The sequence below is a fragment of the Spea bombifrons genome, chromosome 10 (assembly GCF_027358695.1).
Source record: "Spea bombifrons isolate aSpeBom1 chromosome 10, aSpeBom1.2.pri, whole genome shotgun sequence".
Lineage (NCBI taxonomy): Eukaryota > Metazoa > Chordata > Amphibia > Anura > Pelobatidae > Spea > Spea bombifrons.
This window is the reverse complement of record NC_071096.1, coordinates 27,640,779-27,784,957: the sequence shown is the minus strand read 5'-3', so window position 1 is coordinate 27,784,957 and position 144,179 is coordinate 27,640,779. Positions and strand designations below refer to the sequence as shown.

The window sequence follows — 144,179 nt, the reverse complement described above, 5'->3', positions numbered from 1 at the left end:
ATTGAGCGCAGTGTGTGAGGTGGCGCAAAATGTGAGGGGGCACAGAGTGTGGGCAAGAGTAGACAGAGTTTGAAGATGCACACTGCGGGCAATAGGGGATGTAGAGTGTGAGCGAGAAGGAATGTTGAGTGTGAGCTTGAGGGGCCGAAGAGTGCTGGTGAGAGGGGATGCAGAGTGTGAGGACGCAGAACGAGGGCGAGAGAGGATGCAGAGTGTGAGTATGGAGACTCAGAGTGTTTGCGCTGAGGGGACGCGGAGAGTGCGAGGAGGGTCGCCGAGTGTGAGAGCTCCTGAGGAGGGTCGCCGAGTGTGAGAGCTCCTGAGGAGGGACGCCGAGTGTGAGAGCTCCTGAGGAGGGTCGCCGAGTGTGAGAGCTCCTGAGGAGGGACGCCGAGTGTGAGAGCTCCTGAGGAGGGACGCAGAGTGTGAGAGCTCCTGAGGAGGGACGCAGAGTGTGAGAGCTCCTGAGGCGGGACTCCGAGTGTGATGAGCTCCTGAGGAGGGACGCAGAGTGTGAGAGCTCCTGCAGAGGGACGCAGTGTGAGAGCTCCTGCGGAGGGATGCATGGTGTGAGAGCTCCTGAGGAGGGACGCAGAGTGTGAGAGCTCCTGTGGAGGGACGCCGAGTGGGAGAGCTCCTGAGGAGGGACGCAGAGTTACGTAGTATGTCCACACGACGACGCCAAAGTATAACAAATTCCAATTTAATATTGTTAATGGAACTGTCATGCGTACCAGTGACCAGCAGGGGTCAGCATTTTCATGACAGTTATATATTATATATTTGGGCCTTGCTGCCCTCTGGTGAGGATGGATGATTATTGCACCGAGAGAAGATTCTGGTAAAAGAAATAGTGAGTGTGTTCTTCATGCAGCATACAGATTATGGAAACAATAACATCACAGGGTAAATCAGACTCCATTAAATATATATGTATTCACAGGTTGTCATGCAGTATATGGTGTAATACAGTACATGATGATGCCAAAGGATAACAAATCCTAACTTCACACCATTTAACCTGACATGTAATTACATAGTACGTCCACACGACGGCGCCAAAGTATAACAAATTCCAACTTAATATTGTTAATGGCACTGTCATGCGTACCAGTGACCAGCAGGGGTCAGCATTTTCATGACAGTTATATATATAATATATTTGGGCCTTGCTGCCCTCTGGTGGAGATGGATGATTATTGCACCGAGAGAAGATTCTGGTAAAAGAAATAGTGAGTGTGTTCTTCATGCAGCATACAGATTATGGAAACAATAACATCACAGGGTAAATCAGACTCCATTAAATATATATGTATTCACAGGTTGTCATGCAGTATATGGTGTAATACAGTACATGATGATGCCAAAGGATAACAAATCCTAACTTCACACCATTTAACCTGACATGTAATTACATAGTATGTCCACACGACGGCGCCAAAGTATAACAAATTCCAATTTAATATTGTTAATGGAACCGTCATGCAAACCAGTGACCAGCAGGGGTCAGCATTTTCATGACAAGCAATTATATATGATATATTTGGGCCTTGCTGCCCTCTGGTGAGGATGGATGATTATTGCACCGAGAGAAGCTTCTGATAAAAGAAATAGTGAGTGTGTTCTTCATGCAGCATACATATTATGGAAACAATAACATCACAGGGTAAATCAGACTCCATTAAATATATATGTATTCATAGGTTGTCATTCAGTATATGGTGTAATACAGTACATGATGATGCCAAAGGATAACAAATCCTAACTTCACACCATTTAACCTGACATGTAATTACATAGTACGTCCACACGACGGCGCCAAAGTATAACAAATTCCAACTTTATATTGTTAAAGGAACTGTCATGCGTTCCAGTGACCAACAGGGGTCAGCATTTTCATGACAGTTATATATGATATGTTTGGGCCTTGCTGCCCTCTGGTGGAGATGGATGATTATTGAACCGAGAGAAGATTCTGGTAAAAGAAATAGTGAGTGTGTTCTTCATGCAGCCAGAGCCGGCCTTAGGTGTTCCGGCGCCCTGTGCGAACTACTCCTCTGGCGCCCCCCCTCACTACCCCCCCTCTGCCCCATCAAACTACCCCCCCCTGTGCCTCCTCCGCTGCCGCCGCCGCGGGGTCCTCCTCCTCCGCCGCCCCCGCTGCACCTAAATGAAAACGTTGTTTTTTTTGTTGTTGGTTTTTTTAACTTTATTTAACATCCTCCATGTTAAATAAAGTTAAAAAAAACTTTATTTAACATGGAGGTTATTAAATAAAGTTAAAAAAACCAACAACAACAAAAACAACGTTTTCATTTAGGTGCAGAGGGGGCGGCAGCGGAGGAGGACCCCGCGGCAGCGGCAGCGGAGGAGGACCCCGCGGCGGCGGCGGAGGACCCCGTGGCGGCGGCGGAGGACCCCGCGCCGGCGGCGGCGGGGGAGGACCCGGCGGCGGCGGCGGCGCCCCCTGGAGTGTGGCGCCCTGTGCGGTCGCACAGGTCGCACACCCCAAAGGCCGGCCCTGCATGCAGCATACAGATTATGGAAACAATAACATCACAGGGTAAATCAGACTTCATTAAATATATATGTATTCACAGGTTGTCATGCAGTATATGGTGTAATACAGTACATGATGATGCCAAAGGATAACAAATCCTAACTTCACACCATTTAACCTGACATGTAATTACATAGTATGTCCACACGACGGCGCCAAAGCATAACAAATTCCAATTTACGGTAATATTGTTAATGGAACCGTGATGCAAACCAGTGACCAGCAGGGGTCAGCATTTTCATGACATGCAATTATATATGATATATTTGGGCCTTGCTGCCCTCTGGTGAGGATGGATGATTATTGCACCGAGGGAAGCTTCTGGTAAAAGAAATAGTGAGTGTGTTCTTTATGCAGCATACATATTATGGAAACAATAACATCACAGGGTAAATCAGACTCCATTAAATATATATGTATTCATAGGTTGTCATGCAGTATATGGTGTAATACAGTACATGATGATGCCAAAGGATAACAAATCCTAACTTCACACCATTTAACCTGACATGTAATTACATAGTATGTCCACACGACGGCGCCAAAGTACAACAAATTCCTACTTAATATTGTTAATGGAACCGTCATGCACACCAGTGACCAGCAGGGGTCAGCATTTTCATGACACAATTAAATATATATTTGGGCAGTGCTGCCCTCTGGTGGGGACGGATGATCATTGCATCGAGAGAAGCAGCTGGTAAATGAAATAGTGAGTGTGTTCTTCATGCAGCATACTGAATATGGAAACAATAACATCATGGGGTAAATCAGACTCCATATATGTATATAGGTTCATATGTATATATGTATATGTATACATATCATAGGTTCATTGCTGCCCTGTGGTGGGGATGGATAATCATTGCACAGAGAGAAGCTGCTGGTTAATGAAATGCATCTGCAACAAATGCAATAAACTCCACTGCAGGTGACATGAAGGGTCCTGATGTCGGTTTATATGATTATCATCATCTTGTATTTATATAGCGCAAACACTGTATGCAGCGTTTCTTACAATGCATATATTCAAGGGGTCTGACAAGACTAGAAATGACAGACTGAGACAAACCCATACATTTGGTGGAGAGCCCTGCCCATATTACCTGCCATGGAGAAAGGTCACTTCTCTAGCGGGGTTTCCTGCAGCTGGATGCAGAGGTAGCAGAGTTAAGCTCAGGATTGCCCCTGCCGTTACTCAGATTCTCAGAGTACCTCTTTATTAAGGAAACCCACGTGAACATGCACTCAGTAACACAGAAGACACCATGACGTTGCATGATTTTTATTTTACATGAATGATTTTCTACAACATACAATACTTAGAATGTTAGCATCGAGCCCGAACAGCGACGGCAGTACAGATTTTAACAGAGGGAGCCGGGTTCGAGCAGGGATGGGGCTGATTTTTGCAATGTCCCAATAGGAGGGATGGATTCGGCTCAATGTATCCGTCACATTTCTAGAGACGCGTGTAATCTGGCGTAAACCAGTGGAAGTAGTCACACTCCATGTATTAGAAGAAACTTGTCTACCAAAGCAGCATTTGACTACCATGCGTGAAACAAGAGATCCACGGAATCAACCCCTTCACTGCTGGATGGAACCCCTGCTGTATATTACTGGAGGTGGTGAGTGGGGTTGATTTGGAGATGAGCATCTGACATTCAGTTCTTCATAGACAGTTTAAGTTTAGCAGTCTTCAGCCAGCCTCAGCACCTCAGACAGCCTACATTCTTTCCTGTGGCCTGCGCAGACGTGTCCTTCCCTCCACCTTTTCCATCCATCAATTCACATACCTGCTGCACCCATGCGCTGGCCTTTAGACCCTTATCTGCCGCTTCCTGCAAATCGACACAGCGCACGTTAAAGAAGCCCCAGAAAGCTCGCTGCTTGGCAAGCCCATAAGTCTAATAAATGCCTTATAGTAGAACTCAGAAAAGAGATGAGAATTCAAAGAGATGAGCCTATTACCTGAGGCACCTGACACAAACACCTAATCTTCCTGGCATCGTTATCTACAGTAAAGATAATGGCTGCAGTGTTTGGCGACTGAGACTTCAGGAGTTTCAGGGATTCGTTCACAGCCTGTTTAAAAAAAACAAAGAGCGATAGATCAGAAGACATCTTGGAGATGAAACCCGACATGCAAAGTGCTGCGAGGCAGCTCTGGAGACTGGTGCTGCGGCCACGCTCAGGGTGACCCTTCCAATCAAGCAGCCCCGCGGTGGCTCGTGTCTGCGCAGTACCTTGGCAGAAGCTCCACTCTCCATCTCTAGGACAAGCAGAGGCTGGTTGGGGTTGTTTTCAGTCAGCTGTTTGGTCTTTTCCAAAACCTGACAAAAAAACAAACAAAAAACATTATTAGGTCTGTGAATTTACCGCGTATGTGTAATAAATACAAAATAAAATAAATACAAAAGCCACAGCGTAAACCCTATATATATATATATATATATATATACACACCAGAAAATTCCATGACATCACAACCCCCCCCACTTAACCGTTTCTGAATATCGGCTTTGCTGGCACGGTCCAGATCGTCCATGGCTTTCTTCAAAGTTTTTAGCTGCTCTCTGAGCTCATCCTTTTGAAGAGCAGCAGTGAAGAAGCCCCCCCGTTAACCAGAGCACACACCGGCCCATTACAGGTACATCCCCCCGTGCCCGTACCTCGCCGAGATCTGCTATTTCTTTCTGCATGTCCTTGTTGGGGGAAGTCTGCTGCTTCACTTTGCCCTCCAATGTGGAGAGCACAGCCTTCAGAGCCTCCTGTTTGCACACAGCCTGCAATACAGGATCGGGGTTAGCGGGTAGCCATTCCCAGAGCGATCGCAGCAGGGCTCCTGTAGCGTGCGTCTTACCGACATGCTCCCGAAATACTCACCTTTACCGCCTCGGCCCCTGTGACAGCCACAATCCTACGGATCCCTTTGGCAGTGGCCTCTTCTGTGACGATGACAAACGTACCGGCGTGGCCGGAATTCTGCGCCACGAAAGGTTTAAGGGCAGCGGTAGCCGAGAGGTACAGGCTCGCTATGCTCGGTATAGGAGTAATATAAATATATATCGGGGTCTCAGGGCCGTTACTCACGTTCCTCTGCAGAACTCCACCGATGTCACAGAACCGGCAGGACCAGAAGGGTCGGCAATCAGAGTCTCCACAGGGATTCCCACCGACACGACGCGTACAGGGTCAGGATACATCTCGTCAAACATGGCACGCAGGCCCTGGATGGCTTTGTCCTAGGCAAGCGGGCAGTCCAAGGAGTACACAACCTGCACGCAAACACACCGATCAGTGACCGCAAAGGGTAGATGGGCTCGCAGGCCAGGGCAGGAGAGGGCAGTGTGCTCACCATGTTCTCCTGAATTAACTGGTTTGCTATCTCCTCCGTTGTCACGGACCGGGTCCATACGGCTAACTGAAAGGACCCAGTGCGCCCAAAGATTGTGTGCAGGAGTCACAGTGCAGTAGTGGAGTTGGACAGGGCCTAGTTGCAGGGGGCGACCACCCTCACCCAGGTGTTGAGCACCTAAGGATGTGCAGCCAAACACCAGCGCCCTGATATAGCAGCGGATGTAGTCCAGAACAAAGTCAAATCCTGCAGGCAGCCTGGAACAGGCATGAGACATCACACGAGACGCATGTGCAGGATGCTGCAGGCTGGGAGTATGGAAGCTAAGCAGAGAAATATAGCAGACACATAACAAGCAAGGGACAGGGAGACCAAGCACGAAACAGAACCAGACAAGATATACAAGTTACTGAGCACAACAGTGAACAAGACAAGGAATAAACATAACCAGGCAAGATATACATAACACAGGGCACAACAGGGAACAAGACAGGACACCCCGCTGCCGGGGATACAGGACAGGACACCCCGCTGCCGGGGGATTCAGGACAGACCGACACACAGGGGAGGGCTGACAGCCTAAGGATGGGGGGGCAAGTCAAGTGAAGTGGCTCCGCCCCCTCACACTCACCTTTCACCCCTCACGCTGCTCCCATCACTATGCAGCCATCAGACTGCTGGAAAACTTATCTAAACGGCCGCTGGGTGCTGATGCCACCGGCCGGAGCTACTTTAATCTTTTTATTTATTTAATATGCCGGATCGGCTTGCCATATTAAAAATAAATAAATAAAGTATTAAAGTAGCGCCGGCCGGCAGCATCAGCACCCAGCGGCCGTTTAGATCCGATTTCCAACAATCTGATGGCCGCGTAGTGATGGGAGCAGCGTGAGGGGTGAAAGGCGAGTGCGAGGGGGCGGAGCTTTCACCCCTCACGCTGCTCCCATCACTTGGCGGCCATCGGGTGCTGATGCAGCTTTAATACTGTTTTTTTTTTTTCATTTAATAGCCAATCCGGCTTGCCATATTAAATTTTAAAAAAAGTATTAAAGTAGCGTCGGCCGGTGGCATCAGCACCCAGCAACCGTTTAGATTAGATTTCGGGCAGCCTGGGGGGCAATTGCCCCCCTGCCCAGCCCGCCCCTGGACACAGAAATACAGAAACTAGCCTAGGACTGTATGATAACTATTGGAGATTCCGTCACATCTTATGGCCATAGTATGCTTAGCCCACCACTACGCCAAAGTACTCCAATGACAGTGGGTCCTAACGCTAATCCCTGCTGACCAAGATACAAAACAAACCAAACCTGTAAACCAAACCTGTAAACCAAACCTGTAAACCAAACCTGTAAACCAAACCTGTAAACCAAACCTGTAAACCAAACCTGTAAACCAAACCTGTAAACCAAACCTGTAAACCAAACCTGTAAACCAAACCTGTAAACCAAACCTGTAAACCAAACCTGTAAACCAAACCTGTAAACCAAACCTGTAAACCAAACCTGTAAACCAAACCTGTAGCACTGAGACATACCTTTAGGCTGCAGACTGAGACTAACAGAACACACTGGAGGGGCGCACCTTATAAAGGATACAAAGCAAAAGCAAAGAGCTGAAGCAGAATCAAGGAATGGGAGACCAGAACAGAGCAAAAGGAAATCCAGGAATGGATTAAAGCAAAACAGGGAAATTGAAACAAGAGCGAGATATGCAGCTCCGCAGCCTGGGAAGGACGTGACATTCGTTATGCGGATCTCCTGGGTGCTCATCGCACCCTTAGCTGTGAAGTCAAATCTTAGTCTGTCGGGGGCAACTAAGGAGCCCCTCTGATCGGCCTCCACGTCACAGGGTCGGACTGGGACTGAAAAGCAGCCCTGGAAAAATTTGGAGAGCAGCCCCATATAGTTTCTCACGGTGAAGCTCTTATACCCACACGCACCCCTTATACACACCCGAGTCACACTATGTGCCATTCTTTTTATCTCATTATTTGTATTAAAATGCCAGAAAGCAAAAGTGTTAAAAGGCCCTAATAAATGAAATACATTACACATAATGGGATCAAAACATTTACTACTGCGAACATTTTTAGATGAAAGTTCCATTTTATTCAGTGGAACAAAACACTGATCACATTATTCTTCACGATATTCTGGTAAGAAACTTTTATTTCTTTATTAATTCATGTAAACTATTTTTTTCCATATTTAATAAAAGCTATAATTGAGACATGTTTGGTTTTAATTTCCTTTCATTTGACAACCTACCCCCGAGTTATGCACCTCTGCCCCCCTAATATACCTTCTAACCCTCTATATGCCACTCTGCCTCCAGAAATGCCTTATACCCCCTATAAGCCACTCTGTCCCATGATATGCCTTCTAACCCCCTATATGCCACTCTGCCATATAGGGGGTTAAAAGGCATATCATGGGACAGAGTGGCATATAGTGGGTATAAGGCATTCATGGAGGCAGAGTGGCATGAAGGGGGTTAAAAAGCATATCATGGGGCACTCTGCCTCCAGAAAAGACTTATGCCCCCCTATATGCCACTCTGCCTCCCTGATATGCTTTATACCCTCCTATATGCCACTCTGCCCCATATGCCTTTTAATCCCCTATATGCCACTCTGCCTCCAGAAATGCCTTTTACTCCCTATGTCACTCTGCCTCCAGAAATGCCTTATACCCCCCATATGCCACTCTGCCTCCCTGATATGCCTCAACCCTCCTATATGCCACTCTGCCATATAGGGGGTTAAAAGGCATATCATGGGACAGAGTGGCATATAGGGGGGTATAAAGCATTTCTGGAGGCAGAGTGGCATAAAGGGGGTTAAAAGGCATTTCATGGGGCACTCTGCCTACAGAAAAGCCTTATGCCCCCTATATGCCACTCTGCCTCCCCAATATGCTTTATACCCTCCTATATGCCGCTCTGCCCCATGACATCCCTTTTAACTCCCTTTATGCCACTCTGCCTCCAGATATGCCGTTTACCCCCTATATGTCACTCTGCATCCAGAAATGCCTTATACCCCTATATGCCACTCTGGCATATAGGGGGTTAAAAGGCATATCATTGGACAGTGGCATATAGGGGGTAAACGGCATATCATGGGACAGAGTGGCATATAGGGGGGTATAAGGCATTTCTGGAGGCAGAGTGGCATAAAGGGGGTGAAAAGGCATATCATGGGGCCCTCTGCCTCCAGTAAAGCCTTATACCCCCCTATATGCCACTCTGCCTCCCTGATATGCCTCAACCCTCCTATATGCTACTCTGTCCCATGATATGCCTTCTAACCCCCTATATGCCACTCTGCCATATAGGAGGTTAAAAGGCATATCATGGGACATTTTTGTTTACTTTATATGGCAAGCCGATCCAGCTTGCCATATTAAATAAAAAATAATATATGCCACTCTGTCCCATGATATGCCTTCTAACCCCCTATATGCCACTCTGCCATATAGGGGGTTAAAAGGCATATCATGGGACAGAGTGGCATATAGGGGGTATAAGGCATTTCTGGAGGCAGAGTGGCATGAAGGGGGTTAAAAGGCATATCATGGGGCACTCTGCCTCCAGAAAAGCCTTATGCCCCCTATATGCCACTCTGCCTCCCCGATATGCTTTATACCCTCCTATATGCTCCTCTGCCCCATGATATACCTTTTAACCCCCTTTTGCCACTCTGCCTCCAGATATGCCTTTTGACCCCCTATATGTCACTCTGCATCCAGAAATGCCTTATACCCCTATATGCAACTCTGGCATATAGGGGGTTAAAAGGCAAATCATGGGACAGAGTGGCATATAGGGGGGTATAAGGCATTTCTGGAGGCAGAGTGGCATATAGGGGGACACACTTACATACACATGCCGATTTTTCTTGTTTTTAACAAATACAAAAACATTATACGGTACAAAAAATACATTATTTTACTCACCTTCTACTTCTCTTGACTTCCTGGTAGCTTGCACACTGTTCTCCTCTATGCTGACAGGATGCCACTGACCTGACATCCGGTGCTGCAGCAGTGTGAGTGCGAGGGGGCGGAGCTTCCACCTCACGCTGCTCCCATCACTATGCAGCCATCAGACTGCTGGGAATGTAATCTGAACGGCCGGTGCGTGCTGATGCCGCGGCCGGAGCTACTTTAACACTTTTTTTTTTTTATTTATATGGTAAGCTGGATCGGCTTGCCATATAAAGTAAAAAATAAGTATTAAAGCAGAGGCTGCCGGCGGCATCAGCACGCACCGGCCGTTCAGATTACATTCCCAGCAATCTGATGGCCGCATAGTGATGGGAGCAGCGTGAGGGGTGAAAGGTCAGTGCGAGGGGCGGAGCTTTCACCCCTCACACTGCTCCCATCACTAGACGGCCATCGCACACGGCTGCTGGGTGCTGATGCCGGCCGCTCTGATTAGATTTCGGGTAGCCTGGGGGGCAGCTCAGCCCACGGACCTTCCGGCCCACCGGGAAATTTCCCGGTATCCCGGTGGGCCAGTCCGGACCTTGAGGACACCAGAAAAAACATCTTCCATTACAACGAAGACCACGTGAGTAAAGAGTTTGTGGGATACAATGTTACATTTTTTATATGTAGTTTGTAGCAAGTTTAAGACTTTGGTCCACTCACCAGCTGCTGCTGATCCTGGAATTCTGATACAATGCGTACTCCATACGCCTTAAGCCGCTTCATACACAGCTGAAAAGTTAAAGGGATAAAGGCCTTGTGTAACGAGATGGAATGTTTTAATTACCCAAATCACACTCAAAATACATTTATGGGGGGGTAAGCAAGCACAGATTTGGTGCAGGACGGGTTAAATTGGATGAATGCTCGTTTGGCAACTTGCTGAGACGAACGAAACAATCAGTTTTAATTCGAGTGAATGTTCTCTGTAGGACGCATTCAACGCGACAGAGCTCCAGCTGTGTGATCGGAGCAGCGCCGCGCACGCTTTCTGCAGGAAGACCGGAGGGCTTCATGGAAACGGTCCCTTAAGCTGCGATTACGAGACGTTTGTCAGCCTGAGGGAGCCGTCAAAGTACCTCGCGTCGGAGCGGAGCGGTTCTTTTACCAGCGGAGATTTCGGCCGATACTTCGACGACGTGTTCCAAGAAGTGGGCAGCCTCAGCATGCTGGCATCGTCCGGAGCCGAGGGGGACGTGGAGTACGAGGAGGAGATGAGACTGTGGGGGCCAAAGTTTGTGACTCTCTCTAAACTCTACTCTTACACGGCCGCCAAGGATCTGCAGTGAAAGCGCGATGATCGGGAAAGACATCCTATGCTTGTGGCAGAGACTTGCGGTGATAACATTGAGGATTGTGCAGCCAAAGCAACAATGGTTTGATCCAGGAGAAGCTGCAGAAATAAAGGAGAGAAAGCGGACCAAAGAGCTTACAGTCTAACCCGTGGTATCCCCTCGCTCACCTTGGGACCGAGTCCGTCGAGTCTGAAGATGTCCAGAACAGCAGCAAACAGATCTGCAAACCTAGAGCCGGGACAAGAAGCTTGCATTAGTTCTCTAGTTACCCTTTATACCCCCGCGTGACTCCAATTAACGTCTGATCACCGCACCCCTATCAAAGCTTTAACGACTCCATTTAACGAGCTCCACCCCGGACTGGGATTCCATTTCCTTACGAGGGCCCAATAAGGATACAGGATTTATTTCATTTTAACATTACAGGGCTCACTCAGCCCACCCACGTGACCCCCCCCCCGTTCATGCTTTACCGCTGCCATGCATTCACCTGCGCCAAAGCCCCAGCTCCCTCTTCTGTTTTCACCCTTTAAAGTTTGAAATAAACTCAGTAAAACGATTATTCGGCTCTTTGTCCTCAGTTTGTAGTAAAGCATTGTCAGGGGCCGGCGATTAAAACAAAATATGGAGACAATTGGAGACCAGCCCAAAACTTCATGAGGCCATTTTTGCTGCACGTGGTAAGTTCCAGCCCCAGTATTTGTTTTATATAGCGCCATCATATTTAGTAGCGCTGTACAATGGCTAGACAGGGTATAAGCCGTATGTAACATAATTTGACTTAAAACACAGGTGAGGAGGGCCCGCTTGTGTTCATAGGGGCAAACCCTGCATTTTCAAATTATATTTGACAAACATTTCAAATAAAAAATATATATAGAAAACCGCTTCTAACAGGATTATGGCCCACGAGAGCTCCTGTATACTGCGAAAGAGCATCTAAAAGTATGAAGTTAACCATTTAAGCGTAACCAAACTACTGAAAAACTTATGTAAAACAAACAAATTACTTTCACGGTATTAACAAACACACAAATAAACTTCTACAAAAAAACTATGCATACCCCGACCATGCGAGACACTCTGCGACTGAAAGAAACGATCTCTGCTTCTGGGGGGTAGATCTAGAGGGCTGCATTCATTTCAAAATCACAGAATTCACAAACCTTTGCCGGTCCTTCGCCAAGCTCAAGACCAGAGAATCAGCTCCACAGGACCAACACGCAGCACCAAGAAACACAAAGTTCTGGCTAGAAGGCTGGAGAAACGCCCGGGTTAAATAGACTTTTGATTGATTGAGGAAATGAGGTACAGGTGTGAGTCAGGAGCAGGCAGCCATCTTATGTCCATGGAGAGGTAAATAGTACAAAATATAGCAAAATACATGTAGATATAGCTTGTTTCATGGCAAAACAGCAAAAAGTCTAGTTGTCTTGTGGCGTAATGGTGATTCTATTCCTGGTAAATATATATTATTATAGCGGCTGCGCGTATATCTAAGTCTTCAGAGTAGGTGAATTTGAGTTTATCTATTATGGACGAATGCACTTGGGATGTAGAAATAGTGAGGCAAACTATAGCATTGGGAATGCCGTTCTGCCAGTGACAGCAGACGAGAGGGATTTAGAGTAATTACTGATGACTTAAAGGTAAGCAGACAATGCCGTAAAGCGCTGGAAAAAGCAAGCAGGGTGCTGGGTTGTATAACAAGAGGCGTTGGTAGCAGGAAGAGTTTCTGCCTTGTATTGTAAATTATAAATCATCCAAAATGTTATACAAGGAAACATGCTTCTCTACGTATATATTTTGTGCTGTTTCAATAGCATGAGCATCCTGCCATCGTGTACTATTCACCATACATCAATGGGCCCATCAGGAAATACTACTTTACAGAAAGGGTAGTGGATGCATGGAATCACCATACAGCAGAAGTGGTACATGTTAATACAGTGAAGACATTTAAGCAAGCATGGGATAGGCATGAGGCTAAGCTAGATATAGGTTAAGGCCGGATACTAAGGAAAGGATTCAGAGGTTGGGCAGACTGGATGGACCGAATGCTTCTTATCTGCCGTCACTTTCTATGTTTAACACAGGCAGGCAGAAGGGACCCTTGCGCTCTCTCGGAAACTTTACTAAAGGAGCCAGTCGACGTTGGGTGCTCATTGACTCTTACTATTAGGTCCCTCAACATTGACATCCCTCACATCACAGTGTAAAAAATACACATCCTGACTGTAAGCAACGTCTACCATCCATTATATTTCCAGAATATGAACTTTACTTCCTAATCACAAATTCACCTGGCTTTTTGCAATCCATTTATTAAATGCAAGGTTTTTTGTAATATAAATAAAAAAAAGACGTATCTCTTACTAATAAAGCTTTTCGACGCACTTGGATTAGAACCAGCAAACCTTTGGATGGAAAGTTGATAGCTTACCATTATGCCACACAGCAGTCACACAAGCTTTTCTGTTTCACATTTATATACCGCGTCCGTGATCCAGGCACAGGCAGATATTATATATCCACGGGGAGAGCAATTTCCTGTAAGAACTTTGTGGCGTGATGGTTAAGTGGGCTGCCTATGATGTTCAAAGTTGTTGGTTTGATTCCTCCTGGTTGTGTTTGAAAAAAAAGAAAAAGCTGCTGTGTAAATATATAATTAGCTGTATGGACCAGTTACTTTTTTTTCAGCACAAAATATCTTTAGATAACAGCATAAAAACAGGTGCCTTATCTTGTGATTTATTTCCCATGAGTCCTGACATACACAAACACACCGTCACAAACAAACACATGCACAACCACACCGACTCATACACTCAATCTAAGGGCGACACCACTACTGTTAGGGCTCATGGGAATTGAACCAGCAACCTTTTGTATGGTGCATAAGACACCTGGCCATTGTGCCACCCACATGGCCAAGAATTGCAGCTTTCCGTAGTCCTCTTATACTCACATGCACTTGTTCTAAAACTTATATATACTTACATAAGTCAAGCTGGGGAACAAACCAGTAACCTTCTGTATCGGAGGATATACACCTAACGTTTGTGCCACCAGGTAGTTGGAAACTTCTACACCCCACAGATATATTACACTCGCCTGCCGCCCCTACGCACATCTCCTCAGGAACAGCCAGGCTTTATACGCCAAATGGGGATACAAAGCACTTAATAGCGTTGTGGCATTGTGGTTAGGAGGGATACCTACAAAGGACAAGATTTCTGGTTCCCCCCCTAAGGGTTCTTGTACCCTGTGGTTGTGTAAATATGAACACAGCCACTCTAACCTATACACAGCTCACAAAAGTATTTTGTTTTATATTTTTTAGAGCAAATATTTTTACATAGTGGCATAAAAGTCAGGTGTCCTATCGACTGTTTTATACTTTCCATGATTCCTGACTTACACAGCCACTCAAACACATACACACACACCAACACCACAATGTTTATTTGAGCTATCCCTGTACTGTAAGGAGGGAGTGAAAAGGAGAGAGGTGCAGCTTAGTGGATGAGGGGACAAAGGGACTCTGGGGATGATTATGGGGGAGAAGACCTCCCAACGTTACAGTATGGTCAGAACAATGGAAGACTGCATTAACTCTCACAGTCTTCACTCAGCCAGTGTGGCAAATATTTTATTTTGAGTTGTGGGAGCAGAGGGAGTGATTGCATGCTAGGGAGTGTGGAAGGCCCAAGTTTTGTTACAAACAGTGCACTGCTAATAATCTTAAACATAACCGTACATTAACCCTAAGCTATTTTTTAGTTCTTGTCCCACATTTTTCCATTCGCATACCTGCCAACACACCCAACATTTTTGTGGACAGTCCTGCTTTTTTCCAGTTCTGTCCCATCAAATTTAGCTAAACTAGGTATACTAGTGCACATAGGTAGGTATAGCTGGGTAGGGTAGCACTACAACATTAAATAAATATAATAAAGTAAACAATAAATATAACTTTAAAATAAAATTAAATAATTCATTTGTTGATGCCAGACCAGCCCCCTTCCGGCGACCAATAGAGTCGCACACACGTACCTTCACGGCGCAAACGCATCGGCTGCTGCTTTTCCGATGTGTTCTTAACCCCGTATTAACCCCTGCTACGCAGCCGGGAGAAAACGAAGATGAAACGAGCACGAAGAATGTCCGCGAATATTCGCCCGTTCCTGTCTTCTTTTCGGGCGAATATTCGTGGACATTCTTCGTGCTCGTTTCATCTTCGTTTTCTCCCGGCTGCGTAGCAGGGGTTACGAAGATTTTTCCCCCCCTGAAGACGAACACGAAGAGCTCCCTGGTGCCCAAGTCTAATCGTTATAGTGGATCTGTGTATTTGTATCATTTTATACTTGGTGCATATGATTATATGTGGAGCAGGCAGACATCGTATGCATTACTAACCATATAAAAGTATTTTGGTTCTAAACTCCATGAAAGCTGGATCTACGTGTGTAGCGCGTCTGCATGTTCTTCTTATGTTTTTAGAGGGGGTCCGTATGAGTAAATGTAGAGCAGGTGGGCGGCCAACGCCATGTCGTGGTGTGGCGTAACGGTTAGGTGTATCGCCTAAACTGTGACTGGTTTCTGGTTCAAACCCACTTTGCTCCCGTAGGTAACTGTATAGTGCTTCTAACCCCCTTCGCTTCGTGGCTAATTTATTTCTAATGTTTTTAGAGTCGGGAGATATTAGTATATGTGGAGCCGGTGGGCGCCCATCTCCCGTAATGGAATGGCGTGATGGTTAAGTGAATTGTGTAACGTGTGGCTGGCTGCTGGTTCTCCCCCGTCGGTCTGCTGTATGAGCTGATTTCTAATCTTTTAGAGCGGGTACATGAGAGTATTGTGCTGTGGAAACAGCAGCCAGCAAAGATAAATTTTCGCCGGTGGTGTAGATGTTAGGTGCGTTACCCACCACCCAAAACGCTACCGGTTCTAATCTCCGTGAAACCCGTGTTGATGTGTGCAGCATGTCCGCGTGTTTTCTTTTAATGTGTTTAGAGGGGTATATATGAGTTTATGTGGGGCAGGGAAGAGCAGGAGCCGTGCTGCAGCGTGGTGTAACGGTTAGGTGCGTCACCTACCGTTTCTCTTGTTGTTGGTTTTAACTCCTGTCGGTAACTTGATGTTTGCTTGAATGTTTTTTTTCTTAAGTGTTTAGAGTGGGGTACATAAGAGTATTTGGGGGACAATCAGTCAAGTCATAACCAGCCGCAGTGGTAGGTTAGGTGTTTGGTGCATTATCTACCATGCAGCGCTTTGTTGGCTCCAACCCCGTGATCTCAGTAAACAAACGTCTGGTGAATGTGTTTTTTTAAAATGTTTTTAGAGCGTGTGAATCTAAGTATATGTTTATCATGCCATGGTGTGGTGTAGTGGCTGCGTATATTACCTGTAATACAACAGGTGAACTCGCTGTGTATAGTGTGGCTGTGTTATAGTGAGTGTTATAGTGCGTGCGTGTGTGACTTATTTTATATTTGGTGCATGTATGTGTATCAGGCAGCCGGCGAGCTCCCGTTCATGCGGTGGCATAAAGGTTGGGTGCGTTATTCATGTTGTGAATGATAATTTTAGTCCCTGTGAATGTGTGGTGCGGTTGAGTTGATTGTTATAGTGGATCTGTGTATTTGTATCATTTTATACTTGGTGCATATGATTATATGTGGATCAGGCAGACATCGTATGCATTACTAACCATATAAAAGTATTTTGGTTCTAATCTCCATGAAAGCTGGATCTACGTGTGTAGCGCGTCTGCATGTTCTTCTTATGTTTTTAGAGGGGGTCCGTATGAGTAAATGTAGAGCAGGTGGGCGGCCGACGCCATGTCATGGTGTGGCGTAACGGTTAGGTGTATCCCCTAAACTGCGACTGGTTTCTGGTTCGAACCCGCTTCGCTCCCGTAGTTAACTATATAGTGCTTCTAACCCACTTTGCTTCATGGCTGATTTATTTCTAATGTTTTTAGAGTCGGGAGATATTAGTATATGTGGAGCCGGTGGGCACCCATCTCGTGTGGTGGAATGGTGTGATGGTTAAGTGGATTGCCTAACGTGTGGTTGGCTGCTGGTTCTCACCCGCTGGTCTGCTGTATGATCTTATTCTTAATCTTTTAGAGCGGGTACATCAGAGTATTTGTGGAACTGGCAAACGTCCTGATCCAGTTGAGATGGTGGTCTAGGTGTTTGGTGCGTTACCCCCCCCCCATCCATACAAGTGGATGCAGGTTCTATTCTCAATGTATCCTGTATATAAACTAATGTTATGTTTTCGGAGTCGGTGAATCTGAGTATTTGTATAACAGACAATGCCGTTTTGCCCCATGGTACTGGTGGCGCATGTCTTAGCTGTGTTCATCACCGTGCTCCTGGCCACTGGTTCTAATCTCTGTGATTCCTGTATAACGCATGTTTTTATGTTTTTTGGAGTAGGTAAATTTGAGTATATGTGGATGGGACGAGGTAGACCATCCAGCTATATGCGTGGCACGTGTGTTAGGTGTATCGCTCGCCGTGCGTGCGGCTCCTGGTTCTAATCCCTGTGCGGCCTGCGTGTAAGGGTGGTTATTTGTAACATTATGTTTTTCCAGTGGGTGAATTTGTGTATTTGTATTAGGGATGAGCAGCATTTCTCCGTCTCGAAGGTGGCGCGTGTGATGCGTGTGTCGCGCACTGTGCCGTGAGTTCCGGGTTTGAGTCCCAGGAAGTCCTGCGACTAGAGACATTAAGTTATGTTTTTAGACTCTGTGAATTTGACTATAAGTATTACGGACGAGCAAATTCAGTCTGCCACAAGGGTGGCGCAGGTGTCAAGTGTACTTACTTACCAAGCGGTTTGGTTTCTAGTTCTAATCCCCGTGAGGCCTGGCAAGTGGTTGCGGTGTGGTATGGTCGGTGCGGTGTGTAAGGCGTATGGGTATGTTCGGTGCGGTGTGTAAGACGTATGAGTATGTTCGGTGGTGTGTGAAAGTGCTGTGCGTATGTGCGGGTCAGGATGATTGGGGGTTAGAGCCAGTCGGTAGTACGCAACACCTTTTATGCTTTTTTCTATAAATGCTAAAAAAAAAGAATAATAATACGGCAGCACACGTTTTTTTTTCAGGGTAAGACCACTGTACGCACAGAGACATTGTCAGTAGCCATACCGAGCCACACAGAAGCGAGCTATCAGCACATCATCTCATAGGCAACACACCGAACCTTCAAGGGAAACCAGACTGGGACCGCAGCATCGAGCACACAACACACCAAACCTTCAAACCACCACATGGCTGGATGCTCCCCACAGAGCTACAGGGAATCGAACCAGGACCACAACATATGGCAGGCAGGGCACCTAACCATTACACCATCGGATGATTGAAGGATCTTCGTCGCCATGAACATATGATGCCTGCGTGTGATGCACCAATACTTATACCATCTAACATAATGCACACAATCTAAAAGGTGCACTACCTATTGCTTAGTGTGTCTAACTGCTTAGTGTGTAGAATTATGGTCTCGGGGGGGGGGCGAATTTGAGTATTTGTATTACGGACGAGCAGCTTTGTCTGTTGCAAGGGTGGCGCAGCGGCAGTGTTTGTTACATCCCATGCAGTTTGGTCCTGGTTCTAATCTCGTTGAGCCCTATACGTAAATTTATGTTTTCAGATTGGGCGAATTTGAGTATTTGTATTACAGACGAGCAGATCCATTCATTGGAAGCGTGGCGCGCAGGTAAGTTGCGTTACTCGCCGTGCGGAAAGTTACAGGTTCTAATCTCATTAGAGCATCTGTCTTCGATGTATGTTTTGTGAGTTTGAGTATAAGTATTTTTTAGGGACGAGCTCATTCGGCCCATCCAGTCTGCCCAACCTCTGAATCCTTTCTTTAGTATCTTGCCTCATCCTATATCTAGCTTAGCCTTATGCCTATCTCATGCTTGCTTAAATGTCTTCACTGTATTAACATCTACCACTTCTGCTGTAAGGTGATTCCATTTATTCACTACACTTTCTGTAAAGTAGTATTTTCTGAAGGGCCCATTGATGTATGGTGAATAGTACACGATGGCAGGATGCTCATGCTATTGAAACAGCACAAAATATATACGTAGAGAAGCATGTTTCCTTGTATAACATTTTGGATGATTTATAATTTACAATACAAGGCAGAAACTCTTCCTGCCACCAACGCCTCTTGTTATACAACCCAGCACCCTGCTTGCTTTTTCCAGCGCTTTACTGCATTGTCTGCTTACCTTTAAGTCATCAGTAATTATTACTCTAAATCCCTCTCGTCTGCTGTCACTGGCAGAACGGCATTCCCAATGCTATAGTTTGCCTCACTATTTCTACATCCCAAGTGCATTCGTCCATAATAGATAAACTCAAATTCACCTACTCTTAGATATACGCGCAGCTGCTATAATAATATATATTTACCAGGAATAGAATCACCATTACGCCACAAGACAACTAGACTTTTTGCTGTTTTGCCATGAAACAAGCTATATCTACATATAGTTTGCTATATTTTGTACTATTTACCTCTCCATGGACATAAGATGTCTGCCTGCTCCTGACTCACACCTGTACCTAATTTCCTCAATCAAAAGTCTATTTAACCCGGGCGTTTCTCCAGCCTTCTAGCCAGAACTTTGTGTTTCTTGGCGCTGCGTGTTGGTCCTGTGGAGCTGATTCTCTGGTCTTGAGCTTGGAGATTGACCGGCAAAGGTTTGTGAATTCTGTGATTTTGAAATGAATGCAGTCCTCTAGATCTACCCCCCAGAAGCAGAGATCGTTTCCTTCAGTCACAGAGTGTTTTTTTGTACAAGTTTATTTGCGTGTTTGTTAATACCGTGAAAGTAATTTTTTTGTTTTACATACGTTTTTCAGTAGTTTGGTTACACTTAAATGGTTAACTTCATACTTTTAGATGCTCTTTCGCAGTATACGGCAGCTCTCAAGGGCCATAATCCTGTTAGAAGCGGTTTTCTATATATGTATTTTTTGTTTGAAATAATGTGTTTGTCAAATATACTTTGAAAATGCAGGGTTTGCCCCTATGAACACAAGCGGGCCCTCCTCACCTGTGTTTTAAGTCAAATTATGTTACATACTACTTATACCCTGTCTAGCCGTTGTACAGCGCTACTAAATATGATGGCGCTATATAAAACAAATATTGGGGCTGGAACTTACCACGTGCAGCAAAAATGGCCTCATGAAGTTTTGGGCTGGTCTCCAATTGTTTCCATGGTTTGTTTTAATCGCCGGCCCCTGACAATGTTTTACTACAAATTGAGGACAAAGAGCCAAATCGTTTTACTGAGTTTATTTCAAACTTTAAAGGGTGAAAACAGAAGAGGGAGCTGGGGCTTTGGCACAGGTGAATGCATGCAGGCGGTAAGGCATGAACAGGGGGGATCACGTGGGTGGGCCAAGCGAGCCCCGTAATGTTAAAATGAAATAAATCCTGTATCCTTATTGGGCCCTCGTTAGGAAATCGAATCACAGTCCGGGGTGGAGCTTGTTAAATGGAGTCGTTAAAGCTTTGATAGGGGTGCGAACGAACGGATTGGTTCGTTCGTCTCAGCAAGTTGCCAAACGAGCATTCAGCCAATTTAACCCGTCCTGCACCAAATCTGTGCTTGCCTACATATCCCCCCCCATAAATGTATTTTGAGTGTGATTAGGTAATTAAAACATTCCATCTTGTTACACAAGGCCTTTATCCCTTTAACTTTTCAGCTGTGTATGAAGCGGCTTAAGGCGTATGGAGTACGGATTGTATCAGAATTCCAGGATCAGCAGCAGCTCCCACCTGTTATCGGCCTGCAATTGTCCATGGTTGGTTTTAGTTGGTGAGTGGACCAAAGTCTTAAACTTGCTACAAACTACATATAAAAAATGTAACATTGTATCCCACAAATGCTTTACTCACGTGGTCTTCGTTGTAATGGAAGATGTTTTTTCTGGTGTCCTCAAGGTCCTGGCTATGCCCAGATCCGTGATAAACTCCTTGGTTTATGGTCTTCCTCCTCTTGCAGCGAGACCACAACAGAATTCCGGTGATCAGCGCTGCGAATGGAGACACAAGAATTATCCTCTTGAAGCATGCAAGGTACTGAATATTTTTTATATTTTAATGCTTTCTTGATCCATCATGAATAACAAGGTTGCTACCAATCTTATCTTGTCCGGAGCCACCCTTGGTAGGAATTTCAGCGCTGTATAAACCAACGCCCATGGGTTAATGAATGACCGATCCGCTGAGCCCCCCCTCCCGGGTTACATGGGAGCTACTGAGGAAGACAATGTGTAAAAGTTTACCTATGATCGTCAGGAGGCAAATCAAGATGATATAAGGATTGCTGAACCAGAGTCCGGGGCTGAAGACGTGACATCCGCTCCTGACGTACCCCTCTGTGCAGAGGTAGGTGAATTGGGCTGGGGAGCGTGGCACGTGCCGTGTTTGCAGGGGTGGCTGGCACATACCGTGTAGACAGTGAGCTTCTGTGCTGTTCTCTGTAAGCAGGTATCCTGGGGGGCACCTGTGGAGTTACAGGGAGAGAAGGGGTTAAATCTACCATAACAGTGGAAGATCAGATACATTTTAAGCCAGTAAAACTAAATCATGTAAAGTGTTTCAAAATGTTTCTTCCTTTCATACAGGACAACGATTCTCATTATCCCTCGACACATGGGAGTGGTGGTTTAACAATCGAGTGGAGTGAATGCGGTGTATGGAGTGCAGCTTAACTGGGAATGCTTAGAAAGCACAAGGTAGGACCCCAAAGCTCTAATCTCTTCTGAAGTCTTGTGACCCCAGCACGTGTTGGGTGATACCTGCATTCGTGGCTCATCCATAGATCAACGCAGACAAAGCCGCGGCTGCAGGGGCTGCTGCTACAGACGTCTGAGACGCAGCCTTCGGTCACTCCTTCCCGGCTTATAACAGACACGGGCGAGGCCGTCGTGTTCTCCATGGGCAGGCGGCAGCCGTTCAGTCTCGCGTTCTTTATGCATCCTGATTACACAGAAGGAATAGGAGATCAGCGCATGATGGGAATTCAGCATCGTATGGTGTATTCCAGGGAATGACAGGCAGGGAGAGTCTTTATACCCCATGGATTTACAGATGGCTTCTAATCTTACATTCACTAGAAATGCTTTTACAGTTTTATTAAAGCCCATTGTTGTGAAAGCGTAAACTCTTACTATCTAACAATTTTGATTTTTACCTTGATAACCCGATTGGTTGATACTTCCCAGAGTCTCGCATCTCGCAACGACTTTAATTTCTTTGTAGGTCCCGTGAGCTGCTGTCGTCTCTGTGCTCCCCTCCTCCATTAAAGCGAAGCGTGAACTCATTCTGCATCCTTTCCAAGCCTACTTTGTTCCACTCTCTGAGATTGTAGGAGACCGTTAGAAGCCCATGCCTCACCTCGACAAAACAAACGGTGCCGTTAGATCCCTGGGTCATGCTGAACCATCGGGTGCTGAAGCTCCGCTATGATCTACAGGCTGCTCACCATTGCTGCGGACCCGGACCACCTAACAGTGGAGCACTCTGGGCTCTCGCAGCGAACGCTGAAATACAATGACCCTAAAGCTGTCCCATCTACAGGCTGCTCTGAATCGGGAGCTTCAGATGTGGACGCGACTCTACCCAACGTGCAGCATGACGCGTGTCAAGGTATGGACTTCATGCTGTGTTTGGTACCTGCAGGCGGATAGATTTGTTCTGGTCCTTAGAAGACAAACGCAGGATGACGCTGTCGGCGTTGCGTGTTCTTAACGTTGTGTGAAAATGTGTCCGCTGCGGATGGAGAGAATGAGTGAGCAGGTACCGGATGTGGCCTCCAGGATGGAAGAAGTGTTCGTGGACATCTGCAAAAGGATGAGTATATAATGCAGATTACCCTATTCACTATGATACAGAAATGATCGCCCAGCAGAGCACCAGGCGGTGGCAGAGCGTTCAGATGTGATGTATGAAGAGTCCTTTCTGGCAGAGCTTTGGCCACAGACATTCAAATTGATTCCTTGATGATTGCACCGCAACTCCCCATTTTCCAATAATCTACACTATACTCTGTGCATTCACAAAGATGTCCCGGTTCAGGTGAGTCTTTAATATAACATAAATATTGGCATGAAAAATAGTACTTAATCTAAATGGCTTAATATAAAACACATTTGTATAGTGGGAGACATTCTGATATCAGCAAGGTGGTGGAGCCATTAATTCAGGTTTGGGTCTCCTTTTAATGTTCTTGTAGAGTTATTACCCATGAGCGCATCGCTGTAAGCCAAGCCTGTACCTTTTCCGCAGTCCTGGTGAGCGGGTGGGCAATCACAGCTGGGGGTCCAGGGGTCACTGGCGCAAGGAGAATCGCAGGGTGCAGGTGATGAGCAAGCTGTACCCTTCCTCGCGCAGCCTGGGGAGCTATTAACAGCTTCCAGCGGGGCTGCTAGATCATACACCTGTTTATAAAGGAAACACACACCCCATAAAGAAAATTATTAGATATCATTCTGCAGGTCATCACAAAGTAGCTCAGATAACTCGGCAGAAAGCTTTGATACGGACCTACCTGTTACGTTCTTACGGTTCAGTTAACCTTTGTTACCCTTAGAATGGCTATTGACCCGGCTCCTCACACACTCTGGCTGCATATCTGCGAGTTGTGTTTTATTGCTTTTCATCGCATTTGTCGAGATGCTTGTTGAATTCAAGTTGTCAATTTCTACAGTGTCCAACCAGAAGGAGCCCCCCGTCTGCTGCTGAATGTTAATACACACTACTAATCAAAAAACTTTCTAATTTATTCGTGTCTTATAGGAATCATTACCAACCTCTGTCCTACGTGATACCAGCCGGGACTATCCTGCTAACCCACCTGGTCATACCGCATCCCTCTGCTCAGAGACCCCCAAAGTACCGAAGCTGATTTACCGGATGCATCCACAGATCCCATGTCCGCTACAGAGCAGCCGTCTGCAGTAAGAGGTAAGCGATACTCTGTGTGATAGAAAGTCATTACCTGCTTATTAAGAACGATGTTGCGAAGATACACTTTAAAGGGTTTGTGCGGAATTAGATTGTGGGAACGAGGGGATGACTGCTTAACGCCTCCAAGCTGCAGAATGGCATCCAGCTCCCAAAACCTGCAGAGAATGGCATGCGTATCAGACACGGGTCACAGTAACACGTGGTGTGGGGCTTTACTACTGCAGATAATATTAAACGTGCATAAAAATTATGTCATGACTCTTCAACACTTCCTTTCTCTTTATCCATGCAGATTACCAAACCCAGGGGAGCAGCCACTAGGCATTAATCCCGGTTTATAGTCTGTGACTGCAGTAAAGTCAGCCCTGATCTCCAGCCCAAGCCGTCTGTGTGCTCCGTACCTTCTGTCCTGCATGATGACTCCGTGGACTTCACAACTCGTTCGTTCCTCTGTAAGTAGCTTTCCTCCGATCCCCTCTGTCTCATTTATCAAAGCCGTGCGGCAGCGATCCAGAGTCAGACTGACTCCCTGCAGCGAAGTAAATGAAGTCAGTAATTCATCTTCCCTGACTGCCCGACTTTGACCTTTTCCTTTACGTAAATGTGACTGCGTGCAATGCGAATTGTTGTGTAGTTGGTGTGACTTGTCTTGGTTGTATGTTCCATGTAGAGTTAGCTGAGGGTCAGTTAGTTGAGTATAATGCAGCTCTGTCTGCTCTCAAAGATTCTCATTCATTCTACTTCTGTGAGTAAAGGAGAATATTTAAGCTTTCCTGTGACTGCATTAATTACATGTCTGGCTCACGATGTGGTAATTAACTTACTTTATCTTTTATGCACAGGTCTATCCGATGCCGTTCTGTCTGTAACGTTCACCTGCTCTGGAAAGCCAAGCCTCAGCGTGGTCAGGTCTTGTCTGAAGATGAGAAGGAGCTGGCCCCTCATAATCTTTTTGGGAATGGAAACAAAACCACATTAACAGCAGTGCGGCTGGACCCGGAGCAGACTAAGAATGTAATTCAACTGTGATTGTCAATATAGATTTATTACTTTCACTTCATGTTACTCGTGACTTCATAATTGCATTTGTAACTCTATGCCTTGTGATCTGTAACTCATTGCACTGTAATTGTGATTCTTTGCATTGTGATTTGTATCTCTATGCTTTGTGATTTGTTACTCATTGCATGGTACTTGTTACTTTTTGACGTGTGATTTATTTGTTACTCTTTGTATTGTATTTGTGATTCTTTGCTTTGTGATTTGTAACTCATTGCACTGGATTTGTTATTCTATGACTTGTGATTTACTTGTTACTCTTTGCATTGTACTTGTGATTTGACTCGACTCTGTATTGTACTGTGTAAACATTCAATAAAGTGGTTTAGTTCTCTATTTCTTCTCAGTTTGAATCAATTAAAGCACAGAAAGAACCATAAGATCATCTTACTTCTAAAGAAGCTCAAAAAGAAACAGGATGTATACAATAACTAATAACCCTACATCATTATATAAGGGAAAGAAGGTGCTCTGCCTCTGCTCTCTCGTTGATACTGTCCCTGCTCGCTACACCCTCTCGATACTCACCAACTGCGATGAAGTTCTTACTGTCTCTTGACGCTCCGCAGTGCAGTAATAATCTGTCTGTGCTGTCGCTCACGAACTCCAGCGATAGATGGCTGTCCAAACAGTGGCCGATAAGATGAATCCATGCATAGCCGTTACCGTGAAATGTTCTCTGCGTCTGCTAGCAGCGTGGCCCAAGGAACGAAGTGAAACAGCGACACCTAGAAAGACAAATGGAAATATTTTAGCTTCAATGGTAGACTGTCTGAAGTTGGTGATGTAAGGGATAAGTCACACAGGAACATGGTCCAGAGAATCTGCCTACCTGTAACCGGTGAGAGTCGACATGCAAGTCCCACCATTCAGACAAGGGTTTTGGGGCAGAGAATAACAGTTCTGGTAAAATCGTTTCTGTACCGGACATCTGCAGGACACGTTTCCAACTTGGGGAATTGAGACTATAGATGCGCTACCTCCATCCACGAGAGGCGGGGATCTGCTGACTGCGCTATGGATTGTGCACCCGCCATCCTGCAAACAGCCCATCCGTGAACAGAAATCAATAGATACTTCGGAATTCCTTTCCTTCAGAACCGATTGGAACTGTCATTGAGAAGAATACAAAAAAACTCAGTTAAGACGGCACCAAAAACTTATCTAGACACAATCCCAGTTCTGTTGCCATTAGGCACCCTAGGACCAGCTCCCTCCCACAACAAATGCAGATAAAGATGATTAAAACGCATCGCTCTTAGATCTTTACTTTTGTTATAAAGTAATAAGAGAATTATTTCCACAAAACTCTGAAAGACAAACAGGATACATCTAGATATCATGAGACTGATAAATATTCTGCGTTATGTAATATCATTAATTTTAAGAGACAGCCAACGTTATTCTTACTCAGTAATAACGCCATAAACACTCTGTCCATACCTTCTCTCTCTGGGCTGTCAATAAGCTCCGTAAGATCTCGGGTTTGTGGCAGGAGGCAGCTCCGCATACTGAAAATGTCACGTCGGTCGCGTTATCCTCTGCGTTCACCACACTGAAGATATGGATATGGCTGGGATGGGCAGCTGCCATGTCTGCCAGGACGGCCTGGAGCTGGTCACGTCTGCTGACTCCAAACTCATCCTTCTCTATGAATTCCTCTGCTGTAATGCCTAAAATGCGGGTTAAAAAGTTGTGACTGAGAAGCAGAGATAGTAACGTATTTACCCAGATAGGAGCGGGGAAGGGAATTGGGGTTACGCACTGAGTAGTACAAGGGTCACTTAATGCCAAGAGCGTTCCTGTCCCACCCTTTCCTTCTATCCCTATGCAGGGATACTACATCATTTTAATGTCTTTATGGTACAATGTACAGGAGTCCAGGGAAATGGTTACATATATATGTAGCTCTGGTGACCTGTACATCACTTCTTTATCTAGTGCAAACTCTATGATGGTCAAACCAGGCAGTCTTCCCATCAAATGTCCCAGCGGAGTCCTACAAGAATCTACCTGAGACCCCTCCGCACGACTTATTACTTACTTGTGAGTCTCAGAGACACCGAGCTGCGGAAGGCGTCACTTCCAATCTCTTGTACATAAATTTTGATAGTAGAGAAGGTATCTGGCCACACACCGTCAGAAACCGTAATATTGAGGTTGTACGTTCCCACGGAGGTCTCTCGGTCATTAGGATTGTCCCGTTGTTTTGGTTCAACCAAAAATACCTACAGAAAACAAACTGTCAATGCAATGTTATCTTCCTCAGACACACCTTCTAACTCCCACATACACCAGACACGTCTTCTCTCTCCCTCATACACCAGACACGTCTTCTCTCTCCCTCATACACCAGACACGTCTTCTCTCTCCCTCATACACCAGACACGTCTTCTCTCTCCCTCATACATCAGACACGTCTTCTCTCTCCCTCATACACCAGACATGTCTTCTCTCTCCCTCATACACCAGACATGTCTTCTCTATCCCTCATACACCACACATCTCATCACTCCCTCATACACCACACATCTCATCACTCCCTCATACACCAGACACGTCTTCTCTCTCCCTCATACACCAGACATCTCATCTCGCTCCCTCATACACCACACATCTCATCACTCCCTCATATACCAGAGACGTTGTCTTCCTCACTCATAAATCAGACATGTCTTCTCACTCCCTCTTAACCCAGACATGTCTCCTCACTCACTCATACACGTCTTCTCTCTCCCTCATCCACAAGACACGTCATCTCGCTCCCTCATACACCAGACATGTCTTCTTGCTCCCTCATACACAAGACACATCTTCTCTCTTCCTCATACATCAGACATCTCTTCTCGCTCCCTCATACACCACACATCTCATCACTCCCTCATACACCAGACACGTCTTCTTGCTCCCTCATACACCTGACACATATGGTTGTTCACGTACATAACAGACAAGTCATCAAGCTCCAACATACACCAGACGTCTTCTTGCTCCCTCATATATCAGACATGTATTCGCCCTCTCTTATACAACAGACACGTCTTCTCACTCCCTCATACACCTGACATGTATTCTCCCTCTCGCATACACCAGACACATCTCCTCACTCCCTCATACACCAGACACATCTCCTCACTCCCTCATACACCAGACACATCTCCTCACTCCCTCATACACCAGACACGTCGTCTCTCTCTCTCTCATACACCAGACACATCTCCTCACTCCCTCATACACCAGACATGTCGTCTCCCTCTCTTATACAACAAATATGTCATCCCGCTACCTCTTACTCCAGACATGTCTTCTCACTGCCTCATACACCAGACAAATCTTACTTCTTTCTCATACATCAGGCATGTCTTCTATCTTTTTTATAAACCAGACACTCCAACTCTCTCCCTCATACACCAGACACGTCTCCTCCCTCTCTTATACAACAGACATGTCTTCTCACTCCGTCATACATCAGACACATCTATCTCCCTCATACACCAGAAACGTCTGCTCAATCCCTCACAGACCACTCATGTCTTCTCTCTGCTTTATACACCAGATACTTCAGATCGCTCCCCTCATACATCACACATGCCTTCTTGCTCCCTCATACACCAGACGTGTCTGTGTATGAGGGGGAGAGAAGACGTGTCTGGTGTCTCTCTCCTTAATGGAACAGACACTTCAGTTATCTTCCTCGTACACGAGACACGTCAGCTGGCTCCGTCATTACACCAGACATTTCTTCTCATTCTTATACATCAGACATGCCTTCTCCCTTTCTTATACAACAAACACACCTATCTCCCTCATACACCAAACACACCTATCTCCCTCATAACCAAACACACCTATCTCCCTCATACACCAGACATGTCTTCTCTCTCCCTCATACACCAGACACGTCTTCTCTCTCCCTCATACACCAGACATGTCTTCTCTCTCCTTTATACACCAGACACATCAGCTCTCCCTCAGATACCAGACATGTCATCCCGCTCCCTCATACCCCAGACATGTCTTCTTGCTCCCTCGTACACCAGACACTTCAGCTCTCTCCTTGATACATCAGACATGTATTCTTGGTCCCTCATATACCAGACATGTCTTCTCACGCCCTCGTACACCAGACACGTCACCTCAATCCCTCATACACCAGACACATCTTCTCTCTCCCTCATCCACCAGACAAGTCTGCTCACTCACTCATACACCAGACATGTCTTCTCTCTCTTTCATACACCAGACAAGTCTTCTCTCTCCTTCATACACCAGACACATCTTCACTCTCCCTTATACAACAGACATGTCTCGTCACTCCGTCATACATCAGACACATCTATCTCCCTCATACACCAGACACGTCTTCTCAATCCCTCATACAACAGACACATCAGCTCTCCCTCAGATACCAGACATGTCATCCTGCTCCCTCATAAACCAGACATGTCTTCTCTCTCCCTCATCCACCAGACATGTCTTCTCCCTCTCTTATGCAACAAATACGTCATCCCGCTCCCTCTCACTCCAGACATGTCTTCTCACTGCCTCATACAGCAGACAAATCTTTTCTCTTTCTCATACATCAGGCATGTCTTCTCTCTCCCTCATACACCAGACACGTCTTCTCTCTCCCTCATACACCAGACACGTCTTCTCTCTCCCTCATACACCAGACACGTCTTCTCTCTCCCTCATATACCAGAGACGTCGTCTTCCTCCCTCATAAATCAGACGTCTTCTCTCTCCCTCACAACCCAGACATGTCTCCTCACTCACTCATACACGTCTTCTCTCTCCCTCATCCACAAGACACGTCATCTCGCTCCCTCATACACCAGACATGTCTTCTTGCTCCCTCATACACAAGACACATCTTCTCTCTTCCTCATACATCAGACATCTCTTCTCGCATCCTCATACACCACACATCTCATCACTCCCTCATACACCAGACACATCTTCTTGCCCCCTCATACATCTGACACATATGGTTGTTCACGTACATAACAGACAAGTCATCAAGCTCCAACATACACCAGACGTCTTCTTGCTCCCTCATATATCAGACATGTATTCGCCCTCTCTTATACACCAGACACATCTCCTCACTCCCTCATACACCAGACACGTCGTCTCTCTCTCTCTCATACACGTCTTCTCCTTCACTCATACACCAGACGTGTCTTCTATCTTCCTCCTTCAGCAAACACATCTTCTAACTTCCTCATACACCAGACACCTTGTCTCGCTCCCACATACACCAGAGACGTTGTGTTTCTCCCTCATATATCAGACATCTCTTCTTACTCCCTCACACACCAGAGATGCTGTCTTCCTCCCTAATGAATCAGACATGTCTTCTCACTCCCTCATACACCAGACACATCATCTCTCTCCCTCATACACCAGACGTGTCTTCTCACTCCCTCATACACCAGACATGTCTTCTCATTCACTCTTAATCCAGACATGTCCCCTCACTTACTCATACAGACATGTCATCTTGCTCCCTCATATACCAGACACTTCAGCTCGCTCCCTCATACATCAGACACTTCAGCCTGCTCCCTCATACATCAGACACTTCAGCCTGCTCCCTCATACATCAGACACTTCAGCCAGCTCCCTCATACATCAGACATGTCTTCTTGCTCCCTCATACATCATTCCTGTCTTCTCGCTCCCTCCTACACCAGACAAAGCTTCTCAGTTCCTCATACACCAGACACGTCTTCTGTCTCCCTCATTAACCAGCCATGTCTTCCATCTCCCTCATTAACCAGACACGTCTTCTCTCTCCTTCATTAACCAGACACTTCTGATCACTCCCTCATACACCAGACACGGCTTCTCAGTCCCTCATACACCAGACACGTCTTCTCTCTTCCTCAGAAACCAGACACGTCTGCTCGCTACCTCATACACCAGATATGTCTTTTCCCTTTCTTATACAACAGACACGTCTTCTCGTTCCCTCATACACCAGACACTTCAGTTCACTTCCTCAAACATCAGATATGTCTTTTTCCTCTCTTATACACCAGACATGTCTTCTCACTCCCTCATCCACCAGACATGTCTTCTCCCTCTCTCATACAACAGACGTGTCACCTCGATCCCTCATACACCAGACACGTCATCTCGCTCCCTCATACACCAGACATGTCTTCTTCCACTCTAATACAACAGACACGTCATCTCGCTGCCTCATACACGTCTTCTCTCTCCCTCATACATTAGACATGTCTTCTCTCTCCCTCATACACGAGACACGTCTTCCCTCTCCCTCATACACGAGACACTTCTTCCCTCTCCCTCATGCACGAGACACGTCTTCCCTCTCCCTCATACACCAGACAGGTCTTCTCTTTCCCTCATACACCAGACATGCCTTCTCTCCCCCCAAACACCAGACATGTCTTCTGTCTCCATCATACAGCAGACATGTCTTCTTCCTCTTTAACACAACAGACACGCCATCCCGCTCCCTCATACCCCACACACATCTTCTAGCTCCCTCATACACCAGACATGTCTTCTCACTCCCTCATACACCAGACATGTCTTCTCCCTCTCTTATACAACAAAAATATACCAGACATGTCTCCTCACTCCCTCGTACACCAGACACGTCACCTCGATCCCTCATACACCAGACACATCTTCTCTCTCCCTCATACACCAGACAAGTCTTCTCGCTCACTCATACACCAGACATGTCTTCTCTCTCCTTCATACACCAGACATGTCTTCTCTCTCCTTCATACACCAGACACATCTTCTCTCTCCCTCATCCATCAGACCTGTCTCCTCTCTCTCTTATACAACAGAGATGTCTCGTCACTCCGTCATACACCAGACACATCAGCTCTCCCTCAGATACCAGACATGTCATTCCGCTCCCTCATACACCAGACATGTTTCTTCTCGCTGACTCATCCACCAGACATGTCTTCTCCCTCTCTTATGCAACAAATACGTCATCCCGCTCCCTCTTACTCCAGACATGTCTTCTCACTGCCTCATACACCAGACAAATCTTTTGTCTCTCATACATCAGGCATGTCTTCTCTCTCCCTCATACACCAGACACGTCTTCTCTCTCCCTCATACACCAGACACATCTGCTCGCTCAATCATACACCAGACATGTCTTCTCTCTCCCTCATACACCAGACATGTCTACTCTTTCTCTTATACAACAGACACGTCTATTCTCTCCCTCATACACCAGACACGTCTTCTCTCTCCCTCACAAACGAGACACGTCTTCTCTCTACCTCATACACCAGACACTTCTGCTTGTTCCCTCATATACCAGACACGTCTTCACTCTCCCTCATACACCAGACATGTCTTCTCTCTCCCGCATACGCCAGACATGTATTCTCCCTCTCTCATACACCGAACATGTCTTCTCTCTCCTTCATACACCAGACACGTCTTCTCTCCCGTATACACCAGACACTTCAACTCTCTCACTCATACAACAGACATGTCTTCTCCCTCTCTTATACAATAGACACGCCATCCTGCTCCCTCATGGACCAGATACATCTTCTCGCTTCCCTCAGACACCAGACATCTCTTCTACCTCTCCTACACAACAAACACTTCATCCCGCTCCCTCATACACCAGATATGTCTTCTCCGTCTCTTATGCAACAAACACGTCATGTCACTCCCTCATTCACGTCTGATCGCTTCCTCATCTACCAGACATGTCTCTTTACTCTCTGATACACCAGACACGTCTTCTCTCTCCCTCATACGCCAGACATGGCATCTCAGTCCCTCCTACACCAGACACATCTTCTGTCTCCCTCATTAACCAGACACGTCTTCTCTCTCCCTTATTAACCAGACACATCTTCTCTCTCCCTCATTAACCAGACATGTCTTCTCCTTCTCTTATAATACAGACATATCATCCTGCTCCCTCATGCACCAGACATGTCTTCTATCTCCCTCATACACCAGTCACGTCTTCTCTGTCCCTTATACACCAGACATGTCTTCTCTCTCCCTTATACACCAGACACTTCAACCCTCTCCCTCATCCAGCAGACATGTGTTCTCCCTCTCTGATACAATAGGCATGTCATCCCGCTCCTCATACACACGTCTTCTCTCTCCCTCATACACCAGACACATCTGTCCCCCTTATACAACAGGCAAGTCTTCTCTCTCTCTCATACACGGCTTATCAGTTCCTCATACACCAGACACATCTTCTGTCTCCCTCATTAACCAGCCATGTCTTCCATCTCCCTCATTAACCAGACACATCTTCCATCTCCCTCATTAACCAGACACATCATCTCTCTCCCTCATTAACCAGACACGTCTTCTCTCTCCATTACAAACGAGACACGTCTGTTTGCTCACTCATGCACCAGACACGTCTTCTCTCTCCCTCATTAACCGGAAACATCATCTCTCTCCTTCATTAACCAGACATGTCTTCTCCTTCTCTTATAATACAGACATATCATCCTGCTCCCTCATACACCAGACATGTCTTCTCTCTCCCTCATACACCAGACACGGCTTCTCAGTCCCTCATACACCAGACACGTCTTCTGTCTCCCTCATTAACCAGCCACGTCTTCTCTCTCCATTACAAACGAGACACGTCTGCTCGCTCACTCATACACCAGACACATCTTCTCTCTCCCTCGTTAACCAGACATGTCTTCTCCTTCTCTTATAATACAGACATTTGATCCCGCTCCCTCCTACACCAAACACGTCTTCTCTCTCCCTCATACACCAGTCACGTCTTCTCTCTCCCTCATAGATCAGTCACGTCTTCTCTCTCCCTCATATATCAGTCACGTCTTCACTCTCCCTCATACACCAGACATTTCTTCTCTCTCCCTCATACACCAGACATGTCTTCTCACTACCTAATACACTAAACATATCTACTCCCTCTCTTATACAACAGACATGTCACCTTGATCCCTCATACACCAGACACGTCTTCTCTCACCCTCATACACTAGACACGTCTTCTCTCACCCTCATACACCAGACACGTCTTTTCTCTACCTCATACAGCAGACATGCCTTCTCCCTCTCTTATACAATAGGCACGTAATCTCGCACCCTCATACACCAGGCACATAATGTCGCACCCTCACACACCAGATGTGTCTTCTCTCTCCCTCATCCACCAGACACATCTGCTTGCTACCGCATACGTCATGTATGTCTTCTCCCTTTCTTATACAACAGACATGTCATCTTGCTCCCTCACATACCAGACATGTCTTTTCGCTCCCTCATAAACCAGACACGTCTTCTCGCTCCCTCATAAACCAGACAAGTCTTCTCTTTCGCTCATACACCAGATACTTCAGCTCACTCCCTCATACATCAGACATGTATTCCTGCTCCATCATACATCAGACATGTCTTTTCGCTCCCTCGTACACCAAAGACTTTATCTTGCTCCCTCATACATCAGACATGTCTTCTCATACCCTCATACATCAGACATGTCTTCTCTCTCCCTCATACACCAGACACGTCTTCTCTCTCCCTCATACACCAGACACACCTTCTCTCTCCGTCATACACATCTTCTCTCTCCCTCATACACCAGACATGTCTTATCTCTGCCTGATACACCAGACACACTTCTTCTTGCTTCCTCATACACCAGACATGTCTTCTCGCTCCCTCATACACCAGACACATCTTCCCTCTCCCTTATACACCAGACACGGCTTCTCAGCCCTTCATACACCAGACACGTCTCCTGTCCCCCTCATACGCCAGACACGTTTTCTCTCCCCCTCATACAGCAGACATGTCTTCTCCCTCCCTTATACAATAGACTCGTAATCTCGCACCCTCATACATCAGTCACGTAATCTCCCCCCTCCCTCATACACCAGACATCCCTTCTCCCTCTCTCATACAACACGTCATCCCACTCCCTCATACACCAGACGTGTCATCCCGTTCCCTCATACACCAGACTTGTCTTCTCTCTGCCTCATACACTAGACATGTCTTCTTGCTCCGTCATACACCAGACATGTCATCCCATTCCCTCATACACCAGAGATGTCTTCTCCCTTCCTCATACACCAGACACATCATCTCTCTCCCTCATACAGCAGACACGTCTTCTTGCTCCGTCATACACCAGACACGTCTTCTCTCTCCCTCATACACCAAACACATCTTTTCTCTCCCTCATACACCAGACACGTCTTCTCCCTCTCTTATACACCAGACACGTCTACTTCCTCTCTTATACAACATGTCCTCTCACTCCGTCATTTATCAGACACATCTATCTCCCTCATACACCAGACACATCTGCTCAATCCTTCATACACCAGACTTGTCATCCAGTTCCTTCATACACCTTAGAGACCGCCACTAAAGATCGTCCTACCTTAGCAGTGATCCACCTGAATGATCAAAGTCTGACATCTCAAACGCTTGTCGTGACATAGAGTATTCCAATTTACCTCTGGATTGATGAATAAATATCCGTGAACTTCTCTTAGACCTCTTTAAGCAACTGGTCAGCCACCGGCCGACATGGTCAACCTATAACCCATTGCGTGTCAATAGTGAAGTACATTAATGACCATGAAATGCGTGTGTTATTCGAGCAATGGAACTCACCTGGGTATTTGAGAGACGGCGGAATAGTGTTTTGTATCCCATTCATCTTCATCCAGCACAGCGACCTTCCCAATCTCTGCTGATGACCACCCGGCTGTTTTAAACAAGAAAAAATGGTAAGACATTCATAAGTGTGTCTGCATTCGTGCCCATCTGTATTTTTAATCATTTGTCCTACATTCTGCTGTCAGGAACTGTACACGATACGATCAGCATGCCCTGCCGGAGAATTAACGAGGACTAATTTCCAATACGTCCCTCCTGTTTAGCTCAGTTAACCGCGGAATGAAAATAACTGACAGCCATTAACGTTGGCTAAAGATCATTCGTTCACTGTTGCTGCTCACTTTCACTTGGCGGCGTTTGCCAGGATGGATTTTTGGATGTAAACTCATTGTGCAGATTTAAAGCGATCTAATAAATATCAACTCTTATATTTTACATGTCATTAGCCTACTTAAAAAATGTAAAAAAAATCTCTCATATGCTTAAATTATTCATTCATTTTATGTACAAATATAAAATTCATATTTATAAATCTTCTAGCAAAAAATGAAGTGTCTAGAACGACCTTTATCTTACAGCCACCATTCGCCGTGGGTCTCTATAATCAATTTAAAAACAAACATTATTCCTGCCTCTTTATCAAGAGAACGTACGTATAACCAAACTGATGTTCGGGGGGGGATAGGAAGGGTTATTAAAGACTTGGAGCCAAAACATGTAAAATAACGCATCTGGGACAGAGAACGTAAAGATATAATTAATAGCTACAATACTGGTCACAACAGCAGAGAAGAGACTATTGAGGCTACTCACTTACAATGTTTTCCCAAACAATAGGTTTGTACAGAGCAGCCAATGCTGGCCCGTTGTCGTTAACATCCAGAAGGTCTAGAATGACAGTTGCGCTTCCTGTTTGAACTTTGATACCCCTGTCTGAAGCTACAATGACCAGGAGGTATTGGGAAGTCACCTCCCGGTCTAGGGCTTTCACCACTTTGACAGCCCCACTTTGGTCAACATAAAACTGACCGAAGACATCAGACTCCGCGTGAATGCCATAAGCAAACTGTCCATTTAATTAGGAGTCGGCGTCAGAAGCTGTGACATGCGTAACAGTAGAGCCCACGGTTATATTTTCCAAGAAAGGGGGCACTTGCAAAACAGATGGAATGAAAACCGGAGCGTGGTCATTGCAGTCCTGTAACTTGATCAGGCAGTGAGAAACTGAAGAAAAATCACAGTCCCGGACCTCGATGGTAGGGTTAAATCTCCGTTCCTCAGGGATCTCATAATCCAGCTTCTTATTAAGTTTCTCCTTTTGGTTGCTTTCAATAGTGAATGCGTGGCCTGGGTCTCCTCCAACGATGCTAAATGACAATAAAGCGTTTTCTCCGTCATCTTCATCTACTGCCACCACCTGAAGGACGTTAGTGTTGATTTCACTTGTCTCCCAGACGGTAGCATGCCACGTATCCTGAGTGAACACCGGTGCGTGATCGTTTATATCTAGAACATGAATAGTTGCCGTACCGGTGGAACTCATTCCTCCGCCATCTTCAACTTCAATAAGAAGAAAGAAAGTATCTGTCTCTTCACGGTCTAGGTTCCCGAGGGCTGTAAAAATAACAGGCAGCCAATGGCACAGCAGCAACGGTCTGAGCTTGGATCCTCAGGATAAAAGTCCTGGTTGTTTCATGATCTAAAGGTTCAGCTACAAGAACGGAGGCAGAGCCTTCTTCTCGATTTACCGTCAGGTAGAAACGAACGGGCATGTTAGTCTCCGGGACCAATCCTTCCTCTAAATTGTACGTCACACGAGGGTCTCCCAGCAGTGAGGAAGCTTTAACGGTCTGTAGGAATGGCAGAACATTGTGTAATTAACAGTAAATTACAGTAAAAAGAAGCCCTCAACAGCAGGAAGTCTACTCGGAAATGACAGACATTAGAAGGGTGATTAAGGCTCCTTATAGGTGATGTCTCCATACCCCGTTCCCTCTCACTAGCTTCATATCAGGCCTAACGGGAAGCAGATGTCTAGATGGGTATGATCCCTGGTAGCCGGGCATGAGGGAAAAATCCATCTTCAAATGAGATCATACACCAATGGGCGGAATCCTTCTATGACTCCTACCAATGGCTGGAAGCATTGTAAGGTGCCCAACCAATGGCTGGAAGCATTGTACAGTTCCCACCGACGGGTGGAAAAATTCCACTGGTTTCCAGGTCAGAGGTCACGTCATACCACAACAGGCGTATCTCTCATGGTATTTTCGGAATCACCAGGTCATACCTTTCTTTTTCCCAGACCGGAGGCTGATTCTGAGCATCTGTGATTCGAACGGCTACTTCCACATGTGTGCTTCTATTTCCTCCGTCCGCGGCCGTGACCTCTAGTGTTATTAATGATTTCTGATGGGAAAAAAAAGGTTAAGACAAAAAAATTAATTACATTCACTTAAACCTTCTCCATTCAGCAACCTCCCCGACAAAAAAAACAAACCCAAAATTGCTCTCCCAATTGATTTAAAAGCTGTGAGTGACAGATGGTTGAGGAGTTTCATGCACCACTCACATACTCTGGTACTCAAAGTGTTAATTAGTTGTATGGTACTTGTCCTAGAGGGTTTTTCATTCTATCGCCCAACCGATTTCCAATTACAGAGCTAACCAGAGGCACGTAAAAATTAAAAGACAGTGGACGATTCCCAGCAAACAGCTGGCATTCTGCAATGGAGAGTCTCATTTAGCGGTAACCTCGGGGACTCACACGGGGGCCTTCCAATCAGTGTCCAGATGTCATCGTCTGGCCGTAGAGACTTTTGATTTCAGAAAAAGCAAACATGACAGCTTGGCAATGCCTTAAAACTATCCAAAAAGCCCCGTTACGTCCCCACTTAAAAAGCCACCAGCTGTGTTTGCAAAGCATAAAGTTGAAATATCCAAACACAAAGCTACTCGCTGTCATAAGAGATACATTGTAGTTTTGCAATATGTACATTAAACCGGTTACTTAATATTAGGAACAAAAGAGAGATACAAGTGCGCCATATCTTATTATTGCATTATATATATAGCGGCTTACAATCCTACTATAAGTCATATTGTATAAAGGGGTCTGGGGTCAGAAGGTGACCCCGCGATATTTTCATTTAAGAGTACTATCACTTGTTGAAATGTAAGTTGGTTCTCTAAACACGGCATGTAAACGCTTGCTACGTTACCCGAGATATTGGCTGGCGAACATAAAGTCACCCGTAGAGGTGTTAATGCTGAAGGCCACTGGTTCCTCTCCAGACACAGAGTACGTGATCGTTCCATTCACGCCATAATCGTCATCACGGGCCGCAACGCGGAGGAAGCTGGTTCCCACGGCAGCATCTTCTCTCAGGAAATCTGGGACAAGAATGAAAACATTTGAATTCTATGTTGTCCACTGGGGTCCCAAATACCCCATGGGCGTGCTGGCCAAGCTCTTGTGGACCAGCAGATCTAGGAAGACTCTAACGCTGAATTCCACTTAAAGCTATAATTAGAAGAGGACAGAGGAACATGATGGGGACTTGGTGCTTGTAGACATCTCATACTCTACCCACGGAGGCTCAATTACATTTGTAGTGGTTGTTCACAAAGCTGGGGTCGTTGTCATTTTGGTCCTGGATCTGTATGTTGATCTGGCACAGCCCTATGAGAGGCTCGGCCGCCTGGTCTGTGGCTTTGATGGTGACGGGGAACTCTTTCTGCTTCTCCCGATCAAAGCTCTGAGGGGTTGTCAGGACTCCTGCGTGGGAAACGTGTTAAAGAAAGCACGGAGGCGATGTGACTGGCAATTCCTGCTATAACACGTGAAGAACATTTTCTCATAAGCTTTTGAGAAAAAAAGCTTGGCTGATTAACATGACCTACAACCATGGTTAAAACCTGCATCGCCGAGCCTATCTGACCCACTGGTTTTAACAGAATCAAATGAAGCTCCATGATGTCACCTCTGTTGACCCTGGGGTAGAAGGGTAGAAGCGTATACACCAATCCAGCAAAAAGCATATTAAAAACCGTGAACACAAATACACCGGGAGGAAAGTGTGTCCTCGGTCTCCGTGCCGCAGCCCGTCTCTCCATACAATGTTAAAAGGGCTTTAAGGTATAGGAGGCGGTGGCACCTGTGTCCGGATGGATGCTGAATGCAGGAAGAGAGCCCTCACGATGAACGATCCTGCGCTTCACTTGACCGTTGACGCCAACGTCTGCGTCTTTCCCCTCCCCCTGCAGCACAAACGGGGGCTGGTTCTCCAGGACTATGGCGTGGTGACGGTACTGGGCACACTGGAAATAACGTTAAATCCACACATTTCTTTTAGGATCTGGCTACATCTTGGAGCCAAGGACAGTTCTAACGCGGCTTTAGTTCGTTGGCGTTGAGTAAGGGATTATTCTCCTAAGCGGTTTTCTGGAGTTAATGTATGAGGTACCTGATGGAAGACGGGCTTGTTCTGGTTGACGTCATCGACTCTCATGACGACCGTAGTCGTGCTGGTGAGGCTGTGAGGACCCCCCGAAGCGTTGTCATCTGTGGCAGTCACATACAGAACATACTCGGCTCCATGATGCTTTGGAAGCAGGTTAGAACCAAGACGGATTATTCCTGTTAAATGGTTTGAGGATAAATCAGTCCCGTTGTTACAAATCCTTAACCCAGGGTAAGTGATACCCCCTACTCAACTATTTAGGAACTTCAAGTTATAGTTACTGTGACGGAATTCTGGTGAGGAACTCGATTTTATCTCGATGACTAATTTTCTTCTTTATGTAGCAGAATATGCGAGAAAGTGTCAGGTCTCTGTAAAAAGCATCGGTGGCATTGGGGGGGGGGTTAGTTATAGATGTATACAAAATATAGCTCTACGTACCTTTCTCGGAATCAATAATAAAGCTCCTTTCTTTATTTCCTTCCGAAATGCTGTAAGTCACATGATCTCCATCTGGATCAAAGGCATGTACGGTGGCAACCAGGGTGTTGGGAGCCGCTTCCTCCGATACAAACGTTCTGTATCTGGAAAACAGAGAAACGCTGCCAAGAGACCCATTCAGTGCTACCTCCTACCCCGAGGCTCGGCCAACACCAAACCTATAGGTCTTCTCACCGGCCCTGGCAAAGAAGTTATAGAATGAAGTCTATGCAGTCGCCTTTCATTTATGGATTGGGACAAACTCTCGAGCCTTCGTTGGGAGAGACCTGATGAACTGCAATGTATTACAATGTATTATAGGAACCTTTGGAAACATCAGCAGATATTTCTACGCAGAAACCTACTGGACACAACATTTTTTCCATTAAAATTATCAAAGGAAAGATCTGGAGAACGGCTCTTAAAACTGTCAGTGTGAGAGATTCCGAGGAAGAGTGACATAGCCCATCTGCTTCTATAGGAGCTTAGCAAGATCTGTGAGGGTTCGGCTAAATAATGTGTGGCAAACGTAATGACTCGTAGAGCCGGAAGCCGCTTACGATGCCATTTGTACGATGCAGTCTTTGGTGTATGATAACCCGGGGAGTTATTCTCAAGTACTATTTATTGAGGGGCATTACAGTTTATTACCTCTCCGAATGGGCTACACATTGAGATTGGCTGCCAGGTTTTAGACCACAAATCAGGCTTTAGATAACCCTCATCTTTCCTCCGCGTGCAAATAGATCCGATGATATCTACGGCAATGAAATCTACAATCCCACTCGGAGAGGTCAACGTGGGGTATCCATAAAGACCTCAGAGCTCATGCAAACTCAAGCAGAACTGTCCGTCATCAACCATCCTCTTTGTAAAGCTCATAACTGCTGCAGATCCTGAGAAACCCGACTTGTAGTCCACTGCCGCCATCAACATCTTAGCTTCCAAAGAAGATCTGCAGCAGCTGTAGGGGTTGTCTGGTTTGTGTAAACCATCACAGTGGCCCTGCGGGCAGGGGGACCGCGGGTCCGCGGGCAGGCGCGCAGGGGCAGCGGGCGCGCAGGGGCAGCGGGTCCGAGGGCAGGCGCGCAGCGGGTCCGCGGGCAGGCGCGCAGCGGGCAGGCGCGCAGCGGGTCCGCGGGCAGGCGGGGCAGCGGGTAGGCGCACAGGGGCAGCGGGTCCGCTGGTAGGCGCGCAGGGGCAGCGGGTCCGCGGGTAGCGAGTTGGCGCGCAGGGGCAGCGGGTTGGCAGGCGCACAGGGGCAGCGGGTCGGCAGGCATGCGTGCAATGGCAGCGGGTACGCGGGCAGGGGCGCAATGGCAGCGGGTACGCGGGCAGGCGGACCCCTTGTACGCTCCCAGTTTTTCCTCCCCGGTCCCTTTCCCTCCAATTACTCAATTTATCAACATTCCAATGCGGATTTCTTGCATCCAGTATCGGCGCATTATTATACAGATCTGCAGATACAAAGCTATAATATAAAGACACAGATCTGCAGATACAAAGCTATAATATAAAGACACAGATCTGCAGATATAAAGTTATAATATAAAGACACAGATCTGCAGGTATAAAGTTACGATACAAAGAGCCAAATCCAGTGAAAGTAACGCGTAGCCGAGCCAACTACTCACAGCCATTAATATCACATTTGTTGCACGAAGTCAGAATTATCCGGGCAATTAAACACGGAACGTCCAGAACACGGCAGAGAACCGAGGGGCATCTAGGGGCGTGCGGGAGGCTTTAAATAACACATAGCAAACAAAAATGGCAGACGGCGTTATTACTATTATTATTATTACTTATATACACAATATACACAACGTCTCAGCACCAAGAACTTGGAACGATCAGCTTTACACACATGAGAGGGTAACCGGCACGCCGCGGCCCAGCGAGCGAATCAAACCCCAGAACATGGACATAAACTCTGCACAAAGAGTAAACCGCGCTACAATATTAACCCTCTGTGTGCCACAGCGGCGTGCGGCCCATCGCAAGGCAAACACAATCGTATCGTTAAAGACATATAAGCAAGCGGCAAACATCTCAGATGCTGCATCACAACAGCATAAAACACAGGGTTTAACCCTTTCGGCCCAGTTTGTATTTTAAAAAAACAAAACAATTTATTGATAAATAAAACCACATGCTTGTCTTATAAACAAGCCACTCACCGGCCCTCCGTGTCCTTACTGTAACAGTTCAGCCGGAGTCCAAACAATCCCTCCATGGGGTAGATTTTGATGTAATAATCCAGACCCCAGAGCTCCGCCGATCTGCAACCAATATTATATTCCAGGGCCTTGGCCTGCTGCTTGATTGAGCAGATAATTCCCCAATTCCCCCCAAACAGGCTTTTCTTGGGGGTGCAGAAAGTTGACAGCAGCCCCCCACACAAACTTGTGGGGTCTTTTGGGTTTCCATTTCCTAATAGAAAGAATGGATTAAGAGGCAACATCAAAGCAGCTCTTTGGAAATCACTGAACAGCCCAGCAGTCCTGACTCAGGTGGATCAATCAGGGCCGCCCTCTACCTGCAAGATCCACCTCCATTCCTACCAGGAGATCCTGACAGCCTGCGGGGGGCAGACCTCGCAGTAACAATACGTGAATAAACCGTGATATTCATCGGAGGACAGCTACAGGAGCTGTAACAGGGCACCTACAGCATGGAGAGGGGCAATAATAATCATTATTATGTGAACGATGTATAACGGGGCAATATCTGCACTTTATGCTATAAGATTGGACTATAGTATGTGTTATACAAAGTTTCAGACATGGCGTCTGTTAATCCTCACCCCAGCCTCAGGGGGCACCGGGAAATCAATGGGGTTCATTGTCAACCAACATATTCAATGATGCAACATTTTTTCAAAGAAATTATTGTATCGATAACAATAGTAATAATATTATTAATAACAATAATAGCAATACTAATAATAATAATCATAAAATATAACAATACTAATAGTAATAATATTATTAATAAAAATAATAATAGTAATAATAATAATAATAATAATAATAATAGATGCTGGAATGTGTTAGGGATGTAACACTTTGTGTAATAATGTATCAACGTCCTCATTACTCGTGCTGCATTTTATTATAGCTGAATCTTTACAATTGTCTTATTTTTATGACCTCTCAAGTTCTCCTTGACCAGACGGGCTACAGTTCCTTTCATTCAATTGGATGACACCAGCAATAGCCAATAAATCCAGCTACAGACCAAGATCGCAAGCCTCTGTCACCGTCCGCCACAATCTTATACATGACCTCTCTGCTCAGAGAATTATCGGTGAAGACTGGATGGACCGTGATTAACCAATAGAGGGCAAAATGCTTTATTTCACGGGAACCCAAACGGTTAATACAGGATAAGAATATCTTATGACATCCCAATGTTGTAGACCAATGGCATTGACGCGTTGGCACCTGTGACGGTATATTATCATAATGCTGTAGCAACCTATTCTGCAGCACTGCAGAAAATGCAGGCGATCTGCAATTTGCCTCCGCACACGCAGCGAGAAGACAAGAAAGCTACACTGTGCCTCATCTTCTGTTACTGTAACGTCCCGAGAAGATTGTCCCGCGTTCCTTTCCTACTCTACACACAGATGAGCGCGCCTACGTTCATCCTAGAGAAGACACTCGTGATTAGATGAAGGGACTGGATGTCTTTAAAGGGTTGCAGCAATAATCTTAATTGTCTTGCAGATGTTTCTTCCTTGTAACAATACTGAGGGATGTGGTGGCGTTCTCACCCTGTGACTGCAGAAGACAAACTTCCGGTGTTTTTTTTTTTTAACGTTTTTAGAGGGTGTAAATGTGTTTCTTTGTGCATGCCCTCTGTATCTGTTCTGGCTAGAGGTGTCATCTTCCCAGGGGACCCCTGTGGTGATTCATGGCCTAACAGACAAGGACCCCGAGTTATAGGAATTTCATTCTTCTCTTAAGTGGAGGGGTTTCCATCACCAGAGCCGGCCTTAGGCGTTGTGGCGCCCTGTGCGGACTACTCCTCTGGCGCCCCCCCTCACTACCCCCCCTCTCTGCCCCTTCAAACTACACGCCCCTCTCTGCCCCTTTAAACTACCCCCCCTCAAACTACCCCTCCCCTCTACCCCTTCAAACTACCCCTCCCCTCTGCCCCTTCAAACTACCCCCCCCCCCACTTACCTTGTTGCCGGAGTCCTGCGGTAAGAGCGGGAGGCATCCGTCTTCTCGCTCTGCCGGCATTTCATGTTGAGCTCCGGTATAGTCCGGCGCTCAACACGAGATGCTGGCACCGCGACGGAGTCATGGAGAGTAAGGGGCGCCGAGCGGTTGCCGAGAACTTCACGAGCAACCGCTCGGCGCCCCTGACCGGGACTTAGATTAAAGCATCGTTTTTTTTTTTTTTAAACTTTATTTAACATCAATGATGTTAAATAAAGTTTAAAAAAAAACAACAAAAAAAAAACGATGCTTTAATCTAAGTCCCGGTCAGGCGCCCCTGCAACCATGGCGCCCTGTGCGGTCGCACAGGTCGCACACCCCTAAGGCCGGCCCTGTCCATCACCTTTACCCCACCATAACTTATTGGCACATCAAAGATGGGACCCAATTCTTGGGGATGGTGTCATATAATCGGTCATGTGATCAGAGGGGTGTGTTCTTGAAACAGAGTCTGATTTAGGGGCAATGCAGGGACCTCCATGATATACTCTGATCGGAACAACATTATAAGAAACCGTCTGGACTTAAGGACTTAAGGCGAGAGGGGCTGCAGAGTGTGGAGATGCAGGGTGTGTGTGTGCGCGCGAGGGGGAGAGGACGCAGAGTGAGTGTCTGTGCGTGCGTGAGAGAGAGGGGACGCAGAGTAAGTGTCTGTGTGCACGCGAGAGGGGGGAAACAGATTGAGCGCAGTGTGTGAGGTGGCGCAAAATGTGAGGGGGCACAGAGTGTGGGCAAGAGTAGACAGAGTTTGAAGATGCACACTGCGGGCAATAGGGGATGTAGAGTGTGAGCGAGAAGGAATGTTGAGTGTGAGCTTGAGGGGCCGAAGAGTGCTGGCGAGAGGGGATGCAGAGTGTGAGGACGCAGAACGTGGGCGAGAGAGGATGCAGAGTGTGAGTATGGAGACTCAGAGTGTTTGCGCTGAGGGGACGCGGAGAGTGCGAGGAGGGTCGCCGAGTGTGAGAGCTCATGAGGAGGGTCGCGGAGTGTGAGAGCTCCTGAGGAGGGACGCCGAGTGTGAGAGCTCCTGAGGCGGGACGCCGAGTGGGAGAGCTCCTGAGGCGGGACGCAGAGTTACGTAGTACGACGGCACAAAAGTATAACAAATTCCAACTTAATATTGTTAATGGAACCGTCATGCGTACCAGTGACCAGCAGGGGTCAGCATTTTCATGACAGTTATATATGATATACCGTATTTGCTCGATTATAAGACGACCCTGATTCTAAGACGACCCCCCAAAATCTAAATATTAATTTAGGAAAAAAAACAAAAAGCCTGAATATAAGACTACCCTATAGGAAAAAAAGTTTAACTAGTAAATATTAATTCATGTAAACAATATTTTCATATTTAATAAAAGCTATGATTGAGAAAAATATATTTTTTTTATTTCCTTTTATTTGCCAACCTGCCCCCCCCAGTTATGCACATCTGCCACCAGGGATGCCACTCTGCCCCCAGAAATGCCTTATACCCCCTATTTGCCACTCTGCCCCATGATGTGCCTTTTAACCCTCTATATGCCACTCTGCCTCCAGAAATGTCTTATACCCTCCTATATGCCACTCTGCCCCATGATTTGCCTTTTAATCCCCTATATGCCAGAGTGGCATATAGGGGGTTAAAAGGCATATCATGGGGCAGAGTGGCATATAGGGGGTTAAAAGGCATTTCTGGAGGTATATAACTGCTAACAGCAATCACACTCCTATCAAGCCAAGGCAGCCAGTACATGCTGGAACCTGAGGATGATAGGAGTGTGAGTACGCCATGCTACCACCACCACCACCCTTACACATCCATACTAACACACACTCATTCACAAACATTTAAATACTCATTCATTCCATTAACCACATACTTCACACATTAATCACAAAAACCCTCCCCCACCCCCTTACCTGAACTGCAGATCTCTCACTCGAAGACTTCTGCAGGGGCCCGGCTGTGCGTGCAACTTCTCTGGCCCCGCCCCCAGAGGAAGGTTGGGGGAGGCAGAGTTATGTGACACGCTGCTAGCTTCTTGTTCTCCTGCTGCTCGCGACCAAAGCCCGGTAAGTAGCATGGCCCCAGCGGACATTTTGAGGTCTGATTAGAAGACGACCTCAATTATAAGACGAGGGGTATTTTTCAGAGCATTTGCTCTGAAAAAAACCTCGTCTTATAATCGAGCAAATACGGTATTTGGGCCTTGCTGCCCTCTGGTGGAGATGGATGATTATTGCACCGAGAGAAGATTCTGGTAAAAGAAATAGTGAGTGTGTTCTTCATGCAGCATACAGATTATGGAAACAATAACATCACAGGGTAAATCAGACTCCATTAAATATATATGTATTCATAGGTTGTCATGCAGTATATGGTGTAATACAGTACATGATGATGCCAAAGGATAACAAATCCTAACTTCATACCATTTAACCTGACATGTAATTACATAGTATGTCCACAGGACGGCGCCAAAGTATAACAAATTTCAATTTAATATTGTTAATGGAACCGTCATGCACACCAGTGACCAGCAGGGGTCAGCATTTTCATGACACAATTAAATGATATATTTGGGCAGTGCTGCCCTCTGGTGGGGATGGATGATCATTGCACCGAGAGAAGCAGCTGGTAAAAGAAATAGTGAGTGTGTTCTTCATGCAGCATACTGAATATGGAATCAATAACATCATGGGGTAAATCAGACTCCATATATGTATATATGTATATGTATACATATCATAGGTTCATTGCTGCCCTGTGGTGGGGATGGATAATCATTGCACAGAGAGAAGCTGCTGGTTAATGAAATGCATCTGCAACAAATGCAATAAACTCCACTGCAGGTGACATGAAGGGTCCTGATGTCGGTTTATATGATTATCATCATCTTGTATTTATATAGCGCAAACACTGTATGCAGCGTTTCTTACAATGCATATATTCAAGGGGTCTGACAAGACTAGAAATGACAGACTGAGACAAACCCATACATTTGGTGGAGAGCCCTGCCCAGATTACCTGCCATGGAGAAAGGTCACTTCTCTAGCGAGGTTTCCTGCAGCTGGATGCAGAGGTAGCAGAGTTAAGCTCAGGATCACCCCTGCTGTTACTCAGATTCTCAGAGTACCTCTTTATTAAGGAGTCCCACGTGAACATGCACTCAGTAACACAGAAGACACCGTGACGTTGCATGATTTTTATTTTACATGAATGATTTTCTACAACATACAATACATAGAATGTTAGCACTGAGCCCGAACAGCGACGGCGGTACAGATTTTAACAGAGGGAGCCGGGTCAGAGCGGGGATGGGGCTGATTTTTGCAATGTCCCAATAGGAGGGATGGATTCGGCTCAATGTATCCGTCACATTTGCAGAGACGCGTGTAATCTGGTGTAAACCAGTGGAAGTAGTCACACTCCATGTATTGGAAGAAACCGGTCTGCCAAAGCAGCATTTGACTACCATGCGTGAAACAAGAGATCCACGGAACCAACCCCTTCACTGCTGGACGGAACCCCTGCTGTATATTACTGGAGGTGGTGAGTGGGGTTGATGTGGAGATGAGCATCTGACATTCAGTTCTTCATAGACAGTTTAAGTTTAGCAAAGTCTTCAGCCAGCCTCAGCACCTCGGAGAGACAGCCTACATTCTCTCCCGTGGCCTGCGCAGACGTGTCCTTCCCTCCACCTTTTCCATCCATCAATTCACATACCTGCTGCACCCATTCGCTGGCCTTGAGACCCTTATCTGCCGCTTCCTGCAAATCGACACAACGCACGTTAAAGAAGCCCCAGAAAGCTCGCTGCTTGGCAAGCCCATAGTCTAATAAATGCCTTATAGTAGAACTCGGAAAAGAGATGAGAATTCAAAGAGATGAGCCTATTACCTGAGGCACCTGACACAAACACGTAATCTTCCCGGCATCGTTATCTACAGTAAAGATAATCGCTGCAGTGTTTGGCGACTGAGACTTCAGGGATTCGTTCACAAAAAAAAAAAGAAGAGCGATAGATCAGAATACGTCTTGGAGATGAAACTTGACATGCAAAGTGCTGCGAGGCAGCTCTGGAGACTGGTGCTGCGGCCACGCTCGGGGTGACCCTTCCAATCAAGCAGCCCCGCAGTGGCTCGTGTCTGCGCAGTACCTTGGCAGAAGCTCCACTCTCCATCTCTAGGACAAGCAGAGGCTGGTTGGGGTTGTTTTCAATCAGCTGTTTGGTCTTCTCCCAAAACCTGACAAAATCAAACACAAGCACAAAAAAATATTAGGTCTGTGAATTTACCACGTATGTGTAATAAAAACAAAAGCCGCAGCGTAAACCCTGTATACATATATAAAACCAGAAAATTCTGTGACATCACTGCCCCCCCCACTTAACCGTTTCTGAATATCGGCTTTGCTGGCACGGTCCAGATAGTCCATGGCTTTCTTCAAGGTTTTTAGCTGCTCTCCGAGCTCATCCTTTTGCCACTGAGAGATGACGGCTGTGGCCAGAGTCTGAAAGAAGAGCAGCAGTGAAGAAGCCCCCCGTTAACCAGAGCACACACCGGCCCATCACCGGTACATCCCCCCGCGCCCGTACCTCGCTGAGATCTGCTATTTCTATCTGGGGGAAGTCTGCTGTTTCACTTTGCCCACCAATGTGGAGAGCGCAGTCTTCAGAGCCTCCTGTTTGCGCACAGCCTGCGATACAGGATCGGGGTTAGCGGGTAGCCATTCCCAGAGCGATCGTAGCGGGGCTCCTGTAGCGTGCGTCTTACCGACACGCTCCCAAAATACTCACCTTTACCGCCTCGCCCCCTGTGACAGCCACAATCCTACGGATCCCTTTGGCAATGGCCTCTTCTGTGACGATGACAAACGTACTGGCGTGGCCGGAATTCTGCACCACGAAAGGTTTAAGGGCAGCGGCAGCGGAGAGGTACGGGCTCGCTACAGGAGTAATATAAATATATATCGGGGGCTCAGGGCCGTTACTCACGTTCCTCCGCAGAACTCCACCGATGTCACAGAACCGGCAGGACCAGAAGGGTCGGCAATCAGAGTCTCCACAGGGATTCCCACCGACACGACACGTACAGGGTCAGGATACGTCTCGTCAAACACGGCATGCAGGCCCTGGATAGCTTTGGCCTCGGCAAGCGGGCAGTCCAAGGAGTACACAACCTGCACGCAAACGCACAGAACAGTGACCGCAAAGGGTAGATGGGCTCGCAGGCCAGGGCAGGAGAGGGCCGTGTGCTCACCTTGTTCTCCCGAATTAACTGGTTTGCTATCTCCTCGGTCACGGACCGGGTCCATACGGCTAACTGAAAGGACCCAGCGCGCCCAAAGATTGTGTGCAGGAGTCACAGTGCAGTAGTGGAGTTGGACAGGGCCTAGTTGCAGGGCGACCACCCTCACCCAGGTGTTGAGCACCTAGGGATGTGCAGCCAAACACCAGCGCCCTGATATAGCAGCGGATGTAGTCCAGAACAAAGTCAAATCCTGCAGGCACCCTGGAACAGGCATGAGACATCACACAAGACTCATGTGCGGGATGCTGCAGGCTGGGAGTGTGGAAGCTAAGCAGAGAAATATAGCAGACACATAACAAGCAAGGGACAGGGAGACCAAGCACGAAACAGAACCAGACAAGATATACATAACACAGGGCACAACAGGGAACAAGACAAGGAATAAACATAACCAGACAAAATAAACATAACACAGGGCAAAACAGGGAACAAGACAGGACACCCCGCTGCCGGGGATACAGGACAGACACACAGGGGAGGGCTGACAGCCTATAACCTGGGGGGCAAGTCAAGTGAAGTGGCTCCACCCCCTCACACTCAGCTTTCACCCCTCACGCTGCTCCCATCACTATGCGGCCATCAGACCGCTGGAAAACTTATCCAAACGGCCGCTGATGCCACCGGCCGGAGCTACTTTAATCTTTTTATTTATTGGCTTGCCATATTAAAAATAAATAAAGTATTAAAGCAGCGCCGGCCGGCAGCATCAGCACCCAGCGGCCGTTTAGATTCGATTTCCAACAATCTGATGGCCACGTAGTGATGGGAGCAGCGTGAGGGGTGAAAGGTGAGTGCGAGGGGGCGGAGCTTTCACCCCTCACGCCGCTCCCATCACTTGGCGGCCATCGCATACAGCCGCTGGGTGCTGATGCTGCCGGCCGGCGCTGCTTTAATACCGTTTTTTTTTTTCATTTAACAGCCAATCCGGCTTGCCATATTAAATTTTAAAAAAAAAGTATTAAAGTAGCGTCGGCCGACGACATCAGCACCCAGCAACCGTTTAGATTAGATTTCGGGCAGCCTGGGTGGCAATTGCCCCCCCCCTGCCCAGCCCGCCCCTGGACACACATAAATACAGAAACTAGCCTAGGACTGTATGATAACTATTGGAGATTCCGTCACATCTTATGGCAATAGTATGCTTAGCCCACCACTACGCCAAAGTACTCCAATGACGGTGGGTCCTAACTCTAATCCCTGCTGACAAAGATACAAAACAAACATGTAACCCAAACAAACATGTAACCCAAACATGTAACCCAAACAAACATGTAACCCAAACATGTAACCCAAACATGTAACCCAAACATGTAGCACTGTGACATACCTTTAAGCTGCAGGCTGAAACTAACAGAACACACTGGAGGGGCGCACCTTATAAAGGACACAAAGCAAAAGCAAAGAGCTGAAGCAGAATCAAGGAATGGGAGATCAGAACAGAGCAAAAAGAAATCCAGGAATGGATTAAAGCAAAACAGGGAAATTGAAACAAGAGCGAGATATGCAGCTCCGCAGCCTGGGAAGGACGTGACATCCGTTTTGCGGATCTCCTGGGTGCTCATCGCACCCTTAGCTGTGAAGTCAAATCCTAGTCTGTCGGGGGCAACTAAGGAGCCCCTCTGATCGGCCTCCCCGAGGACGGAGCACGGAGCAAAGTTCAGAATGTGGGTGGCTGTCTGATTGCTCATCACAGGACGGCGCCTCGACTAGAAGAAGGACAGAGGGCTGTCAGCGTTAACCCGACACTTAAAACACAGAAACAAAAAGCATTCAGCAACGTGCGGACCTCTGCAAAACCCACTGCATTCAATGGAATTTCTCCGTTTCTGACAAATATAATTATTTTTCCCACATTCTCCAAACTGTAGAATAAAGCTATCTGGAATACGGGTAAAGACGGGTTCACAATCTCACTGCTTGCATGGTCGGGACGCTCTTTGAAATAAATATTTGCAATATCAATATTTTTCCACATCAACAAAGCAGCCCCCAAAAGAACCGTCTCCTTTCCACTTTGTATATTGCAGAAATGTGTAACATTGATACATATGTACATATGTTTTATTTATGACAAAGCCTTCACTTATCGGCCCCTATAATCCGGTAATATTTAGAAAGTTTAGTGCATTTTTAGAGGTTGTATGACTGGTGTTGGACTCCGAAGAGAGAGAGATCCCTTAAGAGATTTAAATCAGATCTATACCACTATAATTAACCCCATAAACAATGTACACGCATGCAAATATAAAAAAAAATCAGGTTAATAATTCCATTAAAATGTTTAAGGTTTCCCTGGTCAAGCAGCAACAAGATTAGGGCACAAAAATGTGCATTACCCAATGTCATCCTCTATATAGCACTATATTCCGCTGCAGCGGAAGTTATCTACGCAAATCACGTAGAGCTCTACACGCTGCCCGGACTAAGCACCGGGGACTCAGAAGCAACGGTAAGTTGGGGGGCATAACACAGGAGGATCCAGGTCCCCTGCATCGCTGCGGGGGTTCTGGATCTTAGTCTCATAGTCAGACCTATTTGAGGTCTGATTATAAGACGACCCCGATTTTAAGACGAGGGTTGTTTTTCATAGCATTTGCTCTGGAAAAAAACTCGTCTCATAATCGAGCAAATACGGATAGTTTTTTTTTTTTTTAAATACAAACTGGGCCGAAAGGGTTAAACCCTGTGTTTTATGCTGTTGTAGCATCTGAGATGTTTGCCGCTTGCTTATATGTCTTTAACAATAGCGCTGTTTACTCTTTGTGCAGAGTCTGTGTCCATGTTCTGGGGTTTAATTCGCTCGCTGGGCCGCGGCGATAATAATAATTTTCCCGGTGCCCCCTGAGGCTGGGGTGAGGATGAACAGACGCCATGTCTGAAACCTTATATAGCACATACTATAGTCCAATCTTATAGCATAAAGTGCAGATATTGCCCCGTTATACATCGTTCACATAATAATGATTATTATTGCCCCCCTCCATGCTGTAGGTGCCCTGTTACAGCTCCTGTAGCTGTCCTCCGATGAATATCACGGTTTATTCACGTATTGTTACTGCGAGGTCTGACCCCCGCAGGCTGTCAGGATCTCCTGGTAGGAATGGAGGTGGATCTTGCAGGTAGAGGGCGGCCCTGATTGATCCACCTGGGTCAGGACTGCTGGGCTGTTCAGTGATTTCCAAAGAGCTGCTTTGATGTTGCCGCTTAATCCACTCTTTCTATTAAGAAATGGAAACCCAAAAGACCCCACAAGTTTGTGTGGGGGGCTGCTGTCAACTTTCTTCCCCCCCCGAAAAGCCTGTTTGGGGTGAATTGGGGAATTATCTGCTCAATCAAGCAGCAGGCCAAGGCCCTGGAATATAATATTGGTTGCAGATCGGCGGAGCTCTGGGGTCTGGATTATTACCCCAAAATCTACCCCATGGAGGGATTGTTTGGACGCCGGCTGAACTGTTACAGTAAGGACACGGAGGGCCGGTGAGTGGTTTGTTTACAAGACAAGCATGTGGTTTTATTTATCAATAAATTGTTTTGTTTTTTAAAATACAAGCTGGGCCGAAAGGTTTAAACCCTGTGTTTTATGCTGTTGTGATGCAGCATCTGAGATGTTTGCTGCTTGCTTATATGTCTTTAACGATACGATTGTGTTTGCCTGGCGATGGGACGCGTGCCGCTGTGGCACACAGAGGGTTAATATTGTGGCGCTGTTGACTCTTTGTGCAGAGTTTATGTCCATGTTCTGGGGTTTGATTCGCTCGCTGGGCCGCGGCGTGCCGGTTACCCTCTCATGTGTGTAAAGCTGATCGTTCCAAGTTCTTGGTGCTGATACGTTGTATATATTGTGTATATAAGTAATAATAATAATAGTAATAACGCCGTCTGCCATTTTTGTTTGCTATGTGTTATTTAAAGCCTCCCGCACGCCCCTAGATGCCCCTCGGTTCTCTGCCGTGTTCTGGACGTTCCGTGTTTAATTGCCCGGAGAATTCTGACTTCGTGCAACAAATGTGATATTAATGGCTGTGGGTAGTTGGCTCGGCCACGCGTTACTTTCACTGGATTTGGCTCTTTATATCGTAGCCTGCAGATCTGCGTCTTTATATTATAACTTTATATCTGCAGATCTGCGTCTTTATATTATAACTTTATATCAGCAGATCTGTGTCTTTATATTATAAGTTTATATCTGCAGATCTGCGTCTTTATATTATAACTTTATATCTGCAGATCTGTGTCTTTATATTATAACTTTATATCTGCAGATCTGCGTCTTTATATTATAACTTTATATCTGCAGATCTGCGTCTTTATATTATAACTTTATATCTGCAGATCTGCGTCTTTATATTATAACTTTATATCTGCAGATCTGCGTCTTTATATTATAACTTTATATCTGCAGATCTGCGTCTTTATATTATAACTTTATATCTGCAGATCTGCGTCTTTATATTATAACTTTATATCTGCAGATCTGTGTCTTTATATTATAACTTTATATCTGCAGATCTGTGTCTTTATATTATAACTTTATATCTGCAGATCTGCGTCTTTATATTATAACTTTGTATCTGCAGATTTTTATAATTATGCGCCGATACTGGATGCAAGAAATCCGGGAATGTTTGGAATGTTGATAAATTGAGTAATTGGAGGGAAAGGGACCGGGGAGGAAAAACTGGGAGCGTACAAGGGGTCACAGGTAAAGTGATGGAAAGGGCCGGCCCATGAGGGTCCTGGTCCAAGACATTTTAGGGAGCGGGTGGGAGGTTTACCTGCTTGTATTTGTCTTGTAACCCAAGGCATTAAGTCCTTTTGATGGCTAGTATAAGCGGAGGATCACATGCCCATGCACAGTCTTATAGACACGCTGGCCTTGGTGCCCTCTCACCCCCGCCGTAAAGAGAAGGGTTGCGTACCTGGTGGCGTGTATTCCCCGTGGGAATCCTACTGCCGTGGAACATGCGTGCATCCGGTGACATGAAACGCACGTATATCCTGTGTATACTTGGTGGGCCCATGCGCGTACCCGGTGCCGTGTATCCTGTGCACACATGTGTTAGCATACCCGGTGCCGTGTATCCAGGGCACAAACATGCCTCGGAACAGGCTTATATCCTATGTGTGCCCGGTGCCATGGAACGTGCCGTGTTTCAGTGCACCTACGTGCGTATGCGCAGTGCCAGGGACATCTCGGTGCCGTGCCTGAGCGATGGAACGTGCGTATACCTTGTGTGGTACCGGTGCCATGGACCTGTGCTTGGACCCGGTGCCACTTAACATGCATATCCCCGGTGCCATGAAGTTTACACATGGAGCGTGCAGTGGACCTGTGCGCATACCTGGTGCCGTGCTTTTGGTTCACATACGAGCGCATACCCGGGGCCGTGTGTGCGGTGCACATAAATGCGCACCGATCCGCTGCCCCTGCGCGCCTACCTGTTGCCCATGGACCCGCTGCCCATGGACCCGCTGCCCCTGCGGGTCCAACCGGCGGACCCGCTGCCCCTGCACGCCTACCCGCGGACCCGCTGCCCCTGCACGCCTACCCGCGGACCCGCTGCCCCTGCACGCCTACCCGCGGACCCGCTGCCCCTGCACGCCTACCCGCTGCCCCTGCCCGCGGACCTGCTGCCGCTGCCCGCAGACCTGCTGCCATTGCGCGCCTGCCCGTGTACCCACTATCCCTGCGTGCCAACCCAATGTCTGTTGTATTTGAGTGGAAGAAGACATGTCTGGTGTATGAGGGATCGAGGTGACATGTCTGTTGTATGAGAGAGAGAGAGTAGACATGTCTGGTGTATGAGGGAGAGAGAAGACGCGTCTGGTGTATGAGGGAGAGAGAAGACGCGTCTGGTGTATGAGGGAGAGAGAAGACGCGTCTGGTGTATGAGGGAGTGAGAAGACATGTCTGGTGTATGAGGGAGAGAGAAGATGTGTCTGGTGTATGAGGGAGAGAGAAGACGTGTCTGTTGTATGAGAGAGAGAGAGTAGACGTGTCTGGTGTATGAGGGAGAGAGAAGACGTGTCTGGTGTATGCGAGAGGGAGAATACATGTCAGGTGTATGAGGGAGTGAGAAGACGTGTCTGTTGTATAAGAGAGGGCGAATACATGTCTGATATATGAGGGAGCAAGAAGACATGTCTGGTGTATGAGGGAGCGGACAGAAGTGTCTGGTATATGAGGGAGTGAGGAGACATGTCTGGTGTATGTTGGAGCTTGATGTCTTGTCTGTTATGTACGTGAACAACCATATGTGTCAGGTGTATGAGGGAGCAAGAAGACGTGTCTGGTGTATGAGGGAGATAGAAGACATGTCTGGTGTATAATGGGAACGAGTAGAAGTGTCTGGTGTATGAGGGAGTGATGAGATGTGTGGTGTATGAGGGAGCGAGAAGAGATGTCTGATGTATGAGGAAGAGAGAAGATGTGTCTTGTGTATGAGAGAGCAAGAAGACATGTCTGGTGTATGAGGGAGAGAAAAGACATGTCTGGTGTATGAGGGAGCGAGATGACGTGCCTTGTGGATGAAGGAGAGAGAAGACGTGTATGAGTGAGTGAGTAGACATGTCTGGGTTATGAGGGAGTGAGAAGACATGTCTGATTTATGAGGGAGGAAGACGAAGCCTCTGGTGTATGAGGGAGAGAGAAGACGAGTCTGGTGTATGAGGGAGAGAGAAGACGTGTCTGGTGTATGAGGGAGAGAGAAGACATGTCTGATGTATTAGGGAGGAAGACGTTGTCTCTGGTGTATGAGGGAGCGAGACAACGTGTCTGGTGTATGAGGGAGTAAGAAGATGGTGTCTAGATAAGTTTTTGGTGCCGTCTTAACTGAGTTTTTTTGTATTCTTCTCAATGACAGATCCGATCAGTGCTGAAGGAGAGGAATTCCCAAGTATCTATTGATTTCTGTTCACGGATGGGCTGTTTGCAGGATGGCGGGTGCACAATCCATAGCGCAGTCAGCAGATCCCCACCTCTTCTGGATGGAGGTAGCGCATCTTTAGTCTCAATTCCCGAAGTCGGAAACGTGTCCTGCAGATGTCCGGTACAGAAACGATTTTACCAGAACTGTTATTCTCTGCCACAAAACCCTTGCCTGAATGGTGGGACTTGCACGTCGACTCTCACCGGTTACAGGTAGGCAGATTCTCTGGACCATGTTCCCGTGTGACTTATCCCTTACATTGCCAACTTCACACAGTTTTCCTGTGAAACTAAAATATTTCCATTTGTCTTTCTAGGTGCCACTGTTTGACTTCGTTCCTTGGGCCGCGCTCCCAGCAGACTCAGAGAACATTTCACGGTAATGGCTATGCATGGATTCATCCTATCGGCCACTGCCCGGACAGCCATCTATCGCTGGAGTTCGTAAGCGACAGCACAGATGGATTATTACTACGCAGCGGAGCGTCAAGAGACAGTAAGAACTTCATAGCAGTTGATGAGTATCAGGAAAGGACGTAGCGAGGAGGAGCAACATCAACTAGAAAGCAGAGGCAGAGCACCTTTTCTCCCTTATATTCTATACTTATTATGTATGGTTATTAAATAGTTATTATATACCCCCTATGTTTCCTTTTGAGCTTCTTTAGAAGGAAGATAATCTTGTATGTTTCTTTCTGTGCTTTTATTGATTCAAACTGAGAAGAAATTGAGAACTAAACCACTTTTATTGAATGTCTACACAGTACAATACATGTCTGGTGTATGAGGGAGAGAGACGACATGTCTGGTGTATGAGAGAGAGAGACGACATGTCTGGTGTATGAGGGAGAGAGACGACATGTCTGGTGTATGAGGGAGAGAGACGACATGTCTGGTGTATGAGGGAGAGAGACGACATGTCTGGTGTATGAGGGAGAGAGACGACATGTCTGGTGTATGAGGGAGAGAGACGACATGTCTTGTGTATGAGGGAGAGAGACGACATGTCTGGTGCATGAGGGAGTGAGCAGACGTGTCTGTTGTATAAGAGAGGGAGAATACATGTCTGATATATGAGGGAGAGAGCTGAAGTGTATGGTGTATGTAGAGCCGGCCTTAAGTATTCTGGCACCCTGTGCGGACTACTCATCTGGCGCCACCCCCATCCCCTTCTCACTGCCCCCCCCTTCCCCTTCTCACTGCCCCCTCCTCTTCCCCTTCTCCCTATCCTTACTTACCTTGTTGCCGGAGTCCTGCGGTAGAAGCGAGAGGCGTCCATCTTCCCGATCTGCCGCGGTGCGCGCTTCACAGCTGAGCGCCGGAATAATAAGAGTGAGGGGCGCCGAGCAGTCGCTGAATACATCACGAGCAACCGCTCGACGCCCCTGTCCGGGACTTAAATTGAAACATCGTTTTTTTGGTTTGTTTTAACTTTATTTAACATGGAGGATGTTAAATAAAGTTAAAAAAAAAAAAAACAGAAAAACGATGCTTTAATTTAAGTCCCGGGCAGGCTCCCCTGTTGCTATGGCGCCCTGTGCAGCCGCACAGGTCGCACACCCCTAATGCCAGCCCTGGGTGTATGAGGGAGAGAGAAGACGTGTCTGGTGTATGAGGGAGAGAGAAGACGTGTCTGGTGTATGAGGGAGAGAGAAGACGTGTCTGGTGTATGAGGGAGTGAGCAGACATGTCTGGTGTATAAGAGAGGGAGAATACATGTCTGATATATGAGGGAGAGAGCTGAAGTGTCTGGTGTATGGTGAAGCGAGATGATGTGTGTGGTGTGTGAAGGAGTGATGAGACGTGTCTAGGGTATGTGGGAGCTGGATGACTTGTCTGTTGTATAAGTTTACAAGGAGACATCTCTGGTGTATGAGAGAGCAAGAAGACATGTCTGGTGTATGAGGGGGAGAGAGAAGACGTGTCTGGTGTATGAGGGAGAGAGTAGAAGTGTCTGGTGTATGTGGGAAGTGAGATGACGTGTCTTGTGGATGAGGGAGAAAGAAGACGTGTATGAGTGAGTGAGGAGACATGTCTGGTGTATGAGGAAGAGAGAACTGGTGTCTGGTTTATGAGTATAACATTGTATTAACAGTTTGTTTTCTGTAGGTATTTTTGGTTAAACCAAAAAAACGGGACAATCCTAATGACCGAGAGGCCTCCGCAGGGAACGTACAACCTCAATATTACGCTTTCTGACGGTGTGTGGCCAGATACCTTCTCTACTATCAAAATTTATGTACAAGAGATTGGAAGTGACGCCTTCCGCAGCTCGGTGTCTTTGAGACTCACAAGTAAGTAATAAGTGGTGCGGAGGGGTCTCAGGGAGATTCTTGTAGGACTCCGCTGGGACATTTGATGGGAAGACTGCCTGGTTTGACCATCATAGAGTTTGAACTAGATAAAGAAGAGATGTACAGGTCACCATAGCTACATATATATGTAACCATTTCCCTGGACTCCTGTACATTGTACCATAAAGACATTAAAATGATGTAGTATCCCTGCATAGGGATGGAAGGAAATGGTGGGACAGGAACGCTCTTGGCATTAAGTGACCCTTGTACTACTGAGTGCGTAACCCCAATTCCCTTCCCCGCTCCTATCTGGGTAAATACGTTACTATCTCTGCTTCTCAGTCACAACTTTTTAACCTGCATTTTATGCATTACAGGAATTCATAGAGAAGGATGAGTTTGGAGTCAGCAGACGTGACCAGCTCCAGGCCGTCCTGGCAGACATGGCAGCTGCCCATCCCAGCCATATCCACATCTTCAGTGTGGTGAACGCAGAGGATAACGCGACCGACGTGACATTTTCAGTATGCGGAGCTGCCTCCTGCCACAAACCCGGGATCTTACGGAGCTTATTGACAGCCCAGAGAGAGAAGGTATGGACAGAGTGTTTATGGCGTTATTACTGAGTAAGAATAACGTCGGCTGTCTCTTAAAATTAATGATATTACAAAATGCAGAATATTTATTAGTCTCATGATATCTAGATGTATCCTGTTTGTCTTTCAGAGTTTTGTGTAAATAATTCCCTTGATTTTGAATCTCTGAGGGTACAGCCGGGGGTTTATTACTTTATAACAAAAGTAAAGATCTAAGAGCGATGCGTTTTAATCATCTTTATCTGCATTTGTTGTGGGAGGGAGCTAGTCCTGGGGTGCCTAATGGCCACAGAACTGGGATGGTTTCTAGATAAGTTTTTGGTGCCGTCTTAACTGAGTTTTTTTGTGTTCTTCTCAATGACAGATCCGATCAGTGCTGAAGGAAAGGAAATCCCAAGTATCCATTGATTTCTGTTCACGGATAGGCTGTTTGCAGGATGGCGGGTGCACAATCCATAGCGCAGTCAGCAGATCCCCGCCTCTCGTGGATGGAGGTAGCGCATCTATAGTCTCAATTCCCCAAGTCGGAAACGTGTCCTGCAGATGTCCGGTACAGAAACACTTTTACCAGAACTGTTATTCTCTGCCCCAAAACCCTTGTCTGAATGGTGGGACTTGCACGTCGACTCTCACCGGTTACAGGTAGGCAGATTCTCTGGACCATGTTCCCTTGTGACTTATCCCTTACATCACCAACTTCACACAGCCTACCTTTGAAACTAAAATATTTCGATTTGTCTTTCTAGGTGCCACTGTTTGACTTCGTTCCTTGGGCCGCGCTGCCAGCAGACTCAGAACATTTCACGGTAACAGCTATGCGTGGATTCATCTTATCGGCCACTGCTCGGGCAGCCATCTATCGCTGGAGTTCGTGAGCGACAGTACAGACAGATTACTACACAGCAGAGCGTCAAGAGACAGTAAGAACTTCATCGCAGTTGGTGAGTATCAGGAAAGGACGTAGCGAGGAGGAGTATCAACGAGAGAGCAGAGGCAGAGCACCTTTTCTCCCTTATATTTTATATATATACATGTATGCTTATTAAGTAATTATATACCCCCTGTGTGTCCTTTTATGTTTCTTTAGGAGGAAGATAATGTTGTATGTTTCTTTTTGTGCTTTAATTGATTCAAACTGAGAAGAAATCGAGAACTAAACCACTTTTATTGAATGTCTACACCGTACAATACAGAGAGTCAAATCACAAGTACAATGCAAAGAGTAACAAGTAAATCGCAAGTAACAAGGCAAAAAGTAACAAGTACAGTGCAATGAGTTACAAATTACAAGGCATAGAGTAACAAATACAATTATGAAGTCACGAGTAACGAAGTGAGAGTAATCGTAAATCTACATTGACAATAATCAGTTGAATTACATTCTTAGTCTGCGCCGGGTCCAGCCGCACTGCTGTTAATGTGGTTTTGTTTCCATTCCCAAAGAGATTACGAGCGGCCAGCTCCTTCTCATCTTCAGACAAGACCTGACCACGCTGAGGCTCGGCTTTCCAGAGCAGGGGAACATTACAGACAGAACGGCGTCGGATAGACCTGCGCATAAAAGATAAAGTAAGTTAATTACCACATCGTGAGCCAGACATGTAATTAATGCAGCCACAGGAAAGCTTAAATATTCCTTTACTCACAGAAGTAAAATGAAGGCGAATCTTTAAGAGCAGACAGAGCTGCATTATACTCAACTAACTCTACATGGAACCAAATAACACACAACGACTCGAGTCGCACACAGTCACAGTTACTTAAAGGAAATGTCAACGTGGGGTAGTCAGGGAAGATGAATTACTGACTTCATTTACTTCGGTGCAGGGAGTCAGCCTGACTCTGGATCGCTGCCACACGGCTTTGATAAATGAGACCGAGGGGATCGGAGGAAAGCTACTTACAGAGGATCGAACAAGTTGTGGAGTCCACGGAGTCATCATGCAGGACAGAAGGTACTGAGCACACGGACAGCTTGGGCTGGAGATCAGGGCTGACTTTTCTGCAGCCACGGACGATAAGCCGGGATTAATGCCTAGCGGCTGCGGCACTCTGGTTGCAATCTGCGTGGATGAAAAGAAAGGAAGTGTTGAAGAGTCATGACAATTTCTATGCATGTTTATTATCTGCAGTAGTAAAGCCCCACACCACGTGTTACTGTGACCCGTGTCTGATATGCATGCCATTCTCTGCAGGTTTTGGGAGCCGGATGCCGTTCTGCAGCTCGGAGGCGTTAAGCAGTCATCTACTCGTTCCCACAATCTCCTTCCACACAAACCCTTTACAGGCTGTCTCCGCAACGTCGTTCTTAATAAGCAGGTAATGACTTTCTATCACGCCGGCTGCTCTGTAGTGGACGTGGGAGCTGCGCATGGATCCGGTAAACTGGATCAGCTTCGGTACTTTGGGGGTCTCTGAGCAGAGGGATGCGGTATGACCTGGTGGGTTAGCAGGATAGTCCCAGCCGGTATCATGTAAGACAGAGGTTGGTAATGATTCCTATAAGACACGAATACATTAGAAAGTTCTTTGATTAGTAACGTGTATTACCAATATTCACTAACATACAACTCGCAGATATGCAGCCAAACTGTGTGAGGAGCCGGGTCAATAGACATTCTAAGGGTAACAAAGGGTAACTGAACCGTAAGAACGTAACAGGTAGGTCCGTATCAAAGCTTTCCACTGAGTTATCTGAGCTACTTTGTGCTGACCTGGAGAATGATATCTAATAATTTTCTTGATGCAGTGTGTGTTTCCTTTAACACAGGTGTATGATCTAGCAGCCCCACTGGAGGCAGTTAATAGCTCCCCAGGCTGTGTGAGGAAGGGTACAGCTTGCTCATCACCTGTACGCTGCAACTTTCCTTGCGTCAGTGACCCCCGGACCCCCAGCTGTGATTGCCCACCCACTCACCAGGACTGCGGAAAGGGTACAGGCTTGGCTTACAGCGATGCGCTCAGGGGTAATAACTCTACAAGAACATTAAAGGAGACCCAAACCTGAATTAATGGTTCCACCGCCTCGCTGATATCACAATGTCTCCCACTATAAAGTGTGTTTTATATTAAACCAGTTAGAAGAAGTGCTATTTTTCATGCCAATATTTATGTTATATTAAAGACTCACCTGAACCAGGACATCTTTGTGAATGCGCAGAGTATAGTGTAGATTATTGGAAAATGGGGAGTCGCGGTGCGATCATCAAGGAATCCATTCGAATGTTTGTGGCCAAAGCTCCGCCAGACAGGACTCTTCATACATCACATCTGAACGCTCTGCCACCACCTGGTGCTCTGCTGGGCGATCATTTCTGTATCATAGTGAATAGCGTAATCCACATTATATACTCATCCTTTTGCAGATGGCCACAAACTTCTTCCATCCTGGAGGCCACATCCGTACCTGCTCCCTCATTCTCCATCCGCAGCGGACACATTTTCAGGCAACGTTAAGAACACGCAACGCCGACAGCATCATCCTGCGTCTGTCTTCTAAGGACCGGAGCGAATCCACCTGCAGGTACCAAACACAGCATGAAGTCCATACCTTGACACGCGTCATGCTGCACGTTGGGTAGAGTCGCGTCCACATCTGAAGCTCCCGATTCAGAGCAGCCGGTAGATGGGACAGCTTTAGGGTCACTGTATTTCAGCCTGTAGATTATAGCGATGGTTCAGCATGACCCGGGGATCTAACGGCACCGTTTGTTTTGTCGAGGTGAGGCATGGGCTTCTAACAGTCTGCTACAATCTCGGTGATGGTCCCAACAGTCACTTCCCGACCATAAAATAGACACTGGAGAGTGGAACGACGTTGGCTTGGAAAGGATGCAGAACGAGTTCACGCTTCGCTTTAATGGAGGAGGTGAGCACAGAGAGATAACAGCAGCTCACAGGACCTACAAAGAAATTAAAGTCGATCCGAGAGGCGCGATTCTGGGAAGCATCAACCAATCGGGTTATCAAGGTAAAAAAACAATAGTTACCGATAAGATAAGCGTTTACGCTTTCACAACAATGGGCTTCAATAAAACTGAAAGCAATTCTAGTGAATGTAAGAGTAGAAGCCGTCTGTAAATCCATGAGGTATAAAGACTCTCCCTGCCCGTCATTCCCTGGAATACACCATACGATGCTGAATTCTCACTGTCCCATCACGCGCTGATCTCCAATTCCTTCTGTGTAATCAGGATGCATAAAGAACACGAGACTGAACGGCTGCCGCCTGCCTATGGAGAACACGACAGCCTCGCCGGTGTCCGTTATAAGCCGGGAAGGAGCGACCGAAGGCTGCGTCTCAGACGTCTGTAGCAGCAGCCCCTGCAGCCGCCGCTTTGTCTGCGTTGATCTATGGATGAACCACGAATGCAGGTATCACCCAACGCATGCTGGGGTCACAAGACTTCAGAAGAGATTAGAGCTTTGGGAAATTACCTTGTGCTTTCTAAGCATTCCCAGTTAAGCTGCACTCCATACACCGCATTCACTCCACTCGATTGTTAAAGCACCACTCCCATGTGTCGAGGGATAATGAGAATCGTTGTCCTGGATGAAAGAGAAAAACATTTTGAAACACTTTACATGATTTCGTTTTACTGGCTTAAAATGCATCTGATCTTCCACTGTTATGGTAGATTTAACCCCTTCTCTCCCTGTTTAAAAACCACAGGTGCCCCCCAGGATACCTGCTTACAGAGAATGGCACAGAGGCTCACTGCGTCTACACGGTATGTGCCAGCCACCCCTGCAAACACGGCACGTGCCACGCTTGCCCACCCAATCCACCTGCCTCTGCGCAGAGGGGTACGTCGGGAGCGGATGTCACGTCTTCAGCCCCGGACTCTGGTTCAGCAATCCTTATATCATCTTGATTTGGTTCCTGACGATCATAGGTAAATTTAACACACCGTCTCCCTCATTACCTCCCATGTAACCCGGGAGGGGGGGCGCTCACCGGATCGTTCATTCATTAACCCAAGGGCATTGGTTTATACAGCGCTGGAAGTCCTACCAAGGGTGGATCAGGGCAAGTTAAGATTGGTAGCAACCCTGTTATTCATGATGGATCAAGAAAAAGCATTAAAATATACAAAATATTCAGTACCTTGCATGCTTCAAGAGGGTAATTCGTGTCTCCATTCGCAGCGCTGATCGCCGGAATTCTGTTGTGGTCTCGCTGCAAGAGGAGGAAGACCATAAACCAAGGAGTTAATCACGGATCTGGGCATAGCCAGGACCTTGAGGACACCAGAAAAAACATCTTCCATTACAACGAAGACCACGTGAGTAAAGCGTTTGTGGGATACAATGTTACATTTTTTATATGTAGTTTGTAGCAAGTTTAAGACTTAGGTCCACTCACCAGCTGCTGCTGATCCTGGAATTCTGATACAATCCGTACTCCATACGCCTTAAGCCGCTTCAGACACAGCTGAAAAGTGAAAGGGATAAAGGCCTTGTGTAACGAGATGGAATGTTTTAATTACCCAATCACAATCAAAATACATTTAGGGGGGGGGGGATTTTCCATTTTCTGCAGTAGTAGCTCTGACTCCGGACAGAGTAGGGATGCCTACATCCAGCAAGCGCTTTCATGCGACAGCTTAAAGGTCTATCACGTGGAAGGAGACGGCTCCCCGGCGGGCAGCCTCAGCACGCTGGCATCATCCGGAGCCGAGGGGGACGTGGAGTACGAGGAGGAGATGAGACGGTGGGGGCCAAAGTTTGTGACTCTCTCTAAACTCGACTCTTACACGTACGCCGAGGATCTGCAGTGAAAGAGCGATGATCGGGAGAGACATCCTATGCTTTTGGCAGAGACTTGCGGTGATAACATTGAGGATTGTGCAGCCGAAGCAACAATGGTTTGATCCAGGAGAAGCTGCAGAAATAAAGGAGAGAAAGCAGACCAAAGAGCTTACAGTCTAACCCGTGGTATCCCCGCGCTCACCTTGGGACGGAGTCCGCCGAGTCTGAAGATGTCCAGAACAGCAGCAAACAGGTCTGCAAACCTAGAGCCGGGACAAGAAGCTTGCGTTGGTTCTCTAGTTACCCTTTATACCCCCGCGTGACTCCAATTAACATCTAATCACCGCACCCCTATCAAAGCTTTAACGACTCCATTTAACGAGCTCCACCCCGGACTGGGATTCCATTTCCTTACGAGGGCCCAAAAAGGATACAGGATTTATTTCATTTTAACATTACGGGGCTCACTCGGCCCACCCACGTGACCCCCCCCCCCCCGTTCATGCCTTACCGCTGGCATGCATTCACCTGTGCCAAAGCCCCAGCTCCCTCTTCTGTTTTCGCCTTTAAAGTTTGAAATAAACTCAGTAAAACGATTATTCGGCTCTTTGTCCTCAGTTTGTAGTAAAACATTGTCAGGGGCCAGCGATTAAAACAAAATATGGAGGCAATTGGAGACCAGCCCAAAACTTCATGAGGCCATTTTTGCTGCACGTAGTGAGTTCCAGCCCCAATATTTGTTTTATATAGCGCCATCATATTTAGTAGCGCTGTACAATGGCTAGACAGGGTATAAGCCGTATGTAACATAATTTGACTTAAAACACAGATGAGGAGGGCCCGCTTGTGTTCATAGGGGGCAAACCCTGCATTTTCAAACACATTATTTCAAATAAAAGATATATATAGAAATCCGCTTCTAACAGGATTATGGCCCACGAGAGCTCCTGTATACTGCGAAAGAGCATCTAAAAGTATGAAGTTAACCATTTAAGCGTAACCAAACTACTGAAAAACTTATGTAAAACAAAGAAATTACTTTCACGGTATTAACAAACACGCAAATAAACTCCACAACAAACTATGCACACCCCGACCATGCGAGACACTCTGTGACTGAAAGAAACGATCTCTGCTTCTGGTGGGTAGATCCAGAGGGCTGCATTCATTTCAAAATCACAGAATTCACAAACCTTTGCCGGTCAATCTCCAAGCTCAAGACCAGAGAATCAGCTCCACAGGACCAACACGCAGCGCCAAGAAACACACAGTTCTGGCTAGAAGGCTGGAGAAACGCCCGTGTTAAATAGACTTTTGATTGATTGAGGAAATGAGGTGCAGGTGTGAGTCAGGAGCAGGCAGCCATCTTATGTCCATGGAGAGGTAAATAGTACAAAATATAGTAAAATACATGCATATAGCTGTCTCGTGGCAAAACAGCAAAAAGTCTAGTTGTCTTGTGGCGTAATGGTGATTCTATTCCTTGTAAATATATATTATTATAGCGGCTGCGCGTATATCTAAGTCTTCAGAGTAGGTGAATTTGAGTTTATCTATTATGGACGAATGCACTTGGGATGTAGAAATAGTGAGGCAAACTATAGCATTGGGAATGCCGTTCTGCCAGTGACAGCAGACGAGAGGGATTTAGAGTAATAATTACTGATGACTTAAAGGTAAGCAGACAATGCAGTAAAGCGCTGGAAAAAGCAAGCAGGGTGCTGGGTTGTTGGTAGCAGGAAGAGTTTCTGCCTTGTATTGTAAATTATAAATCATCCAAAATGTTATACAAGGAAACCTGCTTCTCTACTTATATATTTTGTGCTGTTCCAATAGCATGAGCATCCTGCCATCGTGTACTATTCATCATACATCAATGGGCCCATCAGGAAATACTACTATACAGAAAGGGTAGTGGATGCATGCAATCACCTTACAGCAGAAGTGGTACATGTTAATACAGTGAAGACATTTAAGCAAGCATGGGATAGGCATAGGGCTAAGCTAGATATAGGATAAGGCCAGATACTTAGGAAAGGATTCAGAGGTTGGGCAGACCGAATGGGCCGAATGCTTCTTATCTGCCGTCACTTTCTATGTTTAACACAGGCAGGCAGAAGGGACCCTTGCGCTCTCTCGGAAACTTTACTAAAGGAGCCAGTCGACGTTGGGTGCTCGTTGACTCTTACTATTAGGTCCCTCATCATTGACATTGACGGCTCACTGAGTGTCACCCCGTGGCTGCAGCATGTATGTGTTATAACGGCTCGCTGAGTGTAACCCTGTGGCTGCAGCATGTATGTGTTATAACGGCTCGCTGAGTGGCACCCCGTGGCTGCAGCATGTATGTGTTATAACCCGAATGAGCTCATCCCTAAAAAATACTTATACTCAAACAACAAAACATACACCGAGACAGATGCTCTAATGAGATTGGAACCTGTAACTTTCCGCACGGCGAGTAACGCAACTTACCTGCGCGCCACACTTCCGATGTATGGATCTGCTCGTCCGTAATACAAATACTCAAATTCGCCCAATCTGAAAACATAATTTTACGTACAGGGCTCAACCGGATTAGAACCAAGACCAACCTGCATGGGATGTAACAAACACTGCCGCTGCGCCACCCTTGCAACAGACAAAGCTGCTCGTCCGTACTACAAATACTCAAATTCGCCCCCCCTCTCATAATTCTACACACTAAGCAGTTAGACACACTAAGCAATAGGTAGTGCACCTTTTAGATTGTGTGCATTATGTTAGATGGTATAAGTATTGGTGCATCACACGCAGGCATCATATGTTCATGGCGACGAAGAACCTTCAATCATCTGATGGTGTAATGGTTAGGTGCCCTGCCTGCCATATGTTGCGGTCCCGGTTCGATTCCCTGTAGCTCTGTGGGGAGCATCCAGCCATGCGGTGGTTTGAAGGTTCGGTGTGTTGTGTACTCAATGCCGCAGTCCCAGTCTGGTTTCGCTTGAAGGTTTGGTGTGTTGTGTACTCGATACTGCGGTCCCAGTCTGGTTTCGCTTGAAGGTTCGGTGTGTTGCCTATGAGATGATTCGCTGATAGCTAGCTTCTGTGTGGCTCGGTACAGCTACTGACAATGTCTCTGTGCGTACAGCTGTCTTACCCTGAAAAAAAAAACATGCGCTGCTGTATTATTATTATTTTTTTTAGCATTTATAGAAAAAAAGCATAAAAGGTGTTGTGTACTACCGACTGGCTCTAACCCCCAATCATCCTGACCCGCACATACGCACTTTCACACACCACCGAACATACTCATACGTCTTACACACCGCACCGAACATACCCATACGCCTTACACACCGCACCGACCATACCGCACCGCAACCACTCGCCAGGCCTCACGGGGACTAGAACCAGAAACCAAACCGCTTGGTAAGTAAGTACACTTGACACCTGCGCCACCCTTGTGGCAGACCGAATTTGCTCGTCCGTAATACTTATACTCAAATTCACAGAGTCTAAAAACATAACTTAATGTCTCTAGTCGCAGGACTTCCTGGGACTCGAACCTGGAACTCACGGCACAGCGTGCAATACACACGTCACACGCGCCACCTTCGAGATGGAGAAGAGCTGCTCATCCCTAATACAAATACACAAATTCACCCACTGGAAAAACATAATGTTACAAATATCCACCCTTACACGCAGGCCACACAGGGATTAGAACCAGGAGCCTCACGGACGGCGAGCGATACACCTAACACACGTGCCACGCACGTGGCTGGATGGCCGGCCTCGTCCCATCCACATATACTCAAAATTACCTACTCCAAAAAAAACATAAAATCATGCGTTATACAGGAATCACAGAGATTAGAACCAGGGGCCAGGAGCACGGTGATGAACACAGCTAAGACATGCGCCACCAGTACCATGGGGTAAAAGGGCCTTGTCTGTTATACAAATACTCAGATTCACCGACTCTGAAAACATAACATTAGTTTATATACAGGATACATGGAGAATAGAACCTGCATCCACTTGTATGGGGGGGGGGGGGTAACGCACCAAACACCTAGACCACCATCTCAACAGGCTCAGGAGGTTTGCCAGTTCCACAATTACTCTGATGTACCCGCTCTAAAAGATTAAGAATAAGATCATACAGCAGACCAGCGGGTGAGAACCAGCAGCCAACCACACGTTAGGCAATCCACTTAACCATCACGCCATTCCATTACAGGAGATGGGCACCCACCGGCTCCACATATACTAATATCTCCCGACTCTAAAAACATTCGAAATAAATCGGCCATGAAGCAAAGTGGGTTAGAAGTACTATACAGTTACCTACGGGAGCAAAGTGGGCTCGAACCAGAAACCAGTCGCGCTGCAGGCGATACTCCTAACCGTTACGCCACACCACGACATGGCGTCGGCCGCCCACCTGCTCTACATTTACTCATACGGACCCCCTCTAAAAACATAAGAAGAACATGCAGACGCGCTACACACGTAGATCCAGCTTTCATGGAGATTAGAACCAAAATACTTTTATATGGTTAGTAATGCATACGATGTCTGCCTGCTCCACATATAATCATATGCACCAAATATAAAATGATACAAATAAACAGATCCACTATAACGATTAGACTTGGGCACCAGGGAGCTCTTCGTGTTCGTCTTCAGGGGGGAAAATCTTCGTAACCCCTGCTACGCAGCCGGGAGAAAACGAAGATGAAACGAGCACGAAGAATGTCCACGAATATTCGCCCGAAAAGAAGACAGGAACGGGCGAATATTCGCGGACATTCTTCGTGCTCGTTTCATCTTCGTTTTCTCCCGGCTGCGTAGCAGGGGTTAATACGGGGTTAAGAACACATCGGAGCCGCAGCAGCAGATGCGTTCGCGCCGTGAAGGTACGTGTGTGCGACTCTATTGGTCCCTGGAAGGGGGCTGGTCTGGCATCAACAAATGAATTATTTAATTTTATTTTAAAGTTATATTTATTGTTTACTTTATTATATTTATTTAATGTTGTAGTGCTACCCTACCCAGCTATACCTACCTATGTGCACTAGTATACCTAGTTTAGCTAAATTTGATGGGACAGAACTGGAAAAAAGCAGGACTGTCCACAAAAATGTTGGGTGTGTTGGCAGGTATGCGAATGGAAAAATGTGGGACAAGAACTAAAAAACAGCTTAGGGTTAATGTACGGTTATGTTTAAGATTATTAGCAGTGCACTGTTTTGGTTAAAGATGTATTATGTCTAAATAAGAAGCTTGCATTAGTTCTCTAGTTACCCTTTATACCCCCTTTATACCCTTGCATTAGTTCTCTAGTTACCCTTTATACCCCCGCGTGACTCCAATCAAAGTTTGGTTCTGCCCCCTGTTTGAAGGTTAAGCTTAGAATGTTCCGGGTCCCCGTGCAGACGATTACTCTGGCTCTGCTGCCCCGCACAAACGTAAGGAAAACATCTTGTAGCAAACAACTACCGATAGTTTAATTAGAGATTGTTTATGTGCAAGTGCAAACAAATACAGTAATATATTAAACACCGGTAACAGTGCAATGTTTGTAACAAAACTTGGGCCTTCCACACTCCCTAGCATGCAATCACTCCCTCTGCTCCAACAACTCAAAATAAAATATTTGCCACACTGGCTGAGTGAAGACTGAGAGTTAATGCAGTCTTCCATCGTTCTGACCATACTGTAACGTTGGGAGGTCCTCTCCCCCGTAATCATCCCCAGAGTCCCTTTCTCCCCTCATTCACTAAGCTGCACCTCTCTCCTTTTTCCTCCCTCCTTACGGTTCAGGGATAGCTCAAATAAACATTGCGGTGTTGGTGTGTGTGTATGTGTTTGAGTGGCTGTGTAAGTCAGGAATCATGGAAAGTATAAAACAGTCGATAAGACACCTGACTTTTATGCCGCTACAAAAAATATTTGCTCTAAAAATATAAGACAAAATACTTTTGCGAGCTGTGTATAGGTTAGAGTGACTGTGTTCATATTTACACACCCACACGGTTCAAGAGCCCTTAGGTATGGAATCAGAAACCTTGTCCTTTGTAGGTATCGCTCCTAACCACAACGCCACAACGCTGTTATGTGCTTTGTCTCCCCATTTGGCGTATAAAGCCTGGCTGTTCCTGAGGAGATGTGCGTAGGGGCGGCAGGCGAGTGTAATATATCTGTGGGGTGGAGGAATTTCCAACTACCTGGTGGTGCAAAGGTTAGGTTTATATCCTCCGATACAGAAGGTTACTGGTTCATTCCCCCAGCTTGACTTATGTAAATATATATAAGTTTTAGAACGAGTGCATGTGAGTATAAGAGGACTACGGAAAGCGGAAATTCTTGGCCACGCGGGTGGCACAATGGCCAGGTGTCTTATGCACCATACAAAAGGTTGCTGGTTCAATTTCCATGAGCCCTAACAGTAGTGGTGTCCATGGTGGTGGTGTTGGCCTTAGGTTGAGTGTATGAGTCGGTGTGGTTGTGTATGTGTTTGTTTGTGACGGTGTGTATGTGTATGTCAGGACTCATGGGAAATGAATCACGAGATAAGGCACCTGTTTTTATGCCGTTATCTAAAGATATTTTGTGCTGAAAAAAAAAAAATTGGTGCATACAGCTAATTATATATTTACACAGCAGTTTTTTCCCAAACACAACCAGGAGGAATCAAACCAACAACCTTGAGCATCATAGGCAGCCCACTTAACCATCACGCCACAAAGTTCTTACAGATAATCACTCTCCCCGTGGATATATAATGCCTGCCTGTGTCCGGATCACGGACGCGGTATATAAATGTGAAACAGAAAAGCTTGTGTGACTGCTGTGTGGCATAATGGTAAGCTATCAACCTTACATCCAAAGGGTTGCCGGTTCTAATCCAAGTGCGGTGAAAAGCTTTATTAGTAAGAGATACGTCCTTTTTTTTATTTATATTACAAAAAAACTTGCATTTAATAAATGGATTGCAAAGAGCCGGGTGAATTTGTGATTAGGAAGTAAAGTTCATATTCTTTATTCTTTCAGTCAGGATGGGTATTTTTTACACTGTGATGTGAGGGATGTCGATGTTGAGGGACCTAATAGTAAGAGTCAAGGAGCACCCAACGTCGACTGGCTCCTTTAGTAAAGTTTCCGAGAGAGCGCAAGGGTCCCTTCTGCCTGCCTGTGTTAAACATAGAAAGTGACGGCAGATAAGAAGCATTCAGCCCATCCAGTCTGCCCAACCTCTGAATCCTTTCCTTAGTATCTGGCCTTATCCTATATCTAGCTTAGCCCTATGCCTATCCCATGCTTGCTTAAATGTCTTCACTGTATTAGCAAGTAGCACGTCTGCTGTATGGTGATTCCATGCATCCACTACCCTTTCTGTATAGAAGTATTTCCTGATGGGCCCATTGATGTATGATGAATAGTATACGATGGCAGGATGCTCATGCTATTGGAACAGCACAAAATATATAAGTAGAGAAGCATGTTTCCTTGTATAACATTTTGGATGATTTATAATTTACAATACAAGGCAGAAACTCTTCCTGCTACCAACGCCTCTTGTTATACAACCCAGCACCCTGCTTGCTTTTTCCAGCGCTTTACTGCATTGTCTGCTTACCTTTAAGTCATCAGTAATTATTACTCTAAATCCCTCTCGTCTGCTGTCACTGGCAGAACGGCATTCCCAATGCTATAGTTTGCCTCACTATTTCTACTTCCCAAGTGCATTCGTCCATAATAGATAAACTCAAATTCACCTACTCTGAAGACTTAGATATACGCGCAGCCGCTATAATAATATATATTTACCAGGAATAGAATCACCATTACGCCACAAGACAACTAGACTTTTTGCTGTTTTGCCATGAAACAAGCTATATCTACATATATTTTACTATATTTTGTACTATTTACCTCTCCATGGACATAAGATGGCTGCCTGCTCCTGACTCACACCTGCACCTCATTTCCTCAATCAATCAAAAGTCTATTTAACCCGGGCGTTTCTCCAGCCTTCTAGCCAGAACTTTGTGTTTCTTGGTGCTGTGTGTTGGTCCTGTGGAGCTGATTCTCTGGTCTTGAGCTTGGAGAAGGACCGGCAAAGGTTTGTGAATTCTGTGATTTTGAAATGAATGCAGCCCTCTGGATCTACCCCCCAGAAGCAGAGATCGTTTCGTTCAGTCGCAGAGTGTCTCGCATGGTCGGGGTATGCATAGTTTGTTGTGGAGTTTATTTGCGTGTTTGTTAATACCGTGAAAGTAATTTCTTTGTTTTAGATAAGTTTTTCAGTAGTTTGGTTACGCTTAAATGGTTAACTTCATACTTTTAGATGCTTTTTCGCAGTATACAGGAGCTCTCGTGGGCCATAATCCTGTTAGAAGCGGTTTTCTATAGATATCTTTTATTTGAAATGTGTTTGAAAATGCAGGGTTTGCCCCCTATGAACACAAGCGGGCCCTCCTCACCTGTGTTTTAAGTCAAATTATGTTACATACGGCTTATACCCTGTCTAGCCATTGTACAGCGCTACTAAATACGATGGCGCTATATAAAACAAATATTGGGGTGGGACTCACCACGTCGGCCCCTGACGATGTTTTACTACAAACTGAGGACAAAGAGCCGAATAATCGTTTTACTGAGTTTATTTCAAACTTTAAAGGTGAAAACAGAAGAGGGAGCTGGGGCTTTGGCACAGGTGAATGCATGCCGGCGGTAAGGCATGAATAGGGGGGGTCACGTGGGTGGGCCGAGTGAGCCCCGTAATGTTAAAATGAAATAAATCCTGTATCCTTATTGGGCCCTCGTAAGGAAATGGAATCCCAGTCCGGGGTGGAGCTCGTTAAATGGAGTCGTTAAAGCTTTGATAGGGGTGCGGTGATCAGACGTTAATTGGAGTCACGCGGGGGTATAAAGGGTAACTAGAGAACTAATGCAAGCTTCTTGTCCCGGCTCTAGGTTTGCGGATCTGTTTGCTGCTGTTCTGGACATCTTCAGGCTCGGTGGACTCCGTCCCAAGGTGAGCGCGGGGATACCACGGGTTAGACTGTAAGCTCTTTGGTCCGCTTTCTCTCCTTTATATCTGCAGCTTCTCCCGATCAAACCATTGTTGCTTTGGCTGCACAATCCTCAATGTTATCACCGCAAGTCTCTGCCAAAAGCATAGGATGTCTTTCCCGATCATCGCTCTTTCACTGCAGATCCTCGGCGGCCGTGTAAGAGTAGAGTTTAGAGAGAGTCACAAACTTTGGCCCCCACCGTCTCATCTCCTCCTCGTACTTCACGTCCCCCTCGGCTCCGGACGACGCCAGTGTGCTGAGGCTGCCCGCCGGGGAGCCGTCTCCTTCCATGTGATAGACCTTTAAGCTGTCGCATGAAAGCGCTTGCTGGATGTAGGCAGCTTCTTGGAACACGTCATAGAAGTATCGACCAAAATCTCCGCTGGTAAAAGAAGCGCTCCGCTCCGACGCGGGGTACTTTGACTGCTCCTTCAGGCTGACAGACGTCTCGTAATCGCAGCTTAAGGGACCGTTTCCATGAAGCCCTCCGGTCTTCCTGCAGAAAGCGTGCGCGGCGCTGCTCCGATCACACAGCTGGAGCTCTGTCGTATTGAATGCGTCCTGCAGAGAACATTCACTCGATTTAAAACTGATTGGTTCGTTCATCTCAGCAAGTTGTAAAACGAACATTCATCCAATTTAACCTGTCCGGCACCAAATCTGTGCTTGCTTACTCCCCCCTCATAAATGTGTTTTGAGTGTGATTAGGTAATTAAAACATTCAATCTCGTTACACAAGGCCTTTATCCCTTTAACTTTTCAGCTGTGTATGAAGCGGCTTAAGGCGTATGGAGTACGGATTGTATCAGAATTCCAGGATCAGCAGCAGCTGGTGAGTGGACCAAAGTCTTAAACTTGCTACAAACTACATATAAAAAATGTAACATTGTATCCCACAAACGCTTTACTCACGTGGTCTTTGTTGTAATGGAAGATGTTTTTTCTGGTGTCCTCAAGGTCCTGGCTATGCCCAGATCCGTGATAAACTCCTTGGTTTATGGTCTTCCTCCTCTTGCAGCAAGACCACAACAGAATTCCGGCGATCAGCGCTGTGAATGGAGACACAAGAATTACCCTCTTGAAGCATGCAAGGTACTGAATATTTTTTATATTTTAATGCTTTTTCTTGATCCATCATGAATAACAGGGTTGTTACCAATCTTAACTTGCCCCGATCCACCCTTGGTAGGACTTCCAGCCCTGTATAAACCAATGCCCTTGGGTTAATGAACGACCGATCTGGTGAGCCCCCCCTCCCGGGTTACATGGGAGGTAATGAGGGAGACGGTGTGTTAAATTTACCTATGATCGTCAGGAGGCAAATCAAGATGATATAAGGATTGCTGAACCAGAGTCCGGGGCTGAAGACGTGACATCCGCTCCCGACGTACCCCTCTGCGCAGAGGCAGGTGAATTAGGCTGGCGAGCGTGGCACGTGCCGTTTGCAGGGGTGGCTGGCACATACCGTGTAGACACAGCCTCTGTGCCGTTCTCTGTAAGCAGGTATCCTGTGGTGTTAAACAGGGAGAGAAGGGGTTAAATCTACCGTAACAGCGGAAGATCAGATACATTTTAAGCCAGTAAAACGAAATCATGTAAAGTGTTTCAAAATGTTTCTTCCTCTTTCATCCAGGACAACTATTCTCATTATCCCTCGACTCATGGGAGTGGTGCTTTAACAATCGAGTGGAGTGAATGCGGTGTATGGAGTGCAGCTTAACTGGGAATGCTTAGAAAGCACAAGGTAGGACCCCAAAGCTCTAATCTCTTCTGAAGTCTTGTGACCCCAGCACGTGTTCGGTGATACCTGCATTCATGGTTCATCCATAGATCAACGCAGACGAAGCGGCGGCTGCAGGGGCTGCTGTTACAGACGTCTGAGACGCAGCCTTTCGGTCACTCCTTCCCGGCTTATAACTGACACCGGCGAGGCTGTCGTGTTCTCCATGGGCAGGAGGCAGCCGTTCAGTCTCGTGTTCTTTATGCATCCTGATTACACAGAAGGAATTGGAGATCAGCGCATGATGGGAATTCTGCATCGTATGGTGTATTCCAGGTAATGACGGGCAGGGAGAGTCTTTATACCCCATGGATTTACAGACTGCTTCTAATCTTACATTCACTAGAAATGCTTTTACAGTTTTATTAAAGCCCGTTGTTGTGAAAGCGTAAACGCTTACTATCTGTAACAATTTTTTTTTTTAACCTTGAAAACCCGATTGGCTTCCCAGAATCACGCTTCTCAGAGCGACTTTAATTTCTTTGTAGGTCCCGTGAGCTGCTGTCGTCTCTCTGTGCTCCCCTCCTCCATTAAAGCGAAGCGTGAACTCGTTCTGCATCCTTTCCAAGCCAACGTCATTCCACTCTCTGAGATTGTAGCAGACTGTTAGAAGCCCATGCCTCACCTCGACAAAACAAACGGTGCCGTTAGATCCCCGGGTCATGCTGAACCATCGGGTGCCCAAGCTCTGCTATGATCTACCGGCTGCTCTGAATCGGGAGCTTCAGAAGTGGACGCGAATCTACCCAACGTGCAGCATGGCGCGTGTCAAGGTATGGACTTCATGCTGTGTTTGGTAACGGCAGGTGGATGGATTCGCTCCGGTCCTTAGAAGAACACAGGATGATGCTGTCGGCGTTGCGTGTTCTTAACGTTGCCTGAAAATGTGTCCGCTGCGGATGGAGAGAATGAGGGAGCAGGTACCGGATGTGGCCTCCAGGATGGAAGAAGTTTGTGGACATCTGCAAAAGGATGAGTATATAATGCGGATTACGCTATTCACTATGATACAGAAATGATCGCCTAACAGAGCACCAGGTGGTGGCAGAGCGTTCAGATGTGATGTATGAAGAGTCCTTTCTGGCGCAGCTTTGGGCACAAAAACTCAAATGGATTCCTTGATGATTGCACCGTGACTCCCCATTTTCCAATCTACACTATACTCTGCGCATTCACAAAGATGTCCATGTTCAGGTGAGTCTCTTTAATATAACATAAATATTGGCATGAGAATGTTTAATATAAAACCCATCTGTATATTGGGAGACATTGTGATATCAGCGAGGCGGTGGAACCATTAATTCAGGTTTGGGTCTCCTTTTAGTGTTCTTGTAGAGTTATTACCTGTGAGCGCATCGCTGTAAACCAAGCCTGTACCTTTTCCGCACTCCTGGTGAGCGGGTGGGCAATCACAGCTGGGGTTCCGGGGGTCACTGATGCAAGGAGAGTCGCAGGGTGCGGGTGATGAGCAAGCTGTACCCTTCCTCGCGCAGCCTGGGGAGCTATTAACTGCCTCCAGCGGGGCTGCTAGGTCATACACCTGTGTTAAAGGAAACTCACACCCCATAAAGAAAATGATTTGATATCATTCTGCAGGATCAGTTCGGATAACTCGGCGGAAAGCTTGGATACGGACCCTGCTACCGGTTATGTTCTTACGGTTCAATTACCCTTAGAATGTCTATTGAGCCGGATCTTGGTGCAGTCTGGCTGCATATCTGCGAGTTGTATTATTGCTCTTCATCACATTTGTCGAGATGTTCGTTGAATTAAAGTTGCCAAATTCTACCGCGTTCCCCCAGCAGGAGCCCCCCGTCTGCTACTGAATATTGGTAATACACATTACTGATCAAAGAACTTTCTAGTGTATTTGTGTCTTATAGGAATCATTACCAACCTCTGTCCTACATGATAATGGCCGGGACTATCCTGCAAACCCACCGGGTCATACCGCATCCCTCTGCTCAGAGACCCCCAAAGTACCGAAGCTGATCCAGTTTACCGGATCCATGCGCAGCTCCCACGTCCACTACAGAGCAGCCGTCTGCAGTAAGAGGTAAGCGATACTCTGCGTGATAGAAAGTCATTACCTGCTTATTAAGAACGATGTTGCGGAGACAGCCTTTAAAGGGTTTGTGTTGAAGGAGATTGTGGGAACGAGGAGACGACTGCTTAACGCCTCCGAGCTGCAGAACGGTATCCGGCTCCCAAAACCTGCAGAGAATGGCATGCATATCAGACACGGGTCACAGTAACACGTGGTGTGGGGCTTTACTACTGCAGATAATAAAGATGCATAGAAATTGTCATGACTCTTCAACACTTCCTTTCTTTTCATCCATGCAGATTGCAACCAGAGTGCCGCAGCTGCTAGGCATTAATCCCGGCTTATCGTCCGTGGCTGCAGAAAAGTCAGCCCTGATCTCCAGCCCAAGCTGTCCGTGTGCTCCATACCTTCTGTCCTGAATGATGACTCCGTGGACTTCACAACTCGTTCGATCCTCTGTAAGTAGCTTTCCTCCGATCCCCTCTCTCATTTATCAAAGCTGTGTGGTAGCGATCCAGAGTCAGCCTGACTCCCTGCACTGAAGTAAATGAAGTCAGTAATTCATCTTCCCTGACTGGCCGACATTGACATTTCCTTTAAGTAAATGTGACTGCGTGTGACGCGAATCGTTGTGTATTATTTGGTTCCATGTAGAGTTAGCTGAGCGTCAGTAAGTTGAGTATAATGCAGCTCTGTCTGCTCTTAAAGATTCGTCTTCATTCTACTGCTGCGAGTAAAGGAGAATATTTAAGCTTTCCTGTGGCTGCATTAATTACAGGTCTGGTTCATGATGTGATTATTAACTCTTACTCTCTCATGCGCAGGTCTATCCGATGCCGTTCTCAGTCTGTAATGTTCTCCTGCTCTGGAAAGCCGAGCCTCAGCGGGGTCAGGTCTTGTCTGAAGATGAGAAGGAGCCGGCCGCTTGTAATCTCTTTGGGAATGGAAACAAAACCACTAACAGCAGTGCGGCTGGACCCGGAGCAGACTAAGAATGTAATTCAACTGTGATTATTGTCAATGTAGATTTATTATTACTTTCACTCCATGTTACTCCTGACTTCATAATTGTATTTATTACTCTATGCCTTGTGATTTGTTACTCATTGTATTGTACATGTGATTCTTTGCAGTGTGATTTGTTACTCTGACTTCTGATTTGTTACTTTTTGCCTTGTTACTTTTTGCCTTGTTACTTTTTGCCTTGTTACTTTTTGCCTTGTTACTTTTTGCCTTGTTACTTTTTGCCTTGTTACTTTTTGCCTTGTTACTTTTTGCCTTGTTACTTTTTGCCTTGTTACTTTTTGCCTTGTTACTTTTTGCCTTGTTACTTTTTGCCTTGTTACTTTTTGCCTTGTTTTTGATTTTTTACTCTCTGCATTGTGCTTGTGATTTACTTGTTACTCTCTGTATACGGTGTAGACATTCAATAAAAGTGGTTTAGTTCTCTATTTCTTCTCAGTTTGAATCAATTAAAGCACAAAGAAACATACAACATTATCTTCCTCCTAAAGAAACTCAAAAGGAGACTTAGGGGGTATATAATAACTGTTTAATACCATATATAATGGAGAGAAGGTGCTCTGCCGCTGCTCTCTAGGGGCTGTTACTCCTCCTCGCTACGTCCTTTCCTGATACTCACCAACTGCAATGAAGTTCTTACTGTCTCTTGACGCTCCGCTGTGTAGTAGTAATCCATCTGTACTGTCGCTCACGAACTCCAGCGATAGATGGCTGTCCGAGCAGTGGCCGATAGGATGAATCCATGCATAGCCGTTACCGTGAAATGTTCTGAGTCTGCTGGCAGCGTGGCCCAAGGAACGAAGTGAAACAGTGACACCTAGAAAGACAAATGGAAAATATTTTAGTTTGAAAGGTAGGCTGTCTGAAGTTGGTGAAGTAAGGGATAAGTCACACAGGAACATGATCCAGAGAATCTGCCTACCTGTAACCGGTGAGAGTCGACGTGCAAGTCCCACCATTCAGGCAAGGGTTTTGGGGCAGAGAATAACAGTTCTGGTGAAAGTGTTTCTGTACCGGACATCTGCAGGACACATTTCTGACTTGGGGAATTGAGACTAAAGACACACTACCTCCATCCACGAGAGGCGGGGATCTGCTGACTGCGCCATGGATTGTGCACCCGCCATCCTGCAAACAGCCCATCCGTGAACAGAAATCAATGGATACTTGGAAATTCCTTTCCTTCAGCACTGATCGGATCTTTTATTGAGAAGAATACAAAAAAACTCAGTTAAGACGGCACCGAAAACTTATCTAGACACCATCCCAGTTCTGTTGCCATTAGGCACCCCAGGACCAATGCAGATAAAGATGATTAAAGCGCATCGCTCTTAGATCTTTACTTTTGTTATAAAGTAATATTTCCACAAAACTCTGAAAGACAAACAAACAGGATACATCTAGATATCATGAGACTGATAAATATTCTGCGTTTTGTAATATCATTAATTTTAAGAGACAGCCAACGTTATTCTTACTCAGTAAAAACGCCATAAACACTCTGTCCATACCTTCTCTCTCTGGGCTGTCAATAAGCTCCGCAAGATCTCAGGTTTGTGGCAGGAGGCAGCTCCGCCTACTGAAAATGTCACGTCGGTCGCGTTATCCTCTGCGTTCACCACACTGAAGATATGGATATGGCTGGGATGGGCAGCTGCCATGTCTGCCAGGACGGCCTGGAGCTGGTCACGTCTGCTGACTCCAAACTCATCCTTCTCTATGAATTCCTCTGCTGTAATGCCTAAAATGCGGATTATAAAGTTGAGATAGTAACGTATTTACCCAGATAGGAGCGGGGAAGGGAATTGGGGTTACACACTGAGTAGGACAGGGGTCACTTAATGCCAAGAGCGTTCCTGTCCCAAGGGCCACCATTTCCTTCTATCAATATGCAGGGATACTACATCATTTTAATGTCTTTATGGTACAATGTACAGGAGTCCAGGGAAATGGTTACATATATATGTAGCTATGGTGACCTGTACATCACTTCTTTATCTAGTGCAAACTCTATGATGGTCTAGATGCCCACGACAAGGAAATAATTCTACCATTGTACATTGTCAGACCACACATGGAATACTGTGTACAGTACTGGGCACCAGTGTACAAGAAAGATATAGTGGAGCTGGAGAGGGTTCAAAGACGGGAAACCAGAGTAATAAGGGGAATGGAAGGACTACAGTACCCAGAAAGATTATCAGAATTAGGGTTTTTTAGTTTGGAAAAAAGACGGCTTAGGGGGGATTTAATAACTATGTATAAATATATAAGGGGGCAGTACAGAGATCACTCCCAGGACCTATTTATACCCAGGGCTGTATCTATAACAAGGGGACATCCTCTACGGCTGGAGGAAAGAAGGTTTCTACACCAGCACAGACGGGGGTTCTTTACAGTAAGAGCGGTGAGACTATGGAACTCTCTGCCAGAGGAAGTGGTAATGGTAAACTCAATAAAAGAGTTTAAAAGGAGCCTGGACGTGTTTCTTGAAAGCAATAATATTACAAGTTATGGATATTAGATTAATAGGGACAGAACGTTGATCCAGGGATTTATTCTGATTGCCATATTTGGAGTCGGGAAGGAATTTTCCCCCTGGTATGGGGCAATTGGCATCTGCTTCATAAGGGTTTTTTGCCTTCCTCTGGATCAACACAGTAGGGACACAATATGTATTTAGGTTGAACTTGATGGACTTTGGTCTTTTTTCAACCTTATGAACTATGTTACTATGTCAAACCAGGCAGTCTTCCCATCAAATGTCCGAGCGGAGTCCTAAAAGAATCTACCTGAGACCCCTCCGCACGACTTATTACTTACTTGTGAGCCTCAGAGACACCGAGCTGCGGAAGGCGTCACTTCCAATCTCTCGTACATAAATTTTGATAGTAGAGAAGGTATCTGGCCACACACCGTCAGAAACCGTAATATTGACGTTGTTCGTTCCCTGCGGAGGTCTCTCGGTCATTAGGATTGTCCCGTTGTTTTGGTTCAACCAAAAATACCTACAGAAAACAAACTGTCAATGCAATGTTATCTTCCTCAGACACGCCTTCTAACTCCCACATACACCAGACACGTCTTCTCTCTCCCTCATACACCAGACACGTCTTCTCTCTCCCTCATACACCAGACACGTCTTCTCTCTCCCTCATACACCAGACACGTCTTCTCTCTCCCTCATACACCAGACACGTCTTCTCTCTCCCTCATACACCAGACACGTCTTCTCTCTCCCTCATACACCAGACACGTCTTCTCTCTCCCTCATACACCAGACACGTCTTCTGTCTCCCTCATACACCAGACACGTCTTCTCTCTCCCTCATACACCAGACACGTCTTCTCTCTAACTCATACACCAAACACTTCAACTCTCTCCCTCATACACCAAACATGTCTTCTTTCTCCCTCATACACCAGACACTTCAACTCTCTCCCTCATACGCCAGACACGTCTTCTCTCTCCCTCATACGCCAGACACGTCTTCTCTCTCCCTCATACGCCAGACATGTAATCTTGCTCCCTCCTACGTCAGACACGTCTTCTCTCTCCCTCATACACCAGACATGTCTTCTTGCTCTCTCATACACCAGAGATGTCTCCTTGTAAACTTATACAACAGACAAGTCATCCAGCTCCCACATACCCGAGACATGTCTCATCACTCCTTCACACACCAGACACATCATCTCGCTTCATCATACACCAGACACTTCAGCTCTCTCCCTCATATATCAGACATGTATTCTCCCTCTCTTATACACCAGACACGTCTGCTCACTCCCTCATCAGACATGTCTTCTTGTTCCCTCATATATCAGACATCTATTCTCCCTCTCTTATACAACAGACACATCTGCTCACTCCCTCATACACCTGAAATGTCTTCTCTCTCCCTCATACACCAGACACGTCTGTTTGTTACCTCATACACCAGACACGTCTGCTCACTCCCTCATACACCAGACACATCTCTCTTCCTCATACACCAGACATGTCTTCTCGCTCCCTCATACACCACACGTCTTCTTGCTCCCTCTTACACGAGACACGTCTTCTCTCTCCCGCATACACCAGACATGTATGGTTGTTCACTTACACAACAGATAATTCATCCAGCTCCAACATACATCAGACATGTCTCTTCACTCCCTCATATACCAGACATGTATTCTCCCTCTCTTTTACACCAGACACGTCTTCTCGCTCCCTCATACACCAGACAAGTCTTCTAACTCTCTCATACACCTGACACATCTGCTCGCTCCCTCATACACTAGACACGTCTTCTCCTTCCCACATACACCAGACACGTTGTCTCGCTTTCTCATACATCAGACATCTCTTCTTACTCTCTCATACAACAGACACGTCTGCTTACTCCCTCATACACCAGACAAGTCTTCTCTCTCCCTCATACACCAGACACGTCTTCTCACTCCCTCATACACCACACACGTCTTCTCTCTCCCTCATACACCAGACACGTCTTCTCTCTCCCTTATACACCAGACACGTCTTCTCTCTCCCTCATGCACCAGACACGTCGTCTTCCTCCCTCATAAATCAGACATGTCTTCTCACTCCCTCATAACCCAGATATGTCTCCTCACTCACTCATACACATCTTCTCTCTCCCTCATCCACAAGACACGTCATCTCGCTCCCTCATACACCAGACATGTCTTCTTGCTCCCTCATACAAAAGACACATCTTCTCTCTTCCTCATACAACAGACACGTCATCTGGCTCCCTCATACCCCACACACATCTTCTCTCACCCTCATACACTAGACGTGTCATCTCTCTCTCCCTCATACACCAGACACATCTTATTCCTCTCTTATACAACAGACATGTCTTCTCACTCCGTCATACACCCAACACGTCTCCTCAATCCCTCATACACCAGATACTTCAGTTTGCTCCCCTCACACATCAGACATGTCTTCACTCTCCTTTATAGACCAGACACTTCAGTTATCTTCCTGATACACAAGACACATCAGCTCGCTCCCTCATACACCAGACATTTCCTCTCATTCCCTCATAAACCAGACATGCCTTCTCCCTCTCTTATACAACCAACACACCTATCTCCCTCATACACCAGACACGTCTTCTCTCTCGCACACTCATACACCAGAGTTGTCCCATCCCTTTCATATACAACAGACATACTCATCACGCTCCCTCATATACCAGACATCTCTTCTCTCCTTCATACACCAGACATGTCTTCTCCCTCATTTATACACCAGAAACCTCAGTTATCTCCTCATACACCAGACATGTCTTTTGGATCCCTCATACACCAGACACATCTGTTCTCTCCCTCATACACAAGACACATATGTTCTCTCCCTCATACACCAGACACTTCTCGTCTCCCTCATACACCAGACACATCTCTTCTCTCCCTCATACACCAGACATGTCTTCTCACTCTCTTATACACCACACGTCAACTACCTCTCTTATACAACTGACATGTCCTCTCACTCCGTCATTCATCAGACACATCTATCTCCCTCATATGCCAGACGTGTCATCCCGTTCCCTCATACACCAGACATGTCATCCTGTTCCCTCATACACCAGACATGTCTTCCCGCTCCGTCATACACCAGACATGTCATCCCGTTCCCTCATACACCAGAGATGTCTTCTTGCTTCCTCATACAACAGACACATTATCTCTCTCCCTCATACACCAGACATGTCTTCTCGCTCCGTCATACACCAGACATGTCATCCCGTTCCCTCATACACCAGAGATGTCTTCTTGCTTCCTCATACAACAGACACATTATCTCTCTCCCTCATACAGCAGGCACGTCTTCTGGCTCCGTCATACACCAGACACGTCTTCTCTCTCCCTCATACACCAGACACGTCTTCTCCCCCTCTTATACACCAGACATGTCTACTTCCTCTCTTATTCAACATGTCCTCTCACTCCGTCATTTATCAGACACATCTATCTCCCTCATACACCAGACACATCTTCTCAATCCTTCATACAACAGACGTTTCATCCGGTTCCTTCATACACCTTATAGGCCGGCACTAAAGATCGTCCTACCTTAGCAGTGATCCACCTGAATGATCAAAGTCTGACATCTCAAACACTTGTCGTGACATAGAGTATTCCAATTTACCTCTGGATTGATGAATAAATATCCATCAACTTCTCTGAGACCTCTTTAAGCAACTGGTCAGCCACCGGCCGACATGGTCAACCTATAACCCATTGCGTGTCAATAGTGAAGTGCATAAATGACCATGAAATGCGTGTGTTATTCGAGCCATGGAACTCACCTGGGTATTTGAGAGACGGCGGAATAGTGTTTTCTATCCCATTCATCTTCATCCACCACAACGACCTTCCCAATCTCTGCTGATGACCACCCGGCTGTTTTAAACAAGAAAACATGGTAAGACATTCATAAGTACGTCTGCATTAGCGCCCATCTCTATTTTTAATCATTTGTCCTACATTCTCCTGTCAGGAACTGTACAAGATACGATCAGCATGAGCTGCCGGAGAATTAACTCGGACATATTTCCAATACGTCCTTCCTGTTTAGCTCAGTTAAGCTCTGAATGAAAATAACTGACAGCCATTAATGTTGCCTAAAGATTATTCATTCACTGTTTCTGCTCACTTTCACTTGGCAGCGTTTGCCAGGATGGTTTTTCGGATGTAAACTCATTGTGCAGATTTAAAGCGATCTAATAAATATCAACTCTATGTATTTGCCCTCTCTTATATAACAGACATGTCTTCTCACTCCCTCATACACCTGACATGTATTCTCCCTCTCGCATACACCAGACAAGTCACCCAGCTCGCACATACACCAGACACGTCTCCTCACTCCCTCATACACCAGACACGTCTGCTTACTCCCTCATACACCAGACATGTCGTCTCTCTCTCTCATACACCAGAAACATCTTCTCTCTTCCTCATACACCAGACACGTCTTCTCCTTCACTCATACACCAGACACGTCATCTCGCTCTCTCATACACCAGCCATGTCTTCCATCCCCCTCATTAACCAGACACGTCTTCTCTCTCCTTCATTAACCAGACATGTCTTCTCCTTCTCATATAATACAGACATATCATCCCACTCCCTCATACACCGGACACCACTTCTCTCTCCCTCATACACCAGACACGGCTTCTCAGTCCCCCATAAACCAGACACGTCTGCTCGCTACCTCATACACCAGATTTGTCTTCTCCCTTTCTTATACAACAGACACGTCATCTTGCTCCCTCATACACCAGACACATCTTTTATCTCCTTCATACACCAGACACGTCTTCTCGTTCCCTCATACACCGGACACTTCAGTTCACTTCCTCAAACATCAGACATGTCGTATGATGTCTGGTGTATGAGGGAAAGAGCCCTCTTTTCGCTCCCTCTTACACCAGACACATCTTCTTGCTCTCTTATACACCAGACATGTCTTCTCACTCCCCCATCCACCAGACATGTCTTCTCCCTCTCTCATACAACAGACATGAAACTTCGATCCCTCATACACCAGACAAGTCATCTCGCTCCCTCATACACCAGACAAGTCTTCTCTCTCCCTCATACACCAGACAAGTCTTCTCTCTCCCTCATACACCAGACACGTCTTCTCTCTCCCTCATACACCAGACACGTCATCTGACTCCCTCATACTCCACACACATCTTCTCTCACCCTCATACACCAGACACATCATCTCGCTCCCTCATACACGTCTTCTCTCTCCCTCATACACTAGACGTGTCTTCTCTCTCCCTCATACACGAGACACGTCTTCCCTCGCCCTCATACACGAGACACGTCTTCCCTCTCCCTCATACACGAGACACGTCTTCCCTCTCCCTCATACACGAGACACGTCTTCCCTCCCCCTCATACAGCAGACACATATTCTCTCCCCCTCATACACGTCTTCTCTCACCCTCATACACCAGACACGTCTTTTCTCTACCTCATACAGTAGACATGCCTTCTCCCTCTCTTATACAAGAGGCACGTAATCTCGCACCCTCATACACCAGGCACATAATGTCGCACCCTCACACACCAGATGTGTCTTCTCACTCCCTCATACACCAGACATGTCTTCTCCCTCTCTTATACAATAGGCACGCCATCCCGCTCCCTCATACACCAGACGTGTCTTCTCTCTCCCTCATACACTAGACATGTCTTCTTGCTCCGTCATACACCAGACATGTCATCCCATTCCCTCATACACCAGAGATGTCTTCTCGCTTCCTCATACACCAGACACATCATCTCTCTCCCTCATACAGCAGACACGTCTTCTTGCTCCGTCATACACCAGACACGTCTTCTCTCTCCCTCATACACCAAACACATCTTTTCTCTCCCTCATACACCAGACATGTCTTCTCCCTCTCTTATACACCAGACATGTCTACTTCCTCTCTTATACAACATGTCCTCTCATTCCGTCATTTATCAGACACATCTATCTCCCTCATACACCAGACACGTCTTCTCAATCCTTCATACACCAGACTTGTCATCCAGTTCCTTCATACACCTTATAGACCGCCACTAAAGATCGTCCTACCTTAGCAGTGATCCACCTGAATGATCAAAGTCTGACATCTCAAACGCTTGTCATGACATAGAGTATTCCAATTTACCTCTGGATTGATGAATAAATATCTGTGAACTTCTCTGAGACCTCTTTAAGCAACTGGTCAGCCACTGGCCGACATGGTCAACCTATAACCCATTGCGTGTCAATAGTGAAGTGCATTAATGACCATGAAATGCGTGTGTTATTCGAGCAATGGAACTCACCTGGGTATTTGAGAGACGGCGGAATAGTGTTTTGTATCCCATTCATCTTCATCCAGCACAGCGACCTTCCCAATCTCTGCTGATGACCACCCGGCTGTTTTAAACAAGAAAAAATGGTAAGACATTCATAAGTATGTCTGCATTCGTGCCCATCTGTATTTTTAATCATTTGTCCTACATTCTGCTGTCAGGAACTGTACAATATACGATCAGCATGCCCTGCCGGAGAATTAACGAGGACTAATTTCCAATACGTCCCTCCTGTTTAGCTCAGTTAACCGCGGAATGAAAATAACTGACAGCCATTAACGTTGGCTAAAGATCATTCGTTCACTGTTGCTGCTCACTTTCACTTGGCGGCGTTTGCCAGGAGGGATTTTTGGATGTAAACTCATTGTGCAGATTTAAAGCGATCTAATAAATATCAACTCTTATATTTTACATGTCATTAGCCTACTTAAAAAATGTAAAAAAAATAAAAAATAAGAGTGGGCCTGCGTGTCTGTCCTTGACAAGGAGATTAATTATTTTTTCCTTTGTTTCGATCTCTCGTATGCTTAAATTATTCATTCATTTTATGTACAAATATAAAATTCATATTTATAAATCTTCTAGCAAAAAATGACGTGTCTAGAACGACCTTTATCTTACAGCCACCATTCGCCGTGGGTCTCTATAATCAATTTAAAAACAAACATTATTCCTGCCTCTTTATCAAGAGAACGTACGTATAACCAAACTGATGTTTGGGGGGGGGGATAGGAAGGGTTATTAAAGACTTGGAGCCAAAACATGTAAAATAATGCATCTGGGACAGAGAACGTAAAGATATAATTAATAGCTACAATACTGGTCACAACAGCAGAGAAGAAACTATTGAGGCTACTCACTTACAATGTTTTCCCAAACAATAGGTTTGTCCAGAGCAGCCAATGCTGGCCCGTTGTCGTTAACATCCAGAAGGTCTAGAATGACAGTTGCGCTTCCTGTTTGAACTGGGATACCCCGGTCTGAAGCTACAATGACCAGGAGGTATTGGGAAGTCACCTCCCGGTCTAGGGCTTTCACCACTTTGACAGCCCCACTTTGGTCAACATATAACTGACTGAAGACATCAGACTCCGCGTGAATGCCATAAACAAACTGTCCATTTAATTCGGATCAGGCAGTGGGAAACTGAAGAAAAATCACAGTCCCGGACCTCGATGGTAAGGTTCCTCAGGAATCTCATAATCCAGCTTCTTATTAAGTTTAATTATCGCGTGTTTCTCCTTTTGGTTGCTTTCAATAGTGAATGCGTGGGGCCTGGGTCTCCTCCAACGATGCTAAATGACAATAAAGCGTTTTCTCCGTCATCTTCATCTACTGCCACCACCTGAAGGACGTTAGAGTTGATTTCACTTGTCTCCCAGACTGTAGCATGCCACGTATCCTGGGTGAACACCGGTGCGTGATCGTTTATATCTAGAACATGAATAGTTGCCGTACCGGTGGAACTCATTCCTCCGCCATCTTCAACTTCAATAAGAAGAAAGTAAGTATCTGTCTCTTCACGGTCTAGGTTCCCGAGGGCTGTAAAAATAACACCGGTGGTGGAGTCTATGCCGAAGATGCTTCGGTTAAGCAAATCCAGGGGATTGTTAACGATGGAGTAAGTCAGAATAGCATTGGAACCCTTGGTTCAATTGCACTCATCTCCATGACGGACGCGTTGGCAGGAGCGTTTTCCAGCACATCTCCACCGCAGGTGTTTCTCTCGCAGATGAAATGCGGTACGTGGTCATTCACATCATCTACATAAATGATCACATCGGCAAATCTCCTTCTTCATCTGTGGCAAGAACCACAAACCTCCAGAGAGCGTGTTCCTCGCGATCCAGAGGCTTTTGGGCAAATATTCCTCCTGTCCTTTCATTTATGGTAAAAACATTACCTGCTCCGCTTCCATGCAGAGAATACTTCATGGTTCCTTGTTCTCGGTCATCTGGGTCTACAGCAGAAACCTTGACATACGTCAAAGGGTAAACACAGTAGTATTGTTATTATTGGCCAAGAACATTTGAAGAATACCCCTAACCCCCTTGTTCTGAGAGTTATAAGGAAGATGAAGTCAAACAAATTCTGGAAACATGTTCAAAGTACAAGAGACAAGTGGTGTAGACAGGGATACCTGCAGTACCAAAACCGGTAAGTGTGACAGTTCTTCCATTATGTGACCTTGGTACTCGTTCTGCGAGAAAACCGGAGCCTCATCATTTTTGTTCAACACGTTGATCATGACCGTGGTATAATCTTCCCACTTCCCTCCGACGCCAGCGCAGTGAGTTCATAGACCGGCACCTCCTCGTAATTCAGTGGCTGGAAAATTAAGACAGTGCCGGTTTCTGGGTCTACATCCAGGGCTCCCCCGTTATTCCCAGCTGTGATCTGATAGCGAATCTTTGCATTCATCCCTGTAACATAAACAAACATTCCGAGAGCTTCTTCCAAACCAAACAGCTTCCCTTTAAACGGAATGACTTGTATGTCGAGTCAAATGAATGATCCGCATTACTGATAAGCACAGGAATGAGATATTACTAGTTACTGATAATTCCTTTGCTCACCAAACTTCCGTAACATGGACTTTATGTAGATTAGCAATTTCTTCTTGGTACAAAAAATCAGTTTATTACCATTCTTTACTCTTTTGAGAACTAGGGGCAGAAACCCCTGGTCTAGGGGTATCAGTTGAACTATCCTTGGTCACATTCCTAGACCCAGCTGAACTATCCTTGGTCACATTCCTACATTTATAACTCTTTGGGGGCAGAGCTCTGTAACTCTCTTACAACTTGGTCACACTTATTTCACCTTCGTCAAGATCAGTGGCACTGACAAGGGCAGCAATGGATCCCACGTCCTGGTCTTCCTGCACGTTAACGTGGTAAGCACGCTGAACGAAGGCCGGCTGGTTATCATTAACATCGCTGATGAAAACGCACACGTACGCCAAGTCTGCAGAGACGAGAGGCAGGAGATTAAAATACTTCACAGAGGCACTTCTGTCAGCCGCAATTCCTTAAACTGTCCGCCCGCACGTTAAATGAAAACTAATATGCAGACAATCCGCGGACAGACCCTGCGGCTCGGAAACAACTTATACAGCCGCGTTATTCCAAAGCTCTTGAAGATGAGATGAATGTGGATGGGAATTTGTTTCAGTGGATAACACGAGTATAACTGATGCCCCATGTCAATGGCTCATTTAAAAAAAAAAATAAATTATTTCTGGCCCAATCGCCCCAACAAAGCATTTTATTGGGGTTAATTTGTTCTCATTTGCAAACCGTGCTGCTCTTCAGAGGAGCGTTAGGACGTAGATCCTTCTGAACACCATTATAAATTCATGATATTAGTGAATTTCATTAGCATTGCATAAAAGAATACATTTCATTTTTTGCGCATAACTTAATTTAAATACACAAAACGTTACATGATTTGCATAAGCTTCTGGCAGCTTAAAGTCATTTTATACGAACAGAACTGAATGAGTTAATACCGGGGTTTCTTTACATGTTGAAAGGTGTTGCCCAACCCTAAATATTTAAAAGGTGAGGAGGTAACAGGGCTGAGAGTTACCAACGTAACAATTGACCATCCCTCTGGCACTGCAGCAGGATCAGACTTTGGGGTATCTCAGCAGGATCAGATGTTGGGGTAAAGAGGGGCATGGATATCTCAGCAGGAGGGGTATGGGTATGGGTATGGGTATCTCAGCAGGATCAGACGTTGGGCTATGGAGGGGTATGGGTATCTCAGCAGGATCAGACGTTGGGGTATGGAGGGGTATGGAGGGGTATGGGTATCTCAGCAGGATCAGACGTTGGGGTATGGAGGGCTATGGGCATCTCAGCAGGATCAGACGTTGGGGTATGAAGGGCTATGAGCACCTCTGCAGGATGAGGCATTGAGGTTTTATGGGCTATGGGCTATGGGCACTGCTTTGTGAACATACATTGGGGTGGTTTGTGGGCAACTTCCCAGGATCAGACCTTGGGGTAGGGAGGGCTATGGGTATCTCGGCAGGACCTTGGGGTGGGGATGGTTGTGGGCAACTATTTAGAACAGCCCCGGAGGAAAAAGAAATTGGACAGAGGGGCCACATGAATTTAGTGCGGACAAGGTACCCATGGTCAGGCCTGTCGAAGGGGTTAAGGCATGACTAAGGGAAATTTTGGCACTGAAAGTGTTAAGTTGGTGGCACGTGCAGGGCCAGAAGGGAAGGGGGTAATTACCCTCCCTTGGGGGTATATAAGGAAGGGTCGTGGCCTATAGGGGCAACAATTTTAAAGAAAATTTTCCCGATTTTGGCATTTTGCCGGGTACTCTGGTTTTAAGCTGGTACGGTGCAGGAGTTAACATCTAGGTATGGTTACTTGTGGTGCACGGAGGTGTAAGTGCAGGACACTCCAGGGGCATGCGCCTCTGTGAATCGTAAGGTCATGTGACTGCCGCGCTAGGGGACGCCGGCAGTTTCAGCAGGGATACAGGTGGACACGCCCATACCAGCAGGTTTGGATATTAATTTGGTTATTAAGTGGTTATTAAAATGGTTACAATTGGTTATGTTATTTATATATATTGTGTCAAATTGGTTGTGGTAATAATATTTGACACTTTGTAACATGTTAATAAAGGTTGAGTGTCGCGGTGCTGAAGTTATTTCAAGTCCGCACCGCGGACAAATAATTCCATATCTGACATTTAATAAAGCTTTTAAAATAAAGAAGTGTCTCTTGTTTTATTTTGTAAAGAGGTACCGAAACTGGACGCTACTACATTCAAGGAATAGATCTTGGGATGTATGCTGCATTTCGGTTGAGCAGTAAGGCCACTGTGCCAAAACAAACCCCATATTATCCTCACCAGAATTGGGTTGCCCATGTTTTCCAGGTCGAGCAGACTCTGATCCATCTGACGACATAACTTCTAGGAGATACGAGCCCTTGGTCTCCCGGTCAAACACGGCAGCTGTGTAAATGACTCCCGTCTGGGGATCGATGTGGAACAGAGCATGGTCTCCGCTGCGATCTTCTAAAATAGAATAGGTGATCTGGAGCAAGACAATCAGACCACAGTTAGCGCAAGCTGGCCTGAAAACACTTTGCTGATATAAGGTGGAACTGATGGAAAATCACTAATGCTCTTTGTTGCAAAGGCTTGGAAGCTTTTACTGAACATGTTCTGCCAGGACTACATATATTATTAACGTAACAGTAATGCCGGTGCGCAGGAAATGCTGCGATCCGATGAGCAGAAGGTCTGTCTGCTCTGCCGCGAACCAATTTAATTTCTCTTTATTATTTATTTGTGGCTTTAACTGACACGTGATCCCTCAACAATCTGGCCCTAATACCAGACAGTGTTATCAGGCGAGAAAACCCCCCTATGTGGCATCAGTAACTCTAATTAACATGCTGACCCCCTGGTCTAGTGTAGATATTGATATGCCCGTGTCCCACGGATCAGTATGGCCCTGTACTATGAACTGGTACACACCCCTCTCCTATGGATCCGTATGGCCCTGTGCTATGAATTGGTATACACCCCTGTCCTTTGAACCAGTATGGCCTGATCCTATGAATCAGTATTGCCCTGTCCCATGAATCGTAATGGCCCTGTGCTATAAACTGGTATGCACCCCTGTCCTCTTGATAGGTATGGCACTATGCTATGAAATGTTATGGCCTTGTCCCATGGATCGGTATGGCCCTGTCCTGCTGATTGGTATGGCCCTGTCCTGCTGATTGGTATGACCCTGTCCTGCTGATTGGTATGGCCCTGTCTTACAGCTTGGTATGCCCCTGTCCTACAGATTGGTATGGCCCTGTTTTACAGACTGGTATGGTCCTGTTTTACAGATTGGTATGGCCCTGTCTTACAGATTGATATGCCCCTGTCCTACGGATTGGTATGCCCCTCTCCTACAGATTGATATGCCCCTGTCCTACGGATTGGTACGGCCCTGTCCTACGGATTGGTATGGCCCTGTCCTACAGATTGGTATGGCCCTGCCCTACGGATTGGTATGGCCATAAAGCACATTGTTTTACATGTGCAAATTACAGGAATATATGCTATGGCTAGAAGGACCAGGGATATCTGAAGAACATGCGTCAATGGGTGCAGATTTTATAAGTTGGTACCGCATTTAGTATACCCAGGAACACAGAGCTATAGGAGTCAGAGTGTGCGTGTGATGAGGTTTCACGTATGAACTCACCTCTCCATTCAGTCCGAGATCTTGGTCAGATGCAGACACCCGGAGCACAAATGTTCCCAATTCAAGGCCTTCTGTAACGGTGGCCTCATATATGGACGACGTAAAGAAGGGCACATTGTCATTCACATCTGCAATATAAACAAGTCCGGCTTCACATTTGCTCTTCTAGCAGCGCAGGCACAGAATCTATATCCGGAGATTCTACCTGTAATGTTAATGTACACCGTAGTGAAGGCAGCCAATGGCACAGCAGCAACGGTCTGAGCTCGGATCTTCAGGATAAAAGTCCTGGTTGTTTCATGATCTAAAGGTTCAGCTACAAGAACGGAGGCAGAGCCTTCTTCTGGATTTACCGTCAGGTAGAAACGAACGGGCATGTTAGTCTCCGGGACCAATCCTTCCTCTAAATTGTACGAGGGTCTCCCAGCAGTGAGGAAGCTTTAACGGTCTGTAGGAATGGCAGAACATTGTGTAATTAACAGTAAATTACAGTAAAAAGAAGCCCTCAACAGCAGGAAGTCCACTCGGAAATGACAGACATTAGAAGGGTGATTAAGGCTCCTTAGAGGTGATGTCTCCATACCCCGTTCCCTCTCACTAGCTTCATATCAGGCCTAACGGGAAGCAGATGTCTAGATGGGTACGATCCCTGGTAGCCGGGCATGAGGGAGAAATCCATATTCAAATGAGATCATACACCAATGGGCGGAATCCTTCTATGACTCCTACCAATGGCTGGAAGCATTGTAAGGTGCCCAACCAATGGCTGGAAGCATTGTACAGTTCCCACTGACGGGTGGAAAAATTCCACTGGTTTCCAGGTCAGAGGTCACGTCATACCACAACAGGCGTATCTCTCATGGTATTTTCCGGAATCACCAGGTCATATCTTTCTTTTGCCCAGACCGGAGGCTGATTCTGAGCATCTGTGATTCGAACGGCTACTTCCACCTGCGTGCTTCTATTTCCTCCATCCGCGGCCGTGACCTCTAGAGTTATTAATGATTTCTGATGGGGAAAAAAAGGTTAAGACAAAAAACTTAATTACATTCACTTAAACCTTCTCCATTCAGCAACCTCCCCGACAAAAAAAAACAAACCCAAAAATGCTCTCCTAATTGATTTAAAAGCTGTGAGTGACAGATGGTTGAGGAGTTTCATGCCCCACTCACATACTCTGGTACTCAGTGTTAATTAGTTGTATGGTACTTGTCCTAGAGGGTTTGTCATTCTATCGCCCAACCGATTTCCAATTACAGAGCTAACCAGAGGCACGTAAAAAAAAAAGACAGTGGACGATTCCCAGAAAACATTCTGCAATGGAGAGTCTCATTTAGCGGTAACCTCGGGGACTCACACGGGGGCCTTCCAATCAGTGTCCAGATGTCGTCGTCTGGCCGTAGAGACTTTTGATTTCAGAAAAAGCAAACATGACAGCTTGACAATGCCTTAAAACTATCCAAAAAGCCCCGTTACGTCCCCACTTAAAAAGCCACCAGCTGTGTTTGCAAAGCATAAAGTTGAAATATCCAAACACAAAGCTACTCGCTGTCATAAGAGATACATTGTAGTTTTGCAATATGTACATTAAACTGGTTACTTAATATTAGGAACAAAAGAGAGATACAAGTGCGCCATATCTTATTATTGCATTATATATATATAGCGGCTTACAATCCTACTATAAGTCATATTGTATAAAGGGGTCTGGGGTCAGAAGGTGACCCCGCGATATTTTCATTTAAGAGTACTATCACTTGTTGAAATGTAAGTTGGTTCTCTAAACACAGCATGTAAACGCTTGCTACGTTACCCGAGATATTGGCTGGCGAACATAAAGCCACCCCGTAGAGGTGTTAATGCTGAAGGCCACCGGTTCCTCTCCAGACACGGAGTACGTGATCGTTCCATTCACGCCATAATCGTCATCACGGGCCGCAACGCGGAGGAAGCTGCTTCCCACAGCAGCATCTTCTCTCAGGAAATCTGGGACAAGAATGAAAACATTTGAATTCTATGTTGTCCACTGGGGTCCCAAATACCCCATGGGCGTGCTGGCCAAGCTCTTGTGGACCAGCAGATCTAGGAAGACTCTTAACGCTGAATTCCACTTAAAGCTATAATTAGAAGAGGACACAGGAACATGATGGGGACTTGGTGCTTGTAGACATCTCATACTCTACCCACGGAGGCTCAATTACATTCGTAGTGGTTGTTCTCAAAGCTGGGGTCGTTGTCATTTTGGTCCTGGATCTGTAGGTTGATCTGGCACAGCCCTATGAGAGGCTCGGCCGCCTGGTCTGTGGCTTTGATGGTGACGGGGAACTCTTTCTGCTTCTCCCGATCAAAGCTCTGAAGGGTTGTCAGGACTCCTGCGTGGGAAACGTGTTAAAGAAAGCAAGGAGGCGATGTAACTGGCAATTCCTGCTTTAACACGTGAAGAACATTTTCTCATAAGCTTTTGAGAAAAAAAGCTTGGCTGATTAACATGAACTACAACCATGGTTAAAACCTGCATCGCCGAGCCTATCTGACCCACTGGTTTTAACAGAATCAAATGAAGCTCCATGATGTCACCTCTGTTGACCCTGGGGTAGAAGGGTAGAAGCGTATACACCAATCCAGCAAAAAGCATATTAAAAACCTAGAACACAAATACACTGGGAGGAAAGTCTGTCCTCGGTCTCCGTGCTGCAGCCCGTCTCTCCATGCAATGTTTAAAGGGCTTTAAGGTATAGGAGGCGGTGGCACCTGTGTCCGGATGGATGCTGAATGCAGGAAGAGAGCCCTCGCGATGAACGATCCCGTACTTCACTTGACCGTTGACGCCAACGTCTGCGTCTTTCGCCTCCACCTGCAGCACAAACGTTCCTGGGGGCTGGTTCTCCCGGACTACGGCGTGGTGACGGTACTGGGCACACTGGAAATAACGTTAAATCCACACATTTCTTTTAGGATCTGGCTACATCTTGGAGCCAAGGACAGTTCTAACGCGGCTTTAGTTCGTTGGCGTTCAGTAAGGGATTATTCTCCTAAGCGGTTTTCTGGAGTTAATGTATGAGGTACCTGATGGAAGACGGGCTTGTTCTGGTTGACGTCATCGACTCTCACGACGACCGTAGTCGTGCTGGTGAGGCTGTGAGGACCCCCCGAAGCGTTGTCATCTGTGGCGGTCACATACAGAACATACTCGGCTCCATGATGCTTTGGAAGCAGGTTAGAACCAAGACGGATTATTCCTGTTAAATGGTTTGAGGATAAATCAGTCCCATTGTTACAAACCCTTAACCCAGGGTAAGCGATCCCCCTACTCAACTATTTAGGAACTTCAAGTTATAGTTACTGTGACGGAATTCTGGTGAGGAACTCGATTTTATCTCGATGACTAATTTTCTTCTTTATGTAGCAGAAAATGCGAGAAATCGTCAGGTATCTGTAAAAAGCATTGGTGGCATTGGGGGGGGGGGTTAGTTATGGATGTATACAAAATATAGCTCTACGTACCTTTCTCGGAATCAATAATAAAGCTCCCTTCTTTATTTCCTTCTGAAATGTTGTAAGTCACATGATCTCCATCTGGATCAAAGGCATGTACGGTGGCAACCAGGGTGTTGGGAGCAGCTTCATCCGATACAAACGTTCTGTATCTGGAAAACAGAGAAACGCTGCCAAGAGACCCATTCAGTGCTACCTCCTACCCCGAGGCTCGGCCAACACCAAACCTGCTGGTCTTCTCACCGGCCCTGGCAAAGAAGTTATAGAATGAAGTCTATGCAGTCGCCTTTCATTTATGGATTAGGACAAACTCTCAAGCCTTCATTGGGAGAGACCTGATGAACTGCAATGTTTTACAATGTATTATAGGAACCTTTGGAAACAAGTGACCTTTGGAAACATTAGCAGATATTTCTACGCAGAAACCTAATGGACACAACATTTTTTCCATTAAAATTATCAAAGGAAAGATCTGGAGGCCGGCTCTTAAAACTGTCAGTGTGAGAGATTCCGAGGAAGAGTGACATAGCCCATCTGCTTCTATAGGAGCTTAGCAAGATCTGTGAGCGTTCGGCTAAATAATGTGTGGCAAACGTAATGACTCGTAGAGCCGTAAGCCGCTTACGATGTCATTTGTACGATGCAGTCTTTGGTGTATGATACCCGGGGAGTTATTCTCAAGTACTATTTATTGAGGTGCATTACAGTTTATTACCTCTCCGAATGGACTACACATTGAGATTGGCTGCCAGCTTTTAGACCACAAATCAGGCTTTAGATAACCCTCATCTTTCCTCCGCGTGCAAATAGATCCGATGATATCTACGGCAATTAAATCTACAATCCCACTCGGCGAGGTCAACGTGGGGTATCCATAAAGACCTCAGAGCTCATGCAAACTCAAGCAGAACTGTCCGTCATCAACCATCCTCTTTGTAAAGCTCATAACTGCTGAAGATCCTGAGAAACCCGATTTGTAGTCCACTGCCGCCATCAACATCTTAGCTTCCAAAGAAGATCTGCAGCAGCTGTAGGGGTTGTCTGGTTTGTGTGAACCATCACAATCTCATCGCTATGAGACTAGTGGGAACCCTTAAGAACCCAACTTGTACCCTACTGCTGCCATCGACACCTTCGCTTCCAAATAAGATCTACAGCACCCATAGGGTTTGTCTGCATCATTCACGCAGTCTTACCAGCCAACAGACTGAATGCTTTAGAACAATAGGAATCCTTTAGAACCCTACAGCTGCCATCGACACCTTAACTTCCAAAGAAGATCCGCAGCAGCTGTAGGGTTTGTCTATTTTTCTTTGTACATCATCACAATCCCAGCAGCCAACAGGTTCCATCACACTGGCTCTTGCTCTGTCCCATTAAGATCACACAGGCTGATGAATGATTCTCCTGGGCAATGTTTTTGGAGTGGGTTTCCGACTTTGCACATCCGAGGGCATCTCTGAAACCGAAGCAGTATTTCTGTAACTCATTATATGAAACTTAGACAACAGATTGCGGCAGATAGGAGTCCGCGGGCAGGGGCAGCGGGTCCGCGGGCAGGCGCGCAGGGGCAGCGGGTCCGTGGGCAGGCGGGCAGGGGCAGCGGGTCCACGGGCAGGCGCGCAGGGCCAGCGGGTCCGCGGGTCCGCGGGTCCACGGGCAGGCGCGCAGGGCCAGCGGGTCCGCGGGTCCACGGGCAGGCGCGCAGGGGTAATGGGCCAGCGGGAAGGGGCACAGGGGCAGGGGGCCATGGGCAGCGGGTTGGGACGCAGGGGCAGTGGGTACAGAGGGACGCGCAGGGGCAGCGGGTCTGCGGGTAGGCGCGCAGGGGCAGCGGGTCCGCGGGTAGGCGCGCAGGGGCAGCGAGTCCATGGGTAGGCGCACAGGGGCAGCGGGTCCATGGGCAGCGGGTCGGCGCCCAATGTCAGCGGGTCTGCGGGGAGGGCTAGCGCGTCGGCCGGTAGGCGCGCAGGGGCAGCGGGTTGGCGCGCATGTATGTGCACCGGACGCACGGCCCCCGGGTACGCGCACGTATGTGAACCAGAAGCACGGCACCGGGTATATCACCGGATGCACGCACGTTCCACGGCAGTAGGATTCCCACGGGGAATACACGCCACCGGGTACGTATCCCTTCTCTTTACGGCAGGGGCGAGAAGGCACCAAGGCCAGCGTGTCTATAAGACTGCGCATCGGCATGTGATCCTCCGCTTATAATAGCCATCAAAAGGACTTAATGCCTTGGGTTACAAGACAAATACAAGCAGGTAAACCTCCCACCCGCCCCCTAAAATGTCTTGGACCAGGACCCTCATTACTCAGTCATGGGACGGCCCTTTCCATCACTTTACCTGTGACCCCTTGTACGCTCCCAGTTTTTCCTCCCCGGTCCCTTTCCCTCCAATTATTCAATTTATCAACATTCCAAAGCGGATTTCTTGCATCCAGTATCGGCGCATTATTATACAGATCTGCAGATATAAGTTACGATATAAAGAGCCAAGAACTTGGAACGATCAGCTTTACACACATGAGAGGGTAACCGGCACGCCGCGGCCCAGCGAGCGAATCAAACCCCAGAACATGGACATAAACTCTGCACAAAGAGTCAACAGCGCTACAATATTAACCCTCTGTGTGCCACAGCGGCACACGGCCCATCGCCAGGCAAACACAATCGTATCGTTAAAGATATATAAGCGAGCGGCAAACATCTCAGATGCTTCATCACAACAGCATAAAACACAGGGTTTAACCCTTTCGGCCCAGTTTGTATTTAAAAAAAAACCTATTTATTGATAAATAAAACCACATGCTTGTCTTGTAAACAAACCACTCACCGGCCCTCCGTGTCCTTACTGTAACAGTTCAGCCGGAGTCCAAACAATCCCTCCACGGGGTAGATTTTGGTGTAATAATCCAGACCCCAGAGCTCCGCCGATCTGCAACCAATATTATATTCCAGGGCCTTGGCCTGCAGCTTGATTGAGCAGATAATTCCCCAATTCACCCCAAACAGGCTTTTCTTGGGGGGGCAGAAAGTTGACAGCAGCCCCCCACGCAAACTTGTGGGGTCTTTTGGGTTTCCATTTCTTAATAGAAAGAGTGGATTAAGCGGCAACATCAAAGCAGCTCTTTGGAAATCACTGAACAGCCCAGCAGTCCTGACCCAGGTGGATCAATCAGGGCCGCCCTCTACCTGCAAGATCCACCTCCATTCCTACCAGGAGATCCTGACAGCCTGCGGGGGGCAGACCTCGCAGTAACAATACGTGAATAAACCGTGATATTCATCGGAGGACAGCTACAGGAGCTGTAACAGGGCACCTACAGCATGGAGGGGGGCAATAATAATCATTATTATGTGAACGATGTATAACGGGGCAATATCTGCACTTTATGCTATAAGATTGGACTATAGTATGTGCTATATAAGGTTTCAGACATGGCGTCTGTTCATCCTCACCCCAGCCTCAGGGAGCACCGGAAAATTAATGGGGTTCATTGTCAACCAACATATTTAATGATGCAATATTTTTTCAAAGAAATGATTGTATCGATAACAATAGTAATAATATTATTAATAACAATAACAGCAATACTAATAATAATAATCATAAAATATAACAATACTAATAGTAATAATATGATTAATAAAAATAATAATAGTAATAATAATAATAATAATAATAATAGATGCTGGAATGTGTTAGGGATGTAACACTTTGTGTAATAATGTATCAACGTCCTGATTACTCGTGCTGCATTTTATTATAGCTGAATCATTACAATTGTCTTATTTTTATGACCTCTCAAGTTCTCCTTGACCAGACGGGCTACAGTTCCTTTCATTCAATTGGATGACACCAGCAATAGCCAATAAATCCAGCTACAGACCAAGATCGCAAGCCTCTGTCACCGTCCGCCACAATCTTAGACATGACCTCTCTGCTCAGGAAATTATCGGTGAAGACTGGATGGACCGTGATTAACCAATTGAGGGCAAAATGCTTTATTTCACGGGAACCCAAACGGTTAATACAGGATAAGAATATCTTATGACATCCCAATGTTGTAGACCAACGGCATTGACGTGTTGGCACCTGTGACGGTATATTATCATAATGCTGTAGCAACCTATTCTGCAGCACTGCAGAAAATGCAGGCGATCAGCAATTTGCCTCCGCACACGCAGCGAGAAGACAAGAAAGCTACACTGTGTCTCATCTTCTGTTACTGTAACGTCCCGAGAAGATTGTCCCGTGTTCCTTTCCTACTCTACACACAGATGAGCGCGCCTACGTTCATCCTAGAGAAGACACTCGTGATTAGATGAAGGGACTGGATGTCTTTAAAGGGTTGCAGCAATAATCTTAATTGTCTTGCAGATGTTTCTTCCTTGTAACTATACTGAGGGATGTGCTGGTGTTCTCACCCTGTGACTGCAGAAGACAAACTTCCGGTGTTTTTGTTTTTAGAGGGTGTAAATGTGTTTCTTTGTGCATGCCCTCTGTATCTGTTCTGGCTAGAGGTGTCATCTTCCCAGGGGACCCCTGTGGTGATTCGTGGCCTAACAGTCATGTGATCAGAGGGGTGTGTTCTTGAAACAGAGTATGATTTAGGGGCAATGCAGGGACCTCCATGATATACTCTGATCGGAACAACATCATAAGAAACCATCTGGACTTAAGGACTTAAGGGGAGAGGGGATGCAGAGTGTGGAGATGCAGAGTGATGGCGAGAGGGGATGCAGAGTGTGGAGATGCAGAGTGATGGTGAGAGGGGATGCAGAGTGTGGAGATGCAGAGTGATGGCGAGAGGGGATGCAGAGTGTGGTGATGCAGAGTGATGGCGAGAGGGGATGCAGAGTGTGGAGATGCAGAGTGTGTGTGTGCGCGCGAGACAGAGAGGACGCAGAGTGAGTGTCTGTGCGCGCGCGAGAGAAGGGACGCAGAGTGTGTGTGCGCGCGAGAGAGGGGGGAAACAGATTGAGCGCAGTGTGTGAGGTGGCGCAAAACGTGAGGGGGCACATAGTGTGGGCAAGAGTAGACAGAGTTTGAAGATGCACACTGCGGGCAAGAGGGGATGTGAGTGTGAGCGAGAAGGAATGTTGAGTGTGAGCTTGAGGGGCCGAAGAGTGCTGGCGAGAGGGGATGCAGAGTGTGAGGACGCAGAACGTGGGCGAGAGAGGATGCAAAGTGTGAGCAGGGAGACGCAGAGTATGGAGACTCAGAGTGTTTGCGCCGAGGGGATGCGGAGAGTGCGAGCAGGGTCGCCGAGTGCGAGAGCTCCTGAGGAGGGACACAAAGTGTGAGAGCTCCTGAGGAGGGACGCAGAGTGTGAGAGCTCCTGAGGAGGGACGCAGGGTGTGAGAGCTCCTGAGGAGGGACGCAGAGTGTGAGTGCTCCTGAGGAGGGACGCAGAGTGTGAGAGCTCCTGAGGCGGGACGCCGAGTGTGAGAGCTCCTGAGGAGGGACGCAGAGTTACATAGTATGTCCACACGACGGCGCCAAAGTATAACAAATTCCAACTTAATATTGTTAATGGAACCGTCATGCGTACCAGTGACCAGCAGGGGTCAGCATTTTCATGACAGTTATATATGATATATTTGGGCCTTGCTGCCCTCTGGTGGGGATGGATGATTATTGAACTGAGAGAAGCTTCTGGTAAAAGAAATAGTGAGTGTGTTCTTCATGCAGCATACAGATTATGGGAACAATACCATCACAGGGTAAATCAGACTCCAATATATATGTATTCATAGGTTGTCATGCAGTATCTGGTGTAATACAGTACATGATGATGCCAAAGGATAACAAATCCTCACTTCACACCATTTAACCTGACATGTAATTACATAGTATGTCCACACGACGGCGCCAAAGTATAACAAATTCCAACTTAATTTTGTTAATGGAACCATCATGCACACAAGTGACCAGCAGGGGACAGCATTTTCATGACACAATTAAATATGATATATTTGGGCAGTGCTGCCCTCTGGTGGGGATGGATGATCATTGCACCGAGAGAAGCAGCTGGTAAATGAAACAGTGAGTGTTCTTCATGCCGCATACTGAATATGGAAACAATAACATCACAGGGTAAATCAGACTCCATAGATGTATATAGGTTCATATGTATATATGTATACATATACATATCATAGGTTCATTGCTGCCCTGTGGTGAGGATGGATAATCATTGCACAGAGAGAAGCTGCTGGTTAATGAAATGCATCTGCAACAAATGCAATAAATGCCACTGCAGGTGACATGAAGGGTCCTGATGCCAGTTTATATGATTATTATCATCTTATATTTATATAGCGCAAACACTGTATGCAGCGTTTCTTACAATGCATATATTCAAGGGGTCTGACAAGACTAGAAATGCAAGACTGAGACAAACCCATACATTTGGTGGAGAGCCCTGCCCATATTACCTGCCATGGAGAAAGGTCACTTCACTAGCGGGGTTTCCTGCAGCTGCATGCAGAGGTAGCAGAGTTAAGCTCAGGATCACCCCTGCTGTTACTCAGATTCTCAGAGTACCTCTTTATTAAGGAGTCCCACGTGAACATGCACTCAGTAACACAGAAGACACCGTGACGTTGCATGATTTTTATTTTACATGAATGATTTTCTACAACATACAACACTTGGAACTTTAGCACTGAGCCCGAACAGCGACAGCGGTACAGATTTTAACAGAGGGAGCCGGGTCCGAGCGGGGATGGGGCTGATTTTTGCAATGTCCCAATAGGAGGGATGGATTCGGCTCAATGTATCCGTCACATTTCTAGAGACGCGTGTAATCTGGTGTAAACCAGTGAAAGTAGTCACACTCCATGTATTGGAAGAAACCGGTCTGCCAAAGCAGCATTTGACTACCATGCGTGAAACAAGAGATCCACGGAATCAACCCCTTCACTGCTGGACGGAACCCCTGCTGTATATTACTGGAGGTGGTGAGTGGGGTTGATGTGGAGATGAGCATCTGACATTCAGTTCTTCATAGACAGTTTAAGTTTAGCAAAGTCTTCAGCCAGCCTCAGCACCTCAGACAGCCTACATTCTTTCCCGTGGCCTGCGCAGACGTGTACTTCCCTCCTCCTTTTCCATCCATCAATTCACATACCTGCTGCACCCATTCGCTGGCCTTTAGACCCTTATCTGCCGCTTCCTGCAAATCGACACAACGCACGTTAAAGAAGCCCCAGAAAGCTCGCTGCTTGGCAAGCCCATAAGTCTAATAAATGCCTTATAGTAGCACTCGGAAAAGAGATGAGAATTCAAAGACTTGAGTCTATTACCTGAGGCACCTGACACAAACACGTAATCTTCCCGGCATCGTTATCTACAGTAAAGATAATGGCTGCAGTGTTTGGCGACTGAGACTTCAGGGATTCGTTCACAGCCTGTTTAAAAAAAAAAAAAAAAAAAGAAGAGCGATAGATCAGAAGACGTCTTGGAGATGAAACCCGACATGCAAAGTGCTGCGAGGCAGCTCTGGAGAGTGGTGCTGCAGCCACGCTCGGGGTAACCCTTCCAATCAAGCAGCCCCGCGGTGGCTCGTGTCTGCGCAGTACCTTGGCAGAAGCTCCACTCTCCATCTCTAGGACAAGCAGAGGCTGGTTGGGGTTGTTTTCAATCAGCTGTTTGGTCTTTTCCAATAACTGACAAAATCAAACACAAAAAATATTATTATTATTAGGTCTGTGAATTTACTGCGTATGTGTAATAAATACAAAAGCCGCAGCGTAAACCCTATATATAGATAAACCAGAAAATTCCGTGACATCACGGCCCCCCACTTAACCGTTTCTGAATATCGGCTTTGCTGGCACGGTCCAGATCGTCCATGGCTTTCTTCAAGGTTTTTAGCTGCTCTCTGAGCTCATCCTTTTGCCACTGAGAGATGACGGCTGTGGCCAGAGTGTGAAAGAAGAGCAGCAGTGAAGAAGCCGTTAATCAGAGCACACACCGGCCCATCACCGGTAGATCCTCCCGCGCCCGTACCTCGCTGAGATCTGCTATTTCTATCTGGGGGAAGTCTGCTGCTTCACTTTGCCCTCCAATGTAGAGAGCGCAGCCTTCAGAGCCTCCTGTTAGCACACAGCCTGCGATACAGGATCGGGGTTAGCGGGTAGCCGTTCTCAGAGCGATCGCAGCGTGGCTCCTGTAGCGTGTGCGTCTTACCGACACGCTCCCGAAATACTCACCTTTACCGCTTCGGCCCCTGTGACAGCCACAATCCTACGGATCCCTTTGGCATTGGCCTCTTCTGAGACGATGACAAACGTACCGGCGTGGCCGGAATTCTGCGCCACGAAAGGTTTAAGGGCAGCGGCAGCGGAGAGGTACAGGCTCGCTACGCTCGGTATAGGAGTAATATAAATATATATCGGGGGCTCAGGGCCGTTACTCAAGTTCCTCCGCAGAACTCCACCGATGTCACAGAACCGACAGGACCAGAAGGGTTGGCAATCAGAGTCTCCACAGGGATTCCCACCGACACAACGCGTACAGGGTCAGGATAGGTCTCGTCAAACACGGCACGCAGGCCCTGGATAGCTTTGGCCTCGGCAAACGGGCAGTCCAAGGAGTACACAACCTGCACGCAAACACACCGATCAGTGACCGCAAAGGGTAGATGGGCTCGCAGGCCAGGGCAGGAGAGGGCAGTGTGCTCACCTTGTTCTCCTGAAAAGATAATACAAGATATACATAACACAGGGCGCAACAGGGAACAAGACAGGACACCCCGCTGCCGGTGATACAGGACAGACTGACACACACAGGGGAGGGCTGGCAGCCTAAGGCCTGGGGGGCAAGTCAAGCTCTGCCCCCTCACACTCATCTTTCACCCCTCACGCTGCTCCCATCACTATGCAGCCATCAGACTGCTGGAAAACTTATCTAAACGGCCGCTGGGTGCTGATGCCTTCGGCCAGAGCTACTTTAATCCTTTTTTTTTTTTTTTATTTATTTAATATGCCGGATCGGCTTGCCATATTAAAAATAAACAAATAAAGTATTAAAGTAGCGCCGGCCGGCAGCATCAGCACCCAGCGGCCGTTTAGATCCGATTTCCAAAAATCTGATGGCCGCATAGTGATGGGAGCAGCGTGAGGGGTGAAAGGTGAGTGCGAGGGGGCGGAGCTTTCACCCCTCACGCTGCTCCCATCACTTGGCAGCCATCGCATACGGCCGCTGGGTGCTGATGCCGCCGGCTGGCGCTGCTTTAATACCCCATTTAATAGCCGATCCAGCTTGCCATATTAAATTTAAAAAAAAAGTATTAAAATAGCGTCGGCCGGCGGCATCAGCACCCAGCAGCCGTTTAGATTAGATTTCGGGCGGCCTGGGGGGCAATTGCCCCCCTGCCCGCCCCTGGACACACATAAATACAGAAACCAGCCTAGGACTGTATGATAACTATTGGAGATTCCGTCACATCTTATGGCCATAGTATGCTTAGCCCACCACTACACCAAAGTACTCCAATGACGGTGGGTCCTAACGCTAATCCCTGCTGACAAAGATGTAAACCAAACATGTAAACCAAACACGTAGCACTGAGACATACCTTTAGGCTGCAGGCTGAGACTAACAGAACACACTGGAGGGGCGCACCTTATAAAGGATACAAAGCAAAAGCACAGAGCTGAAGCAGAATCAAGGAATGGGAGATCAGAACAGAGCAAAAGGAAATCCAGGAATGGATTGAAGCAAAACAGGGAAATTGAAACAAGAGCGAGAAATGCAGCTCCGCAGCCTGGGAAGGATGTGACATCCGTTTTGCGGATCTCCTGGGTGCTCATCGCACCCTTAGCTGTGAAGTCAAATCCTAGTCTGTCGGGGGCAACTAAGGAGCCCCTCTGATCGGCCTCCCTGAGGACGGAGCACGGAGCAAAGTTCAGAATGTGGGTGGCTGTGTGATTGCTCATCACAGGACGGCGCCTCGACTAGAAGAAGGACAGAGGGCTGTCAACGTTAACCCGACACTTAAAACACAGAAACAAAAAGCATTCAGCAACGTGCGGACCTCTGCAAAACCCACTGCATTTAATGGAATTTCTCCGTTTCTGACAAATATAATTATTTTTCCCACATTCTCCAAACTGTAGAATAAAGCTATCTGGAATACGGGTAAAGACGGGTTCACAATCTCACTGCTTGCATGGTCGGGACGCTCTTTGTTCATAAGAAACCCGCTGGGGCTTTTGTGAAATAAATATTTGTAATATCAATATTTTTCCACATAAACAAAGCAGCCCCCAAAAGAACCGTCTCCTTTCCACTTTGTATTTTGCAGAAATGTTTAACATTGATACATATGTACATATGTTTTATTTATGACAAAACCTTCACTTATCGGCCCCTCTAAAATAATCCGGTAATATTTAGAAAGTTTGGTGCATTTTTAGAGGTTGTATGACTGGTGTTGGACTCTGAAGAGAGAGAGAGAGAGATCCCTTAAGAGATTTAAATCAGATCTATACCATTATAATTAACCCCATAAACAATGTACACGCATGCAAATATAAAAAAAATCAGGTTAATAATTCCATTAAAATATTTAAGGTTTCCCTGGTCAAGCAGCAACAAGATTAGGGCACAAAAAATGTGCGTTACCCAATGTCATCCTCTATATGACACTATATTCCACTGCAGCGGAAGTTATCTACGCAAATCACGTAGAGCTCTACACGCTGCCCGGACTAAGCACCGGGGGCTCAGAAGCAACGGTAAGTTGGGGGGGCATAACAGAGGAGGATCCAGGTCCCCTGCATCGCTGCGAGGGTTCTGGATCTTAGTCTCATAGTCACACCTATTTGAGGTCTGATTATAAGACGACCCCGATTTTAAGACTAGGGGTGTTTTTCAGAGCATTTGCTCTGGAAAAAACCTCGTCTCATAATCGAGCAAATACGGGTAGTTTTTTTTAAAAATACAAACTGGGCCGAAAGGGTTAAACCCTGTGTTTTATGCTGTTGTGATGTAGCATCTGAGATGTTTGCCGCTTGCTTATATGTCTTTAACAATAGCGCTGTTTACTCTTTGTGCAGAGTTTATGTCCATGTTCTGGGGTTTGATTCGCTCGCTGGGCCGCGGCGTGCCAGTTACCCTCTCATGCGTGTAAAGCTGATCGTTCCAAGTTCTTGGTGCTGATACGTTGTATATATTGTGTATATAAGTAATAATAATAATAATAATAATAACGCCGTCTGCCATTTTTGTTTGCTATGTGTTATTTAAAGCCTCCCGCACGCCCCTAGATGCCCCTTGGTTCTCTGCCGTGTTCTGGACGTTCCGTGTTTAATTGCCCGGATAAATCTGACTTCGTGCAACAAATGTGATATTAATGGCTGTGGGTAGTTGGCTCGGCCACGCGTTACTTTCACTGGATTTGGCTCTTTATATAATAACTTTATATCTGCAGATCTGCGTCTTTATATTATAACTTTATATCTGCAGATCTGTTTCTTTATATTATAACTTTATCTGCAGATCTGTATAATAATGCGCCGATACTGGATGCAAGAAATCCGCTTTGGAATGTTGATAAATTGATTGAGTAATTGGAGGGAAAGGGACCGGGGAGGAAAAACTGGGAGCGTACAAGGGGTCACAGGTAAAGTGATGGAAAGGGCCGGCCCATGACGAGTAATGAGGGTCCTGGTCCAAGACATTTTAGGGAGCGGGTGGGAGGTTTACCTGCTTGTATTTGTCTTGTAACCCAAGGCATTAAGTCCCTTTGATGGCTATAATAAGCGGAGGATCACATGCCCATGCGCAGTCATATAGACACGCTGGCCTTGGTGCCCTCTCGCCCCCGCCGTAAAGAGAAGGGATGCGTACCCGGGGGCGTGTATTCCCCGTGGGAATCCTACTGCCGTGGAACGTGCGTGCATCCGGTGACATGAAACGCACGTATACCCTGTGTATACTTGGTGGGCCCATGCGCGTATCCGGTGCCATGTATCCTGTGCACACATGTGTTAGCATACCTGGTGCCGTGTATCCAGGGCACATACATGCCTCGGAACAGGCTTATATCCTATGTGTGCCCGGTGCCATGGAACGTGCCGTGTTTCAGTGCACCTACGTGCGTATGCGCAGTGCCAGGGACATCCCGGTGCCGTGCCTGAGTGATGGAACGTGCGTATACCTTGTGTGGTACCGGTGCCATGGACCTGTGCTTGCACCCGGTGCCACTTAACATGCATATCCCCGGTGCCATGAAGCTTACACATGGAGCGTGCAGTGGACCTGTGCGCGTACCCGGTGCCGTGCTTTTGGTTCACATACGTGCGCATACCCGGGGCCGTGTGTGCTGTGCACATAAATGCGCACCGACCCGCTGCCCCTGCGCGCCTACCCGTTGCCCGCTGACCCGCTGCCATTGGGCGCCGACCCGCTGCCCATGGACCCGCTGCCCCTACCCGCGGACCCGCTGCCCCTGCATGCCTACCCGCGGACCCGCTGCCATTGCGCGCCTGCCCGCGTACCCACTATCCCTGCGTGCCAACCCAATGTCTGTTGTATTAGAGTGGAAGAAGACATGTCTGATGTATGAGGGAGATAGAAGACATGTCTGGTGTATAATGGGAACGAGTAGAAGTGACTGGTGTATGAGGGAGTGATGAGATGTGTGGTGTATGAGGGAGCGAGAAGAGATGTCTGATGTATGAGGAAGAGAGAAGATGTGTCTTGTGTATGAGGGAGCAAGAAGACATGTCTGGTGTATGAGGGAGAGGAAAGACATGTCCGGTGTATGAGAGAGCGAGATGACGTGTCTTGTGGATGAAGGAGAGAGAAGACGTGTATGAGTGAGTGAGTAGACATGTCTGGGTTATAAGGGAGTGAGAAGACATGTCTGATTTATGAGGGAGGAAGACAAAGCCTCTGGTGTATGAGGGAGAGAGAAGACGTGTCCGGTGTATGAGGGAGTGAGACAACGTGTCTGGTGTATGAGGGAGTAAGAAGACATGTCTGATGTATGAGCGAGAAAGAGGACATCTCTGGTGTATGAGGGAGCGATACGACGTGTATGGTGCATGAGGGAAGGAGAAGACGTGTCTGGTGTATAAGAGAGGGAGAATACATGTCTGATAAATGAGGGAGAGAGCTGAAGTGTCTGGTGTATCAATTTCCCGAGTTGGAAACGTGTCCTGCAGATGTCCGGTACAGAAACACTTTTACCAGAACTGTTCTCTGCTCCAAAGCCCTTGCCTGAATGGTGGGACTTGCACGTCGACTCTCACCGGTTACAGGTAGGCAGATTCTCTGGACCATGTTCCTGTGTGACTTATCCCTTACTTCACCAACTTCAGACAGTCTACCTTTGAAACAAAAATATTTCCATTTGTCTTTCTAGGTGTCACTGTTTGACTTCGTTCCTTGGGCCACGCTGCCAGCAGACTCAGAACATTTCACGGTAACGGCTATGCATGGATTCATCGTATCGGCCACTGCTCGGACAGCTATCTATTGCTGGAGTTCGTAAGCGACAGCACAGACAGATTACTACTACACAGCGGAGCGTCAAGAGCCAGTAAGAACGTCATCGCAGTTGGTGAGCATCAGGAAAGGGTGTAGTTATGAGGAGCAACATCAACTAGAGAGCAGAGGCAAAGCACCTTCTCTCCATTATATTATATAAGGTTATTAAACAGTTATTATATACCCCCTATGTTTTCTTTTGAGCTTCTTTTTTTAGGAAGATATTCTTGTATGTTTCATGACTCGGGCACTATCTATAACATACAGCTGAACACATAAAATAAAACACGTGAGACATGAGGTCGTTGGAAAAGTGTAAGGCCACAGCGCTTTATTACTGTGACAAATGAAGAAATAAAAGAAGATATGAGATAGGTTATGCATACATCACATTTAAAACCAGATAACATTTTGTAGGGATATCCCGCCAAATACCATGCGGAGACCGCTGGGTCGGAACACCCTACCCTTTAAAGTTCCCCCAGGGACTGAACCCGTGGAGAAACTGAAATACACATAACTGAATGGTATAACAACCAATAAAACACAGCATACCTATCTCAAAACATCCACCATAGCTAAAAAATAAAATCAAGAAGGAGACAAGTAAAAAAGGGGAGGGAGGGCGGGGATTCACTGCTTTAAGCGCTGGTCAAAGTATCTGACCAGCAGCAGGAAAAAGGGGTCACCTAAATAGACATCCAAAAAACCCCACCCAACCAGCAAACCCCATAGGGTGTCCTTTATCTGACCCCCTAAGAACTGGCAACAAGCTTTCTGTTAGACTAGGCCCAGTCATGCAGCCCTTCCTCTTAATATCCAGGGCTTGACTTTGTGCTTTAATTGATTCAAACTGAGAAGAAATCGAGAACTAAACCACTTTTATTGAATGTCTACACAGTACAATACAGAGAGGTAAATCACGAGTAAATCACGAGTAAATCACGAGTAAATCACGAGACCAAAAGTAACAAGTACAGTGCAATGAGTTACAAGTCACAATGCAAAGAATCACAGGTACAGTGCAATGAGTTACAAATGACAAGGCATAGAGTAACAAATACAAATATGAAGTCATGAGTAACATGAAGTGAAAGTAATAATAAATCTACATTGACAATAATCACAGTTGAATTACATTCTTAGTCTGCTCCGGGTCCAGCCGCACTGCTGTTAATGTGGTTTTGTTTCCATTCACAAAGATTACGAGCGGCTGGCTCCTTCTCATCTTCAGACAAGACCTGACCATGCTGAGGCTTGGCTTTCCAGAGCAGGAGAACGTTACAGACTGAGAACGGCGTTGGATAGACCTGCGCCTAAAAGATAAAGTAAGTTAATTATCACATCGTGAGCCGGACATGTAATTAATGCAGCCACAGGAAAGCTTAAATATTCTCCTTTACTCACAGAAGTAGAATTAAGGCGAATCTTTAAGAGCAGACACAGAGCTGCATTATACTCAACTAACTGACCCTCAGCTAACTCTACATGGAACATATAACCAAGACAAGTCACGCCAAATACACAACGATTCGCATCGCACACAGTCACATTTACTTAAAGGAAATGTCAACGTCGGGCAGTCAGGGAAGATGAATTACTGACTTCATTTACTTCGGTGCAGGGAGTCAGCCTGACTCTGGGTCACTGCCGCACGGCTTTGATAAATGAGACAGAGGGGATCGGAGGAAAGCTACTTACAGAGGATCGAATGAGTTGTGAAGTCCACGGAGTCATCATGCAGGACAGAAGGTATGGAGCACACGGACAGCTTGGGCTGGTGATCAGGGCGGACTTTACTGAAGTCACAGACGATAAACCAGGATTAATGCCTAGCGGCTACGGCACTCTGGTTGCAATCTGCATGGATTAAGAGAAAGGAGGTGTTGAAGAGTCGTGACAATTTTTATGCATGTTTAATATTATCCGCAGTAGTAATGCCCCACACCACGTGTTACTGTGACCCGTGTCTGATATGCATGCCATTCTCTGCAGGTTTTGGGAGCCGGATACGGTTCTGCGGTTCGGAGGCGTTAAGCAGTCATCTACTCGTTCCCACAATCCCTTTAAAGGCTGTCTCCGCAACGCCGTTCTTAATAAACAGGTAATGACTTTGTATCACGCAGAGCATTGCTTACCTCTTACTGCAGACGGCTGCTCTGTAGTGGACGTGGGAGCTGCGGATGGATCCGGTAAACTGGATCAGCTTTGGTACTTTGGGGGTCTCTGAGCAGAGGGATGCGGTATAACCAGGTGGGTTAGCAGGGTAGTCGCAGCTGGTATCATGTAGGACAGAGGTTGGTAATGATTCCTATAAGACAAGTTAGAAAGTTCTTTGATTAGTAACGTGTATTACTACCAATATTCAGTAGCAGACAGGGGCTCCTGCTGGTGGAACGCGGTAGAATTTGACAACTTGAATTCCACAAACATCTCGACAAATGCGATGAAGAGCAATAATACAACTCGCAGATATGCAGCCAGACTGCACGAGGAGCCGGGTCAATAGACATTCTAAGGGTAACAAAGGTTACGTTCTTACGGTTCAGTTAACAGGTAGGTCCGTATCAAAGCTTTCCGCCGAGTTATCCGAGCTTCTTTGTGCTGATCCGGCAGAATGATATCTAATAATTCTTTATGGGGTGTGTTTCCTTTAACACAGGTTAAAGCAGCCCACTGGAGGCCATTAATAGCTCCCCAGGCTGTGAAAGGAAGGGTACAGCTTGCTCATCACCTGCACCCTGCGACTCTCCTTGCGTCAGTGACCCCTGGACCCCCAGCTGTGATTGCCCACCCGCTCACCAGGACTGCAGAAAAGGTACAGACTTGGCTTACACCGATGCGCTCATGGGTAATAACTCTACAAGAACATTAAAAGGAGACCCAAACCTGAATTAATGGTTCCACCACCTCACTGATATCACAATGTCTCCCAATATACAGATGGGTTTTATATTAAAAAACATTCTCATGCCAATATTTATGTTATATTAAAGAGACTCACCTGAACATCTTTGTGAATGCCCAGAGTATAGTGTAGATTGGAAAATGGGGAGTCGCGGTGCAATCATCAAGGAATCCATTCGAATGTTTGTGGCCAAAGCTCCGCCAGAAAGGACTCTTCATACATCACATCTGAACGCTCTGCCACCGCCCAGTGCTCTGCTGGGCGATCATTTCTGTATCATAGTGAATAGCGTAATCTGCATTATATACTCATCCTTTTGCAGATGTCCACGAACACTTCTTCCATCCTCGAGGCCACATCCGGTACCTGCTCCCTCATTCTCTCCATCCGCAGCGGACACATTTTCAGGCAACGTTAAGAACACGCAACACCGACAGCATCATCCTGCGTTTGTCTTCTAAGGACCCGAGCGAATCCATCCACCTGCAGGTACCAAACACAGCATGAAGTCCATACCTTGACACGCGCCATGCTGCACGTTGGGTAGAGTCATGTCCACATCTGAAGCTCCCGATTCAGAGCAGCCGGTAGATGGGACAGCTTTAGGGTCATTGTATTTCAGCGTTTGCTGCGAGAGCCCAGAGAGCTCCACTGTTAGGTGGTGTGGGTCTGCAGCAATGGCGAGCAGCCTGTAGATCATAGCGGAGCTTCAGCACCCGATGGTTCAGCATGACCCAGGGATCTAACGGCACCGTTTGTTTTGTTGAGGTGAGGCATGGGCTTCTAACAGTCTCCTACAATCTCGGAGAGTGGAACAAAGTTGGCTTGGAAAGGATGCAGAACGAGTTCACGCTTCGCTTTAATGGAGGAGGGAAGCACAGAGAGACGACAGCAGCTCACGGGACCTACAAAGAAATTAAAGTCGTTCGAGATGCGCGACTCTGGGAAGCATCAACCAATCGGGTTATCAAGGTAAAAATCAAAATTGTTACAGATAGTAAGCATTTGCGCTTTCGCAACAACGGGCTTTAATAAAACTGTAAAAGCATTTCTAGTGAATGTAAGATTAGAAGCAGTCTGTAAATCCATGGGGTATAAAGACTCTCCCTGCCCATCATTCCCTGGAATACACCATTCCATGCTGAATTCCCATCATGCGCTGATCTCCAATTCCTTCTGTGTAATCAGGATGCATAAAGAACACGAGACTGAAAGGCTACCACATGCCCATGGAGGACACGACGGCCTCGCCGGTGTCCGTTATAAGCCGGGAAGGAGTGACCGAAGGCTGCGTCTCAGACGTCTGTAGCAGCAGCCCCTGCTTTGTCTGCATTGATCTATGGATGAACCACGAATGCAGGTATCACCCAACGCATGCTGGGGTCACAAGACTTCAGAAGAGAGTAGAGCTTTGGGGTCTTAACTTGTGCTTTCTAAGCATTCCCAGTTAAGCTGCACTCCATACAATGCATTCACTCCACTCGATTGTTAAACCACCACTCCCATGAGTCGAGGGATAATGAGAATCATTGTCCTGTATGAAAGAGGAAGAAATATTTTGAAACACTTTACATGATTTTGTTTCACTGGCTTAAAATGTATCTGATCTTCCACTGTTATGGTAGATTTAACCCCTTCTCTCCCCGTTTACCACAGGTGCCCCCCAGATAACTGCTTACAGAGAACGGCACAGAGGCTCACTGAGTCTACACGGTATGTGCCAGCCACCCCTGCAAACACTACACGTGCCACGCTCGCCAGCCGAATTCACCCGCCTCTGCGCAGAGCAGCAATCCTTATATCATCTTCATTTGCCTCCTGACGATCATAGGTAAATTTAACACACCGTCTCCCTCATTAACTCCCATGTAACCCGGGAGGGGGGCTCAGCACCACCTTTATGGGGATCGGTCATTCATTAACCCAAGGGCATTGGTTTATACAGCACTGGAAGTCCTACCAAGGGTGGATTGGGGCAAGTGAAGATTGGTAGCAACCCTGTTATTCATGATGGATCAAGAAAAAACATTAAAATATAAAAAATATTCAGTACCTTGCATGCTGCAAGAGGATAATTCTTGTGTCTCCATTCGCAGCACCGATTGTCAGAATTCTGTTGCGGTCTCGCTGCAGGAGGAGGAAGACCATAAACCAAGGAGTTTATCATGGATCTGGGCATAGCCAGGACCTTGAGGACACCAGAAAAAACATCTTCCATTACAACGAAGACCACGTGAGTAAAGCGTTTGTGGGATAATTTGCATTTTTATATGTAGTTTGTAGCAAGTTTAAGACTTTGGTCCACTCACCAGCTGCTGCTGATCCTGGAATTCTGATACAATCCGTACTCCATACACCTTAAGCCGCTTCATACACAGCTGAAAAGTTAAAGGGATAAAGGCCTTGTGTAACGAGATGGAATGTTTTAATTACCCAATCACACTCAAAATACATTTATGGGGGGGGGGATTTTCCATTTTCTGCACTAGTAGCTCTGACTCCGGACAGAGTAGGCAAGCACAGATTTGGTGCAGAACGGGTTAAATTGGCTGAATGCTCATTTGACAACTTGCTGAGATGACGAGACGTCTGTCAGCCTGAAGGAGCCGTCAAAGTACCCCGTGTCGGAGCGGAGCGGTTCTTTCACCAGTGGAGATTTCGGCCGATACTTCTACGACGTGTTCCAAGAAGCTGCCTACATCCAGCAAGCGCTTTCATGCGACAGCTTAAAGGTCTATCACGTGGAAGGAGACGGCTCCCCGGCAGGCAGCCTCAGCACGCTGGCGTCATCCGGAGCCGAGGGGGACGTGGAGTACAAGGAGGAGATGAGACAGTGGGGGCCAAAGTTTGTGACTCTCTATAAACTCTACTCTTACACGGCCGCCAAGGATCTGCAGTGAAAGAGCGATGATCGGGAAAGACATCCTATGCTTTTGGCAGAGACTTGCGGTGATAACATTGAGGATTGTGCAGCCAAAGCAACAATGGTTTGATCGGGAGAAGCTGCAGAAATAAAGGAGAGAAAGCGGACCAAGGAGCTTACAGTCTAACCCGTGGTATCCCCTCGCTCACCTTGGGACGGAGTCCGCCGAGTCTGAAGATGTCCAGAACAGCAGCAAACAGATCTGCAAACCTAGAGCCGGGACAAGAAGCTTGCGTTAGTTCTCTAGTTACCCTTTATACCCCCACGTGGCTCCAATTAACGTCTAATCACCGCACCCCTATCAAAGCTTTAACGAGCTTCATCCCGGACTGGGATTCCATTTCCTTACGAGGGCCCAATAAGGATACAGGATTTATTTCATTTTAACATTACGGGGCTCACTCAGCCCACCCACGTGACCCCCCCCCGTTCATGCCTTACCGCCGGCATGCATTCACCTGTGCCAAAGCCCCAGCTCCCTCTTCTATTTTCACCTTTAAAGTTTGAAATAAACTCAGTAAAACGATTATTCGGCTCTTTGTCCTCAGTTTGTAGTAAAGCATTGTCAAGGGCCAGCGATTAAAACAAAATATGGAGACAATTGGAGACCAGCCCAAAACTTCATGAGGCCATTTTTGCTGCACGTGGTGACTTCCAGGCCCAATATTTGTTTTATATAGCGCCATCATATTTAGTAGCGCTGTACAATGGCTAGACAGGGTAGAAGCCGTATGTAACATAATTTGACTTAAAACACAGGTGAGGAGGGCCCGCTTGTGTTCATAGGGGGCAAACCCTGCATTTTCAAACACATTATTTCAAATAAAAGATATATATAGAATGAAGCCCACGGGGGCCAGAATGGACTAGAGTGGGCCCTGACAGAGTGCTGAGCAGGGCTAGGCTAAGGCAGGAATTGTGGATTTTAGGGGAGGAGTTTTGGCCGGAGGATATTTAAGTCTGGTGATCACAGGGGTAAGGATCCAATTTGTTTAACCTTACCTGGTGGTGTTTGTCCCCCCCCCCCTTATGTGGTTGAGTTTGTGGAGTAGTGTTGCTGCATTAGTCACAGTTGTGGGCGGTAGCTTGCCAGGTATCTAAGGGGTTAATGTGGTGGTATGATCCTTGGTGGTCATAACCGGTGGGAGGTTCCTTGCAAGGAGTGGTGCTCGGAACCTCGGGTCCTGGTTGGGGCATCCTGGTATGTCCCCTCCCAAATTGGTGTGTGGTATGGTGTTGCTGCATTAGTCACAGTCGTGGGCGGTAGCTTGCCAGGTATCCAAGGGGTTAATGTGGTGGTATGATCATTGGTGGTCATAACCGGTGGGAGGTTCCTTGCAAGGAGTGGTGCTCGGAACCTCAGGTCCAGGTTGGGGCATCCTGGTATGTCCCCTCCCAAAATTGGTGTGTGGTATGGTACCTGGATAACTTGGCAAGCTAGGTTGGTTTTGGTTACGTCATTGTCTCTGTTAACGCATCTATGTTTATTATTTCAGGTTTTACAGGACAATGACTGTTAAATAAAACGGCTGTGGCCTTTTCAAACCCATCTTGTGTGTTGGTGTTTTATTTAATTGAGCAAATGAGCCAAGCCTGGCCCGTGAGTCGAAGCTACATCTGTCAATCCGCTTCTAACAGGATTATGGCCCACGAGAGCTCCTGTATACTGCGAAAGAGCATCTAAAAGTATGAAGTTAACCATTTAAGCGTAACCAAACTACTGAAAAACTTATGTAAAACAAAGAAATTACTTGAATGTAGTAGCGTCCAGTTTCGGTACCTCTTTACAAATAAAACAAGAGACACTTCTTTATTTTAACCCCTTAATGACAATTGCCGGTCCTGGCACGGCACGGAAAAGCATGTGCTTTACGACAATTGACGTGCCAGGACCGGCACGTCTTTAAACGGGTGCAGAAAGCGATCTACTATCGCTTTCTGCACCCAAAAAGCGTTGCTGAATGCCTCGACCTCGAGGCATTCAGCAACACCGCGATCGGCACGAAGGGGCCATCTCTGGCCCCTCCACGGGGCGTCAACATCCGCCATACTTTGTATGGCGGCGGACGCCCGTTTTAAAAGCGTTTAGGAGGCGATCGACGATCACCTCCTAAACTTAAATGGTGTCGCTGGAATGCCTCGATCAGGAGGCATCCAGCGACACCAAACACTAACCTTTTGATGGGCTGTGACCGCTCCGGAGAGCGGTCACAGCCGCGGCTGCCGGCAATCTTCAAGGAAGATGGCCGCCGTCCTGTAACAGGAACCACAAATTTTAAAAAAAAAATTTAAAAGTTCGCTAGATGGTCCAGACCATCTAGAGAACTTTGGCTCCACTTGCAGGTTGAATACAGGTACTGCATTCACCATGCAAGTCAATGGAGCCCAGCTTTCTAATCACAGTGTGATTAGTAAAAATAAATTAAAAAATAAAATAAAATTAATAATAATTAGAAAAAAATAGTAAAAAAACAGTAAAATGTAAAAATCATTTCCCACTGATGTCACTATCAGGGGAACCTCCAAGCTGAAAAAAAATGTTAAAATTTTTTTAAAAAAATTAAAAAAAAAAATATATATATATATATATATAAAAAATATATTTGTGAGCAAGTCCTAAAATTAGCATATTAGCTTAAAACAATTCTCGCATGGAAAGAGTTAAAATACTGGCATATTAAATGCCCGTGGGGTGTCTACTTTTAAAAAATGTATGATTTGATGGGGTAAATTGAATTGGCCAGGTTCAACAACGTCCCAATTAACACGGGGGGAAGGATGGCCACACATCTAATTTCCAATTAGAAAAATGCACACGTACCAAATGTGGCCTTTTAGTTCCCCCAAAAAATGACACACCCATGCATGTGGGGTATCACTGCACTCAGGAGATGTTGCTGAACACATTATGGTGTGTCGTGTGACAGCGACATATACCAGGAGCTGTAAATTCATACATAAAGTAGGTGTGTGTGGGAAAAATACACACACAAAAATATTACTGCAAACTTTGAAAAAATGCTGGTGGTAAAATGTGTGCATGCAAAGAGTTAAAATACCAGCATTTAAAATACCCTGTGGTGTCTAGTTTTGAAAAATATATGGTTTTGCTGGGCACACTGAAATGGCCTGGCTCAAAGATGTACCAAATAGGGCATGGGCAGTGGATCCCAAATGCCAAAGTTCAACATTGAAAAAAGCGCATGCCCCAAATGTGGCCCTTTTGCCCCAAAACAGCCAGGCAAAATCATTCATGTGAGGTATCGCTGTACTCAGGAGATGTTGCTGAACACATATTGGGGTGTTTTGTGATAGTGACATATACGAGAACATTTTAATTCATACCTGAATTAAAATGTGTGTGGAAAACCAAATGCAAACAAATGACTACCACAAAGTTTGACAAGGACTGGTGGTAGATATGGTGCATGGAAAGAGTTAAAATACTAGCATTTGAAATACCCTGGGGTGTCTAGTTTTCAAAAATATATGGGTTTATTGGGCACACTGAAATGGCCCGGCTCAAAGATGTACCAAATAGGGCATGTGCAGTGGATCCCTAAATGCCAAAGTTCAACATTGAAAAATGCGCATGCCCCAAATGTGGCCCTTTTGCCCCCAAACAGCCAGGCAAAATCATTCATGTGAGGTATCGCTGTACTCAGGAGATGTTGCTGAACACATATTGGGGTGTTTTGTGAGTGACATAAACGAGAACATTTTAATTTATACCTGAAGTAAAATGTGTATGACAAAACAAATGCAAAAAAATGACTACCATAAAGTTTGACAAAGGCTGGTGGTAGATATGGTGCATGGAAAGAGTTAAAATACTAGCATTTGGAATACCCTGGGCTGTCTAGTTTTCAAAAATATATGACTTGATGGGGTAAATTGCATTGGCCGGGTTCAAAGATACCCGAAATGGCACATGGGGGGAAGAATTACCAGATTTGGAAAAAATGGCTTTGAAATAGCAAAACGCTACCTGTACTTATTGCCCCATAATGGGTAGAAAAAAGCAAAAAAACATAAAAACATTGGGTATTTCTAAACTCAGGACAAATAGTAGAATCTATTTAGCAGGTTTTTTCATTACCTTTTATAGATGAGTAAAAGATTTTTCAACTAAAAGTTAGAAACAGTCATTTTTTTTCTAAATTTTTCACCATATTTTATAATATTTTTTTTATAGTAAATAATATGATACAATCAAAACAATGTCATCTAAAGAAAGCCCTTCTTGTCCTGAAAAAAACAATATCTAATGTGTGTGGGTTCAGTAAACAGGAAAGAAGAAAATTACAGCTAAACACAAGCAGCGCAGAAATGTTAAAAAGGCCATTGTCACAAAGGGTACAAAAAGTAAAATCAGCCTTTGTCTCGAAGGGGTTAAAAGCTTTATTAATGTCAGATATGGAATTATTTGTCCGCGGTGCGGACTTGAAATAACTTCAGCACCGCAACACTCAACCTTTATTAACATGTTACAAAGTGTCAAATATTACCACAACCAATTTGACACAATATATATAAATAACATAACCAATTGTAAACATTTTAATAACCACTTAATAACCAAATTAATAACCACATAAGTAACCTGCTGGTATGGGCATGTCCACCTGTATCCCTGCTGAAACTGCCGGCGTCCCCCAGCGCGGCAGTCACATGACCTTACGATTCACAGAGGCGCATGCCCCTGGAGTGTCCTGCACTTACACCTCTGTGCACCACAAGTAACCATACCTAGATGGTTAACTCCTGCACCGTACCAGCTTAAAACCAGAGTACCCGGCAAAATGCCAAAAGCAGGGGAGGGATGGGTGGGAAAATTTTCTTTAAAATGGTTGCCCCTATAGGCCACAACCCTTCCTTATATACCCCCAAGGGAGGGTAATTACCCCCTCCCTTCTGGCCCTGCACGTGCCACTAGCTTAACACCTTCAGTGCCAAAATTTCCCTTAGTCATGCCTTAACCCCTTCAACAGGCCTGACCATGGGTACCATGTCCGCACTAAATTCATGTGGCCCCTCCGTCCAATTTCTTTTCCCTCCGGGGCTGTTCTTTCACGGTATTAACAAACACGCAAATAAACTCCACAACAAACTATGCACACCCCGACCATGCGAGACACTCTGTGACTGAAAGAAACGATCTCTGCTTCTGTGGGGTAGATCCACAGGGCTGCATTCATTTCAAAATCACAGAATTCACAAACCTTTGCCGGTCAATCTCCAAGCCCAAGACCAGAGAATCAGCTCCACAGGGCCAACACGCAGCGCCAAGAAACACAAAGTTCTGGCTAGAAGGCTAGAGAAACGCCCGGGTTAAATAGACTTTTGATTGATTGAGGAAATGAGGTGCAGGTGTGAGTCAGGAGCAGGCAGCCATCTTATGTCCATGGAGAGGTAAATAGTACAAAATATAGTAAAATACATGCATATAGCTGTCTCGTGGCAAAACAGCAAAAAGTCTAGTTGTCTTGTGGCGTAATGGTGATTCTATTCCTGGTAAATATATATTATTATAGCGGCTGCGCGTATATCTAAGTCTTCAGAGTAGGTGAATTTGAGTTTATCTATTATGGACGAATGCACTTGGGATGTAGAAATAGTGAGGCAAACTATAGCATTGGGAATGCCGTTCTGCCAGTGACAGCAGACGAGAGGGATTTAGAGTAATAATTACTGATGACTTAAAGGTAAGCAGACAATGCAGTAAAGCGCTGGAAAAAGCAAGCAGGGTGCTGGGTTGTTGGTAGCAGGAAGAGTTTCTGCCTTGTATTGTAAATTATAAATCATCCAAAATGTTATACAAGGAAACCTGCTTCTCTACTTATATATTTTGTGCTGTTCCAATAGCATGAGCATCCTGCCATCGTGTACTATTCATCATACATCAATGGGCCCATCAGGAAATACTACTATACAGAAAGGGTAGTGGATGCATGCAATCACCTTACAGCAGAAGTGGTACATGTTAATACAGTGAAGACATTTAAGCAAGCATGGGATAGGCATAGGGCTAAGCTAGATATAGGATAAGGCCAGATACTAAGGAAAGGATTCAGAGGTTGGGCAGACCGGATGGGCCGAATGCTTCTTATCTGCCGTCACTTTCTATGTTTAACACAGGCAGGCAGAAGGGACCCTTGCGCTCTCTCGGAAACTTTACTAAAGGAGCCAGTCGACGTTGGGTGCTCGTTGACTCTTACTATTAGGTCCCTCAACATTGACATTGACGGCTCACTGAGTGTCACACCGTGGCTGCAGCATGTATGTGTTATAACGGCTCGCTGAGTGTAACCCTGTGGCTGCAGCATGTATGTGTTATAACGGCTCGCTGAGTGGCACCCCGTGGCTGCAGCATGTATGTGTTATAACCCGAATGAGCTCATCCCTAAAAAATACTTATACTCAAACAACAAAACATACACCGAGACAGATGCTCTAATGAGATTGGAACCTGTAACTTTCCGCACGGCGAGTAACGCAACTTACCTGCGCGCCACACTTCCGATGAATGGATCTGCTCGTCCGTAATACAAATACTCAAATTCGACCAATCTGAAAACATAATTTTACGTACAGGGATTAACGGGATTAGAACCAAGACCAACCTGCCTGGGATGGAACAAACACTGCCGCTGCGCCACCCTTGCAACAGACAAAGCTGTTCGTCCGTAATACAAATACTCAAATTCGCCCCCCCCCCGAAACCATAATTCTACACACTAAGCAGTTAGACACACTAAGCAATAGGTAGTGCACCTTTTAGATTGTGTGCATTATGTTAGATGGTATAAGTATTGGTGCATCACACGCAGGCGTCATATGTTCATGGCGAATAAGAGCCTTCAATCATCTGATGGCGTAATGGTTAGGTGCCCTGCCTGCCATATGTTGCGGTCCTGGTTTGATTCCCTGTAGCTCTGTGGGGAGCATCCAGCCATGCGGTGGTTTGAAGGTTTGGTGTGTTGCGTACTTGATGCTGTGGTCCCAGTCTGGTTTCCCTTGAAGGTTTGGTGTGTTGCCTATGAGATGATGTGCTGATAGCTTGCTTCCGTGTGGCTCGGTACAGCTACTGACAAAGTCTCTGTGCGTACAGCCGTCTTACCCTGAAAAAAAAAAAAACGTGCGCTGCCGTATTATTATTATTTTTTTTAGCATTTATAGAAAAAAAGCATAAAAGGTGGTGTGTACTACCGACTGGGTCTAACCCCCAATCATCCTGACCCGCACATACGCACAGCACTTTCACACACCACCGAACATACTCATACGTCTTACACACCGCACCGAACATACCCATACGCCTTACACACCGCACCGACCATACCGCACCGCAACCACTCGCCAGGCCTCACGGGGACTAGAACCAGAAACCAAACCGCTTGGTAAGTAAGTACACTTGACACCTGCGCCACCCTTGTGGCAGACTGAATTTGCTCGTCCGTAATACTTATACTCAAATTCACAGAGTCTAAAAACATAACTTAATGTCTCTAGTCACAGGACTTCCTGGGACTCGAACCCGGAACTCACGGCACAGTGTGCGATACACGCATCACACGCGCCACCTTCGAGATGGAGAAGAGCTGCTCATCCCTAATACAAATACACAAATTCACCCACTGGAAAAACATAATGTTACAAATATCCCCCCTTACACACAGGCCGCACAGGGATTAGAACCAGGAGCCGCACGCACGGCGAGCGATACACCTAACACACGTGCCACGCACACGGCTGGACGGCTGCCTTCGTCCCATCCACATATACTCAAATTTACCTACTCCAAAAAACATAAAATCATGCATTACACAGGAATCACAGAGATTAGAACCAGGGTCCAGGAGCACGGTGATGAACACAGCTAAGACATGCGCCACCAGTACCACGGGGCAAAAGGGCCTTGTCTGTTATACAAATACTCAGATTCACCAACTCTGAAAACATAACATTAGTTTATATACAGGATACATAGAGAATAGAACCTGCATCCCCTTGTATGGAGGGGGGGGGTGGTAACGCACCAAACACCTAGACCACCATCTCAACTGGATCGGGAGGGTTGCCAGTTCCACAATTACTCTGATGTACCCGCTCTAAAAGATTAAGAATAAGATCATACAGCAGACCGGCGGGTGAGAACCAGCAGCCAACCACACGTTAGGCAATCCACTTAACCATCACGCCATTCCATTACAGGAGATGGGCGCCCACCGGCTCCACATATACTAATATCTCCCGACTCTAAAAACATTCGAAATAAATCGGCCATGAAGCAAAGTGGGTTAGAAGCACTATACAGTTACCTACGGGAGCAAAGTGGGTTCGAACCAGAAACCAGTCGATACACCTAACCGTTACGCCACACCACGACAGACAAAGCTGCTCGTCCGTAATACAAATACTCAAATTCGCCCCCCCCCCCGAAACCATAATTCTACACACTAAGCAGTTAGACACACTAAGCAATAGGTAGTGCACCTTTTAGATTGTGTGCATTATGTTAGATGGTATAAGTATTGGTGCATCACACGCAGGCGTCATATGTTCATGGCGACGAAAAGCCTTCAATCATCTGATGGTGTAATGGTTAGGTGCCCTGCCTGCCATATGTTGTGGTCCCGGTTTGATTCCCTGTAGCTCCGTGGGGAGCATCCAGCCATGCAGTGGTTTGAAGGTTCGGTGCGTTGTGTACTTGATGCTGTGGTCCCAGTCTGGTTTCCCTTGAAGGTTTGGTGTGTTGCCTATGAGATGATGTGCTGATAGCTCGCTTCTGTGTGGCTCGGTACAGCTACTGACAATGTCTCTGTGCGTACAGCTGTCTTACCCTGAAAAAAAAAACGTGCGCTGCTGTATTATTATTATTTTTTTTAGCATTTATAGAAAAAAAGCATAAAAGGTGTTGTGTACTACCGACTGGCTCTAACCCCCAATCATCCTGACCCGCACATACGCACAGCACTTTCACACACCACCGAACATACTCATACGTCTTACACACCGCACCGAACATACCCATACGCCTTACACACCGCACCGACCATACCGCACCGCAACCACTCGCCAGGCCTCACGGGGACTAGAACCAGAAACCAAACCGCTTGGTAAGTAAGTACACTTGACACCTGCGCCACCCTTGTGGCAGACTGAATTTGCTCGTCCGTAATACTTATACTCAAATTCACAGAGTCTAAAAACATAACTTAATGTCTCTAGTCGCAGGACTTCCTGGGACTCGAACCCGGAACTCACGGCACAGTGAGCGATACACGCATCACACGCGCCACCTTCGAGATGGAGAAGAGCTGCTCATCCCTAATACAAATACACAAATTCACCCACTGGAAAAACATAATGTTACAAATATCCACCCTTACGCACAGGCCGCACAGGGATTAGAACCAGGAGCCGCACGCACGGCGAGCGATACACCTAACACACGTGCCACGCACACGGCTGGATGGCTGCCTTCGTCCCATCCACATATACTCAAATTTACCTACTCCAAAAAACATAAAATCATGCGTTATACAGGAATCACACAGATTAGAACCAGGGTCCAGGAGCACGGTGATGAACACAGCTAAGACATGCGCCACCAGTACCATGGGGCAAAAGGGCCTTGTCTGTTATACAAATACTCAGATTCACCAACTCTGAAAACATAACATTAGTTTATATACAGGATACATGGAGAACAGAACCTGCATCCACTTGTATGGAGGGGGGGGTGGTAACGCACCAAACACCTAGACCACCATCTCAACTGGGTCAGGAGGGTTGCCAGTTCCACAATTACTCTGATGTACCCGCTCTAAAAGATTAAGAATAAGATCAGACAGCAGACCGGCGGGTGAGAACCAGCAGCCAACCACACGTTAGGCAATCCACTTAACCATCACGCCATTCCATTACAGGAAATGGGCGCCCACCGGCTCCACATATACTAATATCTCCCGACTCTAAAAACATTCGAAATAAATCGGCCATGAAGCAAAGTGGGTTAGAAGCACTATACAGTTACCTACGGGAGCAAAGTGGGTTCGAACCAGAAACCAGTCGATACACCTAACCGTTACGCCACACCACGACAGACAAAGCTGCTCGTCCGTAATACAAATACTCAAATTCGCCCCCCCCCCGAAACCATAATTCTACACACTAAGCAGTTAGACACACTAAGCAATAGGTAGTGCACCTTTTAGATTGTGTGCATTATGTTAGATGGTATAAGTATTGGTGCATCACACGCAGGCGTCATATGTTCATGGCGAAAAAGAGCCTTCAATCATCCGATGGCGTAATGGTTAGGTGCCCTGCCTGCCATATGTTGCGGTCCCGGTTCGATTCCCTGTAGCTCTGTGGGGAGCATCCAGCCATGCGGTGGTTTGAAGGTTCGGTGTGTTGCGTACTCGATGCTGCGGTCCCAGTCTGGTTTCCCTTGAAGGTTTGGTGTGTTGCCTATGAGATGATGTGCTGATAGCTTGCTTCCGTGTGGCTCGGTACAGCTACTGACAATGTCTCTATGCGTACAGCCGTCTTACCCTGAAAAAAAAAAACGTGCGCTGCCGTATTATTATTATTTTTTTTAGCATTTATAGAAAAAAAGCATAAAAGGTGTTGTGTACTACCGACTGGCTCTAACCCCCAATCATCCTGACCCGCACATACGCACAGCACTTTCACACACCACCGAACATACTCATACGTCTTACACACCGCACCGAACATACCCATACGCCTTACACACCGCACCGACCATACCGCACCGCAACCACTCGCCAGGCCTCACGGGGACTAGAACCAGAAACCAAACCGCTTGGTAAGTAAGTACACTTGACACCTGCGCCACCCTTGTGGCAGACCGAATTTGCTCGTCCGTAATACTTATACTCAAATTCACAGAGTCTAAAAACATAACTTATTGTCTCTAGTCGCAGGACTTCCTGGGACTCGAACCCGGAACTCACGGCACAGTGTGCGATACACGCATCACACGCGCCACCTTCGAGATGGAGAAGAGCTGCTCATCCCTAATACAAATACACAAATTCACCCACTGGAAAAACATAATGTTACAAATATCCACCCTTACACACAGGCCGCACAGGGATTAGAACCAGGAGCCGCACGCACGGCAAGCGATACACCTAACACACGTGCCACGCACACGGCTGGATGGCTGCCTTCGTCCCATCCACATATACTCAAATTTACCTACTCCAAAAAACATAAAATCATGCATTATACAGGAATCACAGAGTTTAGAACCAGGGTCCAGGAGCACGGTGATGAACACAGATAAGACATGCGCCACCAGTACCACGGGGCAAAAGGGCCTTGTCTGTTATACAAATACTCAGATTCACCAACTCTGAAAACATAACATTAGCTTATATACAGGATACATGGAGAATAGAACCTGCATCCACTTGTATGGAGGGGGGGGGTGGTAACGCACCAAACACCTAGACCACCATCTCAACTGGGTCAGGAGGGTTGCCAGTTCCACAATTACTCTGATGTACCCGCTCTAAAAGATTAAGAATAAGATCATACAGCAGACCGGCGGGTGAGAACCTGCAGCCAACCACACGTTAGGCAATCCACTTAACCATCACGCCATTCCATTACAGGAGATGGGCGCCCACCGGCTCCACATATACTAATATCTCCCGACTCTAAAAACATTCGAAATAAATCGGCCATGAAGCAAAGTGGGTTAGAAGCACTATACAGTTACCTACGGGAGCAAAGTGGGTTCGAACCAGAAACCAGTCGATACACCTAACCGTTACGCCACACCACGACAGACAAAGCTGCTCGTCCGTAATACAAATACTCAAATTCGCCCCCCCCCGAAACCATAATTCTACACACTAAGCAGTTAGACACACTAAGCAATAGGTAGTGCACCTTTTAGATTGTGTGCATTATGTTAGATGGTATAAGTATTGGTGCATCACACGCAGGCGTCATATGTTCATGGCGACGAAGAGCCTTCAATCATCCGATGGCGTAATGGTTAGGTGCCCTGCCTGCCATATGTTGCGGTCCCGGTTCGATTCCCTGTAGCTCCGTGGGGAGCATCCAGCCGTGCGGTGGTTTGAAGGTTCGGTGTGTTGTGTACTCGATGCTGTGGTCCCAGTCTGGTTTCCCTTGAAGGTTTGGTGTGTTGCCTACGAGATGATGCGCTGATAGCTTGCTTCCGTGTGGCTTGGTACAGCTACTGACAATGTCTCTGTGCGTACAGCTGTCTTACCCTGAAAAAAAAAACGTGCGCTGCTGTATTATTATTATTTTTTTTAGCATTTATAGAAAAAAAGCATAAAAGGTGTTGTGTACTACCGACTGGCTCTAACCCCCAATCATCCTGACCCGCACAGCACTTTCACACACCACCGAACATACTCATACGTCTTACACACCGCACCGAACATACCCATACGCCTTACACACCGCACCGACCATACCGCACCGCAACCACTCGCCAGGCCTCACGGGGACTAGAACCAGAAACCAAACCGCTTGGTAAGTAAGTACACTTGACACCTGCGCCACCCTTGTGGCAGACCGAATTTGCTCGTCCGTAATACTTATACTCAAATTCACAGAGTCTAAAAACATAACTTAATGTCTCTAGTCGCAGGACTTCCTGGGACTCGAACCCGGAACTCACGGCACAGTGTGCGATACACGCATCACACGCGCCACCTTCGAGATGGAGAAGAGCTGCTCATCCCTAATACAAATACACAAATTCACCCACTGTAAAAACATAATGTTACAAATACCCCCCCTTACACACAGGCCGCACAGGGATTAGAACCAGGAGCCGCACGCACGGCGAGCGATACACCTAACACACGTGCCACGCACACGGCTGGATGGCTGCCTTCGTCCCATCCACATATACTCAAATTTACCTACTCCAAAAAACATAAAATCATGCGTTATACAGGAATCACACAGATTAGAACCAGGGTCCAGGAGCACGGTGCTGAACACAGCTAAGACATGCGCCACCAGTACCATGGGGCAAAAGGGCCTTGTCTGTTATACAAATACTCAGATTCACCAACTCTGAAAACATAACATTAGTTTATATACAGGATACATGGAGAATAGAACCTGCATCCACTTGTATGGAGGGGGGGGGTGGTAACGCACCAAACACCTAGACCACCATCTCAACTGGGTCAGGAGGGTTGCCAGTTCCACAATTACTCTGATGTACCCGCTCTAAAAGATTAAGAATAAGATCATACAGCAGACCGGCGGGTGAGAACCAGCAGCCAACCACACGTTAGGCAATCCACTTAACCATCACGCCATTCCATTACAGGAGACGGGCGCCCACCGGCTCCACATATACTAATATCTCCCGACTCTAAAAACATTCGAAATAAATCGGCCATGAAGCAAAGTGGGTTAGAAGCACTATACAGCTACCTACGGGAGCAAAGTGGGTTCGAACCAGAAACCAGTCGATACACCTAACCGTTACGCCACACCACGACAGACAAAGCTGCTCGTCCGTAATACAAATACTCAAATTTGCCCCCCCCCCCGAAACCATAATTCTACACACTAAGCAGTTAGACACACTAAGCAATAGGTAGTGCACCTTTTAGATTGTGTGCATTATGTTAGATGGTATAAGTATTGGTGCATCACACGCAGGCGTCATATGTTCATGGCGACGAAGAGCCTTCAATCATCCGATGGCGTAATGGTTAGGTGCCCTGCCTGCCATATGTTGCAGTCCTGGTTTGATTCCCTGTAGCTCTGTGGGGAGCATCCAGCCATGCGGTGGTTTGAAGGTTCGGTGTGTTGCGTACTTGATGCTGCGGTCCCAGTCTGGTTTCCCTTGAAGGTTTGGTGTGTTGCCTACGAGATGATGTGCTGATAGCTTGCTTCCGTGTGGCTTGGTACAGCTACTGACAATGTCTCTGTGCGTGCAGCCGTCTTACCCTGAAAAAAAAAACGTGCGCTGCCGTATTATTATTATTTTTTTTAGCATTTATAGAAAAAAAGCATAAAAGGTGTTGTGTACTACCGACTGGCTCTAACCCCCAATCATCCTGACCCGCACATACGCACAGCACTTTCACACACCACCGAACATACTCATACGTCTTACACACCGCACCGAACATACCCATACGCCTTACACACCGCACCGACCATACCGCACCACAACCATTCGCCAGGCCTCACGGGGACTAGAACCAGAACCCAAACCGCTTGGTAAGTAAGTACACTTGACACCTGCGCCACCCTTGTGGCAGACTGAATTTGCTCGTCCGTAATACTTATACTCAAATTCACAGAGTCTAAAAACATAACTTAATGTCTCTAGTCGCAGGACTTCCTGGGACTCAAACCCGGAACTCACGGCACAGTGAGCGATACACGCATCACACGCGCCACCTTCGAGATGGAGATGAGCTGCTCATCCCTAATACAAATACACAAATTCACCCACTGGAAAAACATAATGTTACAAATATCCACCCTTACGCACAGGCCGCACAGGGATTAGAACCAGGAGCAGCACGCACAGCGAGCGATACACCTAACACACGTGCCACGCACGCGGCTGGATGGCTGCCTTCGTCCCATCCACATATACTCAAATTTACCTACTCCAAAAAACATAAAATCATGCGTTATACAGGAATCACACAGATTAGAACCAGGGTCCGGGAGCACGGTGATCAACACAGCTAAGACATGCGCCACCAGTACCATGGGGCAAACGGGCCTTGTCTGTTATACAAATACTCAGATTCACCAACTCTGAAAACATAACATTAGTTTGTATACAGGATACATGGAGAATAGAACCTGCATCCACTTGTATGGAGGGGGGGGGTGGTAACACACCAAACACCTAGACCACCATCTCAACAGGGTCAGGAGGGTTGCCAGTTCCACAATTACTCTGATGTACCCGCTCTAAAAGATTAAGATCAGACAGCAGACCGGCGGGTGAGAACCAGCAGCCAACCACACGTTAGGCAATCCACTTAACCATCACGCCATTCCATTACAGGAGATGGGCGCCCACCGGCTCCACATATACTAATATCTCCCGACTCTAAAAACATTCGAAATAAATCGGCCATGAAGCAAAGTGGGTTAGAAGTACTATACAGTTACCTACGGGAGCAAAGTGGGTTCGAACCAGAAACCAGTCGATACACCTAACCGTTACGCCACACCACGACAGACAAAGCTGCTCGTCCGTAATACAAATACTCAAATTCGCCCCCCGAAACCATAATTCTACACACTAAGCAGTTAGACACACTAAGCAATAGGTAGTGCACCTTTTAGATTGTGTGCATTATGTTAGATGGTATAAGTATTGGTGCATCACACACAGGCGTCATATGTTCATGGCGACAAAGAACCTTCAATCATCCGATGGCGTAATGGTTAGGTGCCCTGCCTGCCATGTGTTGCGGTCCCGGTTCGATTCCCTGTAGCTCTGTGGGGAGCATCCAGCCATGTGGTGGTTTGAAGGTTCGGTGTGTTGCGTCCTCGATGCTGCGGTCCCAGTCTGGTTTCTCTTGAAGGTTTGGTGTGTTACCTACGAGATGATGTGCTGATAGCTTGTTTCCGTGTGGCTTGGTACAGCTACTGACAATGTCTCTGTGCGTACAGCTGTCTTACCCTGAAAAAAAAACGTGCGCTGCTGTATTATTATTAATTTTTTTAGCATTTATAGAAAAAAAGCATAAAAGGTGTTGTGTACTACCGACTGGCTCTAACCCCCAATCATCCTGACCCGCACAGCACTTTCACACACCACCGAACATACTCATACGTCTTACACACCGCACCGAACATACCCATACGCCTTACACACCGCACCGACCATGCCGCACCGCAACCACTCGCCAGGCCTCACGGGGACTAGAACCAGAAACCAAACCGCTTGGTAAGTAAGTACACTTGACACCTGCGCCACCCTTGTGGCAGACTGAATTTGCTCGTCCGTAATACTTATACTCAAATTCACAGAGTCTAAAAACATAACTTAATGTCTCTAGTCGCAGGACTTCCTGGGACTCGAACCCGGAACTCACGGCACAGTGGGCGATACACGCATCACACGCGCCACCTCCGAGATGGAGAAGTGCTGCTCATCCCTAATACAAATACACAAATTCACCCACTGGAAAAACATAATGTTACAAATATCCACCCTTACGCACAGGCCGCACAGGGATTAGAACCAGGATCCGCACGCACGGCGAGCGATACACCTAACACACGTGCCACGCACGCGGCTGGATGGCTGCCTTCGTCCCATCCACATATACTCAAATTTACCTACTCCAAAAAACATAAAATCATACGCTATACAGGAATCACACAGATTAGAACCAGGGTCCAGGAGCACGGTGATGAACACAGCTAAGACATGCGCCACCAGTACCATGAGGCAAACGGGCCTTGTCTGTTATACAAATACTCAGATTCACCAACTCTGAAAACATAACATTAGTTTATATACAGGATACATGGAGAATAGAACCTGCATCCACTTGTATGGAGGGGGGGGGGTGGTAACGCACCAAACACCTAGACCACCATCTCAGCTGGGTCAGGAGGGTTGCCAGTTCCACAATTACTCTGATGTACCCGCTCTAAAAGATTAAGAATAAGATGAGACAGCAGACCGGCGGGTGAGAACCAGCAGCCAACCACACGTTAGGCAATCCACTTAACCATCACGCCATTCCATTACAGGAGATGGGCGCCCACCGGCTCCACATATACTAATATCTCCCGACTCTAAAAACATTCGAAATAAATCGGCCATGAAGCAAAGTGGGTTAGAAGTACTATACAGTTACCTACGGGAACAAAGTGGGTTCGAACCAGAAACCAGTCGATACACCTAACCGTTACGCCACACCACGACAGACAAAGCTGCTCGTCCGTAATACAAATACTCAAATTCGCCCCCCGAAACCATAATTCTACACACTAAGCAGTTAGACACACTAAGCAATAGGTAGTGCACCTTTTAGATTGTGTGCATTATGTTAGATGGTATAAGTATTGGTGCATCACACGCAGGCGTCATATGTTCATGGCGACGAAGAACCTTCAATCATCCGATGGCGTAATGGTTAGGTGCCCTGCCTGCCATATGTTGCGGTCCTGGTTTGATTCCCTGTAGCTCCGTGGGGAGCATCCAGCCATGCGGTGGTTTGAAGGTTCGGTGTGTTGCGTACTCGATGCTGCGGTCCCAGTCTGGTTTCCCTTGAAGGTTTGGTGTGTTGCCTACGAGATGATGCGCTGATAGCTTGCTTCCGTGTGGCTTGGTACAGCTACTGACAATGTCTCTGTGTGTACAGCTGTCTTACCCTGAAAAAAAAAACGTGCGCTGCCGTATTATTATTAATTTTTTTAGCATTTATAGAAAAAAAGCATAAAAGGTGTTGTGTACTACCGACTGGCTCTAACCCCCAATCATCCTGACCCGCACATACGCACAGCACTTTCACACACCACCGAACATACTCATACGTCTTACACACCGCACCGAACATACCGCACCACAACCACTCGCCAGGCCTCACGGGGACTAGAACCAGAAACCAAACCGCTTGGTAAGTAAGTACACTTGACACCTGCGCCACCCTTGTGGCAGACCGAATCTGCTCGTCCGTAATACTTATACTCAAATTCACAGAGCCTAAAAACATAACTTAATGTCTCTAGTCGCAGGACTTCCTGGGACTCGAACCCGGAACTCACGGCACAATGTGCGATACACGCATCACACGCGCCACCTTCGAGATGGAGAAGAGCTGCTCATCCCTAATACAAATACACAAATTCACCCACTGGAAAAACATAATGTTACGAATATCCACCCTTACACGCAGGCCGCACAGGGATTAGAACCAGGAGCCGCACGCACGGCGAGCGATACACCTAACACACGTGCCACGCACACGGCTGGATGGCTACCTTCGTCCCATCCGCATATACTCAAATTTACCTACTATAAAAAACATAAAATCGTGCGTTATACAGGAACCACAGAGATTAGAACCAGGGTCCAGGAGCACGGTGATGAACACAGCTAAGACATGCGCCACCAGTACCATGGGTCAAAAAGGCCTTGTCTGTTATACAAATACTCAGATTCACCAACTCTGAAAACATAACATTAGTTTATATACAGGATACATGGAGAATAGAACCTGCATCCCCTTGTATGGAGGGGGGGGGGTAACGCACCAAACACCTAGACCACCATCTCAACTGGGTCAGGATGTTTGCCAGTTCCACAATTACTCTGATGTACCCGCTCTAAAAGATTAAGAATAAGATCATACAGCAGACCGGCGGGTGAGAACCAGCAGCCAACCACACGTTAGGCAATCCACTTAACCATCACGCCATTCCATTACAGGAGATGGGCGCCCACCGGCTCCACATATACTAATATCTCCCGACTCTAAAAACATTCGAAATAAATCGGCCATGAAGCAAAGGGGGTTAGAAGCACTATACAGTTACCTACGGGAGCAAAGTGGGTTCGAACCAGAAACCAGTCGCAGTGCAGGCGATACTCCTAACCGTTACGCCACACCACGACATGGCGTTGGCCGCCCACCTGCTCTACATTTACTCATACGGACCCCCTCTAAAAACATAAGAAGAACATGCAGACGCGCTACACACGTAGATCCAGCTTTCATGGAGATTAGAACCAAAATACTTTTATATGGTTAGTAATGCATACGATGTCTGCCTGCTCCACATATAATCATATGCACCAAGTATAAAATGATACAAATACACAGATCCACTATAACAATCAACACAACCGCACCACACATTCACAGGGACTAAAATTATCATTCACAACATGAATAACGCAACCAACCTTTACGCCACCGCATGAACGGGAGCTCGCCGGCTGCCTGATACACATACATGCACCAAATATAAAATAAGTCACACACGCACGCACTATAACACTCACTATAACACAGCCACACTATACACAGCGAGTTCACCTGTTGTATTACAGGTAATACACGCAGCCACTACACCACACCATGGCATGATAAACATATACTTAGATTCACACGCTCTAAAAACATTTAAAAAAAACACCTTCACCAGACGTTTGTTTACTGAGATCACGGGGTTGGAGCCAACAAAGCGCTGCATGGTAGATAATGCACCAAACACAAAACCTACCACTGCGGCTGGTTATGACTTGACTGATTGTCCCCCAAATACTCTTATGTACCCCACTCTAAACACTTAAGAAAAAAAACATTCAAGCCAACATCAAGTTACCGACAGGAGTTAAGGGGGTTAGAACCAACGACAAGAGAAACGGTAGGTGACGCACCTAACCGTTACACCACGCTGCAGCATGGCTCCTGATCTTCCCCTGCCCCACATATACTCATATATACCCCTCTAAACACATTAAAAGAAAACACACGGACACGCTGCACACATCAACACGGGTTTCACGGAGATTAGAACCGGTAGCGTTTTGGGTGGTGGGTAACGCACCTAACATCTACACCACCGGCGCAAATTGATCTTCGCTGGCTGCTGTTTCCACAGCACAATACTCTCATGTACCCGCTCTAAAAGATTAGAAATCAGCTCATACAGCAGACCGACGGGTGAGAACCAGCAGCCAGCCACACGTTACACAATTCACTTAACCATCCCGCCATTCCATCACACGAGACGGGTGCCCACCGGCTCCACATATACTAATATCTCCCGACTCTAAAAACATTAGAAATAAATTAGCCACGAAGCAGGTTCGAAGCACTATACAGTTACCTACGGGAGCAAAGCGGGTTCGAACCAGAAACCAGTCGCAGCGCAGGCGATACACCTAACCGTTACGCCACACCACGACAGACAAAGCTGCTCGTCCGTAATACAAATACTCAAATTCGCCCCCCCCCGAAACCATAATTCTACACACTAAGCAGTTAGACACACTAAGCAATAGGTAGTGCACCTTTTAGATTGTGTGCATTATGTTAGATGGTATAAGTATTGGTGCATCACACGCAGGCGTCATATGTTCATGGCGACGAAGAGCCTTCAATCATCCGATGAGCCTTCAATCATCCGATGAGCCTTCAATCATCCGATGGCGTAATAGTTAGGTGCCCTGCCTGCCATATGTTGCGGTCCCGGTTCGATTCCCTGTAGCTCCGTGGGGAGCATCCAGCCATGTGGTGGTTTGAAGGTTCGGTGTGTTGTGTACTTGATGCTGCAGTCCCAGTCTGGTTTCGCTTGAAGGTTTGGTGTGTTGCCAACGAGATGATGCGCTGATAGCTTGCTTCTGTGTGGCTCGGTACAGCTACTGACAACGTCTCTGTGCGTACAGCCGTCTTACCCTGAAAAAAAAAACGTGTGCTGCCGTATTATTATTATTTTTTTTAGCATTTATAGAAAAAAAGCATAAAAGGTGTTGTGTACTACCGACTGGCTCTAACCCCCAATCATCCTGACCCGCACATACGCACAGCACTTTCACACACCACCGAACATACTCATACGTCTTACACACCGCACCGAACATACCCATACGCCTTACACACCGCACCGCAACCACTCGCCAGGCCTCACGGGGACTAGAACCAGAAACCAAACCGCTTGGTAAGTAAGTACACTTGACACCTGCACCACCCTTGTGGCAGACTGAATTTGCTCGTCCGTAATACTTATACTCAAATTCACAGAGTCTAAAAACATAACTTTTGGTCTCTAGTCGCAGGACTTCCTGGGACTCGAACCCGGAACTCACAGCACAGTGTGCTATACACGCATCACACGCGCCACCTCCTAGATGGAGAAGAGCTGCTCATCCCTAATACAAATACACAAATTCACCCACTGGAAAAACATAATGTTACAAATATCCACCCTTACACACAGGCCGCACAGGGATTAGAACCAGGAGCCGCACGCACGGCAAGCGATACACCTAACACACGTGCCACGCACACGGCTGGATGGCTGCCTTCGTCCCATCCACATATACTCAAATTTACCTACTCCAAAAAACATAAAATCATGCGTTATACAGGAATCACACAGATTAGAACCAGGGTCCGGGAGCACGGTGATGAACACAGCTAAGACATGCGCCACCAGTACCATGGGGGAAAAGGGCCTTGTCTGTTATACAAATACTCAGATTCACCAACTCTGAAAACATAACATTAGTTTATATACAGGATACATGGAGAATAGAACCTGCATCCACTTGTATGGAGGGGGGGGGGTGGTAACGCACCAAACACCTAGACCACCATCTTAACTGGGTCAGGAGGGTTGCCAGTTCCACAATTACTCTGATGTACCCGCTCTAAAAGATTAAGAATAATATCATACAGCAGACCGGCGGGTGAGAACCAGCAGCCAACCACACGTTAGGCAATCCACTTAACCATCACGCCATACCATTACAGGAGATGGGCGCCCACCGGCTCCACATATACTAATATCTCCCGACTCTAAAAACATTCGAAATAAATCGGCCATGAAGCAAAGTGGGTTAGAAGCACTATACAGTTACCTACGGGAGCAAAGTGGGTTCGAACCAGAAACCAGTCGATACACCTAACCGTTACGCCACACCACGACAGACAAAGCTGCTCGTCCGTAATACAAATACTCAAATTCGCCCCCCCCCCCGAAACCATAATTCTACACACTAAGCAGTTAGACACACTAAGCAATAGGTAGTGCACCTTTTAGATTGTGTGCATTATGTTAGATGGTATAAGTATTGGTGCATCACACGCAGGCGTCATATGTTCATGGCGACGAAGAGCCTTCAATCATCCGATGGCGTAATGGTTAGGTGCCCTGCCTGCCATATGTTGTGGTCCCGGTTCGATTCCCTGTAGCTCTGTGGGGAGCATCCAGCCATGCGGTGGTTTGAAGGTTTGGTGTGTTGTGTACTTGATGCTGTGGTCCCAGTCTGGTTTCCCTTGAAGGTTTGGTGTGTTGCCTACGAGATGATGTGCTGATAGCTTGCTTCCGTGTGGCTCGGTACAGCTACTGACAATGTCTCTGTGCGTACAGCTGTCTTACCCTGAAAAGAAAAAACGTGCGCTGCCGTATTATTATTATTTTTTTTAGCATTTATAGAAAAAAAAGCATAAAAGGTGTTGTGTACTACCGACTGGCTCTAACCCCCAATCATCCTGACCCGCACATACGCACAGCACTTTCACACACCACCGAACATACTCATACGTCTTACACACCGCACCGAACATACCCATACGCCTTACACACCGCACCGACCATACCGCACCGCAACCACTCGCCAGGCCTCACGGGGACTAGAACCAGAAACCAAACCGCTTGGTAAGTAAGTACACTTGACACCTGCGCCACCCTTGTGGCAGACCGAACTTGCTCGTCCGTAATACTTATACTCAAATTCACAGAGTCTAAAAACATAACTTAATGTCTCTAGTCGCAGGACTTCCTGGGACTCGAACCCGGAACTCACGGCACAGTGTGCGATACACGCATCACACGCGCCACCTCCGAGATGGAGAAGTGCTGCTCATCCCTAATACAAATACACAAATTCACCCACTGGAAAAACATAATGTTACAAATATCCACCCTTACACGCAGGCCGCACAGGGATTAGAACCAGGAGCCTCACGCACGGTGAGCGATACACCTAACACACGTGCCACGCACACGGCTGGATGGCCGCTTTCGTCCCATCCGCATATACTCAAATTTACCTACTCCAAAAAACATAAAATCAAGCGTTATACAGGAATCACAGAGATTAGAACCAGGGACCAGGAGCACGATGATGAACACAGCTAAGACATGCGCCACCAGTACCATGGGGCAAAAGGGCCTTGTCTGTTATACAAATACTCAGATTCACCAACTCTGAAAAAATAACATTAGTTTATATACAGGATACATGGAGAATAGAACCTGCATCCACTTGTATGGAGGGGGGGGGGTAACGCACCAAACACCTAGACCACCATCTCAACTGGGTCAGGAAATTTGCCAGTTCCACAATTACTCTGATGTACCCGCTCTAAAAGATTAAGAATAAGATCATACAGCAGACCGGCGGGTGAGAACCAGCAGCCAACCACACGTTAGGCAATCCACTTAACCATCACGCCATTCCATTACAGGAGATGGGCGCCCACCGGCTCCACATATACTAATATCTCCCGACTCTAAAAACATTCGAAATAAATCGGCCATGAAGCAAAGGGGGTTAGAAGCACTATACAGTTACCTACGGGAGCAAAGTGGGTTCGAACCAGAAACCAGTCGCAGTGCAGGCGATACACCTAACCGTTACGCCACACCACGACATGGCGTCGGCCGCCCACCTGCTCTACATTTACTCATACGGACCCCCCTCTAAAAACATAAGAAGAACATGCAGACGCGCTACACACGTAGATCCAGCTTTCATGGAGATTAGAACCAAAATACTTTTATATGGTTAGTAATGCATACGATGTCTGCCTGATCCACATATAATCATATGCACCAAGTATAAAATGATACAAATACACAGATCCACTATAACAATCAACACAACCGCACCACACATTCACAGGGACTAAAATTATCATTCACAACATGAATAACGCACCCAACCTTTACGCCACCGCATGAACGGGAGCTCGCCGGCTGCCTGATACACATACATGCACCAAATATAAAATAAGTCACACACGCACGCACTATAACACTCACAATAACACAGCCACACTATACACAGCGAGTTCACCTGTTGTATAAATGTTGGGTGTGTTGGCAGGTATGCGAATGGAAAAATGTGGGACAAGAACTAAAAAATAGCTTAGGGTTAATGTACGGTTATGTTTAAGATTATTAGCAGTGCACTGTTTTGGTTAAAGATGTATTATGTCTAAATAAGAAGCTTGCATTAGTTCTCTAGTTACCCTTTATACCCCCTTTATCCCCTTGCATTAGTTCTCTAGTTACCCTTTATACCCCCGCGTGACTCCAATCAAAGTTTGGTTCCGTCCCCTTTTTGAAGGTTAAGCTTAGAATGTTCCGGGTCCCCGTGCAGACGATTACTCTGGCTCTGCCGCCCTGCACAAACGTAAGGAAAACATCTTGTAGCAAACAACTACCGATAGTTAAATTAGAGATTGTTTATGTGCAAGTGCAAACAAATACAGTAATATATTAAACACCGGTAACAGTGCAATGTTTGTAACAAAACTTGGGCCTTCCACACTCTCTAGCATGCAATCACTCCCTCTGCTCCAACAACTCAAAATAAAATATTTGCCACACTGGCTGAGTGAAGACTGAGAGTTAATGCAGTCTTCCATCGTTCTGACCATACTGTAACGTTGGGAGGTCCTCTCCCCCGTAATCATCCCCAGAGTCCCTTTCTCCCCTCATTCACTAAGCTGCACCTCTCTCCTTTTTCCTCCCTCCTTACGGTTCAGGGATAGCTCAAATAAACATTGCGGTGTTGGTGTGTGTGTATGTGTTTGAGTGGCTGTGTATAAAACAGTCGATAAGACACCTGACTTTTATGCCGCTACAAAAAATATTTGCTCTAAAAATATAAGACAAAATACTTTTGTGAGCTGTGTATAGGTTAGAGCGGCTGTGTTCATATTTACACAACCACACGGTTCAAGAGCCCTTAGGTATGGAACCAGAAACCTTGTCCTTTGTAGGCATCGCTCCTAACCACAACGCCACAACGTTGTTATGTGCTTTGTCTTTACCTTTAAGTCATCAGTAATTATTACTCTAAATCCCTCTCGTCTGCTGTCACTGGCAGAACGGCATTCCCAATGCTATAGTTTGCCTCACTATTTCTACTTCCCAAGTGCATTCGTCCATAATAGATAAACTCAAATTCACCTACTCTGAAGACTTAGATATACGCGCAGCCGCTATAATAATATATATTTACCAGGAATAGAATCACCATTACGCCACAAGACAACTAGACTTTTTGCTGTTTTGCCATGAAACAAGCAATATCTACATATATTTTACTATCCCTTACGAAAAATTACTGCAGTTTTTCTGAAGTAATACTGCTATTTTTTGGACATGAAAAAACTGCAATACTGCACTTTTACTGCAGTATTACTGCACATTTACTGCAGTTTTACTGCATTTGTACTTCACTGTACTGCAGTATTACTGCACATTTACCGCACTTTTTTTTTTTTATATTGCAAACCTACAGTTGCTCTTCAATGTGCTGTAGCTTTATTGCATTTGTACTTCCGTACAAAAATAACTGCAGTACAACTGCAGTACAGTGAAGTACAAATGCAGTAAAACTGCAGTAAATGTGCAGTAATACTGCAGTAAAAGTGCAGTATTGCAGTTTTTTCATGTCCAAAAAATAGCAGTATTACTTCAGAAAAACAGCAGTAATTTTTTTGTAAGGGATATTTTGTGCTATTTACCTCTCCATGGACATAAGATGGCTGCCTGCTCCTGACTCACACCTGCACCTCATTTCCATAATCAATCAAAAGTCTATTTAACACGGGCGTTTCTCCAGCCTTCTAGCCAGAACTTTGTGTTTCTTGGCGCTGCGTGTTGGTCCTGTGGAGCTGATTCTCTGGTCTTGAGCTTGGAGAAGGACCGGCAAAGGTTTGTGAATTCTGTGATTTTGAAATGAATGCAGCCCTCTGGATCTACCCCCCAGAAGCAGAGATCGTTTCTTTCAGTCACAGAGTGTCTCGCATGGTCGGGGTATGCATGGTTTGTTGTGGAGTTTATTTGCGTGTTTGTTAATACCGTGAAAGTAATTTCTTTGTTTTACATAAGTTTTTCAGTAGTTTGGTTACGCTTAAATGGTTAACTTCATACTTTTAGATGCTTTTTCGCAGTATACAGAAGCTCTCGTGGGCCATAATCCTGTTAGAAGCGGATTTCTATATATATCTTTTATTTGAAATAATGTGTTTGAAAATGCAGGGTTTGCCCCTATGAACACAAGCGGGCCCTCCTCACCTGTGTTTTAAGTCAAATTATGTTACATACGGCTTATACCCTGTCTAGCCATTGTACAGCGCTACTAAATACGATGGCTCTATATAAAACAAATATTGGGGTGGGACTCACCACGTCGGCCCCTGACGATGTTTTACTACAAACTGAGGACAAAGAGCCGAATAATCGTTTTACTGAGTTTATTTCAAACTTTAAAGGTGAAAACAGAAGAGGGAGCTGGGGCTTTGGCACAGG

General features: G+C 46.4%; 4 protein-coding genes, 2 long non-coding RNA genes and 2 pseudogenes across 6 annotated transcripts; 2 read left to right on the top strand and 6 right to left on the bottom strand.

Annotated features, from left to right (window-relative positions):
* Positions 1–21,966: 21,966 nt before the first annotated feature.
* LOC128468009 (uncharacterized) lies at positions 21,967–25,172 on the bottom strand. Its single transcript, XM_053449784.1, has 5 exons — positions 25,104–25,172; positions 24,629–24,756; positions 24,115–24,382; positions 23,536–23,698; positions 21,967–22,238 (listed from the first exon to the last, which is right to left on the bottom strand). The coding sequence occupies exons 1-5, from the start codon at positions 25,170–25,172 to the stop codon at positions 21,967–21,969; spliced, it is 900 nt and encodes a 299-aa protein (XP_053305759.1).
* Positions 25,173–48,290: 23,118 nt separating this feature from the next.
* Positions 48,291–52,335, bottom strand: LOC128468007 (alanine--tRNA ligase, cytoplasmic-like; annotated as a pseudogene).
* Positions 52,336–62,100: 9,765 nt separating this feature from the next.
* On the top strand, positions 62,101–63,083 carry LOC128467853 (uncharacterized). Its single transcript, XR_008345762.1, has 3 exons — positions 62,101–62,188; positions 62,429–62,552; positions 63,004–63,083. It is a non-coding gene; the product is annotated as an uncharacterized LOC128467853 (long non-coding RNA).
* Positions 63,084–63,930: 847 nt separating this feature from the next.
* LOC128467845 (protein crumbs homolog 1-like) lies at positions 63,931–65,111 on the top strand. Its single transcript, XM_053449584.1, has 3 exons — positions 63,931–64,203; positions 64,427–64,607; positions 64,906–65,111. The coding sequence occupies exons 1-3, from the start codon at positions 64,065–64,067 to the stop codon at positions 65,105–65,107; spliced, it is 522 nt and encodes a 173-aa protein (XP_053305559.1). The 5' UTR covers positions 63,931–64,064; the 3' UTR covers positions 65,108–65,111.
* On the bottom strand, positions 64,494–66,346 carry LOC128467851 (uncharacterized). Its single transcript, XR_008345760.1, has 3 exons — positions 66,187–66,346; positions 64,671–64,781; positions 64,494–64,584 (listed from the first exon to the last, which is right to left on the bottom strand). It is a non-coding gene; the product is annotated as an uncharacterized LOC128467851 (long non-coding RNA).
* An 8,753-nt stretch (positions 66,347–75,099) lies between these two features.
* Positions 75,100–79,403, bottom strand: LOC128467844 (putative neural-cadherin 2). The gene is made up of 4 exons (XM_053449583.1): positions 79,287–79,403; positions 78,923–79,046; positions 78,210–78,372; positions 75,100–75,393 (listed from the first exon to the last, which is right to left on the bottom strand). The coding sequence occupies exons 1-4, from the start codon at positions 79,367–79,369 to the stop codon at positions 75,185–75,187; spliced, it is 579 nt and encodes a 192-aa protein (XP_053305558.1). The 5' UTR covers positions 79,370–79,403; the 3' UTR covers positions 75,100–75,184.
* A 287-nt stretch (positions 79,404–79,690) lies between these two features.
* LOC128467847 (putative neural-cadherin 2) lies at positions 79,691–80,898 on the bottom strand. The gene is made up of 3 exons (XM_053449587.1): positions 80,825–80,898; positions 80,522–80,719; positions 79,691–79,813 (listed from the first exon to the last, which is right to left on the bottom strand). The coding sequence occupies exons 1-3, from the start codon at positions 80,859–80,861 to the stop codon at positions 79,722–79,724; spliced, it is 327 nt and encodes a 108-aa protein (XP_053305562.1). The 5' UTR covers positions 80,862–80,898; the 3' UTR covers positions 79,691–79,721.
* A 285-nt stretch (positions 80,899–81,183) lies between these two features.
* On the bottom strand, positions 81,184–108,736 carry LOC128468006 (neural-cadherin-like; annotated as a pseudogene).
* Between the last annotated feature and the right edge of the window lie 35,443 nt (positions 108,737–144,179).

Bases quoted from the DNA above. Each gene is read 5' to 3' on its own strand.
- LOC128468009 (XM_053449784.1), bottom strand. From the start codon at position 25,172: ATGAGGGGCCAGCTCCTTCTCATCTTCAGACAAGACCTGACCACGCTG. The intron at 24,757-25,103 runs GTGAACGTTACA...ACTTCGCTGCAG, and splicing joins GGCTTGGCTTTCCAGAGCAG to GGAGTCAGTCTGACTCTGGA. The intron at 22,239-23,535 runs GTACAGGCTTGG...CTGTGTAATCAG, and splicing joins TCACCAGGACTGCGGAAAAG to GATGCATAAAGAACGCGAGA.
- LOC128467845 (XM_053449584.1), top strand. From the start codon at position 64,065: ATGCAGAACGAGTTCACGCTTCGCTTTAATGGAGGAGGTGAGCACAGA. The intron at 64,204-64,426 runs GTAAAAAAACAA...CTGTGTAATCAG, and splicing joins CAACCAATCGGGTTATCAAG to GATGCATAAAGAACACGAGA. The intron at 64,608-64,905 runs GTATCACCCAAC...TAAAAACCACAG, and splicing joins TGGATGAACCACGAATGCAG to GTGCCCCCCAGGATACCTGC.
- LOC128467844 (XM_053449583.1), bottom strand. From the start codon at position 79,369: ATGAGAGAGGGGATCGGAGGAAAGCTACTTACAGAGGATCGAACGAGT. The intron at 79,047-79,286 runs GTATGGAGCACA...CATTCTCTGCAG, and splicing joins GTCATCATTCAGGACAGAAG to GTTTTGGGAGCCGGATACCG. The intron at 78,373-78,922 runs GTAATGACTTTC...CCTTTAACACAG, and splicing joins ACATCGTTCTTAATAAGCAG to GTGTATGACCTAGCAGCCCC.
- LOC128467847 (XM_053449587.1), bottom strand. From the start codon at position 80,861: ATGGTGGGACTTGCACGTCGACTCTCACCGGTTACAG. The intron at 80,720-80,824 runs GTAGGCAGATTC...TTGTCTTTCTAG, and splicing joins TCGACTCTCACCGGTTACAG to GTGTCACTGTTTCACTTCGT. The intron at 79,814-80,521 runs GTGAGTATCAGG...CCATTCCCAAAG, and splicing joins TAAGAACTTCATTGCAGTTG to AGATTACAAGCGGCCGGCTC.